The following is a 121,896-nucleotide window of genomic DNA, read 5'->3' as shown; positions in this document are numbered from 1 at the left end:
TGGTGTTGAGAAGTGGGTGAAGAAAGTAGCACTTTTATTTTGTAGCCTGTACCCTAAGTTGTGCTCTGTCCTCATTCCTGTTTCTTTTTGGCAACAAAGCTCAGTTGACAAACATTTTTTCCAAATAAACAGTTTTCAGACCCAGCATGCTTGAGGTTTTTCTGCTCCTAAGTACAATGGGGTTTTCCATTCTTTCAAAATACACTTACCGCTCTATTGTTTTCATGTTTCTTTCAAAATTTCACAAGGACACAACAAAAAAATAATTCTATTAAGCGTACTGAAGCTATCACATACGTCATTTTTAATTATAAAAGTTGCCTTCTCAGCCAAAACCTACTGGACAGATAAGAATTAAGCAACTGTTTTAATGTAGACTCTGGCTGTGTTCCTAGATTCTAAAAGTGCCTATACATAAAAATAAAATTAAATTTTCTATTTCCCAATACATAAAAAAATTAAATTTTACAGTAAAATTGGTTCCCTCAATTCATTTAATTAAATTAGAAAGTATTTTCAAATATCTACATCTTGATACCAGAAAAACAAAATACCCCACGCCCAAAACTCAGAATAGGCTTTGACTTTATCAGTTACATTTTCCTTACCAATCGTTACCTTCACATATCCATCTCGTTAACTCAAATATTAGCATTTGGCTGTGAATCAGATATGCATGCTTTAACTGACTGTTGTGAAATTACTCACACTCTGCTTGCATAAGAAAACTTGTGTGAAACAGCCTTAATGAGGACAGGAGATGAGGGAGGTTTTCCCCATGCCTCCCCCCACCAGTAAGACGACACAGCAAGAAGGGACTTGTTTGCATAGAGTTTCTATATTACAGAAAAGACCGTTATCAATCTTTCACGTTCTAAACTGAACGCCAACTAACCCCATTGCTAATATGAAAGAAGGTTTCAATGATGACGGGGGGGAAAGCGGTATCTTTTCACTTAGCATTGGGAAGGAAGAAATGGTTTAGATTAGCTTCACGTTTAACAGAAAAGGTGGGGTGAAAGCAACAGATAGAGGTGGTTTGATTTGTTTCTCAAGAAAAACTATTGCAAACCTTCAGCAGTGACTGATCCTAAGACAGATATCATACTGCAATCCTCCCAGGATGGCACAGGAGTGTTATATGAGAAGAATAGGAAAGAATGTTTTTATTTCATATCAAACCTCTGTTGTATTCAATTTAAGCCTGGTATATACCAGAATGTTTGGCCCAACTTCTTTCCCCTACCAAGCTGGCATGCAGCGATTGCTAATACTTGTTAGTCACTCCAGTGCTGGATAGCATCATAAGTAGAAATCTCACACAGTGTCGGTCTTGTTAGCATGGTGTCCCAAAACGAAAGGAGCAGAATACAGAACTGCAGAGATGGAATTATATAAAAGAAATGAAACACCTTACAAAATTTGCAAGGGGCTGTCAAACAACACTTAGACAAAGTCCATGAAAAATAAAACTCACAGAGTAAGATTTCATAATTAAAGTTCATTTATTTCTCCACTTTTTTCCTTAATACAAAGCTTTGGCATCAGCAAATTTTATGAAAAAATAGAATGTACTAAATAAATGCTTGTGCTGCATGATCGATATATGATGCATAAAAATAGGTGTCTCTCTCCAAGGCAATCGTCCGGAAAGCATTTCTTCAATACCATTCTGCTCTGTGGGGCAGAAAAAAAAAGTACAAATAGTTATCTTAAAGTTAATATTGCCAATACTTAAAAAAAAAAGTTAGTGAGAAATGATTAATTATACAAGGCTAGAGCATTAAGAGGTCAGTACTCGTTACATCATTCTTACAGGATCAGTAAAACTGACAATATGACCAGAGGTTTGAGCAAGTTTTGAGGAAACTCCATCTGCAAATGAAAACTTTCTCTAAGTAGTGCTGTCCAACACTTCAACTTTTGGGACTTGAAAACACAGGTATGCAGTCATTTCTGGCCATTGCCTAAGAAACAAAGTGGGATTTTTTTTTTCCTCCTTTAAATCACTACCTAAATCATTTAATACTAACAGTCCATAAATATTATGAGACCAAGAGAAAGCAGTTGCCCCTTTATTATCACTTAGACAATGTTTAGTTTTATCAGGAACTGTTTAAAAATACATATTTGTGTGTACACACACGTATATATGCAGATAAATATGTGTATATACACAACTCCAGAACTATTGCCCTGAACAAGTGTGTTTAAGCTCTGGGAACAACATTGAAAGAAAGGATCAGGACAAGTTTTTAGGTTAGTTTTATAAAATATTTGGCACCTGTTAGTTGTATCAGCCTATTACATGGCCTTATTCTTGCAGATGTCATTTTCTGGCAAGAAAAAACCCTCAGCTTCCTCTTAAAACGTCATAACAGATGTAGGGTAAGTCAGAATTGCTTTTTATATGGAGAAGCACAGCATAAAAAGCAGGTATGCTATTATATTTAATGGATATCACTGTGAGAGCTGCCACATAGTTGGCATGATATTCAGCACGGGAAGTGCTTTGTCTGGCACTGGTGAACACGAAGTTTCAGTGAACCAACAAGTTAGTGGCATGCACACATTCTGCACTGTCTAAAATGAGTAGCGGAACCTAGCAGCAGTTGGGGAGGCCACTTAAATCTCAAAGGATTCAGTCAAAAAGCTGTTAAGTTAAAGGCTACAGCTAGATAGCTGTTGTTATCTATAGAAGCTTTTTTTTTTTTTCTTAACAGCTCTGGTTTCTGCTATTGGCGGTTTTCTTGAGTGTCTCAAGCATGTATATACTCTTATTTTCATTCTTATCACTGTCGAAAGCAGCTCTCATTACATCAGTCTACTCTTTTTTTCTATTAAGGGAGCATCACTGTGAAAACACTTCTCGGGAAGCCCTAACGCTGTGAGAAGCAGCTTGCCCTTTCAGTAAAAATAGAGCAGAGCTGATTGAGCAACAGACAACAAAAAGAAGAGCTGCAATGGAAAGGAGAAATGCAGTTCCTGTGAGTACCCATAGCTGGATGAACTACATGGATACTACACAGACTACAACTCCTTTGTCTTCTTCCTAACGATGTGCCCAGGAACACAGATATTCCTGTTTTGCATAAACACAACTCATCTTGCTCCATGCTTTCTCAAGCTATTCTGCAGTGCAGATTAGCAGTGTTCAGCTACAGTGCCAACTTGCACACAGATAGTTGCAGTTTCAGGATTTTGACATATGAGAAAAGCAACCAGAATATTTGATTAGGCTATTTGAAATTTTAAAACTTTTCTCCATTAAGCCCTTTTGGAATTAGCATCTGAAAAGAGGAGAAAAATGAAGATTTGCAGATTAGTGGTAAACAAAGATTCCTGATAAACAAAACCTTGAAGACATGAACTTATTGTAACCCTTTCCTGAAGACGAGCTTGAGACTGTCCAAAAATTTTACACTGGAGACTACTAGACATGTTTCCATCCTGTTGAGAAGGACACCTTATACTTTGAGGGTCATAGTGTTAAAAAAAAAAAAAAAGAAAAAAAAAAGCTCTCATCTCAAAAAAACAAAAAGTGGAAATTATGTTTATAAAGCTACATTTCCATGCTGTACAGGAGAGATAGCCTCGTTGAATATATCTATATATCTATATAATGAGTCCAGATGTTTTTTACATCTAAAAGGAAAACAATTAGATGTACCTAGCTAATGTATCTGCAGAACAGATTTATACTTGCCCACACATAGAACTACAAATAAAAAAAAGGAAAGTCATGTGCTAGAGTAATTTCTTGTCCAGCCTGTCCAAAGGAAGGCAGTGGAGGGAGCCCATAAAAATTAAGAATGCTTGGACACTGAAGTACTCCTTTGAATGCAATTCTTAAGCATATAAAAGGAAAGGTCAGAAGACTGGTCTGCTATATCCATATAAGATAGAAGAAATGGGAGTGTATGCATTGCTTATCTCTCTCCCTCTCCTATCAGTAAAAATATAGTTTTATATCTAGAAAACCACCTTTTTTTCTGTTTCTGGAAGTGTGCAAACTAAAAAAAATATATTTTTTCATAATACGAAACAACTAAGAAATTGAAGTGGAAACTGTCAGAGGTGACTGATGGTAGTAATTTCTGGTTCTGCTAGGTGAATTTTGAACATGGGGATTCAATGACAAATCCAATGTTTACTTAAGACTATTGATCAAAAAACAGTTTTTATTTTTCACCCTCCCACGTCTCCACGTTGCAAGATTTCCAATCAGACAATTCAGCTAAATATATGTTCAGATGGAGTTTAGACGTTACCCAAGAACCTACTGTTAACAGAGACTTAAGATTTGAGAAAAGCAGGAAAGGCATTTGATATTTCGAAAAAAATGCATTTTTTTCCTTCTCTTATTCATGATATTTCTTGCCTGTGATACACACCCACCAGAAACAAATAGAAACATCTAAATATTTACTTACTCATTAGCATTCAAGCTAGCTGTGGCTTTGATGATCATGTAGCAGAGTGTTAGGGCACTGAGGAGGCCAAAACTGGCAATAATAAACCATTCTTCTGTTGACAAAGGAAAGGGAGGAAATCACTCGTGGGAGAAGGCTTATGTCAAAGCGATGCCAATATTTCCCTCAAACACCACTGGCGGAAGGCAAGAGGCTTCTAAGCCATGACTGGCACCAGGAAGTGAAGCAGAAGGAGGTTAGCCACAGTTACTGACTGGAGAAGGCTAGCAAAGAAGAAGTGGAGAGAGGTGTGGAAAACAAGCATGGCACAACAACATTTCCTGGCTGAGCCCCAGGGTTAGTGATAAAGAAAGATTACTTAACAATGTGAAGTGAAATGCAGGAACAAGGGGAAATGTAATGAAAACTCCGTCCGCCCCCAAGTCAGGAGGAGGACTGTCATGGTTGGTTTAGGTTTGCTGAGATGCATCTCTTCACATAAGCATGCCCAATATACTTTCACACTTCATTTGCGTCTTAACACACACTCCCCTCCACCCCCTGGCTCTGAATAAATGCTATAGAGTTACTTTTATAAACAAAAAAAAGATAGGATCACTTATTCAACAGTAAAAACAAAACTAGAATTTTCCATTTAATAGACAGAAATACAACAGGAAAAATAATGTCAACGTTAGTATATAAATACAGACACATTAAAAAAAAACAACAGACAACTATTAAAGAATGTCCACTACTCAAAGTTCTCTCCCTTTGAGATTAATTTGGCACATCGTAACGGATAGGATACAAACGCTTTTGCTGAATATGGTTTTTGGTTTAACTCATATGCATCAAAGAATGCATGTGTCATCCGCAAAACCTGAACATCTGAACAGCCTTTTCTAAAGCTTTATTTTATAAACACTGTCAGAATGAACTGTTGCTGATATTTCTCGTTTTTATCTTGGAATCCCATCTGCACAAGATACTTACACGACAGTTGGGAACAGACAGGAAAAACACCTTCTGTAAAATTAAGTAGTTAAAGTTTCTGTTAAACTACAGAGTTTTTCCACCCATGACAAAGAGCACACAAACATATCTGATGTCTGTTCAATGCATCTAAGAATGTGGCGAGTTACATGTTGAACACTGCAGGACAAAGTGAGTTACTGGTCTGGCAAAGAATCCAGATTTTGTATTTGGATTTTTCCTTCTCAGATCAAGATGTTTCTGGATATGGGCTATGTTTTTTGTGAGATGGCGTTCTTTTAGAAACACATTTACTTTGCTGCAGCGTCTAAAGAGACGCTCTGTAATGGATTGTATCAATTATACTGCTGCTTTCATCAGTGGCAAGCACTGACTTCAAATCTAGATTATAGATGCACATAGGGAAAATACAAGGAGGAAATTAGACTGCATGAATTCTATTTTTGCAGTTAAGCCAGAAAAACAACCATTCATGCATTAAATCGAGACTCTACAGCATATGGAAAAATTATGCAGTTCCACACGTCCTGAATTTGTTACAGCGCTATCATACATTAAAACCCCCAGGTAAGATCCAGTCAGTGGACATTTCCCATGCTGTAAGCTTTTATACATTAGTAGTAGAACTTCAGGAACAGTTTTCTGAGGTCAAAAACCGCTTGGACAGTACTCAAATGTTGGTATATCAAATAAATATATATGTACGTTAATGTATATATATTTTAATTCACAAATTTTGTAAGAAAAAACATCTGCTAAAGGACATCAGAGTTCCAGTAGTAATGTTCACAGGGGAAAAAGTGTCTGCAGATAGAGTCATCAGCTAACATGTTTATATATGTATGAATTGTTGCATGTAAAGTATTCTGGAAAGGTAAATAACAGTTTTGGCAATCCAGCTTCTCATACTGGTCACCAAATACAGGAGGATTACTTTGTCGCCTTTTTAGTTCATCCAGTGCTCTCTGTATGCAGCTCTAAATGGATATACTATTAATAATGAAAGCGTTGGCACTGCTGTGCGTTGAGTTCTCGGTTTCAGTATGGAGCATACACAGAGACACGGAGGTCACCTCTGTCTCTGCAGGGAGATCTTTTATCATGGCCCTGCAACACAGGGCAACAGCAAAGCGAGTGCCATGTACCAGGGAATGCCTAGAAGTGTAATGGAAGCCAAAGAAAACTTACTTGTCACAGCAATGTTGATCTCTCCTGACCTTGGCGTTAGCTCTCCGTCCTGGGGAAGCTGTGACATCCCAGAGGTGCGCAGGGGCTCCAGGCTGAGAGAGCTGTCGTTGGCAAAATCGCCCAGTGCTGATCGCCTGTTAGCTGGCTGGCTTCTGGTGAGCCTTTCCATGTCAAAGGCCACGTTATCTGTACACGGCACATTTGGCTGAAAGACAAAGCGATCCCGGCGTTAGAATGGTGAATGTTCTACACGTAGCAAACCCATAAATTGAGCAAAACCGCACAAAGACTTTATTCAGCTGCTGTGGCTACCCTCAGATCACGCAGGGGAGAGACACGTGAATTAGCAAGTCCTGTCTGAAGTTGCTGCTTCAGTTCCCTTTAAAGTGGAAAAAGAAGCAGTAAAGAATAGTAAAAATTCAAGAAAGGGACTCAAACATGCTGGCATCCTAGCCTGTAACTCATATGAGAAAGACAGGAAAACTTTTCCTTGAGGTTTTTCAAGTCTATTCTGTTGCAAATTGGTCAGCAAAAGCAGCCCTCTGAGATCCTATAAGCCAAGAGCTGCTTAATACACAACTAAGGAAAACCTACTGGCCTCAGCCAGGGCACACTGAGCAGCTTTGGGCATGACTTTCAATGTGTAAGCAAACCTGAGCGTGTCTACAGGAGACCACAACATGAACTAGAGGTTTACAGAGTAAACTTAGAAAGGAAAGGTTGAAAGAACTTGAGCAAAACTGAGAGTATAGAGACCATAGCAGACTTTCAGTAGATTAAAAAAAAAAATGGAAACATAACAGAATATTCTCAATGAGCAACCAGGGAAAAGAACAAAAAAACCCCCACTTTATCATCAGCAAAGAAATTGGTTAAAAAAAAAAAAAAAAAAGAAAAAAACCCACACCCTTCTGACTAGGGGTACTGGAGTACCCTACTCCCTTCCTCCCCTAGAATCATTCCTCATTCTCTGGGTCACAGGTATAGAAGTAAGAAAAGCTTTTAAGAGTCCAACTTACCACAATTCCCAGGGCCTTCAAAATGTTCAATTTACACATTGGACACGTACAGTGCTCATTAAGCCACGGATCCACACAGGCTTTGTGGAAAACATGCCTAGGAGAGCAGAGATGGCACATATACAACTTGCAAACCATTATATTATATAACGAGAACTGCTTTAACAAACTTCTAGATTGGTTCTTTAAGTCAGCAGAACAAATTCCAGAATTGTCAGTATTCTGTGCTAACTGCAGTAAAAAAATCTAAAGCTCTTACTGCCCGTTACTACTAGTTCACTAGGAAGACACATTCAAAATGAGGATTTTTTTTTTCTTTTATCGTAGTTATAAGCAAGCATTTTGGCAGAATAACTAGGGTAATAAAGGCGTCATCATAACATTGTGTGAAGTCTCATCTCAGTTTCTATGCAAAAGCTGGCCATGAATTAGGTAGGAAGATAGATCCACCAGAAGTCAATTTTATTTGAAAAGTAGTGCAACCAACACAGACACACTTAGGTTTGATTTTGTAAGTGCTTTTATTATTAGCATGTCTAAGTGAAAGAAGAAACAAGATTTCAAAAGGCTTTTTCCTACATTTTTTCTTGTTATCTGTAAGGAAAACATGGCCTTTGTCATATGATGGTCATAGGAAACCAAAATCTTTCAAAGATAAAAAAGGGCAAAACAGCTTTTATTTGCACAGCAGGGAACTTTGCACTACAGAAGAGTCTGAATTGGCACCTACATGATTTGCAAAATCTTCAATCACATATATGAATATAAACCAATGTAAGGCCAAAGGACTACGCAGAGACCGCAACAACATAACTAACTTAAAGGAATCATAGGAATTATCATCCTGGCTTTTCAAAATGCAAAGAACTTTTCTGAGCATACTCAAGACAGAAATAGGTGTCATCAGATTTTCTACACGATGCAGATTTAGCAAACACTCATAGCCACCCAGCCCGAATAACTGTCTATAAAAAACCTAGACCTTTCATTTCTAGCAGCACTGGCTCCGGAACAAAAAGCCAGGAAGAGCAGGCAGACCCAAACAGGACACACAGGTGATCATGACAAAGATCAGCACTAATAAGAGCTGCTTAACCAGTGAAGAGCTGGGTTCTGAAAAGCGCAGATGAAGAGGCAGCAGCAGAACGAGGTGTTCCTGACATCTTTTCGAAGCATTAGCACAGGCTGTAAGAGGTCACGCATGCCTCCATAGCAGCATAAAGTGGAGATGCTCTGCCTCTCCTCCTTGCTCTGTCTCAGTAAGCTTACTGTGGCTTATTGTGGGGGTTATAAAACCGAGACCAAATGATGCACCTTAACAGATTATTCTCTTTTAAAATTTCTGAAGTGATTTGAGAGTAAGCCCTCCTGAAACTGTAAATAAACATGGAAAAAGGCTGTATGTAATTATGTTTAGCTACTAAGGCTGATGGAGATTCTAAAGTATACCAACATTAAGTCTGTCAGCTACAACTATCTATCTTGCCCATACTAAGTGAAGATGCATAGACTTAGAGTGTCATATAATCAACAGAAGATGCACAGGGAGCAAAAGAACCTTGTTCAGCTGTATTGCAGACATTGAGGGAATAAGAACTTGAAAAATGAACATATTATTAGGCATGGAGGTATGCTGAAGCTGCAATTTGACAATATAACAGCATTTCATGCATTTCTACTGCTCTTACAGCGTAACTTCTGCCTTCCTGGCTGGTCAGCTAGGAAGCATGGCAAGCAGACCTCCCTGTCCCACAGTATATGTGCTCTGCTGAACACATCGGACTGCTTTGTCAAGCAAATTTAGCAATGTGTCCTTTAGCAATACAGCCGTCATGAAAAACAGGATATGTATACTGCTTACTGTTCGAGTAACTATGAAATACAAACTTCTACTGCTAATCGTTCTTGGGACATTCCCTTTAAAACAAAAAAGGTGGAAACTGTTTAGAAGTTCTGGGTGATAGAAAATGGTTTGAAATCTTCTGAAACACATAAAGACGCTATTTTTCTACGTTAGGCAAATTATGGCTTTTAGTTGCTTACGTTTCCTTTTAAAATTCCGAAGTCTGTTTTTTAGAGTAGGACAAACCTGAAAAATCTCATATTTTGGGAAAGAGCAGACATCAAGACTCCACAGTAGCATGAAAACAGCTTTAATATATCGTTATCTGCTAATCAGTGCTGTAGAAGCACTCAGCTCAAGTGAAGCAGGCTGCTGGTATGGATGCCAACATGCATCCACTAAATAGTGCAAGTTATTTTAAAGTCATTAGCAGTTTGATATAGTTCGAATGCACCACAATAGTTCAACTACTTTGGTGACCTCTTCGTTCTTTGCTTTTAGTTCCTAAACCTTCAAGGATATTTATTAATGTGTTTCAGAAAAGCGCAACTCCCCAAAGGTTATGTATTGATTTAAATCAGCATTGCTCTACTATTTATGCTGTTTATCTGTCCCTCAAAAAGCTTGCTGATAACATCATCACAGCTCAGGCTCTGTCTGGATATCTCTTGCAAGAGTTAATGATAAACACATAATTACTTTTAAAATTTGGTCTGACAAAGGTATCCCATGCATTTTTCTGCCCTCAAAAACCTTCTCCATCTTCATATTTCTGTCATTTTTCAATAACGAGCTTTCTAAGACCAGAAATGTGATGAGCTCCTAACAGGATGCCCTAGGTCACAGCAGTGGATGACATTCCCCTAGGAGCTGTGCATGGGGGAGCCAAGTGTGACACAGCTTTTGCTGCTTGGGGCTGGAGGAAGCCCGGCCTGCAGCCAGTCTGGAGGCACTGAAGGAGTCTCCCATGCGGGCATAACTCCAAACAGGTGACCTGCAGGTATTTTTCCACTTTGTCAGCATGCCCAAATCTATCGGGCTCCAGCTCGTAAAAAACACAAAAACACTGTAACCCCAACTCTGTTGTGCAACACAACTTCTTTGCAGCATTTCAGAGAAAAAGGGAACCAGAGAGCTCTTTCACTGCTGTAATGCCTCTGAATTAGCACATCCCAGGAGGAGGAGGATTTGAAGGTGTTTACAAATTGCCTTAGGGCACTCCACTTACTGCTCCCAGCACAGCAACCCACCCAAGAAAGCTGAACAACTGCTGGAGGTGGTCTTCCTGCTCAGCCCAGGGAGGGCAGCCCTGGTGCCCTCAAATACGTGGTATTGCTGGGGGGAGAGGGGGGACCATCACCAGCAGAGAAAAGGGGGTGTGTATGTGGAAGCACTGCAGTAAGTGGAAAGGACAGCAGTAAATGTCAATTTGCTCTGTTAAATAGCTACTTGCAGCAGTACAGAATCAAAGAGATGTAATTCTGGCTTAGTCACTTTTGCCACTTACCTCCTTTTTGCCCAGTGTGGGAAATATTAAGAATTTGGCTTAAAACTCATTTCTTAACGTACTCACTTAACATTCAGCCTTGCACTATATTTTTTCTTAAATTTCAACTTCCACTGCTCTATAACCTTGCTGCACTTCATAAAGTGTTTGCTACTCCTTTAATTCTTCCTGCATTGTGATTGTCTTCCTTCCCAGGCCATCTTTCTGCCCTTTCCAATCATTCTCTGTGCTTTTCTCTACCTTTGCTGTCCCCTTCCCTTATCTTTCACTCACTATCTTTCCTTCATACTACCCCTTTCCTGACTCCTCTTTACCCAGTCATGTCCTAGATGCAGCAGTGCGATGCTGAAATAAAAACTACTTGAATAAGGAAAATTGTCCACCAGGCTTTGGGATCTTTTGCTAGATTCCTTCTGACATTTGCTTACACTACTTATTTTTAACTTACATGATGACATTCACAAAAGACAACTGTTCTTCAGGCAGCGAAGTCCAAGAATGAGGGCTGATTTATCCATGTGCACAGAAAGCTGGTTATGTTATGTCTATAAACTGCTTGTAGTGAACACAGTTCTCTCTGAAGCACATCATGCTATGAATGATTGCAAATAATAAAGTTGCATTTCTATAATTTTCATTTTAGTTTTATTTCTAAATTGGCCATTATTTCCAACCTTCCACAAAACTTTACTAGTAGTTTTTTTTTTTTTTTTTTTTTTAAAAAAACAGAATTTTAGGTCTGCTCAGCAGACAGTATTTTGCCTGCTGTCTGTCTGTCCAAACCAGACTCCTCTCTATAGAGATAAAGTGACAGACCATACTTAACTGTAGAGAAAAATTCTGGTACCAAAGGGTAACGCTACTTTTAAATTGATGAAAGCAGCAAGGATGTCATATGTCAGTGAATCCTACTGTCTAATGATTATAGCTTCCTCAAAAGGCACAGTATGAAAGACTCCTAACCTTTCATTTGCTTCCTCTTGGTTGAGCCATTTTCTCCATGATTTTCTTGCAATTTATTTTCTCATCAGTCTTAGAGATTCTCCTGTAGATTTTTTTTAATACTAACTTTGCATGTTGCACTAAAAGGAGAGGTTGAAATGTCAGGAAGCAGAAAGTGGTTAAATCTCCAAAAGAAGACCTGAGGAGAGGCACCTCAGTAGACTGAGAAGTTTTACACACAACTGAAATGTATCTGGCTCATCTCCGCAGGAACTGGTTGCTCCTTCACCCATTCAACAAGCATAAAAATGTGTTGTGGAAAGTATCTATCCCAATGTTCCCACCTAACCAAGATGGTTTTGCACCTAACTCAAAAAACTGCAGCAGATGAAAAGGGAGATTTCAAAAAGAGAAGTAGGAAGTGAACATGAAAGGCATTATAGCACCTTTGGCAGGACAGTAGTCTGGGACTTCAATGGCCTTATATTTTGTTCTGTTTTTCACAAGAAAAGGCTCTATGAAAAGGCTTGATTCCTCCTTTTCGTGGGTGGATTGCACTGGGGGAGGCTGTGTGGAGGTAGCAGCCAGAGGCACCTTCATGCAGCTCCCTGGTGCAGCTGTGACCAGGGAGCTTCCTAGCTGCAGGGCCATGGCTCACAAAAAGGGTCTGAAGGAAATGGACTTTTAGAAATAAATAAGTGATCATCCTGGTTAAATGGTCTTTGTTGTACCTGCTGATAACAGCAACACAGCTATTGCTTGGACAGTGGCGGGTGTTTAACTAGTGCAGTTGACTTTTAGTCCCAATTTTGCCTCTTGTTTAGTGGGAGAAGGTGGTTGCCTGTCAGCTGAAGACTCTTCATTGGCCAAAACATCTCTGCCCTCTGCTCATTATCAGAGAGAAAGACATGCAGGAGTGGGACTTCTGAACATCCATTGCATACTCTTGAGCCTCACAGTACCACTCCAAATTATAGAAGTGATGTTTTCTTGAGAGGCAGTTCATCCACCACCTTAGTTCAACGCTGGTGAGCAATTTCCAGACATTTCTCCTCTAGTTTCTGAATAATCTTCCTTGTAAATCAAAGACTAGTGCAAAACTTCCATATGCAAGCTTTACTTGAGATTACAGTGACATAACTCTGAAATCTCAGCTACTGGGAGTGCATTTTAATGGGCAAGAGGACATCATCTTCAAAGGAGTAAACATCACTAAACTGTAGAATAGAAACACACCCATCTGCATGACCAAAACCTCCCAGATTTTATTTTTATTTTTCCTTACACACAGATCTGACTGAGCTCTTCTATTTCCAAGTATTTTAATAGGAGTTTCTAACCAAACATTTGTAGGTTATAGTAGCTAAACACAACACTGAGAATCTAAAGCAGTTCACTGTTTCCCACAGAGTCCAAGAGGTAAAGAACAGAGAAAAGAAAGATGAATTAAACTTTGTTTCAGAATTAGCATACATACGTATTTTGATCGGTAAGATATAAAAGACTGTTTTCCTTTTATCATAATAGGAACTCATTATGCATTAGAAGAAAAATTATTCCAGCTACACAGAGCAGCCTGCAGGAGGATTTACAAGACTGATAATGAGCTGCTGTGCACTGCTGCTGTATGACTGAAGCTCGACTCCGACACTGTGACTTAGATGCTTCTGGTGCATCATGCATAACACTATTTATGTGCCAAGCACAGGACAAATTAGTGGAACTTGGCTGCATGTATGCAACGTAACTTAGGTATTTTTTGTGTCTGGAGATACAAAGAAAGCTTTGTGTTTCAGAGTACAAGGGAAAGATGACCTTGGTAACACTTAAAGCTACCAAAAATTACTGATTCATTGAAACCAGTCACCAGAAGAAAAAACACTTAAAAGCATCTCTCAGAGAGCAAATATCCTGTAACAGCTCAAGAAGAGAAACAAACTGAAAACATGTAAATGTCAAAACAAAAAGCTGTTACATTTTAAGCACCAATGCAGAATACTCAGCAAGTAGTAATCTTCGAGCACAAGCCTAGACCACATTGCACTGGAGAGACCAGAGACAGATGATAGCAAAGCAGTTGATTGATGTCAGAGGAGGTATGAAGGTTGGAAAGCCTGCATTTCTGTTTCCTGCACTGTTTTAGAAACCCACAGTCACTGTGCAGAATGCTGCAGCTATGCCTTATTCATCATACTTTGATTTGTGTAAGCCCACTGTTTTGTCTCTAAATCTGCCCCCACCCCCATAACAATCTTAATAGCTCCACTGCTGATATGCCTGAACTGCCCATCTTTGAGATCATGCTCTTGTTTGATGTCCAGTGCTAATAACCGTGTCAGCATCCGCTTTCACACCTGGTTTCATACTGAGTCTAAAATAAAACGGCTGTTATTGGGTCAGGAAATATCTAACAAATGTGTCTATAAATTGCAGTGTGTATTTAACATGAAACAAAGCAAAGGAGCATGAAGAACAATTTCCAAACAAAGCAACTTTACTAGCTTACTTGCACGGTAAGATGCGAACAACATCATTCTGCTTGTAACTCTCGATGCAGACAGCACAATGATCAAAGTCTGGGTCTGTTTCCTAAAATGAATAGAAAGGAAATTCAAGTCAAGAGTTTAGGCTATGACAAAGGTAAAAGTAGTTGTGACTAGTACGTGAAGTGTGTTGTGCCAGAGTGGCTATTACTAAGAAGATACAAAAGTAATGACTACGTGGTTAAATTCCAACATGACTTGAAAAAAAGAAATGTAATCTCAAATGTAATCTCAACTATCCCCTCATTTGGAGTTAGTAACCGACCATTTGAAGCACAAGCTAAGGCCTAAGATGTTTATAATATTTGGTTGAATCACCAAAATATGGTAGGGACTTTCCTACAGTGATTACTTCAGCTTTGAGGTAAAAAAAAAAATATACTTTTTTTTTTTTTTCCCCTCTGGGGGGGAAGTATGAGCATTCTGGGATACCCTTCTGTAGCCCGAACTAGGGATTTTTACTTATTTCAGGGGAGTCCCATGTTTTTGTGCACTGCTTACTGGCAGAATTATCATCTTTTTATGCAGACACGAAGATGATGACCAGTGACTGGCTCCTCTCCTTTCTGTTTTCCAAAAGCTATGATTATCTTACTCATTTTGTAAACCAAATGAGAATTTAAAACTTCCACTGTAAAAGGGCTGGCTTCATTTGGACATAGCTATGGCACTGGCAATATATATATTTAAATGCTTGGGCCTGAGACACAAAACAGACCATGCCTTCTCTTCCATCAAGTTCATTCTTTCCGCAGCTGGTGAGCTACTAACAGAACAGCAAGCCTGGAGCTGCTGCAAGACAGCCAGCCACTGCCTGGTCAGAGCCAGCCACGCTGCACACAGAGAACCCCATGGGCTGCTCTGACAAAGGGCAGGCTTTGTCATATGCTCTGCCCACTTGCATACGCACCTCACTCTGTACTGCAACCTACACCTGGTTTTGAAAACAGCATCTTTTCTTTCAATACGGAAAATTTGTGTTCCCATACCCACAGAAAAGGTTCAGTGTAGGAAGCTGCCTTAAAACAAAACTCCTCCCCACCCACAGGTTACTTCATATTCATGTCTCATATGACTGTGCGTTATTACCTGCCTTTTAAATTCTTTTTTATTTCACACAAGTTACATACAAAGTGATTCTAAGCTTGCAGCATTTCACATAAACAGTGCTAGCCCCATGTACTCCTACCAGCAAAAACACTCAGCCAGCTAGCACACAAAACCACTCTCAGTCACAGTTACCAGATGGAGTGCAAGAAGTACTTAAGCAAGAAAAACTCTTGAAATGTGCAGACTTACAGCATACATCAATACTAAAAGTTACACAAAAATATTGTGCCGTAAGATGAAGCAAGTCTCCAACAAGGAAGGTGAGATCATAAATCAGAAGCAAAAGGAAAAGCTGAGAAGTAAACCATTTCCACTGATAAAAATTAATGATGCTCAAGTTTATCATGTTGAAGTATTATACCTTATCACCCTTCTTTACTGTCCTGGTTGTCAATTTACCGATGGCTTTCTTGGCAGCATCTCCAAGACGACGCTAATGAAGTGAGAAAGAAGAAAACACAAATTAACCCAGATAATCAAGCTTTATTACCATCGCTTATAATGGCTTACTTGTGCTAGATAGTAACATTGCAATACACGCCGTGGTGGTGGACAAACACACAGGATAAAAAGTGTACACAGCAAAGCCTGCAATTGCAGGTTCATCAAGAAAAAAAATCCAACAGCAGAGCACAGGAAAGCACTTGACACATGTGGGCATAAACCTCACTGACTACATAAGAGTCCACTGCAGTTACCCAACATGTGTGTGACAAAGCTAATGACACCCTGCCCACAGGATACGAGCTGAAGCAACATGCCTTCCTGGTGATTTCCGGGATCCTGGGCTCATATTGATTTTTATTCAGTGTGCTAGAATACACTCTGTTCTCTTAAGCTTTTTTTTTTTTTCCTCCCTGAGCAGGCTGATCTTATTCTGAGACATAACAGATCCTCAGCGTAACCTAGTTTCTCTCCTGCTATTACCTGAAGCAACCACTACCACAGAAAGCAAAAATTTATGGGTCACAAAATCTGAAAGAGACTTAAATAAAGCTGAAACGAACACTGGTTTAAATATTAACCTCAATCTGACTGCACAGCCCGAGCTATTTTTGCTGTTTATGTTGTTTTTATGACCACCACCGTCGGATGGAGGAGCCATTCCTGCGCTTGCAGCGCTGGTTCCTGCTGCAGTGCCCAGTTCCCAGCCAACTGGGGATGGCTGCTGGCCAGCTGGTTCGTGGGATCCCAGAGCCAGGGCAGTAAGCAGCACTGAGCTCGTGTTTTCTTGTTTCAGGAACTCAAGACGTCAGATTGGGTTTACATTTACTGGAAGAAAGGAAGTTTGCGTTCTTCATCCTTCACCTACCTTGTAATAAGTACTCTGCTTTTGACAGCCAGATTCTGAGAATGCAAAAAAAAACCACCGAACACTCCCATCCAGCTTGGAGCATTTTGGGTGTCCACAAGTGGGCGTTTTGTGTGTCCACCTCCAATATACTTGAAAAATCAAGTTCTTCTTCAGTTTCCCCCCATCCCATACACTTATTTTTGCATACAAGCTGAAGCTCAGAAGGCTGCTTTTACTTGATAAAGACCTCAGGAGGCCACTACAACTGTGTTTATTGCATCAGGATCACTGTACCAACATTACTCAAGGATTATATAAGCACACAATTTTGTGGGTTTCACAGAACAGCTCTTTCATTTTAGATTTTTTAGGACATGGACTTGAAATACATACTACAGTGTTTGGAGCCTAATACACTATCAGGAACAAAGGTGGGAAAGGGAAATTTTACGCTTCCTGAAGTCAGATATCTCATCCTAGCTTCACCATGTGAGAAACTAGTTAATTTAGGTAAATCTAAATTACATATTCCAGAACAAGCACGTTGGCCGAGTATCTAATGCCCAGAATACACTGGAACGCTGCTGGACTGGATTATCACTGCACAGCCAAGCACGATTGCTTGAGAGAACACTGAAAAGGCAAAGTGAGGCATTTCACTTAAATGCCACCTACCACCTACATAATAGCAGGTGGTATATGTGGTTATACTGCATACATTTCTATTTGTGCTATATGAAGCCTTTCAGAAAGAATATAGAATCACATCTTCATGTCAAAACCATTAATGTCAGAAAAATTCTTTCTAAATGTGTGTATTCTCATATAAACTATATAAAGAAATTTGACAAACGGTAACTTTCTTTTCTATTTAAGAGACTCCTATTTAAGAGATTCATCTCTTCCGCTTTCTAATTTTAACAAATAATTTTATATGCTAACTTTGGAAACACTCAGCATTTGCTATTTCGTTAAGTTAGGGCACAGGCACACAGCATATACTTGCTTTTAAAACCCACAACCACCTTGATGGAAAAGGCTACCAGTACATGCAAAGGAGTTTCATACTTCTGGCGGAAATGTTCAAGAGTAATCATGTGAAATACCGGTATCTACTTGCACTATCTATAAAACACTGCATGTTTTTGATGTCCTTTAAAAAAGTGTGCCTCTAGACATAAGCTGTGATCTTGTTTTTCAGTTAAAGCAAGTTATTTCATCGCTAACAGCACAGCCTTCTCTCGGAGAGCTCTCAAAGCTCTTCAAAAATAAGCTGTAGCTGTCGCCACCTTCTTATTAAAGTTTAATACACTCAGCTTTTTAAACCACATAAAATTTTCATCAAGTTTCTCCTGACCTTTGTAAAAATCTAAAGAAAGAAAAAAGGTCATAAAAGCCCTCTCCCCAAGGAGCAGCTGTTTTGAAACACGGACATTTGGAAGAAGCCTAGAACCATGTAGGGGATGCAGCGGGCACAATTTAGTATTCCACAGATATTCATTCAGTAACAGTTATATTTAAACTTTTACCATCCCAGGGGACCACGCTAAGTACCAGCTACAGTGTGGTCATTTAAGAATGACATCCTTAGGAAAATCTACAGAATGCCCATGGGACCTGCAGCATCAGACACTATTTCTAGAAACTGAAAAGGAAATCCTTTTTGTCACAACTGTGGCTTTGTAGGTTTGCATTTGTTTTAGGTTTGACAAAGTGCTTTAAAGACCCGAAGTGCTGCCCCAGTGAGCCCTTATGTGTTCCCTAATATGGGACAGGACTAGAGGTTGGCAGCTTTATAAGATAATTGACAGAGATGCACAGAGACAAAGAGCACAGTGGTTTTCCTGAGGTTTACTGACCCTTCTCAATAAAAGCCAAGGCACGCTAGGAGACAGTGGGTCATTAAGTCCACGCTAGTAAAACGTTTACTTCTAAAGTTTAATCCATGTTTAAGTTGATGACTTCATATATTCAAGATATCTGAGCATGGGCACACTTAATTGATTCAATTCAGACGTAAGCTCTTATGTTAGATGTGAAAGAGGATGTAAGAAAGGCAAACTAAGCAATATTTTCTCCAGTACGTGTGACCAGGAGAATTAGACAGTACACATCAAGTATCATCTTGATGAAAGCTAGAAGATAGCGCAGGTCACCTCTATCCCTTAGTTTTCTTATCCTAACGTTCATGCATTTATAGATGTTGTATAAAGGCATTCCCAAACTGAATTGCCTGATTTATTACTAAAGCTATCCTTAATAACATGGATAAAATTAACGATATTAGTTCCATGTTCTACCACACCATACAAGCTCATTCACTATTTAACTTCCCTCTCCATCCCCAAATGTCCTTTTCAAAAAGAAGTAATATGCTGTACAGTATGTATTAGTCAGCCAGCACAGATTCTCTCTTCCTCTTTGACTTGCACTCAAAAACAAATATTTTGCCTCCGTTCTTTTCTTTCCTGTCACATAATAATAGCTTGTATTGGTGCTGCTCAGGACAGTAACAATCTGCTATATAAAATCCCTGCCAAGAAACATGCTCTGCTTCTGAACAAAGTGGTTTTCAACACTAGTTTGATGGACATTCCTAAGAAATTAATTCTCTATAGACTATTATATACAGAAATATCACCTCAATTTAACAGGGAGAAAAAAGCGCCCTTACCTGATTCCTATCACGTGCACTTGTGTACCTGATCTTCTGGATGAAGTAAAATATTAACCATGCTGAAGAAATTATCATCAAAACAATGAAAGATATTGACACAAAGACTAGAGAGCCCCGACTGAAGTTTTTTGGAGGAACACGGGATCCCACTGCTATTGCCATCAGGACAGAGATGTTCTTTTCCAAATAGTTCAGGATCTCCTTGACCTTTGATTCTGTAATCATGACAGCAACAATGTCTCCAGTTCCTATAAAAAGAGGAAAAATACTTAATTTTACATTTATACTTAATTTACATTTAAAATTAACATTCCATGTTACTCACAAGATTTTCCATATGCAAACCTATTTGACAACTTAAAGAATTTCATGTATGTTACCTATGGCATAAGAAATATGCTACTGGGCACTCAACTCAAGGCTTACACTTCAAACCCAGGTTTTCAAACTAGGGCATTAACATGCAAACTGTTTACAGCTCCACACATCGTAACAGGTCTCCACCAGTTAGATTAAACAGTACTTCCCACGTTGTAACTACTGCGTGCAGTCTGAACTCATTTTAGGGAGCGCATTTGTTCCAGATTGGGAGCTGTGATTACCTGAATAGGCAACTCACAGAAAAAAACACATTTAGAAAATGAGTGGTCTTGGTACGCACAGAGCTGAGTACAAGCTGCTCTGGAGAGTTAGGCAAGTTCCCCGATGTGGTTATGAAGATTGCACATACGAGAAAGATTGTCAAGGACCTGCAAATCATAATTCCACAAAAGGATGCAACAAGGCCAAACTTCTACCTGTACCAATTCTCTGACAGAAGTGAAAGCAAAGCAAATAAACCCGGCTGGAAAGTGGAGCAGAAATGAAAAAACTGACCATAAGTTTGAGTAATGATTTTATCTTCCATACAAAGACGTGCTCAGTAAGGTAGCAATCAGCTTTATCAACTCCATTTTGACTGCCTAGCCCATCTGGTTTTTGTAGTGTCTTGTCCCTAGTCCACCTCACATCCCAAAGGGAAAATCCTTAGCACAAAGGCCACAAGAATCAAACTACAAAACCAGACAAAAAAGAATGAAATCTGCAGAGCAAAGAGAGCACCTATGCTTTAAATGCAGAATTCCCCTGTCCCCTGTGAAAGGAGATCTTTAACTCAGAGGAATTCTGATCTAAATTCAAAAGACAGCAAAATTTATATTAAAACCAAAGCAACAACAACAAAAAAAAAACCTTTGAGTGCCATTGTTCTTCTTCCAGATCTGTACTGAAACCCTTTTTTCAAGACCTATTTTCAAAATGTGTGCAAAGCCTGCTCATCTGTTCTCTCCATCTGTTTGCTCCAGTTCACATTCCCTAAGAGAGGAACTGTACAATGCAAGAGACTGCAGCACCCAGATTCTGGCTTTAGAGTAGATTGGAGTTGCAGAGAAATTTGTGTGACAGTGAACAGAGAACATTAAAAAAAAATATTCTTTGCATTAAAAGAGGATTTCAAGTCCTTTAATCAAAATTGTCTTCTTAAGAAGTTACTGTACCCAGAAAATGAAGGAGAAATGCCAGAAGAACAACATTGAAACTGATGGTACAAGAAGACAGGGTGACAGTCTCTAACAGCTAATTTTCCAAAGTGGGGGCTTCAGAGCTGTGTAAGTCATTTAAGCGTTACTTCATTACTCCTTTCCATTCACAAAGCTCAAAAGCTTTGAAGCAGCAACCCTGCACCAACACGATCTACTCAAACAAAATCACCAGCACACCAAAATTCACACAAAGCCCGCTGCAGACCGGCTCTCCACAGCCTCTTCTATTCAAGACTGTTAGAACCCAAACTCGGTTCAAGATTATTAATGAACTGCAAACCTCAGAAAACAGAATAAAGTCCCACTGCCTGCTTTGTTTGAGAAGAAATCTATTTGGATTCTTGCTTGCCCAGCTGGGAAATGTCCTTACCCAAGCCTGCAGCATTTAGGACAGGACAAAAGGCACCTTTCCTGCAACTTAAAGATCCTGTACGCAGATGCAGCATGTGTGCTTCTGCAACCCTCAAAGCCAGCCTACAGCCCAGATGCTGCAAGATCACCCAAGAACAGAGAACTTAATCCTGATTGATATTCTCCCCAGGCTTCACTTCTGTTCCTCACATCTGGTTCTGATAGCGAAGGAAGGGCAGAGGGACCGTTTTCCCCAGAGCACGCGTTCTGCTGTACTTCCCCAGTAGGTATTTATTTGGACCACTGAGTTATGTCAGTATCAAAGGATCTGTCAGAAGCACTCGATGCAGCATTCTGACATGATTTATAAAGCTGTCTGCGAGGCAGAGCTGACTCAGATCTGATGCTAGTCCAGTGCCGTCTGAATTAAAAGCTGAAGCCTCCACCTATTCCCTGCTGCCCAGGGGATGTGACAAGGCTGACAATCTGCCACACGTTTTATATAAGGCCCGGCACAAAGGGAACCTCTGGCGTCTCTGCGAAGCGATTTGCATTCCAAATGACTCAACTGGGAACAGCCAAAGTGCTACTGCCGCTTCTGACCCTGTGAGAGCCAAGGAGAACTGCAGAAAAAGAAAAATAAATCGTGCCTGTTTAACATACTGAAGCTCAGTGGAAACTGGGACTTGGTTCATCCATATTTCTGTCAGGGGCATCACCCTAAATAATTATAGCAAAAGCTCCCTGCTTGAGAAGAATTGGGGGCAGGAGGAGACACGGACTCGTTTATTTTAAGCACCTTGAAATCCTGCCTTTCTGAAACCTAAGCAGAAAAAAATCCTCAGGTGAATAGCACAGTGTTTCTAAAAGTTAGAATATGGTCTTTATATATAAATTTTATGAGAAGAAATGCTCTCCTGAGCCAAGAGCAGCGTTCAGTGATAAGAAGCTGGAATGCTACCTAAAGCCAACGAACTGAGCACTCAACCAGAGACAATAAGCTAGGACATACAGCAGACCTAAGATAAATATTGAATATTGACACCTGTACATATTATAAATCATTTGTTATCATCCACGCCCAGATAGCTGTTTTTAACTTGCAATTTTACTGTGCGCATGCTTATTAGGATAGTTACACAACTCTGTATGAAAAGGAAGTTGTGATTCATCATTGGAACTGGGCAATATTACATTGGGACAGGAGAAGAGAAGGATTAAATATCTGGGAGGACACTAAGGCCACCAAGATGGGAAGAGCAGCAACAACCAGAAGTTTCCTGCAGTGCTCCTGAAGAAATTGCTTTGGCTCCCTCGCTAACCACACCTCCTGGCAACTCCAAAAGAGCAACTTTGGAAAGTCAATAAAGTCATCTCAAAGAAAGATTACTGGTCTCATCACTAGCAAATAGTTGTTCCCCCACTTTTCGTGTTGATTGTTGACTACCAAACGCTTCTCTGAAGCTCTAAATACAACTGTGGCCAGGATACCAAGTTAAAGACAGGTGTGGTTCAGAGAGCAGACCTCAGACACCTTCCATCCACCTACTGTCCCTTGGAGGACACAGGCAATGGCAGCCTGACAAAATGCAACTAAGCAGCTGTTTTTTTTTTTTTTTTCCTGGGCTTATGAACAGCCCAAGCAGCTGTCTGGTCAATGCTGGGGAAGAAGGGAGGCTGACAACTCCTCCTGGGCATCTGAGCTGCTGCCAGTGCCGCAGTGCTGCAACCAGCTCCTGGCAGATGGGAGGGCCAAGCCTGGAATCCCTCCTCCAGCACAGGAGGTACAGGACCACCTGTAAGAGGCACTGGCCTGCTTTGATTTGATAGAACAAGGTTTGCAGAGAACTGGGAATTAAATCAGGTGCTGGTAACAAAGGTGAGCGCTTTTCTAATGGCTGATATTTTCAGCTGAAGTCCTTGCAGTTTCCTTAGCCTTTGATTGCACTTGCTGATGCTTGTTGTAGACACAGCATGAAGCAGATAAACTGCACTCCTCTCACACTTGCAAAAGTATACTGCTCTCTTCCAAAAGTGGAACATATTTAACAACCAAAGATTCTCATTACTTTATTCTGAAAAAATAAACCTAAAACAGATTTATTGGAATCTTTTTTTCCTGGTGGAAATTTCAGGGTACTTCCTTTAAAAAACACTCAAAATCTCCACCTCCCTAATAAAGGTAAGGAATAAGGCAGGCAGCTCCTTAAGGGCTGGATTCCGAGCATGATCCAGACACCAAAAACCAAATTGCAATGATGTAAGCATCGTAATAGTCTAATTGGAAATAAAACTGCTCATCTTCACAAACCATTACAATTCCATAATTAAGCATTTCTAAACATGTATGAGACAAACGTACAGGTGCCCAGGAAAGGGATCGATTCCATTACCATACCAGATTTCTTAGAATAACATTAAGCAGCAGTGAGACCACCACAAACAGCAGCTACGTTAGGGCTGATGGGAAATGCTTTTGTTCAAGTAATTTTGGAACTCTAATAACCCTTTTAAGTCATATTCACCAACAGCTTACAAAGTAAGGACATACTGGCACTCTAGTAAAGACCTATTGGACTGTTGAAGCCTACTGACCCACATGGAAAACACCATCACCATAGTCCAGTTTTCAGCTGTTGAGTAGTGAACATGTTAATGAACAGCTCCAAGACTCTCCTGTGAAGTGACCTTGCAGAGACAGGCACAAATTAAGAAACTTATAATCAAAGGAAGAATATAACTGCCTTTTACCCCAGGAGAAAGTCTCTTAAAACCAGTTTACAGGTTTGAAGGAGGCTCATTCCTTTCTATCATCAACAGAATAGGATGGGAGAGGGAACTGTCAGAAGTCCTGAATTGCTTCAGAAGTCCTACTTACATAGGCAAGAAGGATGGTAATTGTGGAGATTAATGCAATTCCGACAACTTATTGGCCAACAGTGATGGAATTTGGGAGCCCACAAAACATCTACAAAGAAAAGAGGAGAGCACAAAGGAAGTGCTGCTGTTATTTATGAAGTTCTGGGACCGATTGGGAGTTCTGTGAAAATACCAGAAGACACCTGCGCTGGAGGGAGCGGAGAGGAAGCTGTGTCAGGAACACCAAAATGCACACAGAAAAGGGTGGTCATCTAACCATAAGGAACATTTCACTCTGCTAGAAATGAAAGGTATGCAAAATTAAGGAAAAGCAGAAACAAGGAGTCTGACTACAAATCAGAAATTAAAGAAAAACAGACAGGAATGACAAATGAAGTTGACACAAGGGGGTATGTTGATATTCAGAAAGACCTCTCTGCTTATTTAAGGATGATACTTCCAAGCGCAGGTGTTTATCCATATTAGAGAACAATCTAATGATAACGAAACCTGCACTGCCAGAAAAGGTGAGCTCAGGGAACTTTTCCAATATAAATGCCATAGTACTTAGCAACATTGGGGAACACACAAATTCTGCAGATATTTTAAAGTTTTAGTCAAATGCAAAATAGAAGTTCACTACAAAGTGAACTTTGTAAATTTGAAGATTAAGTCTTACATTCTAAACCAGGCTTTTGTAAAAGGATACAGTAAAAAGAGGAACCCTGGCAAATCTTCACAGCAATTAAAACAGGTCTGGCTGCACATATTTTTATTTTGATCTAATCAGAAAGTAAGCAAGAGCACATCCAAGCTGTCAACACAAGTGCAATCTCAAGGGTAAAATATGTTGTTTGAGATGTCCCAAATCAAATACTTCTGAAAACAAGGAAAAAAGCATAGTATTTGCCAATTACTTTGCCTAAGCAAAGCAAGAGCTTAATACCAAGAATATGCATCAATTTTAAAACGAGGCTGAAGGTTTTTTTTTTTTTTACAGCTTTTTTTCTTCCTGATCCCTTTGCAACATTGAAGATGTCAACTTTTTGTATGTAAACATTTACTGTAGATGTCTATTTTTTGTAGTGTCAGACAGTAGAACAGATGTTACAACCCTACCACGAGAAAATTGTACATGACAGCAGCATATACTGCTACCTGAAAGTTACAGCCATTACCTACAAGTTCGGCTACCCCAAAACACTGAGTAGTTGTTTCCAGAAATTACAAGTCTCTTTGCTACACAGGCCTACGCAGAACAACCTGAAAAACAATCGCTTGAGGCTAAAACTTGAATTCCAACTGTCTACAAGAGGACAAAAGAAGTAGATGTTCAAGTTTAGCGAGGGTCAGGCTTGTATGAACTGCAAACGAAATACAGTCAAGTCGTACCTGCAGAACAGTCAAAGCTCTTCTTTGATTGCAGCAAAATGAGCTTCAGGGGATTTTACTCCGCCAGGGTAAGACAGGACACTGAACTATGTCATCTAAATATGCCTACGTGCACATCACTGTTTTTAAATGCACCATGCATTGCCATAGTGCCACCAGAAATGTGGATGTTCAGAGCTCTGCTCCTTGCAGAACAGCACACGATGAAGGCATGTGATTAGAAAACCAGGAACAGCAGGAGTAGCCTTCCAAAGATGGGTGTGACAGAATTAACTTCAAAACAAAGATTAATGCCTAATCAGATTCTTGTTGTGCTAGCCTGTAACACATTAAATAATTAAATCCATTGGCAATAAATAACAATCATCGTGTAAGCAGGAACAAGCTCTCCAAATGCTCACCCTCCTTTGTTAAACAAGGAACTGTGCTTTGGTACAATGCTGTTGTCATACTTCTATACCAGCTTCATAATCTACTGAGTCTAAGAGCCCAAAACAGGAGAGCTAAACAGCAAGATCAGTTGAGGAAACTGTTGGGCCATGTTTAGAATTCAGCTGACACACTATTTCATAACCCAGTTGCTCTGTTCTGACACTCGGTGAGATGTTTCTTAAGGACAAATCTGCATAAAATCAAAACAAGTAGTCATTGCTAAATCATCCCGTCCCATTCACAAGTCCAAACCACGCTGACACGTGTGAGATGGTGGAGCTCTGCCGCTGCATTTCCTCCAGCTTAACAACAAGCTGAGTCTGAACGTGTCTCTGCTGCACCCAGTGCACCCTGAGTGTCCCCCAAAAGCAATACAGCATTAGGATGTAGAAGAAAGACATTACTTTGACTTTGCTACAGATCATTTCCTCTCCATCAACCTCAGATAGCACCTTTTCACCTTCTGTTTTAAGTCTGATGACACTGAGCACTATTAAAAGAATTAAGATCCTTCTACTGAGCTACCAGATGCCCCCAGAAGACATCCTGCAGAAGATACTGCTTACTTGAAAACCGTTTCCTTCAGGAACAGTGCCCCAAAACTGTAACCTTAGATCTGGATTTAACACCTAAACACTGATTAGTGTCACATTTTTGGTTTTTAAAAAGTAATACTGTAATGTAACGTATTACTGTTCATTTTGCAATTTAAGATGTGTTTGGATTTTGATAACTAGAACTCTACTCTTGCATTTTGTAACGTCAGCAGGTGCTGGTAGGTGGCTTCTGTTTTGCCATTTCTGGATAGCAGTTTCCATTCCCACCAGTGTGTGTGGAACTAAGAAACCCAGGGATTTCTAATGAGAGCAGTCTGCCATGGTCTGGTATTTTCTTCCATCTACAGACAACTTCAGCACAGACCCATCAATCTGGACAGTGTTTCCAAACAAACCCAGCAAAGCCCCCAAAACACATGGTAACAGAAGCTTACGCAAGGACACTACAAAGTGTTTTTACAACTTCGTTAGAAGCACATTGTGTAAATCTATGAGTAAGTTTGATTCCATGGAATCCATGGATTTAGGGAATTACTCTGCTGCGGGAGCATGGTCTTTAGCTAAGAAAAAAATGTAATTACTTACAGTCACTAACAGTCCCACGGGCCTTTTCAGAGCCACAGAACTAATTATCCTTTCAGCTGGCTACGGAAAAACGAGCCTAACTCCTGTTATTTCGGCTGTGGATGAGGTACCTAACATGCAGGAACACAGGGAAGAGGAAGTTCTGCAAAGCGTTGAGCTTTGTGAAGGGTTTTCCCTGGCTTGCCTCTACGGGACAATTGTTTCCTTAAGGCTCAGAATCCATGCTCCAAACACACTTCTCTCTGCGTCCTGCTACGTGTCAGACAACTCCATTTACTACCACCTGACACACTTTCCTGATGAATATACCTACAAGAAATGCAGCGAGAAACAGATTAGCTATAACTCTGTTGACACTCATTCCCAACATTTTCAATTAGCAAACAAGCAAATTCACAACATAAGATGATCAGAGATACACCAACTATGGTCAGACTATTGAAGATTGTTTTTCCTCTTTTTAAAGGCTTCAACTTCCATGAGTCACCTTTCCTTCCTTTTCACTAATATTCCAGGTAAGTTAATCGTGAAGAACAAAACTGCAGCACACAATAAAATCAGTTTTGAGCTGTGGATTAAAGCAGGTCTCAGGAATCCAGGGGAAGTTTTGCAGTGGATTTGGAATAGAACTGAAATTCTTAAGCACACTTAGGCAAAATGATCTGCAAAGCACCCTGCCAAGGTTTTTGTGTATCAGTGTAGCTTGCAGTTGCACCAAGAGGCAGTTTGGGAGTTAGAGGTCAGCAGCACAGATTTGCAGCACACAGTAAGTGTGGCACAGCCCAGGAAAGCAGCAAACCACACAGCTGCCAGCCCTGCAGCACCTTCCACCCAAACCAGGGACCAGCCATCAGATGGCAACAGCTCCCGATGACTTCCTGCCCCTCCTGTCTCTGACCTAGTGACCTAAAATAATTCACGTAAAATGCATTTGGTTTTGTCACAGTTTGAAATGAGTACGTGTCTTGCCTCCTGCGCCAGTGGTTTGTCTCTGATGTTTTGTTTTAAAAGCAAACACAAGGCAATGAGAAATCTTCCACTTGAAAGAAAACAGTTCTTGGAAGCCAGTGGTATCGGGTAGGTCTCCTGCAGCACTAAAGGAGGAAAAAGTCACCTTCTGTACACATCACTAAAAAAAACACTAAGAAAAATAACACATGGCTTCTTCAGAAGAGCAATAAAGATTTATCTTGATGTCTGCAACTTGTGCCAAAGGCTTGAAAAGATTTAGCAACGTCAGGTAAATTCTCTGACCAAGGCTTTGTATTAGAAATTGTTTAAGTACTTCAAGAAATTTCTTCAGTGCTAATAAACTCTGCTTTTTGGAACCCAGCAACTTTATTTTGATGATAAATATTCATTTATATTTTTGTTTACATTTGTTCCATAAGTTCTAAATATCTTGTTTTTATTTTAGGGGCTTCTTTGGTTCATATTCTTTTCTATAAATCCAAATAAAAATCTAGATTTTAAGACAGTTCAATATAAAAATCTAACTATCCTGTATTTAATAAGACCGTCTCCACCACATAAAAAAAATAGAAAGAACTAAAATGCTGTTTTACCTGCACTTCCTTCCTATTCCCATAATTGATTATAAAGGAGACAGCTACTAAATATTTTCTCCACCACACAGGCTTTTTACATTAGACAATATTTGTTCTGCTTTAACAGAAGTAGAAAGCAAAACCACCCATAAAACTGCCTTCCTGCCAGTGATATCATAGTCTAACATAACCTATGCTGGGAAAAGATGTCCTTCATTTAGGGTGATAGAGGACATCTGCAAAAATATGTAAAATATGTTTATTCTATACATGCATAGAAATACATACGAGAATATGTAGATAGAATGTTGCAAATAAGATTAGCAGAAATGTACACAAAGTGTTTCACCAATTCCTTTAGGTCAATACTTATTTTAAAATTAACTTGAAGTTGAAGGGACAGAGACTTAGTGGGCTGGACTACCACATAAGAAAAAGCAAGTTTTGATACTAGCAGTAAAAACTGTTCATTTAATATGAACAGAGATGAAGGACTGACTCAAGAGTGACAGCTGTTAGGTGGCCACCAGAAGGAATTTATATTCTGTTAAGCACGGACAAATTTCCACAACATCAGAATTTTCAAATGTGTGTTCAAGCATAAAATAACTTGGAAAAAAAATATTAATTCCACGTGTGAGATCTGCTTACTGAGCTTTTTTTTTTTTTTTAAATAGGGAATCACCCCGCTGCAGGTTCAAGATGAGCAACACGCATAAATCTATGTAATGTTTTAATTACTTTTAGCACAGACATTGCCAAAACTGGTGACTGAAATTCATGTAAAGGTCAAGGCAGGAAAGCACAGTTCAGAGTATGCATTATCAGCACTTGCTGTTTCCCCCTCTGCTTCACCAGGCAGACAAGAGTCCTAAGGTTGTGCAAGTAACAGTACAAAAACTACAGCGCAGATACAAAGCCTATTCCTACCTGTTTGTACAAGGGAAATGTGATGACCAGGTTCACGATTGCCTAAAGACCCTTACAAAAGGGCACTGTGAAGAATGCATGTTTTAAAGAACAGCAGAACAGCACTAGTCACTGTATGGAAATCAGACAAGCTTGTTGGCTGACCTTCATTTTATATCAATTTAATTTAACACACTTAACTTCAAGAGCAGCAGAATACACATGGTCAACTCCTCCTGACCTTCAGGAACAGAAAATGCCCGGTTGACAGATGATGTTGTCATTCACCACCTCAAAAGCATACATACATCAGTGATAAGGCTGATAAAACAGAAGAAGGAAGATCCGAGAAGGCCATGACTGCGTGTCAGTACTCTGCACAACATTTGTTTGGACAGACTCATCATTCCAGCACAGGTTCATGAATTGACACTGTGCTTGGAATAGCAATCACGGGGTTAATGGAATGGTGGATGCCAAACCTTCGCTGTGCTGAAGTTAACACCAAAGGACCAGTCTGCATCTCCCAGGCACACACAGCTGCAGTTCTTACCTCGAGCAAACAGGAAGCTATTTAAGGGAAGCCCAGCAAAACACAGATTGCTAAACAGACCTCTGACATTATCAGAACAATCAAAACAAGAACCGTGGAGTGGCACTCCTCTTTATTATAGCAGATAATAAATATTATTATATTATTTTGCTAGAACATTGGGCTTTTTGCCTGCAGATTAGTTGCAGAAGCATCTAAGGAAGGGTACCTAAGAAAAACAGCTTCAACAGGCTTAGGATTGCTAAATGCAGGTCTAAATTTCCCTGGAAAATTTCTGTGGTGTACAGAATTGGGAAGGTCGGACTCCACTAAATCAGAAGATGTCACAAGACATTTCCATTAAGCGATGTCTAGTGAGAAGAAGGGGAGAAGCAACCATAGCACTTTAGTAGAAGAATTCCATTCTAATTGTGACAATATGCAGAGAAATAACTAGGAAATTCCAGTTTCTAAGCAACCCCTGGTGCTTAAAGAAAGAGAACTGAAATGAAAACCTCTATAAAAAAGCTACCAGCAGTACAGCCATCAAATACAGAAATAGGCCTTTTCTGATTAAGCTAAATAATTCCAAAGTGAGAACATCTTCTAGAAAAATTAAAAGTGTAGTTAGCAGAACTGAGAAAAATAATTTTTAACCACGGAATTTTATTTTTTAAAGTCTGAGAGTCCCACCAGCTGTAGTTATTCACTAGTAACAGCAAACTTGGACATGGATAACCTTATAAAAGGGAAGTCAGTAGAAACCTCAACTTTCAGCATTGCTCTAGACCAGCAATAGTCTAATTGTAGACTGCTTAACACAGGGCAATTGCTCTCTGAATTGTTGAGTACCATACAAGAATAAACAAAGATGCATTGTAGAAAGACAAACCTCTGTAAGCTGTCATAAAAACGCAAGCAAACCCAGATTCTGATATAACTTAATATTTGGAAGTCCCCACCATAAACAGCCAGTTGGAAACAAGCTACTGCAACAATTCTTCAGTTGCACATGCTTTGTAGAATGCTAGACCTGCTGCTATATTACATTAGCTTCTCATCTCAGCTAGGTTTGAAACACCTGTAAGATCTTTGAAGTCAGCTATTTCCTCAAGCCAAAACACCCATATCCTCTCTACAGAAGAAAATGTTCCTTATTGGATAAAGTGTACACTAAAGCTAAGTAACTTCTTTCAGAGTTATTGGCTTATTTCACTATATTGCATACATGTAAACATCATTAGAGAACAGGCTGTTTCAAATAGCATCATCTGTGTACTGCCAAGAGCACTTTAGCAATGGTTTATGTGGCAAAAGAGTACTCAGGCAAAAAAGAATTATAGTGAAAGATTGCATTTTATTTACCTTGATGAGTCATCGTGACAGGTTCTTCACTGGATATATTGTTGTAAATGACCACAGCTGTAGCATTATGTGAAGCTGCTCGCAGTATTTTCTCCCTAAACGTACAGTTTCCTCGCTGTAGTAAAGCGATCCACTGCTTGGTGTTGGGTGGAACTTGGAAACGTGTTCGAGGGTCACAGCCCAGGCGATCTGCAACTGAAATTGGAGACATGTTTAGACAAACAGCGCTTTGTTAGAACATCCAAAAAGAAAAATAATTCAGAAAAACTTGAAGCTAGTTTTTGTTATGCACTAGGAAGCTACTGCCCTCTGGTTAATAACGCCTAAAGCTAATTGCATTCTTAAGGCAAAAAAGTCTTCTTTAGAAGCTCAATCTCTACCGCTGAAAGCTGTCACTATATGCCCAAGAATTAGGCTCAGTAACACAAGCTATTTTTAACTCTAGTGCAGCTAGAACAGTGAATTTACATCTGAATCAATACCTGCCTACAGGCTGAAAAACACTAGAATATGGTTCATATGCTATAGGCATTTACCAAACAGCTCTTTATTAGTCATTCTGGGTAGGGTAATGTGTTTTTTTGTTGTTGTTTTAATGCAGTCATAAACGTCACTGCAGTGGAAAGTATAACTAAACAAAGGAGGCTGTGAACACGAGGGTTCAGAGCAGTTATCTGCCATGTGCAGGCTACTGTAAAAGAGGACGACAGTAAGAGCTGATGTTGTAAAAACCCCGCAGCGACATCGGCTTTTTACACATGCACATTTTGTCTACAGGGAAGCGCATTCAAATTTACGAGGAAACAAATGGTTTTGCAAACACGACGCACTCCAGTTGTTAGCTAAACAGGTATCGATGCTGCAAAGGAAAAGTAATAGAAACGGCAAACGCCAGACATATCTAATTTCAACAGTATGCAAAGCTTTTTTAATTTTTTTATTTTTGTCCTTTTTGATGCTGTAACGTATCCTGGAGCAACCAAAACCCACACGGATCCGTGTACGAGGTGTACAAAATGCAACGTGGAAGATGGCCTCACAGTGCAGCATCTGAAACTGCTGAAAGGTGTTTCTGTTTGCACAAGTGCCGACATGCACTTCAGTCTGACACAAGGGTGGCATTATTAAGGAATTTTTAGAAATTCGGAGCCCACAGCAACTTATAACACACGTATTTACCCTGTCAAGTGTCATGTCATCTCTGGCTACTACAGATGGTTGGGATAAGGAGTTTTTTCAAGACACAAACAATTTATCTACATAATAGTTCTGAAAACTGTTGCAGTTCCTAAGAGATACAAATGAAGAGTCCCAAAATTTCCTTTTAAAGAAACAAGTTCGTCAGCTCAGACTAGGGAATTTCAGCACGAGGCCTACCACAAAAGCATCCAGTTTAAGGTATTAGCTGGAAACAAACCAGAAGGCATTTTTAAGTGCTTTCAGCTTAACAAAGCTCGGGTTAAAACGTTTGACAGAGAGGATTTAAACAGCCCAGCAGTCTTGTCTGAAACAGGCTTTTCTCTGCTTACTCAAAGAAAATTAGTGCAGATGAATCTCTATCACAGCAGTCACACAGGAAATGGTTTCATCTCTTCATCTGGGCACGACAGGCCTCTCCCCGCCCGCTGAAGGAGGGTGGGCAGCCAGATATAAGCAAATATTTCTTATAATCAGTTTTCAGGATTGTATTAAAGACATTTCAAGCACAGAAGGCTACCTGCTGTATTTTTATACTTGTAGGGTTTTTAAGTTTTTTGTTCCTCCCCTCATGTTTTTATATGTTTGCATTTTCCCTGGGATCAGGGAACTGAAATATAGATTCTTGAGGCCAAATTTTAGAGTGTTTTCCCTCGTTACTCTGACGTTATTACTTCAATCCCTTTGGAAACTGCTGACTAGCACTGATCCCACAAAGTTGTTCTGGAGCACCAGGAACAGCGAGGATCACAGATGCACGCTCACCGCCACTGCAGTCCTTAACACAAGACAACAAGGTATTTTTTAAGAGGAATCGTACTCCTTTTTGGAAATGCAACAGAACCACAACGTGGCACATGCGCAACCAACCTGCATTAAGATAAAAGCCCTTCCCTGTTTCATGCACGCTTCTGACTCGTTCAGAGCATTTCCACTTACAAATGAGAGGGGAAGCATCAGCAAACTACCACAGGAAGTTTTGCAAGCCTCGAAAGCTCAAAAAAAAAAAAATAATCACATTCTTCTCCAGTGAAAACACTTTCAAGATTCTCAGGTGTGAAACAGCCTTTGAAAGCTACCATTCAGTAAGTGGTCACCTTCCATAGAACCTCCTCAGGCTGCTAAAATTAACCCTGAAAGCAGACGCTGAGGCCAGAAATTGTGTAATAAACGTGAAGGAAGAGCAGGAACCCTACAGATTATGCACATGGACTGAACGTGATGGCTTCAGCGCAGTCAAAGCTAAAATTCAGAGTGGTAACAAAAATGGTCCCAAAATCTAGATTATGGGTTATTAACTAGAGTGGAAAATCAAAAGCGATAAAAAGGGAAAAGGCATCTGGAAAAGGGAGGTGGCATTCTGAGAAGCCTGTTGTACAATCCGGGTTTATAAAGCTTATGTAGGCACCTCTAAACTCCAAATTTCAAGCCACACAAATTGAAACACTGTCAGGGAAAGCAGTAAGAGATAAAAACAGCATCTGTGGGAAATGTAGCACACATTTTCTACTACAGTAGAGATCAAAGCTGTGGACAGAGCTACAAAATGTTACTGGACCAACAGGATTAGGATTCAAGATATCCCAACACACAAGTTTTCCAGGCTCAGACCAACAACCACCACGACACAAACAGCACGTTATCACTGATGAGGTGATTCAGCATGTCCTGATGAAGATTTAACTGACAGTAAATATTACTTTAGCACCAAGCAACAAAAATGTTACTAAAAATCTTGTTTTTATAAACCTGAACAGAGGAACTACAAGTCACTGAGATTTAACGCAAAGTTATAACCCACTTTTCTTTACATTAGCATCCTATTTACATCACACGGATGTTAAGTAAACTGTTTGCTTTTAACCAAATAAAATTCAGGAACAATAGTGAAGAGTCTGGTTGTTTTTTTTTGCTCATTTTTTCAATACACTTAACACACTCCATAAAGAGGCCAAGTCTTATAGGCATGCTCAGCTTTCCACCATAGCCAGCTGGCTACAATAAAACATCTGCTGTACACCTAACCTGCCAGGCACATCAATTTGCATTGTAAGGGACAGATAAATGAACGGTGTCAGCAGGAATCCTCATTGATAGCTCCCCATTACCCTGTCATCTGCGCTCAGTTGTCCAAAGTCCAGTAGGGATCTAGAAGACTGGGACTTGCAAATATTACCTGGATGATGTCCACGCCAGAATGAAAAGCGCCTTCACATTAAATTAGAGTTATTCTAAGACAAATCGCTCGTACATAAAAAGATATGATCAGAAGTCACTCATGCAACATTATAATTGCAGAAGAAGTAGGAAAACTGCTTCCTGTATGCTTATAGGCACGCTGCTGTTCTAGCTAATTTGAAATATAAGTTATTTACTCCACCTTTCCTTTCTTTGTGTCTGCCTATGTACCAAGAACATGTTGGCAAAGAGATAATTTTCTGTTAAAAGTGGTAACCTGCTGGGTTAAAGAGCAATGTTCAATTTTCTTGTAAGTACCTCCCTTCCTACTGTAATGTAAGCCCCACCACCACCGAGGAGCCTCTTTACAGAAGAATCAGCTGGGATTTCAGTACCCACAAGTCCGGCTGCACATTTGTTCCAGCTTTAGGAGAACTTCAATTTCCTCTTGCACAACACACAAGACTGCTCAACTTGCATATAATCATTTCTCCTTATTTTTATTTTATTTTTTTTTAAAGTTCAAGAGCCCTTCCCACTGTACTATTTGTGACAGCACTTCAGGGATTCATGTGAAAGAAGTTGATATCGCAATAGATCCAACCAGGCTTCCTCAGCTGCTGGAGTTGACTGAAGTTTACACCCGAACAACAACTGCTTTCCTCCTCATCTTTCCCAATTGCTCACCAGGTCCTTCAGCTTCCTTCTCTAAGGGGAACAGCCCATTTTGTGGTAGCCAAAATGAAATTAACAGGTCAGCTGTCAGGGCAAAAAAGGCTTTGTCAGAGCTAAGTACACACCTGCCTGAATGCAGACTCCATTCTCTTCTACCTCTGAGCCCTGACCGGGTTTGCTTTCCCTCCTGTGTGGGGTGTTCATGCTGCTCTTGCACTGCCCAGCACACAGCTGTGATGGTCCACTTCAAAAAGAAATGCCATTATTGTGCTGGTGTCTGTTATCAAGACTTTGCTCCCTTTCCACAGGGCATCTTGAGCATTAACTATTTTATATCATGCTTTTATTCATTTATTTTTTTTTTAAATGGTCAGGTACCTTGATTGCATCTCAGCTAACGCTCTGTTCTCTCAGGCCAGCATCAGTCGCCAGAGCTGGTCTCAGCTACACGTACAGAAATTGTTTCACAGTCTGACCTTCAGTCACTGTAATACAATAGGTGGAGAGGCACCATCGATATCTGGGGGGAGCACATCCGAAGACTCCCTGGGAAAGAAGGCAGCCTGCAGAAGATGCAATCCCACGCAGGGCACCTGACTGCAGAACAGACCCGTGCAACACGATTACGCTCCCGATAAACAAAAAGGATAAAGTTTCCAGAAAGGGAATTCAGCTGGGAAATTTATAAGAGCAGCACAGCAGCATCGATTCTTTCCTATTTGAAGGAAGGCTCCTCGTACTTGCTATCCAATTACAGCTTAATAGCACACCTGTAACACACATTTTCTCCAATACATTGGTACTTGTGTTATTATCAGTATAGCCCTTACTCAAGCCAGTTATAATTCCTGCTTTTAAAAAGTTGCATTAATGAGTTACACGTGGCAGCATTTTATTTTCAAGAGCTATTTCAGGCAATTGCTTTGACTAAAGTTGGCTTTACCATCAGGAGAAACTCCTTGCACAAGAGGCAATCTGGTTTCAGGGAAGAAGTTAAACAAAGGAAAGTCAGTGAGCTGAGTCCTGTAACAGTTAAGATTTAATCTCGTTAGCTCAGTAAGTATACTACAATTGCAGCTATAAACTGCAATATAAAGACCACTTTTCTTATCAGTTAATGACTACTAATTAAGCTGGATACTGAGATGCGTGGTAAAGGATGCATGCACAGCACACACTTTTCCCTCCACAAATCCATGCTTCTTGATGCATTTGCTGGTTCTGTTTTCTTACAGCCTGATGTTTGGTATTCTGGGCAGGAGGGAACACGCACTTCAGCCTGGATATCACCGAAAGCTCCGCAGTCACCAGGAAAGTGTCATTTTAGACCTTCTGCAGCTAAAACCTGTTCACATCACACATTTATAAAGTGCCAGTGCTACCAAATGCTATAGTACCACGCACAAGCTATACCTCCAACCCTACCCTCATGCCACAATTTGTTCCCTACCTCCACCTTTTCCTAAGGTGGTTTTTTCTCCTTTCTAAAGCGCTGTCCCTGTCCCTGGGAACATGAACGAGGGCCCAGGAGCTCTCGCAGAGCATCACCCGCCCTGTGTGCAGCCCATCCCATCCCATCCCATCCCCTGCCACCATTTCATTTCCATCGGTCCCACCTCTGTGACCCCCTGGCCTCCCCACCCAGCACCCAACAAACCTTGTCTCCCACCATCACACCCAAGCCCCCAGCTTCCCATCTACACCAGGAAAAATCAGAGCAACCCTGAGCCAGCAGCCACAGGAGAGCCCTAAGCACGGCGAACATTTCAGAGGGAGCTAATCCACAAAGCGCAGCAGTTTCTACCCAGAATCAAAGGCAGTTTTCCACGACCTCTGGCTCAGCTCGAGATAGTGAGAGGAAGGCCCTGGCCATGCCCCGTGCAAACAGCAGGCAGAACGCCCACGCATGCACCTAAGGTGAGAGTTTTGGGTGAAATATCTCGTTTACCACAAAAATAACCAAATAAGGGACTGAATGAGAAGTGCTCAGTAACCTTACTGACACAAACCTGACCCATGGTGTCAGAAAAGCTGCGTTTATTTGGCTGTTAGGATGCACTTTGCTATTAAGCTCCCATGCAGGATGAGAGGAACAGTTTTTGATACTCCGCGAGCACCCAGATCCGGAAGCTGTGTAAAACTGCCTTCCAGTAAGCAATCGTTTGAGTCACAACACAAGACAAAGAGGTTAGGGGAAGTAAGAAGAGGACCTAGAGGTGGAAGGACTGAAGAAAACTCAAAAGGAACTCATCTGGTACTGAGCATTTAGCACTTGGAGAGATGTGCACACACAGAGGTGCTGCACGCACACCTCACAGCCAGCTGCGACAGACGGACTGCTCAAGCTCCACTTTTACAAGCAGCCGTGGAATTACTGCCCTATCACTTACACAGCAGCACTGCTTTTGAAAGCCAGTATCAATTTCATATGAGGGTCTATAAAAAGTCCAGGGAAGCTGTGCTTTGATACACGTATTGACATGGCAAGGTTGAACCGAAGAGATTCTGCTAAAGAAACAGAAGTGACCGAATTTGTTCTGTGCTGAAATTTAAATGATGGGTAAGCACAAGGGACTGACAACTTCAAAAATAATCAGATTGTGGGCATATTCAAGAACACAAGTTAACAAGCAACACTACAGTGTGACACCTAGGCTGTGCTACTACAAATGCGTACGCTCAGCTGCAGAGCACTGACCCTTATCTAGTAAACTCATGAACTAGTAAATTCATCTACTTCCCTGCAAGCAAGGAATAAAGGATCTTAATGCAGCATGTGAAACGTGACTTTGAAGACGTTTCAGTTCTAATGCAGATAACCCAATCCAGCGGTCTGTGAATGGGTCAGTTCCTGACTCCAATGCAGTTTCAAAGCCAAGCTATCCCCAAACAGTTGCAGCAGGCTTTTCTTCTCAGGATGCAGATCTGGGGATCCAGCAGATCATTTACTGCTCTAGCTGCAGAGGCTGGCACTAGCTACTTGTATTAAGAGCTATTAAGGAAAAAAAAAAAAAACAACTTGCAAAGAAGTGCTACAGCAATATAAACCGGCTGATAAAAAGGCATTAGAGCAATCACTGACAGCAGAACAGCACAGTCTTATCAAAGCCAGATATAATAAAACAGAAGAATGAAATCACGACTCTTAAGCATTCAAGAACTTCTTAACTAAGAACATAACATACTCCAGATTTTCCTGCTACACGAAATATTTTAAAACCGCATGAAGTGTGTCTGGCAGAATTAAAACAAAATGCCTCGTATCTAACCATCTATACAGAACACTTCAGAAGGATTTTAGAGGAAGGCAACAACAGCAGCATTTGCTTTAACTATCTCCTGTTGACAAACAGAAGGAGAGAACTGAACCTCCCCAACAAAGTTTTAATGACTGCAGCATGTCAAAACTGCAGTAATTCAGGCCTGCAGTTTCCCGATTCCTGCTGTGCTTTCTCACTGAAATTATTCATCGCCATATACTTCAGCAGCAAGGTATAAAAATACTCCTTACAGGGTGCTGAGTTATTTGGCTCTCCCCTCACCATTAGCTTCTGGTGAAGAAGCTGTCAGCCCCTCTGTGCTTTAATCTCACTTTAGCGAAGACTGTGTGTTGGAAGAGATCAGAAACAGCTACGGAAGCAGATTAAAAAGTCATCAGTATCAAAAGTTTTTCCTTGACAAATAATGCAGCTATGAAAAGAAACGACACCCTGCACGTATCAAAACACAACAGCCTTAACCCTAAGCCCCTCACCCCAAATACCTCTTGCAATAACTGGCGGGTGCCCAGCCTCCTTTAATGCACGATTTGGGGTGTCTGAGGTACACCAGGAAGCAGCAGATGAAGGAAAGACGGAGCCTACCTGGCGAGAGCTGACCGAAAACATCCCTAAAGGTAAGATCTGAAGTATGAATGAAAGTCCTTTTGCAGGAGGCTTGCTCAAAGATCTGTTTCTTCACTCTGCCCCCACAAAGGTGCTATTTAAATATATTCTAATTAACACTTTGTAACGCTAATGAAATAGAGCTTCAATGAAACCAGCAAGCATGTGCAGATGCACAGCCTGCTCATATACACTAGTAGCAGGTACAAAGCTGCCTAGCAGGAGGTATTTGGCTCTGAAGAAGCATCAAAACATTTTCCTGATCTTAAGATTTGGTAAATTCTCAGGAGGTTTTAATAATACAGTAGTTATTGACGCTTCAGGAAAAAAAAAAAGACAAAACAAAAACAAACCCTCTTAATATTCACCGCTTGCAGCCTAGTTTTAATTGATTATATTATTTAATGCATTATTCAGAGCTTTACTGCTCAGAAGACAGGTTGGGACCACTGTGATCCATCAAGCGGTCCATTTCTTGAAGATGGCAGTTCAGATAGTGTCAGCAAGGGGGTTTAAAATAAGATACTATTAAAAATCACATCATCGTGACTGAATGCCTCATTTCAGAGCAAAACCAAGATAATACCCTCACCTGGTTAGGCTAGCATTCTCTATAAAACCTAACATTTCTCAGAAAACAACAAATGGACAACAGCTTCACTTAATAAAAATAAGACTGGGAAGCACAACACAGCGTTCAGCACTATAAACTTGAGCACGTTTTGGACTGGACACGAGAGCAACAGCCTGATGGCTCCAGTCATTCCCAGTCTCGATGGACAGCTTAAAAAGCATTTCTGAGAAGCGTTCACTCAATAACTGTGACTCCATGCAGCTGCAAAAGCTTAAGGCCTTCCAGATGCACATCCATCGCAGTGAGCGCCGTGCAGCTGCTCTGAAATTCACGGTACTGCTGTAACCAAATGCTGCGAGCCATCCCTACTGACTCTTTGTAGCTTAGAAATAAACCCTACCTCCCTCCATACGACCAGCCTACTCGGACTAAACCCATTATGCTTCGTCAAGCTGTTATTAAAGTCAGATCATGGATTTTTTTTTTTCCTCTTTTTCCCCCGTGGGCAACTTCTCCCTGCTCTTTTCCCAGAGCTGTCTAGGAAAGTCTGCAAAGCTCAGACAAAGGCCAACAGCCTCGCCGACGAGCGAGAAGAGGCCGAGGTGGGCAGAAATGGGAGCAGATGGTCTGGCAAGGAGTGGGGACCCCTGGCAGCATCGGGGACCCCTGGCAGAACTAGCGGGGACCCCAGCAGAGGCAGTGACCCCCGGGCAGCATCAGGGACCCCTGACAGGAGCAATAGGGACCCCCGAGCAGCATTATGGACCCCTGGAAGAAGTAGTAGGGACCCCTAGCCGAGGCAGGGACCCCCAGGCAGCATCGGGGACCCCAGACAGGAGCGATGGGAACCCCCAGCAGCATCAGGAACCCCAGACAGGCACAGCGGGGACCCCCGAGCAGCATCAGGGACCCCTGACAAGTGCAGTGGGGACCCCCAGCAGAGGCAGGGACCCCCAAGCAGCATCAGGGACCCCTGACAAGTACAGTGGGGACCCCCAGCAGCAATGGGGACCCTCGATAGGAGCAGTGAGGACCCCCAGCACCATCGGGGACCCCTGACAAGTACAGTGGGGACCCCCAGCAGCATCAGGGACCCCCGACAAGTACAGGGGGGACCCCCATGACCACCGGGGACCGCCAGCATGGGCATGACCCCCCCACCATCTCTCTCCCCACCCCCTCCTCCCGCAGCCCATTACCTCCGTTGATGGGCACGGGAGCCACCAGCAGGCCCTTGACCTCCACCTTGGGGGAATCCTGCCCGTAGCGGCCTCGGTCGATGCGGAGCAGCGTGGGGCCGCCCCGCTCGGGGCTCAGCACCGTCACGTTGATGAGGGCGGTGTAATAAGCCTGGTTGGCGTTATCGGCTCCGGCCGGCCACAGCCAGCAGTGCCACAGCAGCAGCAGCAGCACCGACGAGCCGCCGGGCGGGGGCCGCCGGCCCCGCCACGGCTTCATCATCGCCTCAGGGGGAACCCAAGCGGCCCTCACGGCTGGCTCGGGGCCGGGCCCCCCGCTCCTGTAGGGCACGGGGGGGGTGGGCAGCGAGGCGCCTTAGCCCATCTGCCGGCCCGGGGAGGGGGCCGGAGCGAAAGGAGGCAGCGGGAGAGGGGGGAGGAGAGCGCGGGCTCATGCCATGGGAGGAGCCAGGGAGGTGGCGGCGGGTCCCGTAAGGCTGAGGGGATGTTTGGGGGCTGTTTAGGGGGGGTTAGGGGCGAGCCCCGCTCCGCCGGCCCCGCAGCTCAGGGCGCCGCGCTCATGCCTCCGCCGCCGGGGATGAAGAGGAGGAGAAGGAGGCGGCTTTCAGCAGGCCGGGTGTCGGGTTAGTGAGGCGGGCGGCTCGCCCCGCTGCTGGCCCCGCCGCCTGCCCCGGCCCGCGGCTGCCGCCCCATCGCCCGGCCCCGCTCCGCTCCGCGCCCGCCCCGCTCCGCGCCCGGCGCCCCGACTGCAGCCCGGCACCGGCCGCACTGCGCACGCGCGCTACGCCCCGCCCGGCGCCACGAGGGCGAGGGGAGGGGCATACGCAAACCACGCCCCCCCCTCTATCTCAGATGGAGGGTGGGTGGGGCTACGGGCGGGGTGACGTCAGGCGGGCTGTGAGGGGCTGTGGGGGCTGCCCCGGCTCCTCAGCGCCGCTGCCCGGCCTCGGAGCGGTCGAAAATAAGCACGGGGAGGCTTAAAAGCACGCGTGGGTGGGAGGGGGAGATGGAGGTGTGAAGGGCTGTGGGCAGCTCGGCCTCAGCCTGCGACTGCCCCTTGGCCAGCACGGAGTTCCTTGGTTTTGCTGTGCTGAAATGGGGAGGCCGCACCCGCGCTGAAATAAACGCAAATCGCGTGAAACGCTGAAAAGCAGGACCTGAGGAATCGATCTCTTTGCTTACAAAGGCTTTGAGCCTCTTCATGACCAGAAAAGTAATGAAATAGCGTGACGGCCTGCTCTGCTTTCGAAAGGCAAATTATCTGGGTATTGATGGCAAGGAAAAGTACCGCAGGGTTGTGGGTTTGGATATTTTCTAAATTTCCAAACGAGTAACTGTGCTGTGCTGCTGTTCTTCCGAGATACTGTCTCCCTGGTGACTTCCCCAGCTGCTCTGCGAGGCCCTCTGATAAGCATTGTGCTTAACCTAAGCATCTTCTCAAACTGTTCTCTGGGAAGGTTTTGCGGCTTATCCACTCGTGATGCACCTAGTCACGTGTATGTACGATAACACAATAAAAGCACATTCTATATATCACATGTAGCTGCAATTGTGGGTCTAAGCCTTCCCTCAGAGAGCCCCATGTCATTCCCAAGGAAGGCAGGAGGCTTTGCAAGCCCGTCTCTGAGCAGAGGGGAGCCGCGGGGTCTGCTAAAGGCATGTAGCTTGTGGCGCTGAGATGCTGTCTATGAAAAGCTCCACAGAAATGTCAATACAGTCCAGGAAATGTTTCTGAAGCATCAGCTGAATGTTCTGTTTCTGCTTTTTTTTTTTTTTTCCTCTTTTTTGTTTTTTCCATTCTTGGTAAACGCTGGGTGAGGAACCAAAGGCCAGTAATGGCCCCTCAACATTTCACCAAGCCTTTCACCCCCAGATGGAGGAGCAACGGGAGGGCAAGAGTCAGGACAAACTGATACTACTCCGTGCAGACCACGGTCCCAAGCCGCCATTCCTGCAGAGCAGACAGTAGTTTGATTTTTCAGCACTACAAGCTCTACATCCAACCTCCCCACTTCCCTTTTCTAATCACAAGAAAGGGCTGCTCTGCGTCCTGCTTTGTCCCGTTTTGTGCAGCCTGTGCTTCTGCCCCACACAACCTGCATGGCCATGAGCGCTCCTCAGCGCCTGCCCGCAGCCGCCGAAACAGCGGCCAAAGCCCTCAGGATGGACACAGTTTCCCTTCACTCCATCTGTGGTGGCTGCCACAGGGAAACATCCCCTGCTGTCCTCACACCAAGGCACAGCACCCAGCAGCCGTGTCTCTGCTGGCGGCCGTGCCACGGGGCCCCTTTTGTTGCCAGCCAAACGGCTCCGAGGTCTTCCCAGGTCACCGTGTGGGTGAAGATGGAGCACCGCCTGGTTGCACTTTGCCCCCTGTCGTTATTTTTGGGGGCGAGAAATGGCCATTTACCCCTTTACATTGCATCCAGCGCTCCCTTAACCCACATCCCACAGCCCGTCCATGGCGGATCAAGCTTCCCTCCCCCTTGCCCTCAGCCCCGCCGCCATTTTGCCGTCCCGAGGCCCGCGGGCTGAGGGCGCCACCTGCGGGGCCTCCCCGGGGAGCGCCCGGCCACAGGCGGCGGCTCCGGGGCGCTGAGGAAAAGGGGGCGACCCGGGGGGACACCGCGGTGCGGGGAAGGAGGGCGACAAGGGCCGAGGGGAGGCCTCTGGAGGCCGGGAACCGGCCCTGGGGTGGTGGGAGAGATGGCGGAGGGGTGAGGGTGCTGCTCCTGTCAGCAAGCTGAAGCAGCGCGCATCCGGCTTCGTCATGAGAAAGGGCCGAGTTTCATCCTGCATGGAAGTGCCACCAGGCCCAGCTGTTTCCTTGAGGATGTGGGAAATGCAAAGGGACGGCAAAGTTAAAAAAAATAATAAAGTGAAATGTGCTAATCGTGCAGGGCTGCCCTGAGCTTCGCTGGGAGCTGGGGCCAAGTAGAGCCTGTGGGCAGCGGCCGCCTCCAGGAACCAGGGCACTGCTGCCAGTTATGACTTTATTCATTTTCACATTTAGATATTACAACAAAACTCTTAATGACAAAGGATAACAAGTACAATAGGAGGAGAGGAAAGAAAGCAGTGTTCTAACTGGTTTGATACATAACCGTGAACTTCCAGAGACAAGACTCAACAGGAGTTATGAAGACTCACGTACGCTCACTGGTAGAAGAAACTCACGCATGCAAACACCCACTCACCCACAAAACACTCACACAAACCACGCTTTTGTACTCACACATAACCCATGTTGTAACCTACTTGCTTCGGAGGCAGTCCACTGAAACATTGAATGCTGCTGTAGCAACAACAGGTACCAGGTTAAAATATTGCAATATAAATGAAGTGTTACTTGATACACAGGTTTTTCTTCAGAGACGCACGTGTATTTGCAAGTAGGGGACCAAACACTTTGTTTTCATGAAGGAGGAATGTCCTCTCAACACCAACACTTTCTAGGGAAAAATGAGACTGTGTTGACTGGGAATGGTCATTTTAAAAGAGGATGATGATAAATAGCTTAGCTTCAGTTATGTGTTCCAGTAAAAGGCCTGAACAAAACGAAACAGTGCACTGTGAACAGAACAGGCACAAATATCGAACCTGGGTTTTGAAAGCTGAAATACTTCCTTGTAGCTGTGGAAAGACAGACAACACTGCTGCCTCTCACCTCAAAACCAGAACAAACCAGCTTCTTTTCATGCTCACATTTATCTGAAGACTGTAAAATAACGCCAGAAATAATGCAAGAGTGTAGGGAAGGGTATCAGGTTTGTATACTCTAATTTTAGTATACTTTTAAGAGAGCAAAAGTAGAATTGTCTCAACAGCTCTTCAGTATCCCACACTACAATTGTTCCTCCTCATCAGGAGTGTCTGAAAGAGGAGCCTGCATTTGCTCGTATTAAGGCTACATTGTTCGTGCCAGGCTGTTGATGCAGATACGATCCAATCTGATTCTTTCCCCTTTCCAAGATGGTATAAAATAGAGAAAATAAACTTCTGTGGGGTTGGATGATTTGAATGTTTAAATTCAGATGTCACTTCAGCGCTTCCCCCAGTGTGAAGCAGGGGATCTTTAACAATAGCTCTAATGAAGTAACCCTTCTCCACAATGATGCTTGTGAGCAATTTACAGCTGAACCTAAAGCCCCAGTGCAGCTGTCTCAGCCTACTGGGAGTGCTGACAGACAGACAGAGCACTCAGATGCCTCCATCCCATTTCTGCTGAGGAATCCTGACAGTGCCCTGCAAATGCATGGCTTTGCTAGTACATTTCTAGCCCTCACTGGTAGCTACTTTGGGATTATGTTTTTTAACTGTTAATTAATTTATAGGCATCTTTCTTGGGCCTTCTCTCAGATGGGGCCGTATTTCCAGGCAGAGAACTGTTTGTGAAGCACTGGAAACAAGAGAATGTGGGTCCTACACTGCATATTACCAAGAGAGCAGCCTGAATTCAGCTCTGTCTGTCACCTTCCACCCATGTGAATCCCGGTGGAGACCCCCAGCAGCACAGGGCACAGGCAGCCTTCCTTCCCTCAAGGAATACACCCATCCAAACACCGGGGCAAGACAAGGGCAGGAGAATTTGGCCTGGCCTAGACCCCACTGGCTGTCCTGCTTCCCTGGCCTGGCTCTCCAGCATCTCCTGCCAGAAGGATTCTTACTGAGTCATAACAATTACTTAAAGATACTTAAATTCCTGGCAGCTTCGGGGGACGCCAGTAGAAGTCAGGGAATTAATTGTCACATGCAGTTTCCAATTCCTTGTCCTGAGCCAGCTTGGCTCAAGCCGGTCCAGTTCTTTGCCTCTTTTTGCCATGGAAATCACAGCCATGTCATCCTGCTGACATGAAATGGGAGGGGAACATTGGGTGCTCTGCACAGGCTTAGGGAATCTGAATGACAGCCATGCTTTTCCCATGTGCTAAATAAATTTTCCCCATTACACTTGTGCAGACAACTATAATTAAGACTTGGGAAAGTCATCCATAAGGACTCACAGGCTCATGTCAGGAAATACCTTCTGCTGTAAGAGAAGTACAGTTTGGGAAAACAGTGTGTCTGGCAGGAAACACAATTTTTAGAAGTCCAAACCCTTGCCTATATGCACAGAGGTGTGGCCTGCAGGCAGAAACTCCCCGGTGCTGAGATGCCCTGGTGCAAGGAGCTCTGCCAGCCCCTGGCGTGTGGGAGAAGGGAAGATGACAAGCTGTTCAGCCGAGCCTCTTCGCCCAGACTCCTGGTGGTGATGTAACCGTGCTCTGTGGCTGAGCTCTTGCATTATGAGCAGGATGGAAAGAAGTAGGTGGAAAGTAGTGAGGCAGCAGCACAGAAATCTGTTGAGAGGGGCTGTGGAGGTTCCCCAGAGCTCTGATTCACGTGGCATCTTTCAGAAATAAAGGGCCGGAGCGATGAGATGCTTCCTCAGTTAATAAATGTTTGTCAGTCCTCCAGAGGCAGGTACGCTGCGCTGGTGGCTCTGCAATGAAAACTGGAGAGGAGCCCATGGGGCAGAGCGTGCATCCGTAGAGCCAGGGAACCAGGGTGGCCGGGAAGGTCATGGTGCAGATCTGTCCATCCAGAAGGGTTAGGGCTTGGGCCCTGGCCAGGCACTGCCCTCTGGTGCTCAGCGATGCCAGCACACGAGGGGATGCAGCCCAGAGCACCGCGTTGCTGGAGCCGTGTTCCTGCCATTGTTTCAAAACCCCTTGCAGCAACTTGAAAATAAACATTTCACTCCCTACCACTTACATGCTTTTCCTTTCAGCAAACAACCCGTTTTCGCTCTGTGTTTAGAAGCCAGCTGAAATTAACACAGCTTTGCTTTAATTTCTCACTCGAGCAACAAATGATTTCAGAGCTGCTCTAGAAGGGGAAGGCAAGAGCAGGAGACCTGTGAGCAACCCGCTCTCGGCACAGAGAATATAAAACCCCATCTCACACATGGCCTGCAAAGACAGTGGCTATTTATCTCACTGGGAGGCCTCCAACCATCAGCTGGTGACCTACTCAGCACTGGCTGTGTTGAGATGGCTGAAGAAAAAAACTGGTAAGGCAGATTGACAGGTCGCCAGCAGCTGAAATGAGAGGGGTGTGGGTGTTGCTTGCAGAGGATCTGGAGGCTGGGTGTACGCTGGTGCCTCCCCAGAGTGAACAGCGTGCACGAACATTTACAAAGATCCCGTGGGATCTCTCTGTACCCCTCTTCAAAACGTCCTGCTCTTGCCGCTAACACCTCTAGGGATTTCTTCCCTTTGATTCTGCTCTGCGACTCAGCAGCTGACATCATGAGGAGAGGAGGAGGAAGCAATCCAAGGAAAAACATTCAGGCTGCACACCAGGAAGAAACTCGAGACTAAGGCAGATCTATTTATATCTGACCTGAAACGGGCTTTCTGAATGGGAAGCTGATCTGAGCAGAGGCTGGATGCTAGGCAGAAGGTGCTGTAGTGCTGAACACAGGCACCCACTCGCCAGGAGAATGCATCTGTCTGAGCCACAGAAATAAGAAAAGAAACCCGAGGAATCAGCAAGGTGCTCTCTCCAGTTCCGGCACAGAGAAGTTGCAGCTGGAGGTGCTGCGTGGGCCGTCAAGCTGCGGTTCCAAGGACATCAGTGTTCCCCAGCTGGTTTTGGGTGGGTTCCCTGCTGGGGCTGGGTGTAGGTTGGAGGGGAAGCTCTGAGTGACCCCGATGATGTGCCTGGAGGGTGGAAGGGGATGCCTCAGCAGGGCGTCTCCGGGGCCTGATGCCGTTAGTACTGCTCGGAGAAGAAGGAAGCGTGGAGAGCGGGGGGACTGGCCCCCTCTCCAGGCGGGGTGCAGCTGCCATCCTCAGAGTGTTCTGACAGCTCCCCGTATTCACTGTTGTAAAAAGTCTGGCCTCCGACCTGGGACCCGTACAACGGCCGACATCTGCCCCGCAGGTCTGACTGTTCCCCCGGCAGCTCTGCAGTTCCTCTGGGCCCTTTACTGCTGCGAGGGAGAGAGACAAAGGCGGTCAGTCTGAGCACTCCTGCAAAGCCTCTGTCCTGCTTAGAGAGAGCCCAGGTTCAGGAAATATCATCTGTTAATACACGGGGCAGCAGTGGGGTCAGAAACGGACGCACACCTTCACTTCAAAGCACACCACCAGGTCTTGCTCTAAACTTCAGCACAGCCCATACGCGTTGTAAAAACCCTGTGTGTAACCCAGCCACAGAGTTATTTCACCTCCTCTAGATAGCTCTGGGAAGCCCAGGGAAGGGTTGGGACCCCAACGAGCAGGGAGAGGCAAGAGACATTACCTCAATTGCTCCTAGGCCTGGCAGGAGTAACAGAAACTGATACATGCCAACAGCTAGGATGGGGGAAAAGAAACAAAGGAAGACAACGAAGAGGATGTGGGAGGAAAGCAGCAACCACATCTCTGCGCCTGCCAACACCAGGTGACTGACAAGAGATCACAAGAGCAAAGGAAGGGACACACTCAAGGGGAGGTTTAGGGGCAGTGTTTGCTAGGGGATGGGCCCTCAGGAAGCCTGTGGTGTAGGAGACAACAGGAAGGTGCCTTAGGGAAAAGAGGACAAGGACAAGAAGCAGGAGACAGTCTGATACAGCAGCAGAGAGGCCACAGGACTATGGCTAAGGGCAAGGACAATGACCAGCCTGGTCTGATGTTGGGAGGGAGAGGAGGAGAGGCTTGGGGCTGGCCTTGTCTATGCATGTGCTGACATGGCTCACTCAATACAGTCACAGAGATAAGGTCTCAGCCTGCTCTGGCACCGAGCAGAGATGAGCAGGGCATGTTCTCACTCAGGCTCCAAGCGTGGGGCAAGGACATCACCACCCGTAACATCCTCAGCCCTGAGAGCGCCAGCTTGACCTGCCAGCCTCAGTACCAGCACGGTCCTAAGGCCTGGACCATCCCTGACATGCCAGCAGGGCCCTGTAGCACATGGGTCGGGGCTGAAGGAAACTTGGCAGGGCTGGGGTGAACCCCAAGGAGGTGGCAGCCACGAAGTTTCAGTCCACCCCACCTGCCACTGCTTCAGGAAGCCCTGATACACTTCACCAGAAAATGCCAATTATTACTGGCAAAATAAAGAGCCCTGATAACACTGTCATGCCACTGTGCTTCATCATCTTAGTCTCATGCCTTATGGAACCTGTTTTGGTCTGTTGAAGGCATAGTTTATATTTTTAAAACCTAAGAAGCAGCATGCAGGTCTGTTATTGGTGCACTTTGCCTCTTGTTAACGTGTGCACGGACTTCTCTGGCTCAGAGCCCACAGCTCTGCTGCTGCGGAGAGCCCCACGAGGCATACCCTACAGAGAGCTGCCAAGAGCTCCTTCTTGTCTCAGGGCATTTGGCAGCAGGGAGATCTGAGTGGCTAGACTTAAGGAGTACCTGAATCCACCTTCTTTTCTGTGTCGGTTTTCTATCCTCTCAAATTCCTCAGATGCCAGAACCATCCCACTGTCTGTCTGATTGTCCTGGAAGGAAGCAACAGGAGTTATCAGTAACATCCCTGTCAACTGGTCAAACTGGGAAGGGAGGAGGAATTGTTTGGGAGATGAGATCATGTGTATCTGTGATGGGAAAAAGGAGTGGGGGCATTTTACTTCCAGAAAGACCAAGGAGCATGCTGGTGACATTCTTAGGTGACTTTTAGGTGCTTTTAAGCCACACATTCAAATGTAGGATTTGTGTGGGCAATTCAATACTACTTCTGGGGTTTAAAAAAAAAAAAAAAAAAGATTGCTCCCTGCCTGGAAGATGCATTACCATGAAACCAGTGAGAGGTGAGATTAATGGTATGATTTAAGTTTTGCAGCCACAGGAGATGTAAGTAGCAGACCAGTTCACAGAGGCCAGGAGGGCTCCTACTGCACACTGCTGTGTAAATCAGGATAGGGGAGCTCCAGGTGCAGACGAGCACCCTGAATTTCTCTAGTCGTGGCTGGATTTCAGTCTGTTTAACCAGGCTGTGATTACAGATTTGAGAAGGGTGAAGAGCAGGCTCTTCTCTAAGATTCTTTGTAGTCCTTGCTTGCAGATCTAAGCCTCCCTATTTCACAGTCAGAGAGTAGGATGTGTGCTATTGAAAAAGCCCCATGTACCAGGTGGAGAAATGAATGTGCATAGGGCTGGACAGACTGAACAGGAATGACGCAGACAGACTGACATTAGATAGAAGTGATTTTCCTTCCATGATCTTAAAAGCGAATGTGTAAGGAAACAGCTGAACATTTCTTTGCCCCTCTGCTCAGCCTCACTCAGGTGCTACTCACCGGGTGTGCCTTGTACATTGTGTGTGTCATGGGAAACTCTTCAAATGTCTTTATCCTGGATGGACACCTGATCTGATTTCCTCCCGTCAAACAACCAGGGAATGAAACGCAGTTGTAATATCTGCCAACAGAAGCGTACAGCATTCAGTAAAACCAACAGAGCCAACGTCCTGAACAAACAGGAGCTGAATTCAACTTCCTCTCCCTGCAACCAAAGTATGCAGGGAGGCAAATGACCCAAATGGTGTGTTTTTGGAGGAGAATATGGTCACCTTAGGCCTCTTGTCCCCCTCCTTCTACAGTAGGGAGCACCCAGACTTCCTGACTGCATCAGGCACTGATTACCTCTCCACGCTGGATAAGCAGAGTAATGCCACATAGATCTCAGGTGAAAACCATCACAGCTCCCTGGAGATAGGAAGCCTAGGCCTAACTGTCTGGGTTAGTTAGGAACAGACTGGTTAGGATAATAACAGAAGGGCAGAGACTCATCTGACACCTTCTTTCCTCATCTACCTGATGGGCTGGGATGCCTTTGGCAGGTAGGATGTGATGCTCTGTAGTTCAAAGCAAGAGAAGGAATGTCAGCCTCAGACGTTGGCAACTCTTGTTCCTCAGCAAAGGAAGGTGACTTTGTTTTTATGAGCAAGATACCATGGCCTAAGTGCTTAGATCACACCCGATCACCCCAGATTTTTCCAGCCTCTCACTACCGGGTTCTCCTCATATCCCTCAAGCTTTCTTACAGCTCTGGTCACTGGCTGCCCGCTGGCCTCCCTCAGCCCTTTTCAGGGGCTCACCTTGCTGCTAGGCTGTGGCAACGTATCCTCATGTCAAAGTCCTCTTCGTCTGAGTTTTGCTGGGCAGAGGAAGGCACCTGGCAGAAACCGTCATCTTCGGAGCTGTGAGAGTCGTTCAGTGGGATGTAATCCTTCCCTTCCTGGGGGGGAAGAACAGTGAGTGGCTTCACAAGAAGGGGAGGCCTTTCCTGCTAGAAAGGGCTCCACAAACAGAAACTATCAGAGCTGGGGAAGAACATGCCTATTTTATGTCTTTTTTTTTTTTTCCTCTCAGACAAAATATCTGCCTGGAGATTTCTGTGCCCACTGAGTTATGTGGCTGTGAGTGTTGCAGGTCCACGGAGGTGTGTGTGTGAGCAGGAAAACAACACAGTCCGCTGGCACCTAAACTTCTCCAGACTACATGGGCAAAGCACCGTGACTTAGTCATGCCTGTGCTGGGATCCAGTGCTGAAAGGCTAAAATCAGAGGGGCAGGATAGGTCAGTACTCGTTTTTAAGCGTTTAGCTCTCATCTTCAGATAACTTCTGATAACATCAAGAAAAAGTTAATAGCAGAGCTGCACATTCCTTGCAGTTAAAAGTGCTGGTGAGTTACTGCATGGCAGTGATTAGTAATAGTTTCAGAGAACTGTGGATATCTGACTGCTGTAATGGAACAGTTGTTTAGTTCACATGGCCCTGACATTTAGATCTGAAGATAGAGTTTCAGAAACCTTGGTGAAGTCCCAGTTTTCATTATGCAGTCATGTGGGAGGCAGGAGTGCCAGGGCCTTGAGTCAGCTGAAAATTTTCAAATAATCATCTGGGGATTAGGATGGAAATGCTGGAATGACGACTGAGAGGGCACCCGCCCTGCAAGGAGTGGGGCTATTTTAGGATTCAGTGAGAAGGCTACTGCAGAAATCCTGTCTCCAGTACCCCTGGGGGACAGACTTGTCTGATCCGGGAAACACTGCCTCATCCCCTGGCCTATGCAAAGGCTTTGCATCGTCTGGGGTGTCAGAGGAGGGCACAGTGGGGGAGCTAGCAGTCTGGAGCTGTATGGGGACACAGAGAGATTTTCACCTGCTGGACGTTTTCCTGAAGAAGGTTCCCCAGGATCTCCACCAGGTCGGAGAAAGTTGGTCTCTCCTTGGGATCACCGTGCCAGCAGCTCAGCATGATACGGTAACTGCCGAGAAGAAACACTGGTCTTACACCACAGAAATCCCCTCCTACCCGGCCCCGCAGCTCCTACCCATGTGGTGCCTGCTGGCACAGTGTGTACTTGCAGTGTGAAGATAAGCTTGGTACCCAGCACATTTTGTGCCATGGACGTACAGGAAGGGGGCTGCAATGGGGCTGGATCATTTTGTGTTGAATATAACTGTTAGCTCAGACAGAGCCAGCTGGGTTACACCTCAGATACCATCCGGACAAAGCACATTGTCCGCTTACAGAACCATCCCAGTGTGGGTATGCAAGGGGCTTGGTGTTCCTAGATAGCTCTGTCCTGCATTCAAACCCTGGAGAGGAGACGTTGGCTCAAACCCTGGCTGAAAGGTCTCTGCATCCCACAAAGGGGCCTACTCTGCCCTATCCATGGGGTGTCTGACTCACATTTCTGCTGTGGCGTACTCTGGGGCTCTCATCCTGGTACCATCTTTGAGCCTCTGGCAGAACTCCTCGTTGATCTGGACTCCAGGGTACGGAGATGCCCCTAAAGGAGGTTTGAAGAGGGGTGAGAAGCGGGAACATGAAGCGTGCCAGCAGAAAACAGTCCATGTCCTGAGACTGCCCTTCCTCCCAAAACACACGGGAGCTGTGGTCACTTCTCATGCACAGCCCACGTCTTTGATGCTGCTTGAGACAGGCCCCTCTGCCTCAGCGGGGAGGAGGCTGCCTCCCGTCACCCTGTTCACAGTTATGACCTTCATATTTCATTTGCCCACACTGATGTCTTCCCCATCACTCCTCAGACACGCTGCAGAGTGCCAGAGGCTCCTGCACAGACTGACCCACCAAGGTGCTATGTGGGAGGAAGGTCCTGCCTCCCTCAGCAGCACGTGGCCCTCATTAGCACTCACCGAGTGAGAAGATCTCCCAGAGGAGGACCCCAAAGGACCAGACGTCACTCTGGGTAGTGTAGACCTTGTCGAAGATGCTTTCTGGAGCCATCCACTTCAGGGGGAGGCGGGCCTGCAGGAGGGAGACAAGGGGCACAATTGCTCATTCAGGAACCAGATCCAACAGCCCTGAGCCTCCCTCCATGGAGGACTGGAGGCTTATTTAGGCCAGAGGGAGGGAAGAAGACACTGAAAGAGTACAAAGATTGAATAATGCTGGAGGGCTGAGGGGCAGAAGGAAGGAGACAGAAGTCTGGTGGTGGGGGAGGGCTGCACCTCCATCACCGGGCCAATGGTCCCTGGTCCCAGCCACACAAGTGGTTCCACTTCTCTCTTTTTATCTTTTCCTCAGTTTATTCTATCCCCAGAGTAGTTTATGAACACCTCAGAAGAGGTATAGTAATGGCACTCACACTGCCCTTCCTGACATAATCAGGGTCCTTGTAGATGTCCCGGGCCAGGCCAAAGTCGCAGATCTTTACCACGTTGTTCTCTGACAGCAGGATATTGCGAGCTGCCAGGTCTCTGTGGATGCACTGAAGGCACACAAAGAAGAAGGGGAAAAATCAGAGGGACAGGAACCACCATCATAAAGAGCAAAGCACCCCCCACCCCTATCCTTCCCTTGCCAGCCTGAGCTGTAATAGGGGAATAGAGGAAACAGGGAGGTGTTCCAGACAAAAAAAAATTAAAATGAGATAATTAAGGAGAAAATGAAATGCAAGAGGACTAAGTTCCCATCTCTGCATTGCCTGAGATTTCTTGAGGGGCATGAGGCAGATCACTGAATCTTTCTGTTTGTCACCTGTAAAGTGGCTGCAGGCAGCCCCCCTGAGTGCAAGGCTTTACAGAGACAAATCACAAAGCAAGTTCACACTGCAATGCTAGAGACTGGGACACAGCCTGTCAAAGAGCCTGGCTATTCATGGGAGAGGCTCTGTGATTACAGGGATGGACCTCACCAGGCCTCTTCTAGTCAGGCATGCACAAAAGAAGAAAGGAGCAGGGGAAATGCTGAGCTCACCTTTCGGGATGCCAGGAACTCCATGCCACGTGCTACCTGGAAGCTGTAGCAGATCAGGTCTTCCATAGTCAAGGGACTTTGCCACAAGTCATCCACTGCCCAGGAACACAAGAAAATGGTTAGACAGTGAGTGGTCTCTTGTCCTCCTTGCCCCTCTCCAGGACTGCAGGATACAAATAGCCCCTGCTGAGATACAGCTAGTGCTTGGTGCTAACTGGAGAAAGTGGCTCCCATCTAGGATTTTCTGCCTAGGTGGCAGAAAGCACACAGCAGGAACCTGTTCAAGTGTGAGGAGAATGAGTCCAACTTCCAGAATACTTCAGTAAAACATCTGGAAGGGACTTTGAAGGTCAGCTCATCATTCCTGCCCTAGGTTGGACCCACTGAGGAAACCCTTCAATTCTTCTTTCTTTAGGCTAAAGAAAAAATTTTAAGTGACTTAATCCTCCCTTTAGGGTTTCCAAAAACACAACAGGTGAATATAATAGCCCTGTTCAGGGAATTGACACACAATAGTGGAGTGATTGGCGTTGAAGCTGGGTCCCAGCTGCCCACTGTTTTGCTCTCCCCATTCCCAAGTTAGGCAAGTCTGGCATTTCCTTGGTGAGGAAGTACTAGGTGAGGAGCCACTGCCAAGGCAGGGGTATTACCTTCCTGGATCGGCTGTGCTGTCTGGCTCTTGTGCATCAGAAAGCGGTTGAAGATAGCACTGTCACTAGTCCTGGAACGACTCCTCCTGTCTGCTCTCACTGCCTCCACGATGGACTGGACCTGAATACGCAGCCTGGGAGACTTCTCCTAGCAAGAAGATCAAAACAAAAACCTCAGCAGGCAACACACACTGAGTCCCTGCACTCACGAGCTACACATCCTGCTCTTATACTGTAACTCTGGTCTGGAAACACCCATTCCCCACTTCAGACAGAAATTTCTTCCCTGATGTTACCCATGAGCCAACATCACTGTGTAAAGTTGACCTGCTGCTAGACAGTGGGTGTTTGTCTCATTGTTGGGTTATGTTCCTGGCTGCATGTCTTCCTTCCCTAGCCATGGAACAAGTCTCTAGGGACAAAGGAGGTTACTTACCCTGTAAGGACTGAACCCTTCCCGCTTGGTCCGCAGGTAGTTGGAGAGGTTGCCATACTTGCAGAACTCAACAATAACCATGAGAGGACCTGAGGAGAAGAAATCAAATGTCAGAAAGAGGCAAGGACTTGGAATAGTAAGAATTTGCCCCGATTCACATTATATGCAGTGCTGCTATGCTGCAGCAACAAGGCTAAGCGCACACCTACACACTGATAACGTCCCCACATGTCCCTGCAGTCACTCTCGTGGCCAGCAGAAATGGCACGGGGGACAAGCACTGATCTCTGGGAGCAGGCCCAGCCTGTCGCCCTGGGATATTTACCATTGGGTTTGGTGCAGGCACCCAGCAAATTCACCACGTTGAGGTGATTCCCGATGTGAATGAGGATCTTCAGCTCTGACATCAGTGCCTTGTGCTCACTTGCAGTAGCTCCCTCTGGAAACACACAAACCATGTCATGATGATGCCTCCTTGCAGCTTTTTTTGCACCCTTTCTTAGCACGGCGTTAATGTGAGCCTTGCTGGGGAGGTTGTGACCCCAAAGCCTTGGTACATTTTGTTATTGTATGTTTCCAAATGAAATGGCAGAGCCTCCCAGGATCCCTGCTGTAATGCACAGGGTGCATCCTGCAGGTGCAGGGACCCAAGCAAACACAACCTGCGTCCAACAGTTTTTTCCTTATGATAGTTGTGCAGGAAAAAAGATTACTCGAGGCTTACATACAGATGCGCATTTTTGAATCTCTGCCCTTTTAGCCTCCAAGCAGAGATAACGAGCTATAAAACAGTTTTAAGGAAAATTAGAAACAAAAAGACATTTGAGTCTTTTGATTGTGACTGAAGATAGGAGCTGCCTCAGAAGATCTTTTTATAATTCCTCTCCAACAGCAAACAGCAGCATTGTGCCCCTGCCAGCTCTCTGTACTGGATTTTCTCTCTGACTGCCTAATTTGCAACAATTCTTGCTCCTCTGTTTTACCCTAAAGGTGCGTTCTCTGTTTTTGTGTGCATTTTTCATACTTCTCTGCCTTCCCCACATGCATTTTGCCTTACTTGGGAGTTTGCAATTTTAGTTTGAGATAGAGAAGCATCCTCCTGAGCTGCAGCTGATGGGCCAGGTAAGAGCCATGCCTCAAAGGATTGTAAAAAACCTTGTATGGCCAGGCTTTGCTCTGCAATTGTCATGCAGATCACCTGTCCACCTGCAATGGTAAGTGCTGCCGAGACAAGCCACGGTTCAGTTTCTATGTACAGGCCAGTGCTGACCGGGGACTGCCTTGATATTTTGTTGGTTGCCAAATCACAGGATAATGTTCTGGATGCCTGTTTGAAAGTGCGGCTTAAAATCTCACTGTGGGTTGAGCAAGCTTTGGATGCAAAGCCAATTCAGCCCTCCTAAGCTCCGGAGCTGTAGCATACTTTACCCAGCTCTGAACCTGGCCCATAAACATGAAATACAGGAATGTTTTGAGGAAGGCAATTAGGAGCAACATTTTCTTTGGTGACCTGCCAGAGAGGGGCTCTGGATTCTTGTTCTTCCTTTGAGACAGATCTTACTCTTTGCCTTTGCAGACAGTTAACTTTCCTTGAAAGCTGAGTTCCCCAGGTCCCTGCTGTCTGCTCCACCACTTGCCTCCCAGTGCAGCTGAGCGGGGCTAAAGCATTCACGAGGGAAAGCCAAGAGGATCAGATGTGTAGAGGCCAAGAAGCCATAAATTAAAAGACTGGCTCCAGCTCCTCTCCCCTAGCTCAGCGCTGGCTCAGGCAGAAGCACCCAGCAGTGCTTAAGGGAGATAAGGCATTTGTTAAGGCCCTGGAAAATGTTTTATGCAAAAGTCAGTCATTTACAAGGTAGACTGTCTCTGGCACCCTTTATATCCACAAGGACTATGCATTCTGCTTTGCTGTCCACATACCTTTCAGCATTTTGACTGCTACAGTCTCACAGCTGTTACTTTTATTGATTCCAAACGCTGATGCTTCCACCACCTTCCCAAACGCACCATGACCCAGGACTTTACCTATGGGCAGAGAGAGAGGCAGTGTGAAAGAAGGCAGGTGCAGCACATGGAGAATGGGACGAAAAAACAAAAAACCCTACAGGAAACCATGGGATGAAGAAAGAAAAAGGGTTATAAAGGAAAAGGAAGGAGTGCAACATATGCCCTTTCCAGGTGGCTGCTTGCTTTGGTGGTGAGAATAAGAGAGAGGATGAGGGGAGGAACTGAGACAGAGCTGGCATGGACAAAGTGGAGGAAGGAAATGGCCCTGCAGAAGTGAGAGGCTGTTTGTTGCCCTCAAATGGGCTGTGTGGGAAAGGTAACTGTGACACCTTGCAGCAGAACAGCCAGGGCTAACGTCACTGCTCAGTGCATCAAAGGCAGTCTGCAGCCCTTTTAACCCTCCCAGACAGAGGGAAGGGACTGCAGGTGGGTGTCTGAGCACGAGGAGGATAATGGCTGCGTTCCTGGGCCTGAACTCAGGGTACCTCCCGTGAACTGGGCTGCTGTGCCCTGATCACCAGCTGGAGAACATAGGGGTGTGATTTAAAGCATGCGCAGAGGTCTCATGGTCTCAGAGATGCCTGTGTGGGTATGCTGGGAGAGTCTGGGCTTACAGTTGGCTCAGGCCTGCCCGAAGTCAGACCCAAAGAGATTTTCTCAGGCACAACTGGGCTTCAGGGACAGTACGGAGAAGAAAACAAGAAGCCTGAGGCAGAGAGGAGGCATTAATTACATAGAATTGTGTGAGAAACCTGGAGGGTGAGTTTGAAGGGCTGGTGGGAAGCCCTGGGTGCAGGATGCAGCGATGGGGCTCAGCTCACCTAGGCGCAGGCGGTCTCGTGGGAATTCCCACTTGCTGGAGTCATAGGGCAGGTACTCGCACTGCTCCTCCAAGGGCACCTCGCCGGGGTCCATGATGATGGAGAGGTAGCCAGTCTTGATGTCTGCATGGGCAGGCTGTGGGGATCAGCCAACACAGCAGGTGAGGAGATGCCTCCTTTGCCTGCCTCAACCTGCTGTCGCCTGGCAAAGGCCATTCTCTGTCCCTTCTCTGTCCCCGTCTTTACTACGGCCCTTACATGCCCTGGGACAGAGACAACCACAACCACGTACCCTTTTGATGTTACAGAAGATGAGGATAAGGAGGATCCAGAAGAAAACAGCGATGACCCCAGTCCCGATCAGGATGACAATCTCCACATTGGTCCTGTCATCAGAGCCTGTGGGACGGGAGTGAATTGCAGATTCAGAGATGCCCGTTCCCTGCCCAAGCTCGGCTGTCCCATTCTTTAGGATGTGGAGAGACCAGGGAGGTGTGTTTCTCCTCATGCTAAGCCTGTCTGAGCAGGCTGATTTTGAGAAGAGCAGAGTAGCCTGACACTTCCCAAGCTAAATATTCCCTGGACTACAGATACTCTAAGGGACTTTTATTGTCCCCCTGCTGCCTGGGATCCCAGGGAAGAGGCATGGGACCTTGGACGCACTCCTATGAGACGGTTTCATCCCCAAGGGGCGTTGTGGCTGCTGGTACCTTCTACGGAGACACTGGCCGAGGAGTTCACACAGCCCTTGGCGTTGCAGACGCTGCAGAGGTAGAGCCCAGCATCCTCCTCCCTCACCCTCTGGATGCTCAGCCGCTGGTTGAAGTCCGCCAGGTCGATCCCTGTAAGGCACGGAGGGTTATGGTGGTCACTCACAGGAAAGGGAGATTTGTACATGAACTCATTCAGACTGAAAATAAAGCTTCTATTTGTTGGCTGTTTTATTTTAGATGGCAGAATGAAATCGCGCCAGCTGGCAGAGGATCTCCTCTGGGGCCTTACAGACCAAAAACTACCCTAGAGGGGCCTTCCTCAGGCAGTGTATGGAGGGAACGAAACCCCTACAGACAATGCTGGATGGCAACAGTGCTCAGGCCATCCAGATGGTGTGTCAAGCTCTGCTTCACCTCCAGGGCCTGCTCCTTTCCCTCTGCAATGCGCCTGAATACCTCCTATGTTCCCTCCATGGGTTATGGGTTGGTCTCTGCCTTAGCAGAGATGCCCAGAACTGAGCTGAGCGTAAGAAGAAAAATGATGCTCTTTGCTCTCCACCTGAATGCACAGACAGTGCTGAGCCAGGCCCTAGGGCAAAGACTCGGGCAGCGAGCATGCATCAAACCAGGGCAGAACACGATTAAAACCAGAGCTCAGACAATTCAGAGAACCAGGTGCCTTTGCCTGGGCACAGCAGCTCCCAGAACCCAGCAGTGCTGAGCTCTCTGGCCACCAGCCACGATGCCCTGCCTTTGGTTCATCCCCACCTCACTGTACCTGACACTTCTTCCACCAGCTTCTCGTCTTTGTACCAGCTGATGTCAGGAACGTGGTTGCCGTCCACCTTGCAGCGCATCTCTATGGAGTCGCTGACATTCACCCAAATGTCTGTCAGGTTCTGCTTGAGGCGGGGGATCTCCAGGGCTGGAGGAGCAGCACAAAGAGGAGGGGAAAATGGGAAACGGGTTGATCAAAAGAATTCATTGTGGGTTTTGGGTGTCTAACCCCTGCTTGCATGGCTTCTCCCAGGGATGGACTGGGAAGCTGACTGCAGCAAGAGCTCCAGCTCTCCTCCATCACTCCCACCCGTCCTGCTGGCCCTCACCCTGCACAGAGATGTACTTCTTGTGGCAGTGCTTCTCCCGGGTCTTGCGGTTCTGCACCTCACACACGTAGTCTCCCTCCTCGCCCAGGGAGATGTTGGGGATGGTGAGCAGCAAGGTCGCGTCGTTGGAGTCGGGCTGAAAGCGCAGCTCCCCTTGCATCTTGGTGGCATAGTGGTGGACGTTCTTGCAGTCCAGCACGAGGGGATTGCCCTCCTCATCGTGGAGCTTGGAGAGGTTCAGCCGATACCACTGCAGGTTCTCGTAGGTGTAGTTGTCTGCGTTGCAGCTCAGCTGTAGGTCCTGTCCCTCTATGGGCTCTTCCGAGGGCTGGGATTCAATCTCAAACCCATCTGGAATAGCTTTCGGGAAGGAAACGAACACGTGGATGAGTTTTCTTGGCTCCACTACCAGGCACATTGAAATTGTCTCCTTGGGCTCAGCTGTCTAAGACCCTGCTGTCCTCAGTGGTTGCAGGTATTCACCTGCCTCCACAAAGGCTGCTGACAGCACGGGTACTGCCTACGAGGCTTCTGGGGTCTCTCTAGACAGGCCTGAAGATAAACCCCTGCCCACTGCTGTGCTCCTGCTGGGTTCCCTGTCCCCAGCAGGCACAACCAGGCTCCTGCCAGCACAGGGTACTGCTGGCAGGAAGCTTATGTGGCCCCATATGGGCCAAGACCCCAGCCCACGCTGCTGGGCTCCAGCTCCTACAAACTTGGCTTTCTCCCACCACCAAAATCCTGTGGGGACCGTGCCAAGGGCTGGGGCCAGAAGGACCCTGTCTGGGAGTGGTTCTGGCAGTGCCACTAGAGGATGCTCTCGGACCAGGCACATCCCTTAGCCATAGCCACACCGGCTCATCTCCAGATCTGATTGCGTTATCTGCTGCCAGGGCTCCAAGCTTTTGCTACTTGGCAGAGCTGTGGGGCACCCCTGCTCTCCTGCTGCCTTCCTGGTGGCTGTGTGAGGTGCTACGTGTGAAGGAGAGGATCTGGCAGGTTGAGGGACCTGCCTGTTCCAGGCAGAGAGCCCAGCCGACACGTGTGGAAGAGACATCTACGGTACTCACTGGTCACGTAGAAGTAGATCAGTCGCTCGTCCCGACCCACTTTGTTAGAGGCGATGCACTTGTACATGGCTGAGACGTTGGCCTCCTGGATGGCCAGTTTGCTGACTGTCTGGTGGGGGAAGAGAGCATCAGAAGAAGTTAGGAAGGATGAAGGGGAAGAGAAAAGTAGGATCAGCGCTGCTCTCTGGCAGACAGCAAAACACACAACAAGCCTGGCCCCAGAGGGCAGCTGTACCTGGAAAAGGGTTAAGCAAAAATAGGCTTTTGTGTATTTCAAGCCTCATCTTCTGGCTCTAGCAACAGCAGTGTGGTTTTATCCCCAGTTTCTGCTCCTTTTCACAGAGCCCAGCCAGGGTGGATGCACCTCCATGGGAGCAAACTGCTTGCTATGCCCCTCTGGTCACTACAGGGACAAGCCTGTGCCCAGTATGGGAGACATGAACAAGATGAAGGGATGGCTAAGCTTCTGCCAACCTTTCTGACAGTGGGGAGAAAGGGAAGGGACACAGAGACTGGTTCCCTGAGCCCTCTGCAGTTGGTTAGGTGACTGCTCAGGGTCCCACAGAGCTCGGTGAGATTTACAGGTACTTACAGACCCGTTAGTCCTCCTTTTATCCATAAGTGGAAATCAGCCCTCTGGAAGCATCCCAGCTCTCACCACTTCAGGAAAAGCTATCATCCGTTTACATTCCAAGTGTGTATAGACGCAATCCTAAAAGCTTCCTCATCTGTCCTTCCAGCAAGACATGAGTAAGGCTGGGCAAACAGCCTGGCTGCTGTCCTGGGAGCTCGGTCCCAGGAGATGCTGCCTCCAAAGGAGCCAGGAAAGGCAGAGGGGGAGGAGGGCGGCTCTCCTCCTCCCGGCTCACACTGCATACATGTGAGCTGCCAAGTGTGTTACAAGCACTCCCCTTAGAGGAGATCTGCAGTTTGAAGCACAGGCTTCTCCTTCTCCACCCCCCCCCCCCAGTTAAATGACAAGGTAATTACATGCAATGATCCCTCTAACGAGACAATGCTTAAAATGCAAAAGATTTAGTTCCTATAGGGAAAGTGCTTTGTCTTTACTATTCACCCCATACACTTCGGAAGGGATTTTAATTCTGAGTGGCAATATATTAGCTTGTGTAAATCAGAAGGAGCAGACATTCACTCCGTGCATATTCATTACAGCTCAAGTGACCTTATTACTAGCACTTTTGTACGCTGCCTTTTCTGTTTCCTGGGAATATTCAGTACAGCTGAAGTGACCCTACTGGTGGCACTTCTGAGCGCAGCCTTTAATGCTTGGGGATTTTCCCTCTAATGGGTACCGTTACATTTAGCTGGGTTTGTCTGCATTTGACATCATCCTGCCATCCAGAGTGCACGGCCATGCACTGCACGCATGGTGGCTCATTGTGGCCTTTATGGGCAGAATAAAAACCAGAGGAAGATGGTAAAATAAGACAGTCAGAAAAGAGGAGGAGAGGGAGAGAAAGGAGCTCTGGGGATATAGTGGAAGAGCTCTCCTCTCCTGGAGCTCTTGCATGTCCCTGGTCTGCACAACCTGAGTGGGACCTGCAGGGCGGATAGCACCTAACAGACAGGGAATGAGGACACTGCCGTGGAACAGGAGGAAGAAGGAAAAAAAAAAAGAGGGAAAATGAACGTGGGAAACAGCAAAAGGTCTAGAGAGACAGAAGAACCAAGATGAGAGTCACACTGGGAGGGGGACACAAGGTCATCTCACCCAGGAGCTCTCCTGGCACCCCTGCTCCCTTCCCTGGGGGACGCTGATCGCTGCCTTTCCCTTCGGCTGCTCTGGGAGGAGCAGCGTCTGCCCCTGCCACCCTTTTGGCAGAGTGACGAACTCCCGGCCAGGCCGGGGAACGGGAAGTGCCTTTGGAGGTGTGTAGGAAAACAGGAAGTGACTTTCGGAAACGGGGGCCCATTTGTTTGTTCTGCATCCCTCTGTGAGCAGCCGGTGCCCGACACCAGCGGGAACAGGAACCCTGCTGTGGCACGGGGCACAGACCTGACACTTGCGGCTACCAGAGGGACAGAAAGAAAGAGGCAGCGAGCACTGTCCAGCTGTTTGCAGGTCACACACTACAACGAGGGAGAGATGTTCCTTCCAGAGAGGAAACTGTGTGATGGAGAAGTGGGATCTGCAGGGCACGCGTGTGCTCTCCCCCTCACAAACCTGCTGCGGGTGGACGCCAGCGTCTCCATGCCACCCTCACCCCATGAGGAAGGGGGCAGCTAGATGAAATGCCCTCTACACACAGGGATGTTCCCGAGGCCAGAGATTTCCTCGTCAATGTGTGGCTCCTGCTCTCCCTTCCCAGTTTCACAGGCTGCTCTTTGGGTTTGACTCCCCCAAAAAAGCTCCAGCAGGAGGACTCAGAAATGCCCCCGGGAGCCCCCTCAGCCTCACCCCAATGCCCAGTGATCGGTGTGATCTCTCCTCTGCAGTCAGCCCCAGTGGGAGCCCCTCTGGACGCAGGGAAATTTCTCAGAGACGACAGCTCTCCCTCGCCCTGGGGCTGCCTGGTACCGCAGAGCCCCAGAGCTGGGAATGGCTGCTTCTGGTTTACTTTAGCAGCAGAGGTGTGAAGCACTCCCCAAATCCATCTCTGCCAGGTTCATTTCCAGGCCACTTTTGCGGGCTGATAGCGATGGACGCCACCGAGGCTGCCTGACTCCTGCTCCCTGCTCTAGGATGGGCCTGGGGCTGCGGCCTCACCTTGTTCCGTCCCTCCACGAACTCCACCCAGGTGTCGATGCTCTCGATGGGGTTTACTGCGTCCTGCTGCGACACATCTTTCCAGTCCTTGCACTCAGGCATTCGGTCTCGCTGGTGGCGTCTTGCTGCCCGGTGCCTGCTGTTGCTAATCCAGCAGCCAGGGAGGAACAGAAGAAAGAGAAGAGAATTGGAGAGTCAGCTGGGAAGAAGGCAACAAAAATAGCTTTGTGTCTGAGAACCAATGCTCCTATTCTCCGACTGCAAAATTTCCTGGGTCTCTTAATTACGTGGTCCTAGTGTGCTTTATAAGAGCGCTCTGCCATCACTAGTGAGGCAAACTTTATCTACAGATACGAAAATTGAAGCAGGAACCAGATGTTGGTGTCCCAGGCAGTGTCTTTACCCTCAGGCTGGTGGTTTCATAATCCTCTGCTAAGGATGGAGATAGGAAGGAGAGAAAACTGTCTGTGTGTGCCTGGGGCAGTTCCTGGTGCCACTTAGCTCAAAAAAGAGACTTGAGGCCTGGCTGGGAGTGTGAGTCAGGTATGTCACAGCCTGGCTGGGTGCTGGCCTGGAGAGCAGAGTATGCAGCACCTGAGAGTGCACCTGCTACCCCTGATCCCACAAAACTGGGAGGGAAACATCCCAAGGAGAGATGCTGCTGGCATTTCCCGGGGACGTGGTGATAGCTCTTTGGGGCTGAGGCAGGCGAGCAGGGAAAAGAGCCCAAATCTGTCAAAGCCCCAAGATGCTGCAGCTTGTAGGGAACTTCTGAAATGCAGATAGAGCAGGGAGAAGAGGGTCTGCCCAAAATCCAGGGAGGAAGGTGAGGAGGGAAAGGGCTTGCAGTGGCAGGGAGGCAGGGGGGAGCTGAACACCCAGGAGCAGGGGCAAGGGCGCGTTGTTGGCAGTGCCGGCGGAGCGCTCAGCGGGGCGAGCACACCGGTGAGTTGTGTAAACAACAGGAAGCCAGAAAGAAGCCTCCTGCATCCTCTGGAGCTAAGCTAGGCAGAAACACGGCGGCCTTGGGAGACACTGCTCATAACTCATGGGCCCCTCTGCTTCCTGACAGGGCCACGGTGCGCTCGCATGCAATGGAGAGCACTCCGGTGTCCCTGGCTCGACAACAGCCTGCACGGGGCTGCAGGACCCGGCTTCCTCCAGGCAACCTGGTGTCCTCTGCCCTGACTGCTCTGGCTACAACTCTCCGGCATTCCTTTTCCCTCTTCCTGCAAGGCCACAGCTAAAAAATACCACTGCAGCCCTGCCTCGTGCTGCCCCTGCTTCCTGGGGAACAGGCAGCGGGCATGCACCCTTCCTGCCTATCCAGTGGTGTTGCTGGCACCACCACCCTCCGGACAAAATACCTGGCAGCTGGCAGAGAGCTGGCACTTCCCCTGGATTCTGAACTCTTACAGACCAAAAAAACACAGGGACCTGAGGGCAGGAATGGGGCAAGCCCTGGCTGCTGTCTTAGGGGCTCACCAAGGGGTTGCGACCATTTCTCCTACAATCTGCCTTAGTTTCACCATTCGCACAGCTCTTGGCAGACGGCCTGAGGGGGCTACAAGCTTTGCCACCAGCTAGTGGGTGTTACTGCAGGTGCTGTGAGGTGTGGCTGGGCCATGGACATCCCCTGCCGGACACAGATGGCTGAGAGGGCAGGGGAAGCTGCGGAAACACTTGGTGCCTGGGACCAGCCAGGCTGGGCAGAAGTCCCACGGGCAGCACAGCAAGCAGCTCTGGTGTGATCCATTCCACTCTATGGGGCAAGTGGATATATGGCACTCTGAACCATCAGCTGCTGCTATCCTGCTCTCACCACATCATGGCTGGAAGGACAAGAGTGAGATGGGGTCTGGGATGCAGCCAGGGTCACAGGGAGCACAGAACTGGTGCTGGTGGCCTGGCAGGATGCTGGTGCTGGGAGAAATGGCACTTACAGGCTGCGTCGAGAGAACATCCGACAGGGCATCCACGGCCTCCACTGCCACTGGATCACCTCCGGTGCTGGGATGCCATAAACTGTGCAGGTGAGGGCCTGGGAGCTCCTCCGGGAGTAGATGCTTGGGGAAGAGGCTTCCTTCTCATGGATGCGTGGAGGCACTGCAAGCAGAGGGACACAGTGAGGGGCCCCGGGCTCAGCTGCTGCATCCCCAGGCTGGGCACAGCCCTCCCCTGCCTATAGAGAGACCAGGCACTAAAGGACTGCGGCTCTCAGGGCAGCTCCCGAGGAGCTCAGACCTGTAAGGCAGAGTGGGTTATACTTAGGCAGATTCAAATGATGGCATTTCTCCTTCCTCTGCGGGGTGTGACTGTCTGGATACTGCAGCACTCCCAGTGCTGCCTAGCAGCCCCCAGCACAAGGTTAAAGAGCCTGCTGGAGACAAATCCCCAAGCAGCAGTGCCCTTCTGCTGCTTCTTGTGCTGGCCCCTGATTCCTGCATGACAGCAACCAATTTCCACCAGAGAAAAGCTCCCCAGGAGCCACGGGACACCCAGGGAAACTGTTCCAGCTGCAGGCTCCATGTGGGTTGCAGCTGCCCTGCTCTCAAGTCCCCATCAGTTAGGATCACCTTCAGCAGCAGCCCCAGCCGCCGTTGGGAAATGCCCTGAGCAAGGACATACCCTGCCCAGAGCAATGCAGCCGGGAACAAAACTGCAGTGTCCTGATTTCCACTCCTGTGCTGCATCACCCAGGCCACAAGGAAGCAGCCCTGCTGTAAACAGAGCATCCCTCCGATGATGTAGGTACCGACTGCTTTAGGAAAGCAGCAGGGACTTGGTCTCGGAGCACCCCAAGGGCCAGGGCCATGGGCTCAGAGCTCTCCCCCTGGCCCCAGCCCCCTCCCTTACCGTTGACAATTAACTGGAGGCTGATGCGCTTCTCCAGCCCTGCCAGCCTGTTCCTCAGAACCAGCGTGTATGTCCCAGCGTGCTGCTCCGACACATCCTTGATCTGCATTGAAGATTGAGATTGCTTGGGAATTAGCTTCCCGTCCTTGTACCTGCGGGGAGGCAGAGACAAAATGCAGCCACGGAGAGGAAGTGTCCCACCGGCAGCCAGGCAGGGGCTTGCTGGTCCCCATCAAAGCACGGTCCTCTCTCGAGGGTCCTCTGGGCCTTCCTCAGACCTGAGTTACAGGTCTGCACATTGTCCTTTGTGGATGTGAGTGAGGTTGGCAGTGTTGTGACTTGGCCTCACGCAGGGCCCAAAAAAGCTCCCAGCTAGCTTTGGAGGAAGCGCAGTGGGATGCAGGACACAACCTGCCTCTGTCTCACTCCTCTGGGCAGCTGTGATTCCTGCTGCAGGGGCATGAGGGGGCAACTCCTGTGGGAGCTCCATTTGGCCTCTCCAGACAGCAGAGAGCTGCCAAGCCAGGCCAATAACTTTGCTGTTTCTCCCCCATATCTCGCATCCTCACCCTCAAGCTGTGCTGCTGAGAGCCAGGGCAAGCGGGCCATGGGGAAATACCCCAGGAACATGGCAGACCCTCCGTGGGTGGAAAAAGGTGACATTTAGGACAACCTTGGCCTCAGACAGACCTAGCAAGGAGGCCAGGCTAGGATTTCCTACTGGGCAGGGGGAAGGAGAAGAGAAGAGGAGAGGAGAAGGTGTCTTGGGCCAAGAAAGGTGCGTTACCACTGGAAGTCTGGTGGGGGGTAAGCCACGACTTTCACGGGCAGCTTCACAGCTTCGTCTCCTGCAGTGGCTTCTATCACTGGGCCCTTCCTCCACTCCACGTTGATGAAGGGCTTTTCTGCAAGAGAAGAGGCAAGTATGGAGGAGGAAGCACAAAGACTCAGGCTGTCACCAAGCTGTGTGCTTCCCACAGGATCAAACAGCAAGGACCAAGGCCAGCTGGGGCACTGTCGCAGCACAGGCAGAACCGACTTTTGCTGCTGTGATGAGGAAGTCAAAATAACTGAAATCTGCTATAGTTCCCTCTTCCCAATTCCTGTTCCCAGCAGAGCCCTCGTTCCTGGAGCAGAAGGGGGCAGAGGGATGGGTGCCAGGCAGCACAATGCTGCAGCTCCAGCAGCTGACGAGCTGCCTCTGCCCCTCTGATGGAAACCATCAGGGCTGCAGGGAGGCTGGGCTGACCCCGACTTTTCCACTGCCAGGAGCAGACTGCCCAGTGCTGATGGTGCCTTGTGTGCCTGGAGGTCACATCATGCCTTCCCACTATCATTTGGGCCAATTTGATGTTTGCATTTCTCCCTCTATCACCACACTGGGGCATCCTGCTGAGTGTGAGTGTGCTCCCAGTGCGGTGCTGCAGCGCAGAAGGGCTGAGGAACTGGGAGAAGGCTGGGTCTCACTAAAGCAGAGTGGGATGGAAATGCAGGAGCCCCACTAGTAAGCAGTGGGTCAAGCCTTTCCTAAGAGATATGGGGATTACTCTGCCTGCGGCTTGGCTCTGGCCATGGCTCTGCGAGGGAGCAGAAGGCAGCTTACCATGCACAATGACATCGGTGCTCTCCTCCAGCATCTGGGCGCCGTTGGTGGCAGTGCACGTGTACTTGCCCAGGTCCTGCTGGCTGACATTGTGGAGGGTGAGGATGCTGGAGAGCTCTGTGTGCGTCTGCAGGGACCGGCGCTCCGGCTCTATCACTGCTCGCTGTGTCTGGTGGGAGATTGCAGAGAACAGGGTGTGAAAGATACCAAAGGGTTAGGGTTGTGCAGGTGGGATCCTCATAAATGCCTTTCTTGCTGTCCAGTGTTTGCCTCTCCCCAGGAAGGCATCTCCACCACTGACTGCAGATGGGAAGGCAGTGAGCCCTGTGTGACTGACTGACCAAGGCTGGGTAGGAGTTTAGCACAGGTTTTGCTCTGGTCTCCAGCCCAGGAGCTAGGGTGGAGCCATGTAAGTATGTGAACACCAAAATGCCCTTGGGGAAATCCCTTGTTTCACGGTTCACAAGAGCCAAACTGCCACAGAGTGAAAACACAGGGGGAAGGGATCCCCTTGCAGGCTCTTGGTAAACCTGGGCTGTGAGGCTAGAATAGCTCCTTTCAAGCCAAGGATGCTTGGTCTGTAAATACACTGGTGGAAATGAAGCCAGTATTTGCCCTGCCAATGATGCCAAGAAGAACAGTGAGTGTGCAGGATGGGACAACTCAGAGGGAAGAGTTTCAGTGCATGGGGAGCTGCTCTGTCTGCCAGTACCTGTTTGCCAGGGTAAGTCCACTGGAAGCGGACACCAGAGTTGAACTCGGCCCACACTGTGCAGTTCAAGACCAGCTTCTCTCCCACGAGCAGCTCCATGGCTTTCTTGGGGTACAGCTGGATGTCGTACAGTTCACTCCCTGATGCAGAAGAGGCAAGGAAAAGACATTTCTGATCTATTCATTCTCTGAAGTTGGGATCTTCTCAGAAAAGCAGTACAAAACAGAAAAGCAACCTGAGAATCTGCAGCTCGGACTGTGCAGTTACAGGAGGCTTGGGCGTGAACTTGTGCTGCTGAATATATCTCAGCATGGCACACAGCAGAGGAGATATAAGCACACTGCAGAGTCTATGGAGCTAGACAGGGCCATAACAACCCCATGAACTACACCAGAGGACTGCAGACTGTCCCCCCGCACTTTCCCAAACCTTCACCTGCTATGTGGATGATGAAGAAGTTGGATTTGAAGACCTTCTTGTCGATGACAGTCTCACACTGGACGAACAAGGAGTCCCTGATCAAGTGAGTGGGTACCTGCACACCTTTCTTGTTGTCCCAGAAAACGCTTTTCCTGTCGGGGTGGATGAGGGAATTTTGCTGGAAAAAACAACACGTTTGCCAAGTGAAATGAAAGGGTAACAACATTCCCACCCCACCTCTTTCATGCTGGCTAACACCTCTCTTTGGTGGAGTGAAATTATGCAGCATCACGCTACGCTGGCCTCCTGCTCTCTCCCCCAGAGGGTTTGTCATCTAGGAATTGCAGCCTCCCCTAAACCCCAAGCAGCTCTATCCTGCACTGTGAGCCTCCCCATCCGCGGAGAGGGCCAGAAACTTCCAGGAATGGAAACTGATAGTGATAGCTAAGGAAGCTGATGCTGATGTCCCAAACATCAGCCCAATTGGGATGAGGGCTGACCTTGGGTAGTGTCCTTCCCGGGCAAGGGAAAGGCCCCTGGCCCCCGGAGTGTCCCTGGAGGCCTTTGTACAATAGTAACACTCATCCTGGAAGGATGTATTTGCATTGTAAAAAAAGAAAAAAAAAAAAAGAAAAAAAAAAAAAGGTATAAGCAAGCTGATAATAGAGTTGTTTTTAGTCAACAGCCCCAGAGAGCTGCAGCCTCCTCCCCATGGGGATGCTGACCACCTAGAGGGTTTGCAGATCACAGAGACCAGAGCAAAGAGGCGATGCTATGGGATTAAAACAAAGTCTTGTTTTGTTTCGTAGAGCTCCAGGGAAGAGGAGCACGGTTGGCAGGAAACCCACAGGATCTGCCCAAGGGAACTGGACAACACTGCTTCAACCAGCAAATAAAACGAGGAAGCCAGTGGCTTGTACTTTCCATGGAAAATGTATCCCATGCATTTTCCATTCCTGGCAGTGCCTGTCCTGATTCCAATCAGGCAATTAAAAATGCACAACAAATGCAGTGCATGTCAGTCCCCAGCCTCCCACTAAAGGAGCTCTCACCGAGATCAGAGTGACGTTAAGGTCTGGGATGGACACCAGGCACGGTACCCAAGTGTTCTCCCTCTTGCTGATGAGGAGCGTTTCCGGCTTGTTGATAAATGGCTGTTCGTAATCTAAAAGACATAAGGAAAAGAAAACTAAAAAGAGGCAGGAGAAGAAGTGGGAAGAGGGAGGAACCAGAAGAATAGGAGGCTTGCTGGCTTTCTTTGACGCAGCATGAGCTTGCCAGAGGGAGTGGTGCTGAGCGGGTCAGCCCCCTCTGCAATGTGCAACAGCCAGCAGAGACACCCTGAACACAAGGGGAGCAGCCTGGGGGGGTGCCTGGGCTGGCCGATTCCCCCACACCAAACACTGGACAGAAACACTGGTGGAATGGCACTTCTGTGCCATTTGGGCAGTGCTGGACACGACCACCCCTTTCCTGATCCCTTCAAGGTCTCTGCCTGGGTCTGACCCTTTGTGAAAGCGGCGGTGCTCAGCGCCTGCCCAGCTGGTCCTGTGCATGGCCCCGTGCTGGGGCTGTGCTGCCCTGGTGCGGTGGCAGGCAGCGCGACCTTCCAGGGCGAGGAAGTGATCCGCAGCTAAATGGTATGCAGATGTCATCCTGCAGCCATCCCGGCCGGCAGATAAACAGATGAGCTGAGATTTCCAGGGCTGCCACCCCGCTGCCTCCTAACTGCAGCAAGCACAAATATTGACAGGAAGAGCCAAACCGCCCGAATTAATCAGCAAAGTGACTTGGCGAGTCCAGGGGCGTCACGCTGAACTCCTCCACGTGGAGCCAGCGCCGAGAAGGAATGTGTTTGGAGAGGGGTCTGTCCTGTCCTGCTCAGCACGTTGCCTCTGTGGGGCTCATTGTGCCAGGCACCAGCTAGACACAGAGCACCAAGAGCTGGCAAGCCAATAGGGCAGCACAGAACACTGACCCTGTTTTGGGTTCTTCCTTGCTGGAAAGAACTGGTGGAACCAAGATGCAAAAGATATTTCTATCCTAAGCTGTGTCCAGACAGAGGGTCAGAAGAGTGAGGCTTGTCTTGTAGTACCTCACCTGTCTGGCAGTGCTTTTCTTTAAAAGTTATATTTCACTTCGAAGGGTTTTCTACTCTTTGGACCCTCCCACACAGGGCATAGCAGCAGCAGCAGCCCCTGAGGTTGACTAAGCGGGATGAAGACAAAATTGGAAGAGAGAGTGAATTACAAGAGTGCTTGGTGTCCGCTGGCAGTGCCTCACTGATGGATGATTTCTTCTGAAATAGCAGCCCCCGCCTGCCCGCTTCGACAGGGACACATGCATCAAGGGATGCTCTGAACGCAGACTGCTCTCTGGTGTCTCTGATGCCTGCTCTGGGCAGCATCTTTCCTCTGTAAGAGTCACGTCTATGGAAGCATCCACCCAGCATGTGGTCATGTCTGGATTCATTAAAGGAAACCATCCCCTGGGTGAGGGGGGGTCCATAAGGATGCGGTGGGTCCCCACCTGGGAGATCAAAGATGAAAGCAGTGATCATCCCCGTTTGGGGATTCTGCTGCTCAAGTCACATTAGGTCCAACTCAATCCAACCCAGTGCTCCCACTGGTAAGTGCATAAAGGAATTTATTTCATTTTTTGGTCTATAAAACCGCTGCTTCAGTCATAGTCAGGCTGTAAAAACCTGCTCTGGGTGAAACGTGCTTTTCTACAGCTTAGGGGAAACAAACCACACACAGGAAACGTGTTGGTCAGCTCTTAGTGAAAATACGGGTGCCCACAGAATCCTTATCTTTGTTTCCTGGGGTTTTGTACTAGCACAGAATTGCTGTCTTCTGAAATCACAGATTTGTTTCAAAGTGTGAACATGTTCCTCATTCCCCTCCCAAGTTCTGGGCACGTGAGAGGGAGGAGGCACACAGCTGCCAGAGGTGAGAGGCTCTGAGGTCCCCTCCAAGCTCACAGGGTAGCCAAGAACTGACTGATTTACTGGGCAGGTCCTGCTGCCAACAAGCTCGTGATTCATGCACTACCTCCCCTTCTGATCACATCCCATATTTTCTATAAGGCTGTCTTAATGGCTCGGATGGGAACAATTTAGCGTCGTCTTCATTAATATATGCTAAGCCTTATGAGATGGGGGCTGTACGTATCCTATTCCACCCTGATGAGGCATTCGGTATGGTTACAGCACTATCTGTAGGTGTAATAAAATCCACACCTAACCAGACATGTGGGAAATGAGACATGAGTTCACTTGAAAACTGAGTTGCAGGTAAAATGCAGAAGAGCCCATGTTTCCAGCCAAACTCAGATATTTTGCTCCTGGCAATTTCACCAAGCTCTTAACATGAGAAATGAGGCTGGTGGATAAACCCGAGGTCTGATCGTGCTGTCTCCGAACATCCCCAACACTTACATCAGCCCTTCCAAACTCTCCAGGGACAGTTTCACATTGCAGCCCAGTTCAGCAGGAACAGGCAGGGCTTTATCTGGATGCTCTGCACTGGCTACGGTTACCATATGCCTGGGTTTTCCTGGACATGTCACTTCTCCTGCCTGGGACGTCTGTCCAGGCGGATCCTGAGGTTTCCTGGATGTTTGATAGCCATAACAGGGCACAGCCTGATCGGAATGAGCGTGAGCATGTGTTTTGTAGCCCTGTGCAAAGCAACACTGGGAGGTGTTGGCTGGATCTGTTGCACAAATGCTGTCCACAGGCGCCCTATGAGTCCCATGCACTCTGACAGCGTGGGATTTATTGCCCCTAAGCTACATCCTACATGCACACTTGTTGTTCTCTGGTAAACAGGAGAGCCATTACTGAGCTGTGGATGAGGCTGGAGGTGAGAAAAGGTGGACAAGGGGACAAAGAAAGTGGCATTTGTTGGACTGCACATCCACACCTGACTTGAAACACTTGGAGACTCAAAATCCAATTTTTTTAGAAGGGAAATCCACATCAATTGTGAAACCAGGGTCTTGCAAAAGCACACCCTGCACGTAAGCCCATTAGGTTGTACTTTTTTTCATACACACACCTAAGCAGCTCTCTGCCTCCATCCTGATGCAATGCTCAAGAGCATCTGAATGCCCCTGTCCGACTCACAGATGTCTCCTCACAACATTCCTGGGACCCAGGGAAGCTCTGTCCTGTTCTAGGATTGGTAGTAGAGCCCCCAGTAAGACGAAGCAATTGCCCAAACAGACTCCAATTCCTGTCCAGCAGCTGCCCAGCTTTTTCTGATGTGCCCCTACGTTTTTCTGTGCATAGTTGCACAGGCAAATTTGGCTTTGCCCTGGGACTTCTGAAAAATGCATCTTGTGTGTCATGACCTGCCTGGCTCGTGACAACTGCACCAACTAATAAATGGGGGCGGAAAGAGAAATAGCTCAGCCAACTGTTTCCAGGGGACAGTGCTCATTTATCTTTCTGGAGTGTGCTGCAAGCGGTGGGGGAGACAGCGAAGGGGGAGCCCCTGGGGCACACAGGGAAGCCGAGAATTGGCCCCGCAGCCCCTTGCTGAGCTGAGGTCCGGGCTCCAAGCTTGGCAGAGAGCCCTCCTCCTCAAAAACACATCTCTTAAGCCTGTCTACACAAGGCAGCTCCTGTGCAGACAGCATGGAGAGGAGCGTGTGGGGCTGCCATAGGGGAGCAGCTCCAGGGCCATTGCAGCTCGGGGACAGGAGGAGGCTGCACACAGCGAGTTTGTGCTGCTCCTCCTCTCGGTCTCAGCTTTATGGAGCATTATCATCCCTAACCCCGTTCTGCCTCTAGCATCTCTGAGAGCCCCCAGCTGCCCAGAAGCTAACTCTTGTGCTTTTTTTAGCGGCAGAGCGTCTCTGAGGCCTGGCTCTCGCTCCTTAAATTCCTGCATTCCAGCCTGGCTGGAGTGATGCCCCCAGGCCGGGACATAATTGAATCCCAGGCGCTGCTGCCATCCCCCAGAAGTGGACGGATATTGCTTTCTCCTCAGTGCGAGGAGCCAGCCCTTGGCCCCTTCCCCAAGCCTGCTGCAGCCCCACTCTGCCCTGGGAGGCTGGCGGCCACGTCGAGCTTTTTAAGCTTTCGGATTTTGTGCTGGTGCCTGGGCTGCACCTGAGCTCCCCCAGCACGCGCCGCCGGATGGCTCTTACCTCTCACGAAGACGTAGGCACTGACCGCTGTGGTGCCCTCGATTTTGGCATCGATGTACTTGTAGTAGCAGCGGTAGTAACCCGTGTCGTTCGCCTGGGTCTCCGTCAGCACCAGGACTTTGCAGTACGGCTTCGTGCCGGTGCCCTCGCAGTCTTCTTCCCGGATTGCCCGGCCAGCACTGGGGGCTGCCGAGGCCATGAGCTCCGTCTCCTTCTCCTTCCCCGTGGGGTCCACCTTGCCCCCAGGCCACGACCACTCCAAAGGATGCTGTCCTCTGGACGTGGGCAAAAAGGAGAGTTAGCTTTGGGGCGAGCAGAGTGAACGTGGTGGGGGTTTAATGGCCCCGTGCTCTCCTCCCACGCGCATGCACAGCTCTGCTCATAACCCAAATAGCTGCTGCTCTCGGGCTGTGGCATGGAGGAACAGCCCTCCTCCACGGAGAAAAACAGGTGTGAGGAGGTGGCAAGCAGCTTCGCTCAGCGCCAGGCAAGCAGAGGCTGGCCCCCTTCCCCGGGTCACCTCCTGGGTATGCAAGGTATCAGCCTGCTCAAAAGCAAATCTCCTGCTCCCATGACTTTGCCCTACTGATACTTATAATGGTACCGGGAGCCATACAGGGCCCTGAGGGAAAGGATCCATTTATTCTCTATTCCCTCTCATTATTAAAAGGGTCCAGAGCTATTAAGAAAACACACGGATGTGATGAGTTCCCTTGGCTCAGTGCAGCTGCTGGCTGGGACTCGTGGGGTGATGAATGGAGTGGGAAACAGAATGAGGGAAGGAGAGCAGACTGGAAAGAAAACGAGGAAGAGAAAAGCAGGGGGGAGTCAGGGATAAAGGAGAGCGAGGAGAAAACAAAGGGAGGCTCAGCTGATTGCCTTCTGTTCAGCTGCCGGCTGTGTTTCCTTCCCTGCTGCCATGGGAGGGGGTTCCCTGCCCTGCCCAGCTCTCTGCAGCCCCTTGACCCCATCCTGCTCCCCGCTGGCTGGGGCTGCTGCCCCTTCCCTTCCTCCGCAGACCCGAGGACAGGCACCCAGCTGCAGGGCACGACCGCAGAGCCCATTTCCCAGCATTGCACCCAGAGGGGCCCAAGGACAAACAGCAAAGTCCAGGAATTGCAAGAAACCTCCAGACAGAGCGTGCTTGTGTGTCTTTATACACGGCCAAGGATCTCCAGTGCAGGAGGTTTGTATATGCACATGTACGCACGGGCGCCCTACCACAGCTCGCTACAACTGCACTTGTTTACTACAAACAAAACAAGCTTTTATTCCGTGCTGGAAGTTTCCTCCTGTGAAATCAGAGCCCCTTTCAGAAGATGGCCCAGTGCACGCTTGAAAGTTTGCCAGTGTAGCTGAGAGTCACTTAAGAATGCGCGGAAAAGAAATGGAAAACAAGAAGGCATCGCAAGAGACAGCTGTGGGGTAAAAAATGGCTTTTTGTCGCACTGTTTGCTCTACTAGGGGAAACTGGGTTCATCTTTTATGCAAGTTGGGAATGGGCATGTTGGCACAGGCAGCTCCTCTGCCAGGGGACTGCCAGGGCAGGTCTGGGGCAGATGCTTTTAAGCACAGCCAGACCGTGACTGTCATCAATAGCCGGATCCTGATGGCAAGGGACAGCGAGGAGGAAGCGAGATAAGGTGCCATGGGAGGGCACAATGGCTCAGACGCAGTCAGCACAGGATTTCTGTCCAAGCGTGGTGGAAAGACGTGTCCCTTTGTGTTCGTCTTCAGCAGCTGATTGGTCTTCCTGCAGATTTTGCTCTTCCAGCTCCCACTGCCTGGCTTACCACAGATGAGTTTGGAGGTAGTGTGCTGCAGTGTCCCCGTGCCACCAGCTACAAGGGCTCTGGAGGCACTGACATGCTCCTGGGGACGGCCCCTCTAACACAGCTCAAACTTCTGCAGTCATTAAAAATGCCATCAGTGCCTGAGACACGACGAGAACTACAGCCCTGGCAGTTTGTGCCCATGAATCACAGCAGGCTTTTCCAAGGGAAGAGTCTCACAAACGCTTCAATAAGAACAGAATTGTTGAATTTTGAGTTTTTCCCCTCCTATGCGTGCACACGGAAAAATAATAGTAGATCTCATTTCCAAACCAGTAACATCCAGTGGCCTCTGCGCACACCCATTGCTCCTGTGCCCATGTCCCCACTGCATCGGGTGCAGAGTGCATGAGAGCTCCAGGTCCCAGTTGTGCAAAGGAGCCCCAAAGCCCTTTGCATTTGCTCAAGCATTTTTGGCACTCTGCGTGGAGCAGAGTAATTGTACAAGTCTCCAGCGTTTCCGCTTTCTGTTTGTTTACCCACTGGGATTTTCACGCATTATCAGATCCACTTGTTTTTATTAACCATCAAGGCCAGCAGTAGCTGAGTGACACGTATTTATATAAACACGGATGGGCCAGTGCAAACAGACCTGACAACCAGCCTGCGGGCGGCTCTGAACCGAGGCATTCCTTGCACCATGCGCTGCTCAACCAGCTCCAGTGGGGACACAATGCGTAGATGTTAGAGTCCAAGTTAGTGTCACTGCTGTGTTAAGAGGACTGGAAGAAGGCAGCGATGAGGGCAGGCCAGGCTCACCTGGATTTTTCTCTGAATCTACCCTCTGCATTTGGGAAAAGATCCAGGCAATAGTTTTGGACTGTTCCTTCCCTCCTATTTGTCACCTTTGAAGATTTTTTTTTCCCCAAGTTGTTTTCTTTCAGCTCAGTGATAACATGTCTCTGGGCGATGGAGCCTGCTGATGCCAGCTGGAAACAGTTGCACCGTAGGCTTCTTTACAGCTGTTTTCCTAAATCTTTTCGGGACAGATGCTCTTCAAAGGAGACATTACAATTGGCACCACTTTTCTTCAATCCTCTTTGAAGCTCCCGAGTGTGGTATGATGGGCAAAGCTGGCTGTGGCTTAGCTGGGATAAGACAGATCCCCCCCTCAGCACCACAGAGGATGCTCACAGCAGCCACACGTACGCAGGAGAGAGCAGCAGGTGCTGTGTGTCCCTGCACACTGCTCCAGAGCAGCCATGGTGAAGCACTGTCTCGTCCTCAGGCTCCTAGAGCCTCGCCGCAGTGCTCATTTCCTCTGCAGGAGCCAAGAGGGCTCCAGGGTCAAATACTTCCTTTCTGCTAGAGTAGGGTTTGTGCATCCACAAGCATCTGCGAGTCGGCTCTATCAACAAGTCATTAGGCAGCAAAGGACACCCTTGCCCTTCCCTTTCTATATACCAGGGCTGTGTGATGCTCCCTCTCCAGCCAAGTGCCCAGCACCTGAGGGATAGGATGGGATGGTTGGGGCCGGGCTGGCACAGCCAGGACCAAGACAATTCCTCCAGAGGTTTCTGCTTTTGTGCAGCCAGCTCCTGTGGGCTCTGCTCCAATATTCATGAGGCAGAACGGCACAGGCTCTCTGCTTCTCCCCAGCACAGGCTGCCGAGGGCATGAATGCAGAGATTCACAATACGCTTTCCTTCCTTCTCAGGACGGGAGCTAATAAAAGACGCACTGTCCATCGACTCCTTCACCCTGCTGTGCCACATGCCTCAATCAAGACATCACCGTGGCTCTCTGCCAGCCCTGGCATGATCTGTATTTTTGGGAATGCTCCTACACAGGTCCCCTGCTCTGTACAGACTTTTCAAGAGTGCGTTGCACTGGGTGATGGGGGAATGTGCCTGCATGCGGGGACATTTGAAAAAGCAGAGCATCCAGTGACTCCTCGTGGGTATGCTGCGTCTTTGGGCCTCTGTTAAACATGCCCAGCTCCAGAAGGATCACTTATCCCATGGCCTGGCACGGACTCCTGTCACCGATGAGGCGAGGCGGGCTGTGGGTCAGGAGAGGGGCTGCAGAGCTGCGGGTGTGTGAGATCCAGGCTGAGCTGCAGGGGAGCCTGAGAGCGCAGCTGGCTGCGGGACTCTCACGCTCAGTGGGTGAAGCTCGAGAGGTCTCTGAGGAGTCTCACACGGTGGGGGTTTGAGCTCAGCTTTCTGCTGCAGCACTGCTTCGAGCGCGCCCGTGCTCCTGGCTCCAGGGCAGCTCGAAGAGCAGCCAGAGGACATTGTTCTCAAGGGAAGAGCAAGGTCAAACTGAAGCCACCTCCAACGTGATGCTCAGCAAAGAATCCCTGGATCCTGGACATGATTTTGTACTTGTTTCTGCCCTACCCTGCCCCATCACCCTCTCCTTTGCCTGTTCTCTTGGTGGTCTGCGTGTTTTTCCCTTTAGCTCCCATTAACACAAGCCAGGTTTTCCCAGGGTGGGCCATGGTGCAGAGGAGAGGTTGGAGTAGCAGCTGGGTGTAATTAGAGATCCAGGGACCAGGAAAGATTTACTTTCATTCAAATGAAGTAACTGTGTCCCACAGGCAAAATCCTCTCCTCAAGACATTAGACAAATTCAGGCTTGAGGGCTCACAGGGAGATGGGGAACCTCTGAGCTGTGCAGGATGTGCTCAGACTTGTCACCTGTGGCTGGTGTAAAGGACACTGTACAACCCCAGAGGAGCACATCTGGAATAGCAGAGGCAGGGGACAGCCAGGGAGCACATGGACAGAGGGTGTGTGGCTTTTAGTACTGTTTGCAGATGGCCCTGCTGCTCTTCAGATGTCCAGTTCAGTCACACATAGCATCTGTGAGCCAAGGGCAGGAATGTTCCTTGTTTATCTCAGCTGTGTCCATGCCAGTACACTCTGTGGATGCTGCCTATTGAGCCTGAAAGAGAAACCTTGGCACTTCAGCAGGAAATGGGGAGCTTGCTGCCACTTGGACAGCCTCTGCAGCTTGTATGATGTTCCCTGAAAGGGCAGGCCATGCAGAGTCAGTGCTGGAAAAAAGGATTTTTTTTTTTCTACTTCGTGGGATTTTCCTTCACACTAATTGATACCTAACAAGTGCACAAGGAAAGGGCAATCTTGTCCTTCCCAGTCCAGGAGGGTGACCTGAAAAGAAAGGCTTTCCGATTCATGTTGCTAAATAGGTACGTTCATGCCTGACTGCGGAAGACACTTTAACAATACCTTGAACTTCAGTATGTCTTTTAGCCTTGGGTCAACCTGCAATCAACAGGGCTGTCCCTGTTATGGATGTCAACAGGTCATCCTTCGGCTTCCTTGCCTGAAGCTGCATTAACAACACAGATGTGTTTCGTTGTACACGATACACATGGTGAATGTGCAGTGGGTGACGGTGGCCAGAAGTGTCTTGGGTGGCCTGGGCACACCTTGCTGGGTCTGCTGCACACAGGGTGTCCCTATATCTAGTACTACACGTGAGGTATAACTTGAGAGGACTGCCAATATCTCTCTGGGGCTATGGCACATGGGGGAAACAGACGTGGCCTTGTGTGCTAGGGCAGCGACCAGGCAGCATGAACAGGCACCCTGCTCTGTGGGTCACCCTCCTCAGGCCACCATATGAACAAGCCCATGAATGCTTAGCTTCCCAGACTAGGTGGAGTCAGTTCAGTATGGACATAACAGTCTTTCCTCTGTCCCTATTCCCTGGTTATGAATGGATTCACAAAGTAAGAGTAATGCCATCTGTTCCAGGAAAAGTTAAATATGTTTGTGACAAGACATGAACACAATACAAGCCAAGCGTTTGTAGTAATTGCTCTGTGGTTATATATATAACACAGAGAAATACCCATTTGAGGCCCTGCTGAATTTATACCCCCATTGGGCCCTAGCACTCAGATCCCAGGCAGAGATCTACTTTCAGCTGCTGGAGGGAAACTCCAGCTTTGTCAGAAGAACTGACCCCCCAGCCTTTTTTTTTTTTTTTTTTTTTTTTTGGTTCTTTTCAAGATAGGTAGTGGTGAGAATGCACACAGCCAAATGCTCAGCATGGGACAAATCAGTTTAGACACAACACCACAGACCCACAGTCTCCAAAGTGACCAGGGATTCTCCTGGTCCTTTCAAAGAAATATTCACCTGGCCTGGCTGGGGCTTCTCTTCACCCCTGAGCGTACAAGGCAAAGCATTAAATCCCGGAAAAGTGGGCAGCCTCTCACAGCAACCACTAAGTGTAGCTTTGCCTTCTCCCAAGGATGTTTCTCCATGTCCCCCAGATGACCTGCCAGATTTAGAAACCAGAACTCCAACCCTAGCAGTCCCTGATGAGGTGAGAGCAAGCAATGTCACAGAAAAGACCAGAAGAGTTAGGAAGCCAGTTTCCCTAAAAAACTTCCAAGGAAGCTGTCAGATCATGCAAGTGCTTCTCTACCTTCCTTCTGCCTGCAAGACTACAGCAGAGGTTATCACCATCTCCTTTGAGACACCTTCAGCTTCTTTTTCAATTAATTAATTAGATGAATTCACACTGGGTTAATGTGGCAGATTTCTAGCCAGCCGTGCTAATTTGCAGGTATGCTGCAGCTAAAAATCTCTCTGATGGGCTTTCCTTCCCTGGTCCTCCAACACCTACAAGGTACGAGCAGCCTAGGCAGAGCCGTGTATGTTTGCAGCTTACCTGCAGGTGATGGTCAGCGTGTCCCTGGCGTTGATGACGTGTTCCTCCTCGGTGATGCTAAGAGCAGGGGGGGTCATAGAATAGCTGCTCACGAGATCTGGGGAGAGAAAGGAGAAAAGGGATGATGCAAACATCTGCTAGTCTTGACCCACCACTGTGGGCAGCAGCTAGCTGGGCATCACAAGCCCAGACAGGAGCAAAGCCTCTTGAAGGAAATATCTCCTACGAGGCTGCTCCTACAAGATAATTTAATGCTAACTCACCGGGACATAAGTGATTCATTTACAGCCCTCCTAGTTCTAGCAAGCAGCTCTTCAACAACATCTTGAGAGCCAGGGCCTGACAGCTCCTGGGTCCAGATAGATAGACTAGCACAGATGAGGGCCAGATAAAGAATGAAAGACCAGAAATCAGGGAGTCCAGTGTTGGTTGTTCCTTACCAGGTAACTTAGGCTGAGCTCACTTGGACTAGCACTCTGAAATGATCATATCTGCTAACCAGAGAGAGTCTTGCAGGCAATTTTTCTGTACATATGGAGTTTGTTGTAATCAGGAGGGACAAAAAAATCCACCTGTGCAGACACCACAAATACAAAACTCTTGTATTTGTACAGAGAGGCTCTCAGGAAACAGCAGACCCTTCTCCTGCCAGGCCCTGTAGTTACCTGAAGGGGACTGTACCTTTGGGGATTACAGCAGTGCCCTTTCCTTTGCACCACAGGAATTTCAGCAGTGAAATTATCCAGGCTTACAGAATGCGCAAATAAACATTATCACACACTTCTTCTCCCAGCTTTTGTCTGGGAGAGTCCCACTTCTGGTGTGCTTGCATCTCCGGCATGCAAGACACGCACCCTATGTGAGCTCCTCATGGACAAAACATCTTGAAGTACCGGTTACTCTCAGAGACGTACCCGTTGTTTTTCATTAGCATGGTGCTTCTGACCGTCATTACTTCATGATCTTTATCTTAAAACTCCAGCTTCTGGAGACACAAGATAATTTAAAAGAAAAGAAACAGTGACTGCAAAAGCAAGCAAGCAAACTAACCAGAAATAGAGAGGGAAAAAAAGAGTTGTGAAATGCGAAAGTGCGACTCAGGTAGATGCTAAATGCTAATGAAGAAAAGATCACAATAATCGTTGCTAGCTTGATTTTCTATGGAAGTGTGAGGTTTTTGCAACCGTGCTCTGCTCATGTCTGTCTCCTTCCTTCATACCATTTAAACCCATTTATCAATTACAAAGAAACCTGGCAGAGATCTCAGGCACGCGATGTTTCCAGGGGTTTCACAACCAGCTGGAACACCACATGATACCTCGAAACCATGGCCTGAGGACATAGGCCTTGAAAAAGCAGAGCCACACCTGCAGGGAAGGCTCCAAACCTGCACCCAGCTCCTAGGGACACCAAATGGCCGCCAGCCCCTCTGGCACCAGGCCTTTGAGGGGCAGCGTGAGGAGCCAGGGCTGCCGGGAGAGGCCGCTGAGGGGGACACAGAGGGACGTGCCGAGCAGCACCGCCCGCACGGCCAGGCTGGGGCCGCCGGCCTTGTTCTCCCCAATTGTTCTCCATTTCCTTCCCGCCCTCACGCGGCTCCGCAGCGGCCATCCCCGCGGCTGCCCCCATGGCAACGGAGGGGAGCAGGCCATGTTCCCCCCCCTCCCCGCCACCATCTCCTGCCAGGCACAGGGGCATCCCTTGTGTGCACATGAGTCGGCGTCAGCCCAGCGGCTGCCCTGGCCCTCCTCTGCCTGTATGGGGTCCCCACATCACGTCCTACAGACACCATCTGTTTCAGTGACGAGTCAGCCACGGCAGCAGCCATTGCTTGGTGTTCAACCAGCGCGCCGGGCCGGCAGCGCTTGGCAGCCCCCATGGAGGACACCCTGCCTCGTGCCTCCACCTCCCCTTCCCCAAGGGAGGGCTGGGGATGTCACAGACAAAAATGCGCCCCGTGGCTGTGAAAATAAATGAGCGCATTTTTGGTAAAATCCCTTCAAAAATGTAACGAGGTTTATTAAAAAAGGCGGGGAGAAATCTGACCGCTAAGCTGCGTTTCCTATTAATGCCGGACACGCTTATCCCCGTGCAAACACAGCTCTCCAGATGGCTACAGCCTGTGAGTCCATCGCCCCAGCGAGCAGGGGAAAGACCCGGGCTCACTGTGGGCCTGAACAGGGCCAACAAGCTCATTCATCTGTCTAGTGCCCTGGGCAGCAAGCAGCAAGCTGATCCCCAAAGCCTGGCACCACCTGAACCACTAAACCCATGGGCAGGGGTGTCAGGAGCCTCTTGGCTGATGCTGTGCAAGTGCCTGCACTGCCGCTGGGGCTGGGGGTGGCAGGATGGCCGCGGAAGCGACCCCCTGCCTCCCTTCACGTGCCGCTCGGTGACCTGCTGCAAACAGCACTGGGGGGTGGAGGGGAAGAGAGAAAAACTACGATCTGTGCAGGTTGAGGCTGTGGGATTCCTGCAGATGCATCCTGTCTGTGGCCCTCCACAAGTACAACAGGAAAAGGAACCGCGGCTCACTCCGAAAGCACCGCAGTGCAGGGTTAGGGACGCTCCTGCGGCTGGCGGCCAGCTCCAGGCTGGCCCTGGTGGCCATCCTGCCCCTTCACTGGTCCCAGGCAGCTTTGAGCCCACACTGGGGCTGGCACCTTGCTGTGACAGTGCCCATAGCCACATGTAGCATCCAGCCAAGGCAAGGGATGCACAGAGCCATCGGCAGACTACAAGAACATCTTCAAAGCCATCAGCTTTCCCAAAAATCAGTCTCCATCCCTCCTCGTGCTTACTAGCTGTATCCATCCCCCTCCTGCCCCTTCACTCCATGTGGGAGTGACTGCCCCACCATGGCTCTCCCCTGCGCCTCTCTCCCCCCAGCACTGATCTGGGCCATTAAATCTCTGCTAAGCGACGTACAGATGGTTTGTGTCTCCAGCAAATCCCACGGCATGAAGGAGATGTCTCCAGAGCATGGAGCGTCCCCTCTCCTCTGAGTCCCTCCTTCCCCACCTCCAGCCCCGGCAAAGCTTTAGATAAAGCACTGAGCAAACCTGGCTTGCTTGTGCACACCAAAGTGCGTCCTTGCGCGGGGAGAGCATTAATGTAATTAAAAAGGCATGCGGCAGCCCCGGCAAGCTTTGTTTTTTCAAGATGGTTTCCAAGCAAGTTGGCAGCAGGATATTAAAATAAACAGAAGGGGATTCATGGGATGCGGGGAGAGGAAGCAGGATCCCACAGCCACTCACACCTTGTCTATTTTCAGAGAAGCGTGTTTCCCAGCGGTTTTCCTAGCCTTGATCTCTCAGCACACAGCTCTGAAAGGGGCCAGGCTGCACCTTCTCCTTATCGCCACTGGCTCCATCATTTTCTCCAGCCCCCTCCACCCCTCTTTCTGCACCCCAAGACCTCTGTAGCTCTCAGCATGGCAGGAGGGCCGTCCACATGGTGCACAGCCACGTCCCATGCCCTGGAGCTCTGCCTGCCTGGCTGGGAAGCCAACATTCCCCTGGGAAGCTTTACGCACCCCAGGATGCCTCACAAAGACCTAGGGGCCTGCAGGCTGCTGCTCCAGCCTTGTGCCTGCCCTCATCACTTTCCACCCCTGAGCACATGCTGAGTTTTCCCCTGCGATGGCTGCAGATGCCTAAATCACCGTGGAGCAAGGCCTGCACCCTGCTGCAGCAAGTGGTGGCTTTGGAAACCCATGGAATTGGGTGAGGGGAGGTGCAGGCATGGCACAGCTCCTGCTCTCCGTCTGCTCCAGCTTGCAGGAAGCCCTGTGTCGGATCCTGCCTCTGAGCCCCACGCACCACCTCAGCCCCTCTCTGCTTCCCCTTCCCTCCCCTCTCTGCTGAGTCGGCCCTGCTGACTGATTAACGGGGCGCCTTTCCGGAGAGGGATTTTGTTCACACTCTGTCCTTCTCGCTGACTTCCTTCCCCAGTGCTGGGCTGGATCGCTCTGGCTGTGGCTACCGCATGTCCCCAGCTAAACCAACACACCGTGTTCCTGCCAAAAAAGTTAATGCCTTGGGGTTTTGTGACCAGAGCTGCATGGAGCAAAGTGCCCCAGGACCTGCTCTTGATGACTCCATTTAGGCAGAAATTCCCAATCAGTGAACACCCCTACTAACCAAGGCAGAAACTCAAGATCTCAATGTTTTCTATTAAAAATAAAAACAATAATTAAAAAAAAAGGCAGATTTGCATTAGCTAATCAAATCCCCAGACCAAAACTCCAGGATGACCCCCTGAATTTACCCATATGCTGAGACTGCAACACAAGGCACCACGGATAAGTCTCTTTTGGCCTTGCTGGGCTCAGGCAGCTGCTCTGAGCTGTCCCTGGCAGCCCTGGGATTTTTCAAGGCCTGGTGTTACAGGATACCCCATCGTGGCTCCTTTTGCACGGCATTTCCCATTCCTCTTGGATCTCACCCTCAGCCTGAACCCTTGACTGCTCCAAGTTGCTCCTGCAGGCTGCAGACCCAGTGAGGAGACTTTTCCTTCACAAGCAGCCCAAGGCACACACTTGGACATGCCATCACACACCGTAGTTCCTACGTGAGCAAAGACCTGCTCCTGGCAAGCCAGCGATAAAATACTTGTACCTTGCAGGCAGACGGGAAACAGGGAGTGAAGCTCCCACGTGGAGCAGCTCCTGCTCACACACAGGGCAGGCATCCAGCTGCAGGCAAAGCACAGACATCACGCACACAGGCAGAGCAGTGGGGGGAATTTGGACGCACAGTTGTCATCTCCTCCTCTTCCTCCTCCCATTGCTCACCAGCACGGAGGAAGGCTTGTTTTGCAGAGAGGTGAGATATCGCACGGGGATGAGAAATGAATGGCATGCTCCAGCTGCCGTGGGGATGAAACACGAGGTGTTTTCTCTCCAGCCTGCCGGTGGCCAGGGTGACACATGGTAGGAAAGGACACCGAAACGGAGCTGGCTCTGCCAGGGGCTGCGAGAAAGGGCAACAGCCACCCATGCTCACCATGGGGCCAGGGAAAGGACGGAGGTGTTGTGCTAAAGGTTTCCACGTTGCCTGCAGAGGCGTGAGCAATGAATATATTTAAAAGAATAACAACAGAAAGGCAGACACCCCCCCAGGCATTTGCAGAAAGGGCAAAGGAAGCAGGTCCATCTTTCATGAACTTCATTAGTGTTCCTTTTTCTGCAACCCATCATTGACCTGTCCCAGAAGGGCTTAGACACAGAGGCTGTGCTCTTCCATGCAGGATCACCCCCTCTGCACCCCGTGTTGTGTTAGGATCAGCATTGCTGTCCCTGGCACACTATTGACCCTGTGCACCAGGAGCTCCTTCAGTTCTGAGGCCTCTCTCCCAGCAAGGTGATGCTGGGTGAGACAATGCTCCCCTGGCCAGGGAGATTTCCATCCACAGACCTCAAATCCCTGAAATGTCATCACATGCAAGCGTAGTAGAGCTGTGCCCTCACCCTTTTGTGGATACTTGCAAAGCATTAGGTGCTTCTCGGCTCCAAAAAGGGCTGCTTGTCCTCCTTCAGGGGATGTAAGGGATTAATAATTGCAGGAATTCAATCAATACTCACAAAACGTAATGGGTGTTTGAGCCCTGCTGTCCAACACAAAATCATAACAGCCACTAAAGGCTGCTCTGGCCTCAGTGCACGCATCCCAGGGGCTCTTTTGCCTCTCAGTACTTACAGACTTAACTGTTTTTTTTTTCTGGCAAGGCACAAAATTCTCATAACCCCCGTGCTGAGGGGGAATGAGGCGTGAACCCTCCGGGCTCCTTTAGCTGTTGGACTTGCAAGCTGGTGACCTCATCAGGGGACAGAAACAGAGGAGCTCATCTCCAGAGCCCCTTTTGATAGAGCTGGGCACATCCTCAGGAGCCAAGTTACCTGGTGTCCATCCCTGGGTGCCTCCAGGTGGGGATTTAAACCAGGATATCTCACAGCCCAGCTGCTCAAGGCAGCACGGTGTGCCTACACCCAAAGTGCTGCTGTAGGGACTGCACTGGCACAGCCACCCGCACCCCGGGGACCTGCCACCACGTCCCTGCAGCATCCCAAAGGCCACCACCGAGCTCCCGTCTGGGGGTGTTTATCTGTCTGCCTTTCTCCCTCTCCCCCCCGCAGGAAGCACTATCTCACCATCTCCCTGCTCGCTCCGGCCCGGTTTCCTGCTCCATCCTGCCAGGTTTACCCTGCTTTTTCCTCCTCCCCTCCCCCTGCCCCCTTGCTCTCAGGCCATGTTTGCGTTTCTGTCTCCTGCCGCCTTTCCTCTCCCTCCCCCCGGTGCTCGCTCCCTACTCCATCCTCCCCGAGAGGCTGCGTCCTGAGCCAAAGTTAGCCTCTGTCAGGTACCACATGTCCGGCCTGGGGCAGCGGGTCAGCCGGGGCCACCCTGCAGACCTCCTCCAGGATCTCTGCTGTCAGCAGCCTCCCCGCGCCCCGGGGGAGCGGCTGTTTGCTGCTCTGGCTCGGCCAGGGATGCTCCCGCACATCAGAGAGCCCGTTTCCCCTCGCAGCCGCCGGCCCACCCTTTCTGCTGCTGGCCAGGGGCTGGCCAGACGCTGCTTTGTTTGGTCCTTCGTTCCCTGGATCGCTCCGGGTTTGTTGGCTGCCTGCTCCTGCCCGGAGAATCCTTTTCCTGCCTTTGAGATAGAGGATGCTCGAGCCATCTGTGTGTTTTATTTCCTTGTAGAAACTAACAAGCCGAGGATTGCTTCCTCTCCCTGACATTTCGGAGGGCAGCTCTGGTGCAGCGGGATGCGTGGGGAGGGGAGGGGGAGCCCAGCGCCTCCAGACAGGAACGGGACCTATTCTGCCCACAGGACCTGCTCCCCAAGGGTCAGAAATCCTCAAACCTCCAAAAACACATGTGGCAGCTCCCACTCTGACACCACCTCTGCAGGACCCCAGGGCAGAACAACCTTAGCATACACGGCCACCCCTCTTCCAGTGGCCCTTATTGGGTGCGTGGCTAAACCGTGGGGGTTTTAGGGGACTGGTAACAGCATTAGCACCAGTCATTATGCCTTTTACCTGGAGGGATGCTATAGATGGTCCCCAGCCCCTGTGAAACAAGTGGGTCCAGATCTGGCACCTGGTGTACAGGCACTGCCAGCACAAGTGTGTGCTCAGGATGAGCTGGAGACATCCCAGAGGTCTGGGATGAGCTCACAGTGCTGCCACTTCCAATTAACCCACCTGCAACTGCTCAGCAGGATTCAGCGTTTACTTCCAACCCACCTCTATCCAGCAGGACCCTCACTGGGCTGAATTACATCTGGCCGCAGTGGGTACAGACCCATAGGATGCTACAGAGAGAGCTTCAGCCACCGAAAAGAAATGATAGCCTATATAACAACACAGGGTAAGTCACTAAAAGAAATTGTTATTCTCTGCTCCTCGCACTGTACCAGGTGAAGTTGCGAGGCAGATAACAGGTACTTTTTAATGCAACTCAGCTAAACCGTGGATTTTGCCACTGTGGGACATCCATAAAGAGATTCCCAAGGAGACAGATAAGCTCCCAGAGGATAAGTCACCACCAACCTACACCCAGTGTGCTGGGTGAAACACCCAGGTCTAGGAGGTCCTAAGCCACCCATTGCCAAAAACAGAGCGGGTACATCAGCAGGAGCCCCCTGCCATGCTGAGGTTTGGTGACAACCTGGGCAGAGCCCCCAGCCCAGCCCCAGCACCCAGGCAGGGTGGGCACAGGGAAGGGGGAAAGCCTGAGAAATGGTACTGAGAGCAGGGTCTCTGTGCATCCTCAGTTTTGACATCGTTAATGACATCTCCGCCACCAGCCGATCCCTGAGCTGTACCCTGGTGCAGTGCCCTTTGAAGTGAGCTGGAGATATACCAGCAGGGAAGAGAGGGTTCAAACTAAGAGAGGCCTTGGCATCTGCCTGTCGGTGGGAGATGTGGAGGCAGCTGACCGGGAACTCAGGAAGAAGTCAGGAAGAGCCCGAGGGTCAACACTAAGCACAGAGAGAAAAAGGCAGCAGCGTTTTGAAATAATAAAAAAAAAAAAAATCAAGTTGCAGGTTTGCTTTTTCCTTGATGTGTGTGGGCTTAATTGCTGGCCTTTGAAGTCTGGCTCTTCCTAAGCCTGTCAGCTTACGGATGGGCTGAGCAGGACACCGAAGCAAACCCCATACACCATCAGGGCCAGCTTCCCCTGCCAGCCCCCTGGCCAGGCTGGGGCAGCCTGGCACACCGTGCTGGGCTTCTTTGGGGGGCCTGCAAGCCATGCAGCTGGACTGGGAGGCACCACGCCAAGCGGAAAAGACCTGCTCCTCCGTCTCCCTGTCCCTGGAGTTTGCATCCAGATGTTTGCTACTTAGCTGTGAATGGAAATCAATGCAGAGCCCTCAAACCACGCAGCTGCCCCGGGGCTGGCAGTGCCTGTTCTCCACAGCATGCCCCATCCTCAAGCTGATCTCCGGCTGCTGAGTGTGGGAGAAGCTGATGAGCAGGGCAAGTGGGGAAAAAAACAAAACTGTTTTGCAATTAGATGATTATCTTGGCCCTGGAAAACCTGGATTCAATCCTCCATCTGCTCCAGGCTCCCTGAGAGCCCATCATGCAGCCTCTTTGCACCTCCATCCCTGCCCTCCAGAGAGGGTAGAGCATCAGGAACTGAGCTGCTTTAGCTTGGGAAACAAAAAAGAAAAAAGAAAAAAAGTCAAGCAAAAAAAAAGAAGGAATCCTTGCAGCTCCTGATGAAAGATAACATGGAACAAAGAAAATAGATTTATCCCAGAGCCAATGTGACATGAAAAAGCTACATTAGATGAAGACGGGTCCAGAAAGGAGGAAGCACAAGCAAAGGGCAGGAGGAATTTTAACTTCCTGATCATCAAAGCTGGGTTTTCAAGCATCAAGTATAATCTAAAAATAATAATAATAATAAAAAAAAAAAAAAAGCAAAGGGAAGAGCAGTCATGGGCATGAGAGAGCCCTGCTGCCTGGGGAGCTCGAGCGCACGGGCCCCCCTCCACGTGCAGCTCCTCACATGCACGCCCGCACGTGCGCAGCTGCACGACCCCTCTGCCTCCTCTGACGGGGTGGGCACGAGGGGAGGCAGGAAGATCACAGGCACATGCTTCAAAGGAGAATTAGTCATCAGAGGTAGCGGCAGAGGAAGGAAACCTCAGGTACGAGGTCAGCCGTGCACAAGCAGGGAAGGCTGCTGGAAGAGCTCTGAGCACTCGCTGCAGATCTAAAAGCCCTCCTGGCATCCACGTGAGCAGGACGGGAGGTGCTGGTCCCTGGGGTGAGTGCTGCTACAGCCATGTAGGAGATAAGACAGTTCAGCCTGCCTGAAAAACACTGCACAATGGGCTTTCTGCCATCCTTGAAAGCAGCTGGAGCTGGCCAAACCCAGAATCTTCCCTGATGTGGGTAATAAAAAAATCTTACTCTGCTCTCCACAGGGTCCCCAAGAGGAAAGGGCTCTGCAGGAGAGTGCGGCGAGGCTCTGCCAGCACATAGGGTTCTGCTGGGTTGCTCCTCACCCTGGGTCAGTGACTCCACCTGCTCCCTGCTGGGCTGGGAGACACGAAGATGGAGAAACTTGGGGTGCTGTGAGGACAGCCAGCCCTGCGGGGCTGCCCACGGTGCCGAGGGCACGGTGCAAACATGCACGCTCCCAGTTTCTCTTGGCGCATGGCTTCGACCACAAGCCAGGACCCGCTGCAGCAAGAGATGATAATCATCAGCTCCCACAGCCAAAGTGTATCGGGGCATTCGCGTCACTTGAGATTAGCTGGCTGTTCAACATCCGCACAGATTTCTCTCTCCACCTCCTCATAACACCCCTCATGCAGATATGAAACTCATTTCATTCCCTTCCAAGAAAGGCTGAGTTTGAAATGTCACACTCCTTATATCACAGCGAGATTCTGACAATGAAACACCCAGCCTAAATGGCAGCATTGGACTCTGGTGCTATTTGGAGGCCAGCAAACTAAAACACCTTCTGCTGCTTTAAAAAAAAAAACAACAACAAAAAAAAACAGCTTACAGGAGGGTTACCAAGTTTCATAAACACCCAGTTACTCCCTTGCTCATACCCAGAGGCTGACTTGTTTTCCCGTTCAAAGGTGTTTCCCTTGCCGTGCAGCTCAGCGGGGAGAGCACGCAAGCAGCCGCGATGGGAAGGAAGCGTTTACACATGCTAATGACTTCCACCGAAGGAGCACGAGGACTAACAGGGGGGGAATTGTGCTAAAGAGCCTCCACGCCACTTCCTCGGCTGTCCCTGTTTGGTCACCACGCCGTGCCCGGAGCTGCGGCAGAGCCTGAGGCAGCCTCACCGAGCGAGGGGAAGATGCGTTGGCTTGGACAAAGGCAGGAGGAGCCATGTGGCAGGAGAGAGGAGGCAGCAGGGCCATTTCGGCAAAGAACCAGACCAAGGGGCTGAGGACAGGCGTGGGTCAGGGGACCGGAGCCTCTCCAGGTGCCATTTGTGATGTTTCAACATGGGCACCTCTCACTGAGCTAACACAGGTTCCTAAGTTCACGTGGGGCCCTGTTTAATTTTCTGTCTTATTTTTTTTTAACCTCCTATTGTATTAAGAAGTGTTTTTCTTTTGGCAAAGGTTACTGCGGGGCCAGTGCCGTGCGGAGTCTCCTGCCTTCCATCACCGCCGTAACCCCTGAGCAGGAGCTTAGCCCAGCCAACGCTGCTTATCTTTGATGAAGGCAGGTTTGTATTTCCACCGTCTTATAAAAGAGAGATCCCCCCGCTCCCCCTCTGCCCCGGTACATTCTTTGAAATGCCACCCAGGCCTTGTTATTGCTGGGAGGCTGGGGAGCCAGGGATTAACAGCCTCAGGCTGCATTAGGCTTTATTTGTCTAAGCAGCGAGGGGTGAGAAGGGGCCATAAATATTGTGAAACGCTGAGTGTTGCGGAGCAGCAAGGTTGGGCATTGTGCCTTGAGGTAGGCACAGTTCTGGAGCGACCGATGACATGGGAAAGGTCCCGGCCTCCCTGCGACATGGGAGGTTTGGGGACACCAAAACCCATCCAACTGTGTTCAAGCCAGGGACACCATGCTACTGCCCATCCTTGTTGTCTCCATTAGTGCTCATAGCAAATGAGTGAATAAAAGCAGGCATCAACCTGACCAAGTGGCTCTCCCAGCTCACACGCTGGGACATCACAGCATGGGGAGGAACGGAAGGAGAGTGTATGCCCCAATTTATCCCAAAAGTAGAGTCCTCAGGCACACCACCTCAGCTCAACTGCTCTACGCAAGCATTGCTGGGTATCTCCATATCATCCCAGCACAACAACCCCACACTGTCCGCCAGCAGCTTGGTGATTTTCATGGTGTGAACGCACACACCTCCTGCAGGAGCATCTCACACCGCAGCCGGCCCCCTGCCCTGGGGACGTGCCATTAAACTTCTGCCCTTTGCTTCCCAAGGGCCGAGCGCTGCAGTGCCGTGACGGGTTGATGGCCACTTAGACCAAATTACACCTCGCTGGGGACTGCTCGGGCCGGGCCAACCCACAGCGAGAGTGATGGATTTCTGTGGGCGCTCGATGCCGTCACCCCTGCTGGATGCCATTTTGCTCGCTGCCATCACTCTGAGCTGGCAGCTCCCAAATCCAAGTATAAACCACAATTCGTGCCCAAACTTCCTGACTCGGTAAATACCAAGATTTACTGTCGTTGTCCAAAGAAACTATTGACTTTACCCTTACTTCTGTTTCTCTCTCCATATATATTTAGGTCACTGCATCTAACATCCATCTCAGTAGATGTGAGAACTTCAGAAACGGGGAAAAACAAGTCACAGGTAGGGAGCTGAGCCCCAGAGCCAGCCCTTGTGGTCAGCACACGTGTCTACGTGGACACACACACATTTGTTACCCCAGCTGATGTGGGACCCACGCACCTTTCCCATGTGGGGAAACCCCTGAAGCGTTTTTCAGGCCCTGCTATGCAGCTCTGTGCTTTTTATAGCTGTTTGTGGGGGGACACAGGAGAGCAGCAAGTCTTTAAAGACCTGTTGATGCACAAAGAGCCCACCCACCCCTAACTCAGAAATCCAGAGGACCCTAAAACCCTCTGTGGATCTGAAGGATGCACAGACCAACCTTAATGCGCACGTCCAAGCCCCATGGGCTCTGCCCATCCTGCCAGCAGCCGAAATGGCTGACCAGCCAGCGGGACTGGTGCTTTGCACCCCCAGCAAGGATGGGGACGGTGACCCAGGCAGGAGGCCCGGCTGCCATCGGCCCTAGCACCAGCCCCGCAGGAAAGCCATCATGAGCTTGCAAATTCTTTATAAGCTTCCCACGTGACACAATTACCCAGGGGCCAGATCCTGAAGCCCTTTTTCTCTCTTTACTCAGACCGGTCTCCACTGAAATCACCACTGAGGCACGGGCCTAAATGAAACCGAAGGACTTCAGGATTTGGCCCAGTAATAAAAACTTCCTTCCTTTGTCTACCGCTCGCTCGCACAATCCCACCACCTCCTGGCCTCGTCTCCTGAGACGGGGGCCATCAGTTATTTTGGTGCAGGAGGCTCTTTCACTTCACCCCCTGAAGGAGCCTGTCCGTCCCTGGCATGGAGGAGCTGAACCATGGTGCAAGAGGGGCATGGACGGTGCCGTCTCCGGGCACCTCCCGGGGGCAAATCCTTTGCCACTGCTTTGAGGATGGAGCGGACCAAAAATAAGCCTCTCTCATCCCACTGGCTGCAGGGCAAGACTGCGCATTAAACTTTGAAGTGGCTGCGGCCGGGCGAGGTGACGCCTGTGCCAGGAAGGTGCAGTGGGAAGTGAGCTCACTTCGCTGTGCTGGGGACCGTGCATCACGCTAGGAAGTGACGCCACGAGAAGCATGCGTAATTTTAAACAAATAACTCACACTATGAGTTATGCTGCTTTTTCTGCCCCGGAATAGCCAGGGAGGATGCCAGGCCCTGTTATATCCCATGAGGATTGAGCTGTGCCCTGGTTTTGGGGCAGGAGGCTGGGGCTCCTGCCACCTCTCCACAGCCAGCAGGTCTGCGCGCACCCCTGGCACTGCTGCAGGTGGCCAGTACGGCAACACACCCGGCCTGGGAGAGCAGCTCCCTGCACGCCCATCTCCCTGCCATATGATCACAGGAAGCCAACACAAAAGGAGTTTGAGCTTAGCTGAAGAGAGAAGCATTTAATGCCGAGGTACCAGCACAGCTTGATGACTAGATCCTCAATCCTACAACTTGCAGGTGCTCAGGTGGGTGAGCTGGGCAGGTAGGGGTTGCTCAGAGGGCTCAAAAATTACTCCTGTGAGGTCCAGCCGAGGTCTGAAGTCTCGCAAGAAGACTTTTAATATTGCTCAGCTAGATCTGCAGTGGTCAGACACGCACCTTGGAGCAGCTCACTGCCCCAGGGAACACGAAACTCCCCGAGCAGCAGAGGGCTGATGATCCCAGGGCTGCGGGGCCATGGTGGGCTCTTTGCATGGGTCCACGTGAGCCCCATGCCACCCTGCTCAGCTGGCTCACCGTGCCTGGTGTCCCAGCACGCAGCACAGCATCGCCGATCCATGCACTGCACAGAGTCAAACCTGGCATCCAGCGTCCAGTCCGGGGGTAAGGGCTGCTTTGCTTAGGGCTTGCTCTTTAAAAAATAGTCTCTCTGTACATTCTGCCCTTTTAAAATACATTAATTGCCATGGAAACAATGCTCTTATTGGTATGGGAGCAGCCTGGTGGCCTCCACAGATGCGAGATAAAAATCAATGGATACATTGAAATACAGGCTGCATTTCGGGACCTTTTGTGGTTTTGGGGCTGGTCACCATGGGCACATATATGAAAATGGCTCAGATACTAGCAAGATGCCATCTTCCATGGAGAGAAAGCAGGGGACGGTACAGCAGGCAGTAACATCTTTGCAATGTTAATCTGCTCAGCTGGAGCATCCTCGTGGGGAGCTGGTCCCAGTACTGATGGGTGTGCTTGGCCACAGCTCCTGGCGCTGCTCGAGCCCATCTCCTGCTGATGCCCCCCAGCACTGGTTGCCATTCACGTCCTCATCGCCTGCAAGCAGAAAACCATGCCTGGCCTCGGACCCTGGCCACTGGGTTCATTCCACGCCTCTACTACTCTCCCCATCCACCAGCTCAAACCCTTCACCAAAAATAAGAAAAAAACGCATATGTAATATATTAATATAATATTTGCCTCTGCTTCTTGGCCTTGAGAGCGTTTTGAGCAGCACCAAGGGGGGCTGCACACACAGCAGCCCAAAGGGAAGGGTTGCAAGTGCCCTGCCCTCCCTACCCACAGCCAACCCCCAAATCAGGGTGCAAAGGGCACCCCCGGCTGCCCGGCTCTGCCCGCCCGGCGAGGCCAAGCGCTGCCCCGCTCCCTGCCGTGCCACCCATCATAAAGAGGTCCCTGAGCTGTTATCAGGCAGTGACAGTTTCCGCCATCGGATTCCTCCTGTCCGTCAGGAAAGCTAAATAAGGAACATCGTTCAGGCGGCTGCAGGAAGAGGGGAAATGCAGGGACATCCGGCCCAGCTGCCAATTTTTCCTTTCCCATGAACCACCGCTGACCTCCGCCAGGGAGAACCTGGACACCGAGCCTGGCACCGGCACCGCTTGTCTTGGCTTAACCCTTCCCCGTGGAGCTGCCCAAGGTGTGCTCGTGTGTGCAGCCGTGAGGGTACAAGGTGGGCGCTGTCACCGCCACCAGCACCGCACGCTGATGCTGGCTGGCTCCTACCCAACCACATCCAGGAGGAGGTTTAACCCCTACACACGAGGTTTGGCCTCTCTGATGGGTCTTGAGAGCATCATTGAGCTGCTTTGGTTCCTTACACGCGCCTGCTCGCTTCCCCCTGCATGGCGCTGTGGGTGGTTGCAGGGTTGAGCTTATTTCCTTGCTCAGCCTTCTGCCACCAGGCTGTGGTTTCGGTGGTTTTCCAAGCTCTGCGGAGAGCTTTAAGCAGCTCTGGGCTGCCTGCAGGAAGGTAAAAATCTCATCTGTTCCCTTCATCTCTGCTCATGCCAGGGCTCTGCCCATCAGCACCTGAGGACAAAGACCAGAAGGGTCTGCAGCCCTTTTTCTTGGGGATACCCCTGGGGTCCTTGCTCCTCTCCCTACACAGAAAGTTGTGGGTTTTGCTTTTTGTTATTTTGTGCTCAGCCAGAGAAGCACTTGCTCAAAATATCTGACTTGCCTTTCCCCACCACCCCGTCCCGTATGTCCGGAGTTTTTTCATGACCCCCTAAGCTGATCCTCCCTCATTAGCGCATGACGTCCGTCCCACGGCACCTCCAGGCTTGGCCCGCGCAGGCAGCGCTGGAGATGCTCGCCGGGGGGAGGCGGGGGCAGAAACGCAGCAAGAAAAACAATTAGCACGTGGGAGAAGTTGTAAGGTGAAATACAAGTCACTGGCTGAAACCTGTTTCTGCTACCTCAGCATGGAAACGGCTCCAGGAGAGACTCCCTGGTTAATATTCTCTGCTTATAAAACTCGGTGGGAGTTTCGCCACCGGCTGCCGCGGGGCCAGGCTTTCACCCTCCCCGTGCTGAACTCGCACCTCGAGCCCGAGAGCTCTGCCCGCGGCTGCTCCACGAACAAGCGACCAAACCAGGCTGCGGGGCCCTTGCCTCCTCGCCGACTTGACCGCAGGCCATCTCCGCTTCCACTATTTCACGTGAACAATGAGGCACCGCAGATGGGCAGTAATAATACTTTGTGCCGAAAACATCAGAACTGTTTTGACCGGAGTGAAAGAGCCCCCCTGGGATCCGGAGAACCCTCCCTTGTAACAACGTGAAACGAGGAACAAAGGTCTGGGGTAGCCAGAGGCAATAAAACCCTGGAATTAATTTAACCAGGCACTAGATGCCAGTGCAGCTGCAGCAGGATTTCTTTTGCTAATGAAGGGCTAAAGATAAGCCCAGCCCCGGTGCAGGGCAAGGCTCAGCCCCAGCTCCGTGCCAGGTCATGGGTTTCTCCATGGGACCCTCCTGGAGCTGCATGCCAAGATCCCACCAGGTGGGGAGAAGCAGGAGCTTGAGGCAAGACACATCCCAGGTGCCTCTGTCCCACATTTTGCCAAGCTCCTCATCCTCCCACCGCAGTGACCCACTAGGAGCTGCTTTCTCCTGCTGAGCAGGGATTTTTGCAGCCCTCCACACCATGCCCAGCCCGTCCTGCCCAGAGGAAGCGCCCTGTGGTGTTTAGTCAATCCCCACACGGAAACCTCAGCTGCTCTCCTCCACTCACAGGCAGTGGGATCTGGCTGTTGCGGGGCTCTCTGCTTCTCCCTGATCCTGCAGGACCCCCTGGGATCCCCATCGCCATGGGCTTGCTGCAGCTGTGGTTGGTATAAATACCCACCTCGCCCCCATTGCTTGGTGCTGTTTCATCCCAGCAGCCTAAATATACAGATGGAGGTGATGTTCATTTGAAAACTCCTCCATGGGGTGAATCCTGTCAGGCTCACGCTGCCCCCCCAAAGCCACCGAGACCCTGGCACCCATCAAAATCCTCAATTCTTCAGCAGCCATTCTGCAAAGCGACACCCCAAGCGCCATAGATGCCTCTCACGGCACTGGAGAAGCGGCTGCCAGGCCACGGCCCCCTCCTGCTGCCGTTCCCGTGGGATCCCACTCTCCCTTTCCCTCCCCAGGAACTGCCCCGGGATGCTGGGAACAGCGTGTTCCCTCCTGGCCGGGAGCACCTGCCCTTCCCACGCCTGCCTTGGAAAATTCTGCGTGGCTGCGGGACGGAGACCTCGTGCGGAGCCGAGCGCATGGGCGAGGGGCAGCATGGGGTGGGCCACGCTGCAGGAAGCCCCCTCCCACCCAGCCCACGCTGGCCGGGGACATTGTGCTGCTGGGGGTGCGCAAAACCCCAGCCAGATGTCAAATCGAGCTCAGCAACAAACATCCTCGTGGCTGTTTGTGCAGGCAGCGAGCCGTGGGCTCGCGTGCCCAAGCCAAATCCCAGGGCGGTGATAGCAGCCCATTCATCCAAAATTATCCTTAAGCGAGCAGCGGGGCACGAGGGCCCCCTCCCCAATCCCCACAGGCCGCAGCCCTCCCATAACCCGCCTCCCCAGCTCTGCTTCACCACCAGCGAGTGACTGGGGTCAAGCAGAGCGGGGCTCGTTGCGCACACTTGGGCTTTTGCGTGAAAGGGTGTTGCTGGAACGGCCCCGTGTTTATTGCTCGCAATAAAGCCACCGCTTCGGATCCCAGCTGCGAACGCAAATGTTGCTGCTGGCACGGCCAGGCGGGGCTGTCGGCACACCCGGCCGGGGAGGTCCGCAGGCAGCAGCCGCCAGCACATTCGGCTCGGGTCCTACAAAAGCAGGGCCCCTTCCCTCACACCTAGGGGATACGGTGCTCCACATGGCAAGGTTGTTTGGCTGAGGGGTGGCCAGCAATCCTCTGCGCCCACAGCATTGTGGCTTGGTGCTGGAGCCCGGGAATGCATCCCCAGGATGCTCCCCCCATCACACTGTTCTTTCCAAGGGGAGCACCCCAGCTCTGCTCCATTCCAGGGCCACCAAGGAGCTGGGGAGCAGCAAGAGCCCTTCCTCTCCCAGCAATGGACCCCTTAACAGGGTGATGGGGTGCAGGAACAGGCAGGATGCACAAAGCAGAGCCAGAGCAGACCCTTCACGGCCCCCAGATTAACTATTTCATCCTCCCCAGGTGGAACAATCTCAAATACACATCCCTATTTCTAAGAAGGGCAGACATTTGCACCCAGTTGGGAGGACATGAGTATACGCACTGAAAATTGGTCTCAGGTAAAGCTGAAAAAAAGGCAGAGAAAGTGGGCTTCAGTTTCCCCTTTGAGCTCCACATTGCCCTTCACCGCTGCACTAATCAGGCAGTGCTAGAGAGCTTCAAAGCCCTGCACAGCCCCGTGCTGATGAAACCCACACCTCCCACAGCCACACGCCGGCCACAGCCTCTCAGGCACCGCTCCCTGCACCTCTGGGAGATGAAAGGACCCGAGACAGCCACACGCTGCTTTACAAATTGCTAACAGGAGAGCTCTGAACAGCTGCAGCTCCCGCCGCGATGCCACCAGCAGCGGGTCCCTGCCTGCAGAAGCTCCCCAAGCTCTTGCAGCCCACCGTGGCACAAGAACCAGCTGCGGGGTTTTGGGCAGAGCAGGGTCACAGTCCCAATTTCTGCCCGTACCACCCCTCTGCACCACTGCGGCCAGACCTGCAGCCCGCCCGCGAGCTCGTCTCGACGACAGCAGCAAACGCCACTGGTGACAGTGAGTCACTGGGCTGAGGGGAGAGAAAATTCCATTTATACTCCCCAAATCTATTTTTCCAGGTTCTTCCTGCACCGCTAACTTTCTCCTCCTGTAAATTCTTTACCCACGCGAGCCCACCCGGCTCAGCTCTGCCCCACGGCCCCCACTCCCCAAAAGGGCTCCGCAGCCCCCTCTGTGCCGCGATCCAGCAGCCACCTGAGCGCACACAGCCCCGGGGATTCAGCTCGCTGCCCACCAGCCTTTTCCCCTAGCGCTGTAAGAAGTATTTCACCAGCCACCTGCCCTGGGGGGCTTCCCAGGGGGAGCAGAGCCACCAGCGAGCGGCTGGGGGGGGGACAGCGGGGAGACCGGAGGGCGCGCACCGACCACCGCCTCCCGGTGCCTTCCTCCCCAGCGCGCTGCCCGGCGCTCCCCAGCGATGCCTCCGAGTACGAAACAGAAATAAACCGGGCGGGGAGCCGGCCTCCGGGTGCTTCCCCACGTGGAGAAATCCCTGCTCTGAGAGTCCCACGCGGTTCCTTCCCGCGGGAGGTGCGGGGAGGTGGCGGCGTCCCCCCGTCCCCTGCGTCGGGGCCACCGGGCGGGCACCGGGCGCGCCCCGTCGGGGCTGGCGGCCACCGGGGCGGGACGCGGCGGGGCTCGGGGATCCCGAGGAGGGCAGCGCCGCTCCCTGCCGGCTCCGGGAGACACCCGGAGGGGGGACACTCCCGGTGCCCGTCCCGTCGGGGCAGCCCCATCCCCGCGTCCCCGGCTCCTCCGCAGGTGCCGGGCGGGCAGCTCGCATCCCCCGGTCGGAGCACGGAGCCCTCGCGGCTCCCGCAGCGCTGCTCACCTGCCTCCGAGACAATGCCGAGCCAGAGCCAGAGGGGCAGCGTGCAAACTCTCTTCATCTCCGGGGCTGCGGGCAGGCGGTGCGGTGCGGAGCGGTGCGGAGCGCCCCGCGCCCGAGCTCTGCTCCCGCCGCGCCCCAGCTGCGGCGACGCGCGGCGGCGGGCGGGGAGGGAGCACCGGGGCCGTTTCCTTTTCCTCCGCCCGCCCGGGCCGCCCGCCGCCCTCCGCCGAGCCCGCGGGGCGCCGGGCGGGCGGCGGGGCGGAGCGGGGCGGGGCGGGGTGGGAGGCGGCGAGGGGGGGGCGCACCTGAGGCTCCGGGCACCGGTGGGGCCGTGGGAGGGGGAGCGGGGGCTGCGGGGGTGAGAGCATCCCCCCTGCTCCGTGAGCATCCCCCCTGTGTGCATCCACACCTGCGTGGGTGTGAGCATCTCCCCCGTGTGTATCCACACCTGTGAGCATCCCCTGTGTACATCCACACCTGTGAGCATCCCCAACGTGCATCCACCCCTCCATGGGTGTTTGCATCCCACCCGCCCCTGCATGCCGACATCCCCCCACTGCCCTCTTCCACGCGTGCACCTGGGTGCGCAGCCCGAGCTCTCAGACCCGGGGAAGGCACACAAATGCCCTCTCCCATCAACATGCATACACCATGTGTATCTTGTCTTCACGCCTACCAGCACACTCCCCAAAAGCCCGCAGCTATGTGTGCACACCCAGGCACGCAGTCCTGCACACCCTGGGGGCACCCAAAGATGCCCACATGCGTTCTCACACCTGTGTACACGCTTGCACCCCTGCTCATGTGGGACAGCACTAGGGATACCTGCTCATGCTGTCCATCCACACACACTGTGATCAGCCTGTGGCAGCCCTGGTGTTCCCCAGCACCACTAAGTGCCACACACCTCACTGCCAGGGCACCCCCACACCCATACACACAACCCCACACCCTGACATCCACCCAAATCCATGCACCTTGTGATGCACCATCTCCCACAACCCCCAGACACTCCTCTTTTCTCTCCTTTCCCCTTTCCAACCCATCTTTCACACCCTGGGACACGCTCATCTCCCCACGAGAGGACGGTGGCAGAGGTGGGATGCCAGCTGGGCCTGGAGGCACTGGGTGCCGTGGTGCTGGCAGCGGGGGATGGCACGGCTCCCCGTGTGCTCCCCTGGCTGGCTGCAAACGGGCTGTGAATGCCCTGAGGTCAGGAGCGATGGCACAGCTCTGGGAGCGTGCTGGCACAGCGCGCACAGCACCAGCACGGTGGGCACAGCACCAGCACAGTGGGCACAGCCCCTGCTGCCTGCCCACATGCCCACCAAACACCAAGTAGATAAATAAACACGGCCCCATGCTGCGCCCCAGAGGGTTATTGATTATACACGCTTGTAGACACACACACAAAAAAAGGGAGGCTGAATGAGAACCATGTGCTCGTGGCTTCTAAAAGGCAGAAAAACTTGTTGTGTGCTCAACTGCTCTTGCTGCCAAACCTGTGGAAGGGATCGCCCTGTCCCTCTCCTGGCGCTGTCAAAGGGAATCCAAGCCACGGTGGTTATTTTACCCAGCTCCCCCCGACCCAATTAATGAGTTTTTAACCCTGAAGTTGCTCTCCAGCACACTCCTCCTCGATCCTGAAGGAGTGGAAGGTGTTGGTGTCCCTCCATCCCAGGTGGGTGCCAAAGCCCGTGAAGTTTCTGGAGGGAGATTTTGAAAGTTCCCCAGTGGAACTGGCGATGGGACAACGGGGCAGAGCTGAGGGGCAGCACCACCGTGGGGTGAAGAGCTGAGACTGTGGGATCAGGTCCTTGAGACTGCGATCACAGATGGGGCAGCACCCACTCTGGGGACCACAGAGAGCACCCGGCAGCGGCGTGTGCCTGAGGCACGAGCAGGGAGGCAGCGAGGTGTGCGTGGGGACAGGGGGATGAATCACATTGCTCCTCTGTAGGGGCAAGACGCCAGATGAAACCCACAGCCCAAGGGCTGCCTGGAGAACCTGAGTGTAAGAAGAGTCTGACCTGGGGCCGGGGGGTTCCTCTGCCACCCCAAAACTTCGGGGATTTTGGCAGCCGGCTCCTCAGTCCGGGCGGGGAGCAGCCCGTCCGTGCTGCCATCTAACGGCAGGACGCGGGGGAGGGCTCACCCCCGCCGCAACGGGGAATTTTCCATCACAAACACAGGGTGACTGTGGGACCGATGGGACCTTTCCATTGTTGCCGCCCTGGGAAACAAAAGGATCTTATTTTAACATCTTGCCCCCCTCCCAGCACAGGGGGGACGGGGCACCCAAGGGAGCAGCGGCTTCCCAAAAGCGCAGGGTAAAGGACACGGACACGTTGCACGGACATGTCACAGCCCGAGACGTGGCTGTGCCAAAGCCAAACTGGGGTGGCTCTGAGCACACCCAGGGACAGAATGACAAGGTGACTGTGAGGAAAACGCAGCCGGTTCCTGGGGCAGTGGGTGCTGGAGCAGAGGTGGGTGCTTCTCACCCAGCTTGCCCCGGGGCCATCCCCATCACGAGCCCCTCCTGCCCAAACCCAGGGCCAGGCCCTGCGGTCACTGCCCTCACACCGAGCCTGGGGTTTCTGCTTCATTTATTAGTGAAACGTGTTTTTGAGATCGCACCGAGGGGCAGGCAGTATTTACGCACCAGGCTAAGGCTGCACGTAGAGCAGCTCCGAGCAGAGGTCTCCCTGCACGTACAAGCACAGCGCCCGTGCTCCGTGCCGGGAGAGGCTCTCCAGCCCCCGGCCTCCCTGCCAGAGCCTCTCCCCTCCCGGCAGGGCCAGGCGAGGATTTACATCCCAAAACGGGGCTGGGAGCAGCATGCTGTGGTCACAGGAGGAGGAGGAGGAAGGACGTGCTTCCTCGGGAGCTGCTCAGCCCGGGAGTTGGAGAGAAGGAGGTTTTGCTGCTCGCCAGCTCTGCCGCTGGCACCGGGAAGGTGTAGGAGGTGGCAGCGATGGCACACGTCGCAGCAAGCTGCTTGCATCCCGTGCTGCTGCAGCTACACATGGGAAGCACGGGAAGGGGTGAGCAGCAGAGCTGGCTGCTTCCTCCTCCTCCTCTTCCTCCTCCTCCCCGCCGGCTGCGCTCCTCTCCTGCCAGCACCGCTGTCACCGCGCCCCGGGGCCAGCTGCCGCTTCGCCTGTGGTTTTGTGCAGCTCAGGGATGGGCTGGGTTTCAGCAGCACAGCTGCCTGAGCATCTGGGGACTCATCCTGCGTGGGCCATGCCCTGTTCTCTCCAGCTGAGCGCTACGTGCCCTCCTGCCCTGGGACGGGCATCAGGCAACCCCAAAACCTGGTACATTCCCCCTCCAGGAGCCCAAGGCTGCTGTCCCCCAGGGGCAGTGTTTTCAGCATGGGACTCAGGTGAAGCTGTTTGGAGGGCTGCAGAATGCTGGTTCCTGCTGCCAGCACTGCTCACACCTGGTTTAAAGAGCTCCAAAAAGCTGAAAGCCTCAGCAAGGCGTCTGGGGAACGCTCCAAAGGGCTGTCCAGGCACCGGCACCCACTGCTCCTAAGTCCAAACCCCATGTTGGGATCTGAAAAGCACCCAAACCCCCCAGCTGCTTGAATGCAGAAGAACCCACCCTGCCTCCAGCACTCGCCCCAGCCCAAACACTGCCAAACCCTCGCCCCCACCCTGAGCCCCCCCGGCGCTTTGCGCCCCCCGTGCCGCAGGCAGAGGGCAACCACCCGGGCTGGAGCTGAGCTGCTCTGTGCCCCGGGTTGTGCCGACTCCAGCAGGGCAGGACCCTGCACACCCCGAGTCACCAGGAGGCACAACGGGAGCCTTTTAATGATCGTTAATGCTCATTAAAGCGCTGTGCGCCGAGCTCCCCCTGCCGCCAGCCCGCTGCCCGTCCCCAGCGCGCGGTGCCGGCGGGCGCAGAGCAGCCGGGGGCACCCCGTCACATCGCCCCCCCACGGCTCTGCAACCACCTCCCGCGGCCTTTGCTGCTTTTACACACGAGAACAGAAGCAGGGAAGGGCTGGCAGCCTAAATCCCACGTTGAGGGGGATTTTCTGGGGCACATCACCCCATTTCCCCCAGTGCTCGCAAGACGCACGGGCTCACGCTGTCCGTCCCATCGCTGCAGCAGGGGCTGAGGAAGGGGCAGTAACTCTCCAAAGGTGAAGAGCTGGGACACGTCCCTGACATCAGAGAAGGCCACGGTGCCCTCCTGGCAGCCCAGGAAGACCCCAGCTTTCAGGGAAGCCAGGCGCACCCAGGGGGTGGCAGTGGCCCCGGACTCTGTCCTGTTCCTCAGGCTCCATGTCCAGGAGCCATTCTGGCACAGCTTCACCTTCACCACCCAGTCCGCAGTTTCGGCAGCCACCCCCAGGTCCCACTTGGTCCTGCCTCCCACCCACACCTCCCAGTAGTGCCAACCACAGTCAGAAGAGCACAGCCCAGGATGCTGACACACTGCTGGAAGTGCTGGGGGCTCCTGCTGACAGGCTGGGCTCATCCCCGCTCCATCACTGCCATCAGGTCTCTGGAGAAAAGCAGCCTGGGGTGAGCTGACTCAGGGTTAAAGGTGACTGTGGCCGGAGCTGTGAAGTCAAGCACAGTGTTTGCAGGTTGTGAATTCCCTCTGCAGACCATCTCCAGCCCCTCAGCTGCATCCCACTGCCCCAGAGCATCCATCCCTTGCACCCCAGAAGATGTAGTGCACGGAGGCACCGTGGCTGTCCCCGTAGTGCTGCAGGTCAAAGGCTGGCATGGTCTCAACATGCATGTTCCCCAGGGAGCATGTGCTGGGGAGCAGCCCCCTCCTGGCATGACACCAGCTCTTTGCCGAGCAGTTTGTGATGCTTTTAAAACTCGAGATAAGATCCCTCTCCCACCTGGTCCCAGCCAGGGACAGAGATAAACTCCTGAAAAGGGAATCAGCTTCTTTCATGCCAGGCATATACCTGATATCCAGGCTCTCCACCTGCAGGCAGGAGCAGAGAGAATTAGCAGTCACCGTCTGCAATTCATGCAGCTGCACAAATAAACCCCTTGTCCTGCCTCCTGCTGTCACAGAGTGGAACCAAGCCCCCAGGACCCAGCCACCATGGGGAAAACTGGCTGAGCACTGAGGCCGAGGTGATTTCTTGGAGGTGACGGAAGGAGGAAAGCTCCCAAGTCTCATTACACCTACGTCACCGCACCCCTTGTGGCTAAAGCCTCCGGACTCAAAGGGGTCAGGCAGATAATCCAGAGGGATGGCAGCAAGAGCAGCTTCCAGGTACAGACTGGTGCTCCTTGAGGACTCTCCCCATCCCTGATTTAGGTCCTAAAACACTTTGCCTCATGCTAGGGTCTACTACTGCCTCATGCCAGTAATTTGCTTGCATGCAGTACTGGAGCTCTTACTTTTCCAGAGGTTTTTTTTTTTTTTTTTTTTTTTTTTTTTTTTTTCAGTCTCTACGAGCAACCTTAGCCCTCATTACTTCCCTGAGGAGTGCTTGCTGAAATGCACCTCCCTTTTTACCATCAGGAAAACAATCTCACCCAGCGCACACCTCCAGCTTTGCCAGCCGTGGCACCCCAGCCTCTTTATGCTCTAGCAGATGCCGGTGCTGACGCACCCGATCAGACAACCATCGACCCTCAGTTTTATCTCACCTACAAACCACTTGTGCTTTCCTTAAGCCCTCCCTTTCTTGGCTTTCAATACCTCTGTGTCACTCAAGAAGGCAGCTCAGTTTGTGGCTGTTCTCGCTTCAGAGATCAGTGATAAGTAGGCAGCCTGATACTACGAGCCCCGGGGAGAAACACTTGGGCTCATCACATCCCCTCCGAGCTCCGTGATGAATCCAAATACAGTCCTTGTGGCAAGGCCACTGCTTTCTCCCAGCTCCCTTTGCCTTGCTGCCTGCCCTTCAGACACAGGAGAGGTTTTTACAGCTGTCAGGAACTAACCACATTTCCAAAGAAGCAGCCTGCAGGGTGAAAGTGGGCTTGCACTGGAAACAGGCACCGGGCAGGCTGTTCTGCCCCAGCTCCTTCCCCTTCCCTGCTCTCCCTTTGCCAGGGGGCTGTGGTTTCACTCGGGTGGGCAGCCAAGCCCCACCTCACTCCCCCTCCTCAAAGGGGAAGGGGGAAAAAATATGGCACAAAGGGCTGCGGGGTTGGGATAAGGACGGGGAGATGGCTCAGCAGTTGTCATCACGAGCAAAACAGACGCAGAGTAGGGAGATTAATAACGTTTATTACTTCTTACTAACAAGCTAGAGAAGTGAGAAACAGTGGAAAGAAACCAAAAACGCCTTCCCCCCAGCCACCCTCTTCCACCTCCTCCCCCCTGAGCAGTGCAGGGGAATGGGGCATGGGGGCTGCGGTCAGCCCCTGACCCCTGGCCTGCGCCGCTCCTTCTCGGTCCCTCTCTGCCCCTGCTCCATGTGGGATCCCTCCCATGGGATGCTGTCCTTCCCAAACTGATCCTGCAGGGCTTCCCCACCCCTCTGCCCCACTCCAGTATCAAACCCTTGTCACTACACAGGGCTTTGTAGCTTTGTAGCTGTTGCCAGGCCCCGGGGTGCTGTGGCACGCAGCAAACACTGGTGGACACGCGCGAAAAATCACAAGAGCTGGTGATGCTGGGCCTAAAAGCAAATAAACCCCAAACCACTGTGCCCAAATACACTGCTGGCCCCAACCCGGTTGTTCTCAGGGCTCAGGACCTGTTGTGGCTGGCTGAGCCAGGCTGCCTGGCTGTCCCCTCCTGCTCCTGTCCCTGCAGTGGCAGTGGGACAGGGATGCTCAGCACCACGTGCTCCCCGGGAGCTTAGGGTTAGGAAGCACTTCGAGGCAGGGATAGTTTCCCACAGGCTGAATCCACCCCTGTCACCACTGTACAGCTTGGCCTGGTCCCCACAGGAATGTCACTGGGGTGGTGACACTGGGGATGACACAGGGATCCAGGGATGACCGAGCAGCCTCTGCTTAGCTGTGGCAGTGTGTTTCCTCCTCGTGCCATGCGGCCCCCGAGAAACAGCCAGCTTTGAACCAGTGGATTTTGGATGGAGGCTGAATCATCTGCTTGACTGCATCCTTTTGAGAGGGAAATGGCTTCGTCATCCGTGTCCAGCCTCTGAACTCCTGCCTTTGTCACCGTTTCTCGGGGAGCTTTGGAGATTATGCCCAGGCGTACACACGCAGCTCAGGGTGAGCTGGGATGCTGCTCCCTGACCTGCTACAGCTCGCAGCGACACGCTCCATTATTTATACGTCTCCGCACGGTGGTAAAAGCATCAATAATTGCCTTTGGGCTCTGGAAGCATCAATAATTGCTCTTTGGGATCTGGAACGTGCTCTGCTAGGTGCCCCCAGCAGCGCCAGGAGATGTCTCTGTGCCTGCGGTGCTGGCAGCATGCTGTCCTGCCATGGGGCTGCTTCCAGAGCCCAGGGAGGGGACAGTCCCCAGCCCACGTCTCCACACCCAACTGCAGGTCCCCCTGTACCCAGATAACTTAAGCTTTACCCTAATCCAGCAGAATTTGGGATTGCTCAGCTGATGCGCAGCAGGAGTAGGTCTGAGCTGCAAACGCAGGCTTCGGAGCCAAAGGAGGAGCGGCGCCTTATTCCCTAATCCATCAGGCCCAGAAGAAAGCTGTGATACAGGTGGGGATGTCCTCGTCACGGCCGTTTAGCTTCCTGGGCCATCAGCTCCGAGATCTGAAGCTAACAGCGAGCAGCAGGCGTTTCCCAGTGAGCACGGCTCCCATCTGCCAATTGAAAACACACGCCCGAGCGTCCCCCGGTCTCGAATTCTTGTTTAAGTGCTCCTGGCATCTCCCTCCTGTCAGCACTCCCTTCAGCTGGCAGCGAGACGTTTTCATTTCTTTTTTTAGCACGCTCCTCTCAGGAGGCTCCGTGCTCGGGGCTGGCACCTGAGAGCGCTGTTTGGAGAGCCCGGTAATGCACTGGGGAGATGAAGGATGTCATGAACTGGGACGGGGCTGGTAGAAAGCTCCTGGGCTGGGTCCAAAACCCTTCGCAGTCTCCTCTCTGCACAACGAACGTGCTTGTGTGATGCTCAGCCCTGCAGGGACCGGCGTCAGCAGCGCTGCTTGGCCTCAGGGATGGAGGGAGGTGAAGGGCTGAGATGCTCGGCGTTTGGCTTTCCCCCTTGTCCCAAAGCAGAGTGCAGACAAACCCCGAGTGCTTGCACTCCTCTGCAGTCCTTATTTCCACATTTCAGACACTGAGCTGCATTAAATCCGGTCTTCTCTGTGTGCTCCCCTGGGGATGAGCTCTTTGGGGTGATGATGGGGACGCTTTGCCCAGCCTGGAGCCAGCTCTTCCCAACTGGTGGAGCTGCTGGCCTGGGCGAAATCACCAACCTGTGACATCCCCAGCTGGCTGCTGCCAGCCCTGTCAAGGGCCAGGAGGGAGGAAGACATGGGAGCAAGCAGAAAGGAAAAAGTGAAGAAGAAGAGATGAGGTGAACCGAGGTAATGACCACGTCACCATTAACAGATCTTATGCATCCCTCCATGACCTCGCTGTGGGGACGCGATTTAAAGGGCTTGGTTAGAGAAGCAAGCAGGAAATGAAGCAATGCTCCGTGATAAGATATCTTTGGATAAATAGCTGGAGGAGACCAAGGGGGAGGCCATTATTTGCCAATATTTTCTCTTCCCAGGCCCAAATGACACCGTGCTTTTGCCAAGCCCGGAGCCTCGTGCTCTGGAGATGTCTGGCCCCAAGAACCCAGATGAACTGCTCACCACAGTCCAGGTGAGATCCAGATGGAGATGGTGAGAGGTGGTGAACAGGCTCAAACCATCCCTACCATGCCATGAGATCACCGTCGGTGTCATTTTCTCCCTCCTGTGACCAGCAGCTCGTGAAGGAGGGCTGGGGTCAGCATGGAGTGGTCCATCCCATACTACATGGAGGGACTTTGCACCATGGGACCGGGGTTCCTCTGAGCCTTTGAGCTCTGGGAAGGGCTGAACACAGTCACAGGAGGATGAATGCTGCTTAATGATGTTTTTATCCAGGAATGCTCAAATAGCTCAGTTCCTAGGGGCTGCTGAACTTCGTAGCCCGGCCTCTCTCCCCAGGACTCCTCGTGTAAACCATCCTGAGCTGGCCTGCCAGGCACCCCGACAGGCTGAGACGTGAGATTCCCCACACCGCCCCTCCGGCAGCCAGGAATCCTCTCCTGCATTCCACCCGCATCCTCCAGCTCCCTGCGCCCAGGCGCCAAAACCAGGAGCTTTCTGCAAATATTAACATTTCTGGCTGCCGCTTGTTTGCCTGTTTGTTCTGGGCTGTGCACGAACCCCTCTGATGTTCCACACACAGCACAGGTTTGGCCAAAACAGCTTTGTCTGCTCAGCTTTCCCCGGATGGGCCATGCCTGAGCCCTGTACCCAGCCCCTGGGTGAAGGATGCTCAGCGGTGCTCCCCTGCTCACCAAACCACGGTGAGGTTTTTGAGCATTCACAGACACCTCGAGCTGCCTCTGCAGGGCCCGAAGCACGTGGGCATTTGGTTTTGGGGTTTCAGACCTCAGGGATGTGGGAAAGGTCGTCATGAGCTCAGCCTGCAAAATTGGCTAGACAGGCTTGGCTGCTCAAGGTGCTCGAGTTTTTTGTGGGTTATCATCCATATTCCACGGTCAGCACACAGCAGCTGAGAAATCCAGCCCTGCGGTCACATCACATCCCCGCATTGCTTTTCCCCAGCTGGTTCCAGGCTGTTTGCTCCATTCATTGCCTGCATTAAAAGTGGCCACAGAGCCCAGTTTGCTACAGCATCCCCAGATGTCACATATGAAAATTTTCACATCATTCAGTGGAGATGGAGGGAACTCATTTACCATCACGTTGTCTTCAAAACCCAAGGGATTTTTCTGTAGAAGACCCTGCAAGAAGAAGAAGATCTCTCACTGCATCATTTCAGGCAAAGTGTGAGTTTCTGGGTATAAACGATCCCTCGTGGCATTTCCCTTGGGCTTTGCTATCCCAGAAAGATGCAGCTGTGCTCCAAAACTCTTATTTTGGAGAAACGTGGGCTCATCAGCACCTGCAGCTCAGCAGCCTCAGCCCTGAGGCACCATTCTGTGAGCCCAGACAGGATTTAAAACCATCCTATGTCACTTTGCTCCACCTTTCCACTTCCATTTTCTTACCTCTGCCCAGTGAAAGCCGAACCAGCACTTCACAAACCCAAGGAATTCAGAGCGAGGCAGCCATCCCCGCTGTCTGTCTCTGTCCCTAGCAGCCCCGTGGGCTGAAGCCCTTTGGGAGCTGCATCTTCTCCAGGGGAACAATCCGGGGCACAGCCTTGCATGGGACATCTGTCAGGATAGGGAATAACCCACCCCAAACACGGTGCCAGGGCCCCACCACCCTTCCCTTCTCTCCTGCTCCCAGGGCTGGCTCTGCAGATGACCACACACCACTTGGGCCCTCAGAACAGCGCGTCCCTGGAGGCTGCGTGTCCTCTGCCCACAGTAATGTCACCCTGCAGGAGCAGGGCTTTCCCCCTGGGAAGCTGCGTGCCACGTGCTGCAGCGATGGGAAGTGCTGTGCAAAGCTCCGTTTCCCCTGGCACCTTAAATACCTCTAATGCCTGGGGAAAAGTACGCCTCCTCTCTCTCCAGCATGAAGTGGCTTTCCGAGTGGATTTGCAAGCTCCAGACTCATCTCCCTCTCGTGTCTGGTCTGAGCTCTTCAGCGGAGGCAGAGAGGAAACACTGCTCGTCGAATAATGAATTGCAGGCACGCGCTCCCCTGAGCGGCTGCTTGGAAAGCGTCCCGCGCTCCTCGTGCCAAATGTGCTGGCCAAGGAAGCTCAGCGGTATTAGCGTGTCCCAGCTAATTAGGGTTGTGAGCTGTCCTTTTCATCGCTTGGAAGAGCTGAAAGGAGGACGAACCCGAAGCTCTGCCTTTATAAGGCTTTGTGCTCTCCTGCACCGTCCCCGCGCAGCGTGTGCGTGCTCCGCTCGTGCCCTGGGGACACCGCTGTTGCTCCGGGGAGGGGTTTGGTGTCAGAAGGTGGCTCACGAGTCACGTTTCTGGGGGACACGGAGCCAAGAGGCCTCGTGGGCAACCCCTTGGTGCTGTACCAGGTGTGGACTTGTCCCTCGTGCAGCAGCATGCTGAGTGAACAGCTCCGGGTCACAGCGATGTGGTCCCCAAAGAAGCGGGGGGGATGCGCACCAGGTAGAGAAGCAGCACCAGGCAGAGATCCTGCTCCTGCCACGCTGGTGCTGTTCGACAGCACCAAGCCCACAGAAAACATGCTGTACACTGATTTTTTTGCCTTCACACCTGCATCATCTTCAGCTTTGAACTGAGGGAGAGCTCACGCTGGGGCTGCCATCAGCGCACCCAGCTCTGCCCCCTCCTGCTGTCACAGCCCGGCACGTGCATCGTGGTTTGCCATCTCCGGAGTGCCAGGCTGCTGCAGATCTGTAACTTATTGGCACTACGAGCATCCATCCCAGGAGGGCAAGACCCTGGCTGCAGCACACACGGCTCTCATCACTGCCAAAGTGATGTGGGCGACTCGGAAAGGGCAGCAGGAGCATCTCGCAGCTGTCCTGCTGCACCTCCGAGCACCCAGCCCCCTGGAGCACGTAATCCCCTATTATCACCTCTTGTACTTGCAGGGAGCTGAGAGACAGCCCGATTTGCCCAAAGTCAGGCAGGGAGCCTGTGACAGGCCAGCAAACATACCCCCACCCTACAACTCAGCTAAACTTCTGGTTTATCTGGACAACCGCTGGTGTACCATGTATCATATTTTTCCAATCCCGGCTCCGAAGAGCTTATCTGACTGCAATTATCCTCTTCTGCAGAAGCTGTTTTCTAGCTGGCTCAGTACACAAACAACAAGCAACATCCCTCTAATAAATTAGCCAAGCTTTGAGCGCAGTGACTTGCAGAAACGGCAGCTGAGGGAAGGTGCCCGTGGTGCGCGGAGGCACTGGGGTCTGCGTGGACGTGGGGACATTCGGGGTGGGAAGGGCTGGATGGGGCAGACCCTCCCCGGCACTAGGCAGCCCCATTAAATGAGCCCTGTCCTGATCTGCTGCCAGAAGCTGAAGTGTGTTCTCTTCAGTGGGACACGAGCCCTGCTAATTGCTTTATTTTTGGGCTGTTCTTGCCCAGCTCCCTGCCCTCATCGTGGAGACACCTCAATGTCCCTGTCCCCTCCTGCCCTGGAGCAGGCAGGGCTGTGACAGTCCCTGGCCAGCCCAGTGCCTCCCGCTGCCTCTCTGCTGCCTGTCATCCTGGTGTCAGATCATTCAGGTATTTCAGCACAGCCCTGTTCCTGGTGCTGCCTCTGCTCCTCCACTAATTCCAGAAATGTTCACATGGGGACAAAAAGCGGTTACGAAATGAGAACCTGCTTTTAAATTCAGAGAGGGTGCAGACAGCTTTCTATCCTCCCTCCCACCTCTGAGCTGCTTTGTGGCTGATTTAGCTCCCCAAAGCATCACGGGCTCCCAAATCCACTGCATCCGTGAACTCCGGGGCTCGAATGGAAAAGTGGATTTCGTGTTACCACAACGTGCTGATGCTTCTGAGGCTCTTCTGCAAAACACAGGCTTGACACCACAGGAAGGAGCAGGGGAAATATTTTGGTTACATGCAGGTGGAATTAAACAGGTGTTCGAAAAATGAAAAGCTGCTGCTTTAAGTATGTCAGTGTTGCTGCTCCAGATGAAGCAGGATGAACTGGAGCATCTGGAAGCCTTGGTAACAGATTTCTTAGCGATTTCTCCCTGGGAGTGATCAGATAATGTGCCTTTCATGACAGAAGTGGAGCTACAGAGTACAGCTCGCTGCTGCAAGGTGTGCAGACCCAGGGCCTGCCTGCTCTCAGAGGCACGGCAGAGCATGGGCCGATGAAAAGCCAGCCCTCTCCTCCGCCCCATTTCTCAGCTTTTTGACATCATTTTTTGCTCCCTGGAGCACAAAATTCATTGTTGAGCTCTCAAAAGAGCGGCCGAGTGGACTCACTTTTGCCTAATCAAAGCCCGACCCCTGGGAGAGGCTTTGGGGCTGCAGAGATTGTTTGAACAATTCTCACTCGAACAGACACGAGGCTCCTGGGGCACTTGTGCCAGTGTCTGTGTATCCCCAGATTGTCTGCAAATCCCCGGGGTATGAGGCCGAGTGATGCACACAGTGGTCCTGGCACCTCTGCTCGGGGTGACAGAGCCTTTTGCAGCCCCGGGCAGTACAAGGGAGCATCCTCCTATTTCCCCATCCTCTTGCTTCGGGGCACGGTTGCTGTTTGAGGCTGGGAAGCCCCGGGGCTGTGCTGCGAGCGCTTGCCGCTGGCAGTAATTATGTTGTAGCTGGGTGAGATTAGGCAGGCTGGCAAGCAGCCCACGTCTGCGGTGCTGTGGGAAGAGCCTGGCTCCCGGGGAGCTCGGAGGGGTCTGAGCCTTGGCTTGGTAGCTGCAGGTTGGGTGAATCCCCAGGTTTGCTTGATCTTCCCTTCCTGCACGGCTCTGTGCTGCAGGGAAATGGCTCGCAGGGGGACATTTCGTGGTTGTGTGCATTGCTGGGGGCACTGGCAGCTCCCCCTGCCCACGTTCTGTCTGTTCTGCCAAGCATACAGGGGTTCTCATGCTGACAAAGTTATCTGCATCCTGGTTAAAGAGGTGATGCTGGGGAGCAGCAGTTTTGGTGCTAAATCCTCCGCTGGACCTCTGAGACCGTGGGAGAGGACAGGGCTGGGGACTTGCACTAATCCATGATTTAAGACTTTGTCTTTGCTGTCATCCAGCAAACGCCAAGTGCCAAAAATGACTGGAATTCACCCCCTGGTCCTGATGGAGGTTCACAGCTCCGAGCTGTGCAGTTTCTCTCCCGTCAATCATTGCTTTTCCCCAGGCACCTCAGAGCAGCCTGGGGAAGGGGAAGAGCAGGGAGCTGTAGCAAAGGGCTCTGGGGAACGGACAAGAAAAATCTTGTGCCACAAGAGGAAGGAGGAAAAAAGTCTCCCACTCACACGTAGAAATCAGCTGCACACTGCTGAGGACCCTGGAGAGGAGGAAATCCATCCACCAGGAGCAGGGGGATTGCGTGCACCATGCTAACTGTGCTGCGCCTCTCCCTGTGGACTGCGGGGCCACAGCCACGGCCTCAGAGCAGCTCAGGCATCCAAGCAGTTTGGCTGCCCTCTCCCCTCCACCCTCAGCCCTCCAGAGCAGCTCAATCAAAAGCTGCAAGGAAAAGGAAGGGGGAGAAGGCACAGAGCTCCCAGGCAAGGACTCACAGGGAGCCTTGTCTGAATTTTGGGTCCAAGTGCCACTGTCAGAGGGGCTTGTTTCAGGAATGGATCAGCCTCCTTTTTCTGCTGAGCCATCAGAGCTTTCCTTTGCTGTATCATGACTCTTGTGGTGGAGGAAGTCGGCTAGAATCCCTCCTGGTTTCCTTTTCTTTCCATAAAGAAAAGGAAAACAAAGCTCACTGCGGGGGTGAACAGCAAAACTCCGACGAACTTCCAGCTGTGGTTGCTGGAAGCAAGGAGAGGCGTCCTCCTCCTCCCTAGCCTCTGGGAGCAGCTCCTAGCCTGGCCAGGTGGGGAGTTTTGTTTCTCCTGCTTCCCCGTGCTGGCTGCAGGATGCTTTCCTGGGCTCCTGCGAGCTTGGCTTTCGCAGATTTGGACACACTGCTGCTGCTTTTGCCTCCCTTTGCTCCAGGTGTGTGGGCAGTGCTGAGCACCCTCAAATAGAAGCTCACTCCACTTCCTAGCTCCACACTGAATCTGGCTCTGGAACAGCCCCAGCCATTGCCAAAGTGGCTAAAACTTCTCGAAATGAGTTTTATTTGCATCAAAAAAGTAACTAAAGGCTTGCCCCAAGAAGCAGCCCGCTCCTGTGGGTGCTGTACGAGCATGGAGCAGGGGTGGCTGCGGGGAGGCTGGTGGTGGCTCTGCTGAGCTTGGGGGGCTCTGCTGCATGGGGGGCACCCAGCCCGGACAGGACCATTTCAATCCCAAGCAGGGTCAGAGCCCAGGGGAGCTGCAGCATGGGGTGGATGGATGCTCACCCCGGTCAGCGGCACCGCCAGGAGCCTGCAGACCTCCAGCTCCCACCACGTCTCCCCGGAGAGGGAGCTGGATGTGGTGGAAAAGCTCCTCTCTCCTCGATGCAAGAAGCCCCTCAGTGGCTGAGCACTGTATAAACAGCAGCAGCAGGCTCCCTCCCCCTTTCCATTTCTGTTTGTTAAACACACGCTCCCTGCCTTTCTCTCATTCAGGAGCTCACAGAGCATCCAGCTCGGGGAGACGGGGGCTGTCACTCACCCCGCAGGAGGCTGCTCGGAGCAGGGTGCCAACAATTTCCCCGGCGATGGAGCACCCTCCAGCAGCCCGGATCCTCTCCTGACTTCCTTGCCTTTCCGAGGACAGTCGCAGAAAAGTGCTTTTCGCCCCCCTTGCCACAGGTTGACTCCCAGAGAGGACGAAGAGGGGCGTCCCAGCAATGAGACCCTAAGGCGAGGGAGGAACGAGGAGGACGCTCCGGCCTTTGCAGGTGGGTCGGGGAGGGCTGAGATGGGGCCAGCTCTTGGCCACGCGGCGTGGTTCGAGCGACAGCATCCCTGGGAGACTGGATCCAGGGACTGACAACCCTGAGGGCTGGGATAGAGAGAAAGTGAACCAGAAACACCCACACAGTTTTGGAGCAGAAGCAGGGAGCGTGGGAAGGGGGATGCTGAGCAGCAGGCTGCTCCGGGGGGGTGCCAAAACCAGGCAGGTAGAGCTACAGAGCGCTGCAGGTGTGGGGCTGAGGTGCTTGGCTCTTAAACCCTCCTCCCCCCTGCACTCTGCCTCCTCGTGGCTCCCTGCAAGGCTCCTGGGTGCTGCTGCTGGGGTCCCACACGCTGCCAGCCCTCGGCTCGCTGCCAGGGGTCCCGGCCCCCAGAGGCAGGGGGCTGCAGGGGGAATCGGTGCTGGCTTGATTTTGGCACTCCTTGCATGCTGAGTGTTGATCAGAGCTCCTCACCGTCCTGCTGGAGCCTGCGTTTCACCTGCAAACTGAGTTTCTGGCCCGTCCCAAAGCAGGATACGGGGTCTGCTCCCTGGTTGCTCTGTTAGTGGGGTTGTTGTCCCCCTCCCATCCCTTGTCTCATCTCCCCCATGCTCCCCAGACTTCCAGAGGCACCAGACTCCCCAAATTAACCAGGTTCCTCCTGCCAGGCTGCCTCTGCCCTTCTGCAGCCCTGACAAGCCGCGGGGCTCCCTTGCGGTGTCACCCAACACCGCTGTGCTCCCATGGCACATCCCACAGCACAGAGACCCCCGTGCTGTCCCCCCCTGCTTTCCGTGGGGGGCACTTCCAGGAGAAATTGTGCATCCCTGCCAAACTCCTCTCCTCTCATCACCTCTTTTTCTGTCCATCCTGAGCCGAGTGTCTAAAGCATCCTCCTTTCCTTGTCCCCTTCAGAGTCTTTTGTGACTCTTTTGTGGGGCACACAGACATTTGGCAAGGAATTACACAGAAGCCCCCGTGCATCTCCTCGTCCCCAGGGCCAGTCCTACCCCAGGGTCTGCTGGCAGCAGGGGTGGCAGTGCCTGTCTGATGCCATAAGGTTTCTGCACCAGCGGGCCCACTCTGGAGAGACAACTGATGACACTGCAGCAGATGAGGGGCAGGCAGGTGAGAGGGTCTTCCTTCTGCCAGAACCTCAGAGTGGGGCAACTTCCCCTTCTCTGGAGGTGGAAGGGCCGGGGATGATGTCTATCCCCTCTTTGGCTTCGGGATATCCTTCCAGAGCCGCCACTTGCCCTGAAACCAGCACACCACACAGAGGAGGTGAAACCCCCTCCCCTCCATCACTTTTCACACAGCTCCTGCTATCGTTGTTCAGCCACGCCAGTTATCCCCAGGGACTCCGAGCCCTCTCTGGCGGTGAGCACAGGATGGAGTTACCAAACCTGGGCTCCGTGCCCAGCCCTGCTGCAGGCTCACTGTGAGGCCTCGGGCAGGCTGGTTGGCCTCTCCACATCTCCATTTATTGTGGTTTCCTCCGTCGTGTGTGTGCTGTGGGCACAGGGCTGGACACGGCTGCAGGGGGGTGACGAGGTTGTGGTACGGAGGGATGGTCTCAGGCCTCCTCGCCATGGGCACTGACTGCTGCTGGGTGCTGGATGAGACGAGCCCATGCTCCAGAGAGGGCTGCTGGAGATGGGGGGGCTTCATGGAGCCGAAATGCTTTGGAGAAAGGGCACAGCGTGGAGCAGAGCCAGGCCGTGGAAACATCCATCAGCCCCAGGCCTCGTGTTCTAGCACTGTCGGAGAAGGAGATTGCAGCTGTCACCAGCCAGGTTTGGAGCAGGGAGCAGAGGCTGCCTGACTCCTTCTGCTCCCTCCTTTCCGATCAGTGATAACCATGGCAGGATCACGATTCCTGGCCGTGCTCTGAGCCACCTCTGTCCTTACCTCCACGCCGTGCCCCCACGCCACGTGCCTGCTGCCTTCATGACCCACGGCTTGGAAGAGACAGACGAATTTAAACCAGCGAGCTCTGGGTTCGGTGGTATTTCTGCCTCCTCCTGGTCTTGCTCTGCTGCTCTGCTCTCCCACAAGCAGTTGGCTCTCAGCTCCAAAGATTTTCCACCCAGGCTGGCAGGCCCGCAGAGCATGGCAGCATGTGCCTGGCAGCAGCCTGCACGTCCATTACCGGCTGGAACAGACCTCGGTCCGCTCCGGCAGCATCCCTGTGACCGCCAGGCAGCCCCCGGAGGAGGAACACTTATTATTACCATTTTGCTTCTTAATTAAAATGCCTTAATTGATTTTTAATAGTGCCCCTTTGGAAAAATAAAAAAAAAAGGGGGGAAAAAAAGAAACAACAAAGCAAACCAAATCAAATAATAACTCCATTAAGGCCATTTTGTTAGGAAGCGAAACGGCTCCATTAATCATGGTGTTCCTGGCTCCTCACAGATGGTGGGTAGCTGCCAGTCTCCAGTGGAAGGAAATAACCTGAGATGTGGATGTGGGAACTGGCAGCCCAGTGGGAATGGAGGGAAGGGAGCACCCATGACACGGGTACCAGAGATAAACGGGACGGGCAAGACACAGAAAAGAGGATAAGAAGTGACCGATAAAGTGAGGCTGGGCAAGCTGGGAGGCGTAGAAATCCAGCCTGAGAGCAAAAAGGGGAAGTGCAGCCACTGAAAGCATGCCCAGCACTTGTTCTGCTTCCTTCACCAGCTCTTTGGCCTTCTTGCTCCTTCTGCAGCTCAAAGCCTCCTTCCTACCCTGCTGGAAGATTTCTGGGCTCTGTTACCAAGGTGTCTGAGCCGACAGCTTCACTCCCAGGAGCTGCTGGCATGAAGTGGCCAGCTGGTGCTGGAGTTTGGCAAGTCTGGCAAGCTGGGGAGCACGGTGAGGGCAGGAGAAGGGCGGCATGGGCAGGGCCAGGCTACTGCAGGCAGCTTCCAGGAGCAGCTCCCAGGGGATCGCAGCCCCATGCGGAGGAACGAGGAGAGAACACGCAGCCATTTATTGTTCTTTGCAATGTAATTGCCGCCTCCTTTGCCATCTTGCCACCATTATTTTGTGCTATTTGCTTAAAGAACTAGCTTAAATGCGATGTGCTCAGCACAGAGTGTGGTAAAGCATCCTCCCATCCCACGGACAGGCTGTCCTCAAACATTCGGCTTGCGGGGCACAGACCTGTGGGAAGCCCACCAGCACCCAGTCAGATGAACTCCTGTCACCCCTGGGAAAAACCCAGAGCAGTTAACTCCTCAGGGAGGCTGAGAAGGTGACCAGGCCCCCAGTTTCCAGCTTTGTTTAAGCCCTGTGTCTTCTTCCCTTCCTCAGGGGCAGCAGGGAATTGCCCCTTTCCATCACAGAAAGCACGATGCTCTGTGGGCAGCCCTGTTTGGGCATGGTGCAACTTCTGACCTCGACGTGGTGTGCATGAGGGGAAGGTGCAGGGGGCCATGCCCACCATGCACACCAGCAGCAATTCTGAGACGTGGAGGTTGGAAGGAGCTGGTGGCAGAGCTGGCTTCTCTCCTGCTGTGTTTGGACTGAGCAAAAGCCCTGCCACAACACTGTGCCACAACAGCACCAAACACCAGCCATGGGCTCGAGGCTGAGCCTCTCCTGGCTCCCAAAGCTGTGTTGGTGCAGGCATTTGTGCATGGTGTGGTGAGAGGCTGGCTGGCTTTGGCTCTGGGGCATGTTTGTGCCTGGACACTCAGCAGCAGCTCTGCAGGAGGCTCGTTCACAGCTCCAGCTGCTTGCCCCTGTGCGGCTCTGCGGCTCCTGTGCTTCCCTGTAAAATCTCACCACCCACTGCCTGCGTTGGCTTGGGTGGCTGGAGCAGTGTGGGATGCTCGTGTGGGGATGGGGCAACAGGTATGGTCAGCTGGAGAGGTGAGAAACAAGAAACCGAACCAAACTGGGTGCACAATCCGCAGAGAGTGCATTTTGGAGAGGAGGAGGAGAGCACCCTGAATTTGAGAGTGTCTGGTTTTCTTTCCTGCTTCTTAAGGAATTAGGACTCAGGGTGTTTTTATAGGGAAGTAAATCTCATCAAAGATGACTGACACCATCATTGATTTCTTCTGTCAGCCCCAGGAGGTCCCAAATTTTTGATGTGTTTGAATCAGCTCTCTGTTTTGCAGAGCCCAGCCTGAGGGAACAGAAGACATGTGGAGGGGCTCCACGAGCAGGAGATCTTTCCAGTGCCCACCAGTCTGGCCCTGTCTCATTTGGGCTTTTTTTCCCCTGTTCAATCTAGATACACAGAATCCCAGAAACCCATGACAAGTAACGTGAGCCCTGAATTTTCCTTAAGGAATTGGCGTCCATCTGATGGTAGGCTCTAACAGAAGTTGTCAGAGAGGTGAAAGGCCATTCGGTGTGAGGAAGAATATGGGGTAAGCATCAGGCAGAAGGATGTCACTGGTGCTGTGACATGGCAAAATGCTGTGTGGGAGATGCCCTTGGAGTCTCAGCTCTTATTGTGATGCTCTGCTGCCTCCCTTGCTCTCACTTCTGCTGTGCTTATGTTCCAGCCCCCCTTCTCCCGACTGAAGGGCCCAGGCCAGGCATGGGACTGCTGGAGGGAGCCAACAGCACCCTCGCCATGGAGAAGACAGCATTAGAGGAGAAGCTGCCACAGGGCTGGCACACCAAGGACTTTGTCACCCCTAGCCAGGATCTCTCCGGGTCCCGCAGCGTTATGATGGACAGCACCAAGATCCTGGGGGTCCAGGTGGTTCTGATTGCTGCCTACTCCCTCATCATCCTGCTGGGCTTCATCGGCAATTCCTTGGTCATCTACATCATCGTGAAGTACAAGACCATGAGGACTGTCACCAACTTCTTCATAGCGAACCTGGCCCTGGCAGACCTGATGGTGGACACCCTCTGCCTGCCGTTCACCCTGGTGTACACGCTGCTGGACGAGTGGAAGTTCGGAGCTGTTCTTTGCCACCTGGTCCCTTACGCTCAAGCCCTGAGCGTCCACGTGTCCACTCTCACTCTCACCGTGATAGCCCTGGACAGGTATCGGTGTATCGTTTTCCACCTGGACAGCAGGATCTCCAAGAGGCTCAGCTTCACCATCATAGCCATCATGTGGCTGGCAGCAGCGGTCCTAGCGGGTCCTCTGGCCATCTTCAGGGAGTACCGCTATGAGGAAATCCCGTCCATCAACCTCAAAATGGCAGTCTGCTCAGAAAAATGGCCTTCTGGCAACAACAGAGACGCCACCATCTACAGCCTGTCCATGCTCCTCCTGCAGTACGTTTTCCCTCTGGCAGTTATTTGCTATGCCTACACCAGGATCTGGTTCAAGCTGAAAAACCACGTCAGCCCCACTTCTAGGAATGAAAACCAGTGCCGGAGGAGGAAAACCACCAAAATGCTAGTGATGGTAGTCGTGGTATTCGCAGTCTGCTGGCTCCCCTTCCACATGTTCCAGCTTGCCATTGATCTTGATCTGGTTCTTATCTTCCATGAATACAAACTCCTGTACACTGTCTTCCACGTGGGGGCCATGTGCTCTACGTTTGTCAACCCCCTGCTGTACGGATGGATGAACAAGAACTACAGGAACGGCTTCCTCACCTTTTTCCGCTGCCAGGACAAGCCAGAGAGCCTCCACACCGAGGGCTCGGTGAGGGGCAGGTCGTACATCTTCAGGGCCAACACCCTAAACGGGAGCATCAAGCAGTCTGCTGGCAATGGGCCGCTGCCCACAGAGGTTTAGGGATGGGATGTGCACCCCTGGGACTGAGGCTGGCAGAGCCCAGAGACGTTCTTGGTGAATGCCTTTTTTTTTTTTGTGCTGCCAAAACTTTATAGCTACTGCAGCCACGTGGAAATACCCCCCCCCTGTATCTCTCAGTACAATAAATCTGGTGTATTTCTGTCTGACCAAACAAATGACTTTTTCCTTTCTCTGTGTTTAAGCGATGCATGCAGAAGCATGAAAAATCACAGAGGG

General features: G+C 50.2%; 3 protein-coding genes across 6 annotated transcripts; 1 reads left to right on the top strand and 2 right to left on the bottom strand.

Annotated features, from left to right (window-relative positions):
- Window positions 1-1,486: 1,486 nt before the first annotated feature.
- On the bottom strand, window positions 1,487-42,098 carry RNF130 (ring finger protein 130). Of its 2 annotated transcripts, XM_084295183.1 has the most exons (9): window positions 41,348-42,098; window positions 31,641-31,835; window positions 19,529-19,779; window positions 15,922-15,993; window positions 14,414-14,496; window positions 7,616-7,712; window positions 6,597-6,801; window positions 4,434-4,527; window positions 1,487-1,677 (listed from the first exon to the last, which is right to left on the bottom strand). In XM_084295183.1, exons 1-9 carry the CDS (start codon window positions 41,607-41,609, stop codon window positions 1,662-1,664), a joined length of 1,275 nt encoding a protein of 424 aa, XP_084151309.1. In that variant the 5' UTR covers window positions 41,610-42,098; the 3' UTR covers window positions 1,487-1,661. The 2 variants fall into 2 exon arrangements, with proteins under 2 accessions (XP_084151309.1, XP_084151310.1); XM_084295184.1 differs by lacking the exons at window positions 1,487-1,677; window positions 4,434-4,527 and adding an exon at window positions 4,548-4,696.
- A 2,235-nt stretch (window positions 42,099-44,333) lies between these two features.
- On the bottom strand, window positions 44,334-100,555 carry FLT4 (fms related receptor tyrosine kinase 4). Of its 3 annotated transcripts, none has more exons than XM_084294999.1 (30): window positions 100,431-100,555; window positions 81,314-81,410; window positions 74,832-75,106; window positions 70,727-70,839; window positions 69,690-69,852; window positions 69,255-69,394; window positions 68,543-68,711; window positions 67,727-67,844; window positions 66,940-67,091; window positions 66,027-66,189; window positions 64,084-64,228; window positions 61,356-61,464; window positions 60,286-60,645; window positions 59,958-60,104; window positions 59,177-59,308; window positions 58,759-58,865; window positions 58,467-58,602; window positions 57,559-57,663; window positions 55,964-56,077; window positions 55,639-55,727; window positions 55,203-55,350; window positions 54,553-54,647; window positions 53,942-54,064; window positions 53,490-53,601; window positions 53,023-53,122; window positions 52,489-52,594; window positions 51,422-51,561; window positions 50,622-50,742; window positions 49,738-49,823; window positions 44,334-48,323 (listed from the first exon to the last, which is right to left on the bottom strand). In XM_084294999.1, the coding sequence occupies exons 1-30, from the start codon at window positions 100,486-100,488 to the stop codon at window positions 48,104-48,106; spliced, it is 4,143 nt and encodes a 1,380-aa protein (XP_084151125.1). In that variant the 5' UTR covers window positions 100,489-100,555; the 3' UTR covers window positions 44,334-48,103. The 3 variants fall into 3 exon arrangements, with proteins under 3 accessions (XP_084151125.1, XP_084151126.1, XP_084151127.1); XM_084295000.1 differs by having other exon boundaries at window positions 44,334-48,320; XM_084295001.1 differs by lacking the exon at window positions 49,738-49,823 and having other exon boundaries at window positions 48,185-48,323.
- A 19,940-nt stretch (window positions 100,556-120,495) lies between these two features.
- Window positions 120,496-121,659, top strand: LOC311214539 (neuropeptide Y receptor type 2-like; the record flags this gene model as incomplete). The annotated part of the gene is made up of 1 exon (XM_084295158.1): window positions 120,496-121,659. One exon carries the CDS (start codon window positions 120,496-120,498, stop codon window positions 121,657-121,659), a length of 1,164 nt encoding a protein of 387 aa, XP_084151284.1.
- Between the last annotated feature and the right edge of the window lie 237 nt (window positions 121,660-121,896).

The sequence above is a fragment of the Netta rufina genome, assembly GCF_964035555.1.
Source record: "Netta rufina genome assembly, chromosome: 14".
In the NCBI taxonomy this organism is placed as follows: domain Eukaryota; kingdom Metazoa; phylum Chordata; class Aves; order Anseriformes; family Anatidae; genus Netta; species Netta rufina.
Note: the sequence above shows the minus strand (reverse complement) of the source record. Positions and strands in the feature narration are given on the sequence as shown.

Bases quoted from the DNA above. Each gene is read 5' to 3' on its own strand.
- FLT4 (XM_084294999.1), bottom strand. From the start codon at position 100,488: ATGAAGAGAGTTTGCACGCTGCCCCTCTGGCTCTGGCTCGGCATTGTC. The intron at 60,105-60,285 runs GTGAGGGCCAGC...CTGCTCCTCCAG, and splicing joins GAAGTACATCTCTGTGCAGG to CCCTGGAGATCCCCCGCCTC. The intron at 54,648-55,202 runs GTAATACCCCTG...GTTCCTGGGCAG, and splicing joins AGCACAGCCGATCCAGGAAG to TGGATGACTTGTGGCAAAGT.
- RNF130 (XM_084295183.1), bottom strand. From the start codon at position 41,609: ATGATGAAGCCGTGGCGGGGCCGGCGGCCCCCGCCCGGCGGCTCGTCG. The intron at 7,713-14,413 runs GTAAGCTAGTAA...CTGCTCTCCTAG, and splicing joins GTTCGCATCTTACCGTGCAA to GCATGTTTTCCACAAAGCCT. The intron at 4,528-6,596 runs GTAAGTTTTCTT...CTTTGTCAACAG, and splicing joins GATCAACATTGCTGTGACAA to AAGAATGGTTTATTATTGCC.